Genomic DNA, 144,179 nt, shown 5'->3' on the forward strand with positions numbered 1-144,179 from the left:
TGCATCCATTACTCACTATTATGTGTCAAGACAGTAACAAACACTTCTTCTGGTCTTACAAACACTTACAAATCATCAATTAAGTGTTTACTCATCTTTGCACTATGGGCTACTACAATAGCTTCTCTTTGGAATGGTCTGAGGTGGCTTAGAGGAGATCTGTTTCTCTTGATATTGCATATTTGAGTATAAGACCGGCAAATTCTTCACATTGAAAATTAATTTTACTATAATGCCAGTATATTACACTCCACAAACGTGAATGACTACTTCACTGATGTTTTACAAATGTTAGTAAAATTAAAAGAAGCCTTTGTTAAAATCTTGTCACATAACAGTATGAAGTCAGTAGACAAATTGGAAGAGCATGGGGGGTCATGAGGTCATTGAAAAAGGGTGTGTGGCGCTCCCGATACCTATGCAAAAGGATGAAGGTCCAGGTCTTTAGAGTCCTGGTGCTTCCTGTCTTGCTATATGGTTGCGAGACATGGATGCTATCCAGTGACCTGAGATGAAGACTGGACGCCTTCTGTACTGTGTCTCTTCTGAGAATCCTTGGGTATCGCTGATTTGATTATATATCGAATGAGCGGCTGCTCATGGAGTCCCGAATGAGGCATATTTCCTGCATTGTGAAGGAAGCGTCAATTACAGCACTATAGCCATGTGGCATGATTCCCCAAGGGTGATCCAGCTCACAGGATCCTCATTATTGAGGACCCGAGTGGCTGCACCAGGCCAAGGGGACACCCATGTAACACCTGGCTGAGGCAGATAGATAGTAATTTCTGGGGGTTGGGGACTGGACCACGTGTCTGCCTGTGGAGGTTGCCAACCAGGATCCCAAGCATGTGGTGGATGCAGCAATATGCTGTACCAGTGCATGCTCCCCAACCAGCCCTGACTTCTATAATATCTAATTGCATGGCAGCATTTCATTGTGAAAATGTTTCAATAACTATGTTCTCTTTCAGAACCAACTGTTAGTGTTGTCCATGGTCAGTGTGGCAATGGTGGAGTCCTGAGCCAAGATCCATATGACCTTCCAAAGAACAGTCACATTCCATGTCATTACGATCTGCTTCCTGTGAGGGATAGCCCGCCTTCTCCTAGGAAGGAAACCATTAAGGAATAAATCCTAACATCCTGATAAGGGGCAGAAGAAACAGCAATGGCCCAGAAACCTTCAGTTCAGTGGCTGTCTGAACAACACCACAGTCTTCCTGCACTGTTATCTCAGCACTGGCTGCATATCTATTCTGTAGGTTATAACTACATTAATATGATATTTCTATCATTGCATTTACTCAAAAAAGATTCAACTGCAGCTTTGATTTTTAAGTGGACCCCTTTGAGAATCTCTGAAATGGAAACAACAGTTTTACCGCAATACATATAAACCAAGGATGTCAATGGTAGTTACACCAACAGAGTAACTCGAAGAAGATGAAGCCAGCAAAATGATCCCTGCCTTTTATAAACACTAATGGAGTGGAGAGGGATTTTCAAGTTTACAATTTTCTTGTTCTGGATAACTCATGACAAAAATACCACTTAATTCCACTGATCAACACATATCTGTATTTCTGCAGCAAAAATAACTGGGAGAGAATGATTTTATTTTTGTAATGAAAAAGCATGTGTGAAGGAAGGATGATTTTAAGTGCAAATGTCAGGCAGATATTTTTAATTTAAAGAAATCTATGTGTACCTACACTAAGTAAGATAGCTTTTTTTCTTCTTTCTTCATTTTAGTTTGTTTTTATTCAGCTAAACATGTGCTTATCTTCTGTGGGCTTTTAAAAAAATCTAAATGCAAAATGTAGATAAAATATGCTTAAGCTGGACTTTTGCATTGCAAAACAAATAATTAAAAAAAGAAAAACATGAAAAAACACTTTTTTTATCTTTACCTCTAGATTTTCTTAAAGTATGTTTTTCTACAGTTGTACTTGTTTTTGATATTACTTGGCTTAGCTTTTTTGGTTACTGTTCATCAACTTTATTTTATGCTCCTTTTAAACTATTCTGAGCCACTTTTATTATTGCATTGTATAAAATATTATGTACTGTATATATATGTAAATCATTTCAAAGCTGATTGAGAAGTCATGCTTGTTGACAAATTAAACTGTACAGAAAAAGACAAAGGTCTTTCTTTTGTAGTACTTAATGTTCTTTTTTTCTTGTTTTTTTTTTTTACTTATATGTATGTTGCTGTATAAAATGAACTAAGTTCATTTTTGAGGATATACTGAGTTAAATGATGAAGGCTTATTAAAGTCAATTTGCAGTTTTAAATAATTTAATAAAATACTGGAGTTATTATTTTGGGGTAAATAAGGTAGAAATTTTGAATTTACCATTAATAACAGCAAAAATACTTGGTTTTATACTTAAATGAAAATTTCAAAAGTGACAAACTTGTTCAGCAAACAGTATGATAATACAGTGACTATGCTAAGAATTAGTGCAGAATTTGCTACATATATGCGTGTGCTGTGAAAATGTTTTGCTCATAACATTTTACTGAATTTTGCTAGCTTTTAATTAAGGTCAATTGTAACTTAACATCAAAAGGCAACATCTCAATTATGAAAACTACAAAAATGCATATTTTTAACAGTATATTATTTAGTTTTCTTTATACACTACAAGTAGTACAGATTAACAATAGCTGCTTTTTGCATTCTCTGTTGACAGATTTGGTAGATAAAAAAATGGTTAGGTTTTGTAACAGGCAAAAAAGTGTATACAATTTAGAGTGGAAAAATGTTGATTTACTTAAGAACCTACTAAGTGAAATAGACTCTACACTGGATTAGGCTGGTTCAGAAATGAATAGAATGATGCAGGGATCAAATCAAAAAAAATTTCTAGACAATATGAGCTGAATTTCTTCACAGTACAATACAGTAGAACCACTTCACCCTTATGGGTTTTGTCATGGTGCTTAGTTTTACTAAAATGTTACAGATCTATTCAATCAATATGTGAAACAGTCATGTATACATTATATAAGAAGGCTGACGGTAGAAATGCAGTATGTATCACCACAGACGAGGTATTTACTGTGACCACAAACTGACCAAGTACTGTAAATTTTATATGCTAAGTATTTTTACTTTTTCAGTGTGTTTGCCTATACAGTACTTTTGGGTAGTTTTGAATTTTAACCAATTATTTCCCAAAGAAGAAATTAAATGTTATTACTGCCCTTATGTTATAATTGTTAAAAGTGAAATTTTGTACTTTTTCTGTAGATAACGTACAACAAGCTTTTCAATAAAATTTTATTAAAACAAAAAAAGGAATTCTTTTATGACTCTAATAACATTAATGTGTGCTATATGTAGAAGTAAATGGTTAATTATGCATTTTCAAATGGGTAGTACAATGTCTTTATCTCTGGAGATTCTGGGTTTGATTCTCTTCTCACGTGGATAATATATAACCCTTTGTACAAGTATGTTTTTCTCTGGGCACTCCTGCTTCCTCCAACCCCTCAAAGACATGCAGGACTTGACCTGGTCTGAGAGTGTGCATATCTGTTTGTGATTGTGCTGTGGTATTGGCAAGTGCTTATTTCAGGGTTTAGTCTTGCTTTGCACCTTTATGTTATAGTGATACGCTCTTGCTCCCTGCGACTGTATACTTAAATAAGTTGATTCAGAAAATGGCTGATTGAGTAAATGAATAAAAATGTGTAACTTTACAGACTACATTATGAAATTAGATCATTACAACTATGATATAGTTCAGTTTTTTGATTTATACTACTTTCCATATAAAAAAATAAAAAAGTGTCTTATTTACCAATAAGGTGAACGTAAACACAAAACAAAACACAATGCATCTGTACCAATCAATATACGTATATGTTTTGAAGTCCTTGAATGCTTTCATGTTCCTAATGATTGCAATATAAGAAAATAAATATATGGTAAGCTAACATATTTTGTAATAATGGAAAGGAGAATGTGACTAGAGTCATTGGTGTTTTAAAAACCTGACATGCCACCTAGCTTGGTATCATCTGCAAAATTAATGATCTTATGAATTATATTCCTATCCAGATCATTTATATGTATTAACAATAGCAGCGGCCCCAGAACTGACTGCTGAGGGACACCACTTTTAACATCACCTAATTCTGATAAGGTTCCTTGTACCATAATCTTTCTCTTTCTGTGTTTTAGCCCATTTAGCACCCATCCACACACTAGGATTTAAATTCACACCTCTTTTAGTGTAATCCCTAATTGCTCATGTGGGGCCTTATCAAATGCTTTCTGAAAACCCATATAAACTATATCATATGCATCTGTGTGATCCTATCATTTTGTTGTTTTCTCATAGAATTCCAGCATATTAATAAAACACAGCCTCACTCATCTAAACCCATGCTGACTATTTAGTAACACTCCTTTTCTTATTATGTGCTGCTCAGTCTTCTCCTTAATAATTCATTCCATTTATTTAGCCGTGATACTTGCTAAGGTTACTGGTCTATATTTACTTGGACTGGCCTAATCACCTTTTTATATAATAATTTGTATTATAATTAATAAATAATTAATTTCTAAATCCTAATAATCAAATAAATAATCTGATGAATTCTAATAATCTAACTAATTTATATTTTCCAATCCTTAGGAATTTCCCCAGTGTGCAATCTTAGAAAAAATATGTATCAAGGGTTTATATATGTAGTCACTAACTTCCACAAAAACCCTCTAGGATAAATGTTATCTGGTTCTGGTGATTTGTTAGATTTCAGCCTTCTTAATCTAAGCAGTACTTCACACTCTACAATTTTTAAATTACTTAGTACCTTCTAGGTAAACCCTGTTACTGCTGGAAGATTATCAAGTTTTCCCACTTCTTCACATGTGACAACTTCAGAAAAATGCAAGTTTTGGGCATTGGTTATTTAACAGTCTGTGTATTTTAATTCACCCTTAGTATTCATAATACTCTTCACCTCTTCCTTGACTGTGCTTTTATATTAAAATAAAAGAATCTCTTACCTTATACAGCTGATTTCTGTATCTTCTTTATTAATCTTCATATTTATCCACTGTGGAGTTTTTTATATTTACTGTTTCCAAATTTCAGGATGAACTAAACATTTTAAATATGTTTCATTTCTTCTTGACTGAGTTTATACCCTTTAGACTTAGAACTTGAACTTGAAATGCTAATGTGAGAGAGGTAAAATGGTAGAACCGAAATGGAAAAAAAAAGGAAGGTTGCCACTGCCAAGATGATTATGGTTGTCATGATCAAAAAGGACATGAGAATAATATTAAAACTGGGGATGGCCACAGGGGCTGTATAATGACACAAATAAAATGATGATTGAAGAGCACCTCTGAAAGCTAGTGCGTGAGGACATGTGCCATCAGTGAAGGTTAAGCCTTGCATGATTGCATAGCACTTCAGACTTAAATCCTTTACAAATGCCCAAATATGTAAGGAGTCATGGAGGTTTCCTGGTGGGTTGATAGTACAAGTACAAAGGATTCTGATGTGTGCCAGGTATGTGTTTACTGTCAAAGAATGAGGGCAGATGAGAAACTGACAAAGATATTTGTCACAAGAGGCGCAGGTTTACTTGGAATTGCCAGGAAAAGCATAATTTGCATAGCCCCAGTACTGCCAGCAGGAATTCAATTTAGAGAGCCAATGACATGCTTAGGACTAGCAAGTAGCCTTGGGTTAGTCTAGATGTATATCAGAAGGTGGTAAAGTTCATAACCCTTGGCATTTTATAACTTAAATAAGATGGCGAACTGGGCAAAAAAACAGAGGAGTGGAAATCCAATGCATTAGGTAAACAGGCCAACCACAAGTACTGTATATAGTGTACAGGGATTTGGATTCAGTTAATTAATATTAGAACATTAGAACACCAGACGAGAACAGGCCACTCAGCCCAACAAAGCTCACCAGCCCTATCCACTTATTTCTTCCAAAACAACATCAAGTTGAGTTTTGAAAGTCCCTAAAGTTTTACTGTCTACCACACTACTTGGTAGCTTATTCCAAGTTTGTATCGTTCTTTGTGTAAAGAAGAACTTCCTAATGTTTGTGGAAAATTCACCCTTAACAAGTTTCCAACTGTGCCCACGTGTTCTTGATGAACTCATTTTAAAATAACCAATCCACTGTACTAATTCCCTTCATAATTTTAAACACTTCAATCATGTCACCTCTTCATTTTCGTTTGCTTAAACTGTATAGACTCAGCTCTTTTAATCTTTCCTCATAATTCAACCCCTGTAGCCCTGGAATCAGCCTAGTCACTCTTCTCTGGACCTTTTCTAGTGCTGCTATGTCTTTTTTGTAGCCTGGAGACCAAAACTGCACACAGTACTCAAGATGAGGCCTCACCAGTGCATTATAAAGGTTGAGCATAACCTCCTTGGACTTGTACTCCACACATTGTGCTATATATATCTCATCAAATGATAACATCTGGCGCCGCCGAGAGTGGCAGCCTTTTCAGCAGCTCCATGTATGACTGTATGTGTATGTGTACTTTTCTACTTTTATTTTTCTATTTTTATTTATTGATCACTCCTATCACTTTATTTTATGTGGATTTGTTCACTGGACACACTTACTTTTACAACATGGGCATGGATTTTTACACGCCGAGACTCGCCTATTCAAGTACTCAACTTCGAGCACTGAGAACAAATGCCAGTGCCGGTGTGGTTCCCTATTTACCCGACGAGGTAAGAAGGCAGTATCGTGGCAGCAGAGCGGGCACTAAGCTAAAAATGAAGCGGCTTGCGAGAAAGTGGCGTTTTAAGCCTTCGGTGCCTTCTGTGATTCTGGGGAATGTAAACTCAATCTCAAATAAGATTGACGAACTGGCTGCACTGGTGAAAAATGTCAGAACCTACAAAGAATGCAGTTTGTTGTGTTTTTGCGAAACGTGGCTAACTAACACCATCCCAGACGCTAATGTGGAACTACCCGGGTTTAGCACAGTTAGAGCGGACAGAGATGCAAGTACCTGTGGGAAGCACAAAGGAGGAGGACTTGCTCTCTATGTCAATTCAAGGTGGTGTAACTCAGGACATGTTAACGTCAAAATCTCCACTTGCTGCAGGGACATCGAACTGTTGGCCGTAAGTTTACGTCCCTATTACTTGCCCAGAGAGTTTGGACACGTCATTGTTGTTATTGTATACATTCCTCCTCGGGCGGACGTGGAGTCAGCGAGTGACATCATCCATTCTTCTGTTGCTAAGTTACAAACGCAGCACTCTGAGGCGCTTGTGCTAATCGCTGGGGACTTTAACCATGTGACGCTGGACAAAACATTACCTGCATTCTCCCAGTATGTGGACTGTAACACCCGGGGAAATAAGACTATTGATTTACTGTATGCAAACGTTAAAGACGCATACAGCGCCACCCCGCTGCCTGCGCTTGGGAAAGCAGATCATAACCTGGTTCTGCTTCAGCCTCACTATAAACCAAAAGTGAGAGTCCTACCTGTAACCACACGATCATTCAGGAAGTGGACCCCGGAGGCGGAGAATACTCTGAGAGAATGTTTTGGAACTACAGACTGGGATATCCTGCAGGGATCTCATAGTGAGAACATTGATGAAGTTGTTGACTGCACTACTGACTACATCAACTTCTGTATGGACATTGTAGTTCCAGTAAGAACTGTACGCTGCTATGCTAACAACAAGCCATGGATTACAAGTGACATCAAGAGCCTTTTGAACCAGAAGAAAAGGGCTTTTAAAGACGGTGATCAACATGAGCTCAAGTGCGTGCAGAAGGAACTCCGAGTCCAGCTCAGGGCGGTGAAGGAGCAGTACAGGAGAAAGCTGGAGCAGAAGTTGCAGAATAACGGCATGAAGGAAGTGTGGAATGGGATGAAGATCATCACTGGCTGCAGCTCGAAGCGGGGTACCACCATCGAGAGAGACGTGAAGAGAGCAAACCAAACGAACAACTTCTTTAACAGGTTTGACCACCCTAACCCACTCTCACTCTCACCTCGGAGTACTGCACCCTCCACACATCCTTCTGCTGATACCAGCATAGGAGAGACATCCCCACCCATAGTTACAACAGCGCAAGTGAGCAAAGAGCTGAGGAGACTTCGTGCCAGCAAAGCAGCGGGTCCAGATGGAGTATCGCCACGACTGCTGATGGTCTGTGCATCGTAGCTGGGGGGTCCTCTACAGCGCATCTTCAACCTGAGCCTGGAACAGGGGAGAGTCCCGAGGCTTTGGAAAACATCTTGTATCACCTCAGTCCCAAAGGTATCACGTCCTAGTGAGCTGAATGACTTTCGGCCTGTTGCTCTGACATCACATGTGATGAAGACCATGGAGAGGCTGCTGCTTCACCACCTTAGGCCACAGGTTCAACACGTCCTTGACCCTCTGCAGTTTGCATATCAGGAGAAGGTGGGAGTGGAGGATGCCATCATCTATATGCTACACCGATCCCTCTCTCACTTGGACAGAGGCAGTGGTGCTGTAAGAATTATGTTTCTAGACTTCTCTAGCGCCTTCAACACAATCCAACCTCTGCTCCTTAGGGACAAGCTGACAGAGATGGGATTAGATTCATACCTGGTGGCATGGATCGTGGACTATCTTAAAGACAGACCTCAGTATGTGCGTCTTGGGAACTGCACGTCTGACATTGTGGTCAGCAACACAGGAGCGCCACAAGGGACTGTACTTTCTCCGGTCCTGTTCAGCCTATATACATCGGACTTCCAATACAACTCGGAGTCCTACCATGTGCAAAAATTCGCTGATGACACTGCTATCGTGGGCTGCATCAGGAATGGGCTGGAGGATGAGTATAGGGACCTATTCAATGACTTTGTTAAATGGTGCGACTCAAACCACCTACAACTGAACACCAGCAAAACCAAGGAGTTGGTGGTGGATTTTAGGAGGCCCAGACCCCTCATAGACCCCGTGATCATCAAAGGTGACTGTGTGCAGATGGTGCAGACCTATAAATATCTGGGAGTGCAGCTGGATGATAAATTAGACTGGACTGCCAATACTGATGCGCTGTGCAAGAAAGGACAGAGCCGACTATACTTCCTTAGAAGGCTGGCATCCTTCAACATCTGCAATAAGATGCTGCAGATGTTCTATCAGACAGTTGTGGCGAGCACCCTCTTCTACGCGGTGGTGTGCTGGGGAGGCAGCATTAAGAAGAAAAACGCCTCACGCCTGGACAAACTGGTGAGGAAGGCAGGCTCTATTGTTGGCATGGAGCTGGACAGTTTAACATCTGTGGCAGAGCGAAGGGCGCTCAGCAGGCTCCTATCAATTATGGAGAATCCACTGCATCCATAAATAGTATCATCTCCAGACAGAAGAGCAGCTTCAGCGACAGACTGCTGTCAATGTCCTGCTCCACTGACAGATTGAGGAGATCGTTCCTCCCCCAAACTATGCGACTCTTCAATTCCACCCGGGGGTGTAAACGTTAACATTTAACATTATACAAAGTTATTGTCTGTTTTTCACCTGCATTATTATCATTCTTGAATTTAATATTATTTATTGTATCATTATGCTGCTGCTGGAGAATGTGAATTTCCCATTGGGATTAATAAAGTATCTATCTATCTATCTATAACCTAGCATTCTGTTTGCCTTCTAAATGGCTTCTGAACACTGTCGGGAAGTCAATAGCTTAGAGTCCACTATGACTCCTAAATCCTTCTCATAAGGTGCACTCTCGATTTTCCGACCGCCCATTGTGTATTCAAACCTAACATTTTTACTTCCTATGTGTACTACTTTACATTTACTGACATTAAATTTCATCTGCCACATATCTGCCCAAGCCTGTATGCTATCCAAGTCCTTCTGTAATGATATAACAGATTCCAGATTATCTGCTATTCCACATATCTTGGTATCATCTGCAAACTTAATATTGGTACTTTTTATTCCTATTTAGTTTGCCTCACCTTTTGCTTTGATTTTGATAAAACTATGAATTTGCTACTGTTTTTAACTTTTTGGGATATAACTAAGGGTGCACATAAACCCTGATACTTCCTAGCATAATGCATATTAGGATGTGCTTACATAACTAAGACATGTACAGAAACCAGGAACTATGCTTCTGGTCAGAAGGAGGAAACAAAGCTATAAAAACAAGAGAATTAAAAATATCAGACAAATAAAAGATGATGGATTTGTTCCCAGAACATTTACCCGGCAAAGAATGAGCAACATTCAGAGTTTCTATTGTAATAAAATAGGCAGCAGACAGAAAAAGGTCTGTGGATGGCTACCCCATATATTTGGAAAAAAAAAAAAAAGGCAGACACAAGTTCAAGACGAAACTCATTAACAGGATGAAACTGACTTGTCTATAACTATGGTGGATTAGGGGACGAGGTGGAGTCAGGGAAGCCAGAACAGTAACTGATGTAGCAGGTAGTGGGGTTCTGGGTATCAAAAGTGCCGTCGTTTAAGCCAATTCATGGTCTCTGGAAGCTGTAGCTGTAGTCTACCAAGTAGAAAGCAGAAAGGTGACAGTCTATGACAGGGAATACTCATGCACACACACTCTCACTTACATTAGGTGAATTTAGATTTGCAGATGACTCTGGCAGGCGGTTCTTAGGAGCGTGAAATGAAACCAGAATACGTGGAGAAAACCACATACAGACATGGGAAGAACAATAGTTGTAGCACTGGCAATAATAAAAGCAGTAGCAATATCATGTGTACAGAGCACAGCGAAATTCTTACATGCATGTCTAACCAACATGCAACATGGCAACACTCTAGGGCCCTGATAAATAAAGATATATTAAAATACGAAACATCATTTTATTTAATAGAAAACACAAATCAGCTTTTCTATTGTACTCCTTACTCCTATATCTATGTTCCCATTACCCAAAACCACATGGAAAGAAACTAAATATTTACACCTAGCAGCTGAAGCAACATTTATCAGACAAATGTGGTCCCAAGTTACACTATTAAAACAACCTGACTCCATTATGCTTCTTAGTTTTGTATTATTTTGAAATATTTTGCTCTCTATGTCGTCCTCTCTGAAGACACATTACTGACTTGGCCAAGATTTGCACCAAATACACTGGAGCTGTAACAACTCTAATAAATATGCCACCCTGCAATCAATTGAGAAAAATGTAAGATATACCTTGCAGGCATTTTTTTGCCCGTAGTATTATGCTGGTTCCCCTGCCTCCTACAGTGAGGCTGTATGTTTTCTTAGAACTCTTAGGTTTCTTTCCACTGTCCACAAACACTAATTCAAGTACACCATCTATTAATTTTCTGAACTTAAATTTTTAATTATAAGGTGCAAGGCATCAACAAACTGTGGGTGATCAATTCATGACAGGACACAGTCACACATAGCTATACACATTCTAGGTCAATTAACATTTGCATATTAACCTACCATGTTCAAATTTGAAAAGTGATGGAATGCAGACTATTCTGAATAAACCTCTGGGACACTGGGATAAAAAGAAAACTCCAATTAGAAAAAAATCCACTTGCCTGGAGCTGCTAGTGGGCAATATAAATAAATGTCAATTTAGCATTAATGCAAGAAATAGCTTTCTTAACTTCTTAAGACTATTAGTATTTTAGACTTATTACGATTGTACATACTGTATATTGTACAAGCTGTATCAAAGCAGTACTTCTGAATAGGTCTATTAAAAGATCATGTTTATTTTATGTCACCTTTTAAAGTAAACTGATGATCCCATACAGCATGTAAATAGTATCAGTTATTGTGAAGACATCATTGTATGCCTTTGTTAATGCAGCACTTATCACCTATGATGTCATTTTTTAAATATTTACTATTAACGTCTGATTGACAAAACAGACAAAATTATTGGAACCAATCCTAATAAATGAATGATATATTTAACACCTGTAAAATGTTTAGGAAGGTATCTGAAGGCAATTCTCTGTGTTACTGCTTATTTGTCATAGTGAATTTAAACAGATATTGTCATGACCCATAGAAATATATAGGGAAGAATCTTAAGGAGATAAACAGAAATATGTTTTGTGGTATTTTAATTTCATTGATGTGAAAGGCAAAAAATATGCAAGCTTCAAGTATGAAATTTTTCCCAACCCCCCACTAATGTGCTCAACTCAGTTAAAGGCTAATTACTTTCAGCTATTTGAACACTGGTTGAATATGAGGCCTGGTAAATCTAATTTCATTTCTTTTCACTAAAGCAACATCATCTGCATTCATATCATAGGGGACTATCATGCCAATATATGGAAATACATGGAAAGCAGATGAATAATACTGGCTAAAAATTTTTTTTTAAACTCTGAGATGTGCATACCTGGGACTGGCCAGATCTCTGTACGTGGGTATACCTTTTATTGGTCTTTGGCTCTGATGGCTGTCATACTCAGGCTCCTTCCAATAGTGTCCAATGTCACTCTTTACAACAAGCGTATTATGAGACTCAGATTAAGGAACTCTCTGGGCACCTTGTCTGTTATCTCATTGTATGCTCTGGCCATGGTGAGTGATGTCTCAGTGAGGGAGACATTTTATTCACAACTTCACTCTGTGGTTAATGGGTGCCTGTGAGGTGACACTCCTCTGGTTATGGGTGACTTCAATACAGCCACTGGCTCTGGCAGGGCTGGCTATGAGGATTGTGTTGGTCCTCAAAGGTATGGCAACCGTGGTGAAAGTGGCTTTATGTTCCTTGTCTTTGCAAAAGGTCAGGGGCCGTGGATCACTGGATCTTGGTTCAAGCGCCCTGAGCCGCATCATTGGACTTGGTACTCCAATACAGGTGGTCGGGTGAAGGTCAATCACATCCTCGTGGGCAGACGCTGGAGGTTCTTACAAAACTGCAAGGTCTACAAAAGTGCCCAGATTGTGAATTCTGACCACAGACTTGTTGTTGCTACTCTGAAGATCCAGTTTAGGTCCAGTAGGCTATCACCTACTAGGAAAAATAGTCTGAACCTGGCCAGACTCCAAGATCAGGCTGTTTCTAATGAGTTTACACGCAGTTTGTGTTAGGAACTTACAGATTTTAGAGCAACTGCTGATCCTAATGTGATATGGGGGGCCTTCCATGACAAGATGCTGAGGGTTGATTTGGTGTTACCAATGTTCCCAGAAGGAGGTGTTTTATCTCTCAGGGCACCCTGGATATTATCAAGAGGAGTGCATGGCTTGATGGCAACTCCAGACTCTACCGGGACCTGAGAAGGATGGTTGTGAGAACACAGGGCACATAAGGAGGCGTTTGTTACAGGAATCTGTGAGCAAGTGACACACCATCCATGGTCTATTGACCCACATCCTATTTACAGAGGAATCAAAGCATTACGCACATCCAAATCTGCTCCACAGAGCAGTCGCAGTGAGGGCGGGTGATGGAATGGTCCTTAAGGATGACACTACGGTTGTAACCCACTGAGCTGGCTACTTTGCTCAGCTGTTTAAAGCTGATCCTCTGGCTAGGATGTTGGACATCTCTGGGTCCACAGTTTTTGAGGCCAATTCTCCAAACCACCCAATCTCACTGAGATTGCACAGGTTGTGAACTAGCTGACGGTAGAGAAGGTTGCAGGGATCTGTGGTATTCGGGGTGAACTTCTCCAAGCTGGTGGTAAGGTTGTCCTCCTGGCATTGCAAGCAATGTTTGCTTCCATCTGGGAGATGGGCATAATCCTAACTGACTGGAAAACGGGACTTGTCGTCTCTATCCGGAAAGGGATGAGTGATCGCCTGCACTGCGGCAACTAAATGGGGAATAACACTGTCATCGGTGATGGATAAAGTCCTTGATAGGGTCATCCTCAATAGGATCCCTGATCACTTGCTCACCTACCAGCGACTGGAGTAGTCTGGTTTTACACTCAAGAAGTTTACCATCAACTACATCCTGGCACTGAGGGTTCTCATGGAGCACAAACGCGAATATCGGCAGAGTTTCCTTGCAGCCTTTGTCGATTTTCATAAAGCTTTCGACTCAGTTGATCTAGCCACCCTGTGGGACATCCTGAGATTTCGCAGAATCCCCTCAAAGTTGCTGGATGTCATGGCTGGCCTGTACACTGGTAATGTGAGTGCTGTGCCGTGTGGAGGCCGAAACTCTGAACTTTTCCTTGTTGATTCTGGGGTGTGTTCTTGCTCCTATTCTGTTCAATGCTTGCTTGGACTGGGTGTTGGTCGGGGTCGTGGGGTCCAGTGGCTGTGGGGCATCTGTTGGTGAAGACTTTTTCATTGATCTTGACTTTGCTGACAATGCTGTGATCGTTGCAGAGTCAATGTAGGATCTGATAGGGGCTCTTGAGGGACTGAGCAAGACGTCTGAGTGTCTGGGCTTGCAAATGTCCTTGATAAAAACCAGGATCCAGGCCTTTAATGGCCTCTTGGGCACAGCCATTAGTACTGTGTCTGTCTATGGAGAGAGTGTCGACCTTGTCGAGAGGTTTACTTACCTCGGCAGCAACATTCATGTCTCTGGTGACTCTAACTATGAGGCCAGTAGATGGACTGGGAGAACATGGGGAGTCATGAGATCACTGGAAAGGGGTGTGTGGCATACCTGATACCTTTGCAAAAGGATGAAGGTCCAAGTCTTTAGAGTCCTGGTGCTTCTGGTTTTGCATGTTACATGGTTGCGAGACATGAATGTTATCCAGTGACCTGAGATGAAGATTGGACTCCTTTGGTACTTTATCTCTCCGGAAAATCCTTGGGTACCGCTGGTTTAACATTGTGTCGAATGAGAGGTTGCTCAAGGAGTCCCAAATGAGGCACAAAACCTGCATTATTACGGAATTACAGCCATGTAATACGATTCCCCGATTTTGATCCGGCTCACAGGATCGTCATTGTTGAGGTCCTGTGTGGCTGGACGAGGGCAAGGGGATGCCCACATAACACCTGGCTGTGGCAGATGGATGGTCATTTCTGGAGGGTGAGACCGGACCATGCATCTGCCTGGGGGGTTGCCAACCAGGATCCCGAGGTGTTTTGTTGTGTGGTAGGTGCAGCAATACAATGTACCAGTGCATGCAACCCAACCTGACCTGACCTGTCTCCTCAGGGATCAGTTCTAGGGCCACTGCCCTTTTTAATATACAAAAATAATCTGGACAAGAATATAATCAATAAGCTGGTTACATTTGAAGATGATACCAAACTAGGTGGAAGAGCAGATAATGTAGAATCAGCTAAATAGTTACAAAATGACTTAAATGGCATAAAGACTTGGGCAGATATGTGGCAGTTGAAAGTTATTGTAAGTAAATGTAAAGTATTACATGTAGGAAGTAAAAATGTTAGCTTTGAATACACAGTGGAAGGTCTGAAACTTAAAAGTACACCTCATGAGAAGGACATAGGAATCATAGTGGACTCACTATTCACATTCAGTTAGAGTACAGAAGCGATCAAGAAGGCTAATAAGATTAGTCAGTCAGTCAGTCAGTCATTTTCCAACCTGGTATATCCTAACACAGGGTCATGGGGGACTGCTGGAGCCAATCCGGTTATGCTTAAATTATATAATGCAGTAGTGAGTACTGTACTCACAATGAGTAACATTGTCTCCAGTTTTGGTCTCCATATTATAAAAAAGACATAGCATTGCTAGAGAAGAGTCTAGAAAAGACCAACACGGCTGATATTGGGACTAACAGGTATGAACTATAGTGAGAGACTGAAGGAATTTAACCTTTTCAATTTAAGTAGACAGAGATTAAGAGGAGACATGACTGAAAAAATTTAAGATTATGAAAGTAGTTAGTACAGAAGGCTGTTACTTTAAAATGAGTTCAACACAAGCATGGGGACACACTTAAAAACTTGTTATGGGTAGAAATTTACACAAATGTTAGAAAGTTTTTCTTCACACAAAGAATCATATACACATGGAATAAATTACCTAATAGTGTGGCGGACAGCGTCCTTTTAGAGACCTTCAAATTTCAACTTTATATTACTTTTCACAATCTAGGTGAACAGAATGGACAAGTTTGTTGGGCTGAACAGCCTGTACTCATTACAATTTTTCTAATCTTCTATAGTTTTAATACAAATGCAGAAGCAGAAACAGTATAATATCGCAAGGTTCTTTGCTATGATATTTTATTCATACACTTATGACAATCTTTTATTTTACATTTTAAGGTAATGTAGGTTGTATCAATTTTGCTTCATATATAACCAAATGCACTGCTTTAAAAGACCCTTACATCTTACATGACACATGGTGTCCTTTCTTGTGTAAACAGAAAATGCTTGTGAAAGGCTTTTCTTTATTAATGTAAGATTAAGAAAGGTAACCAATAAACGGATTCCCAAAAAAAAATTCTGTCAATGTTTAAATTAAGTATTTTGGCTTTCATTACATGAAAGTCCATTCAGATAGAGTGAATTTTCATTAACCACAATCAAAACTTGAAACCCCTCTCTAACCCATTGTGGAGAACTATTTGATAATAAAAGCCAAATACAGTATAGATCCTTATATTAACTAAACACCAGAAGTTAGACAGAGAATTTAGGCAGGAGCCTAGAAGACTTATAAAGAATAACACGGATTAATTCTTGCTAAATTCTGAACAAAAAAATCTTTACTGGTCCAGACAAAGAAAATTTTATTTTTCTAGTTTTTGACAACATATCAACCTCCTATGGAGTTATGGAAAGATCATGACAATTCACCCAGTTAAGCAAAATAAATGGATGTGCTAACAGTGTAGTAAAGGAAATCAGAGTGAGTAAATTACAAAATTGTCTAATTCTATCTCATGTAACTCCACACGTTGGCAAAAAAAAAGATTATGAATAATTTTAAATCCAACACAGTCTGAAAACATATGATCTAATGAGGCCGATGCTGGATGGCATTTACAACTGGGTTCCAGAATCTGGCATATTTTGGATAGCTTTAATCTAGAAAGATCTTAAATATAAAATTGTATGATGGACAGAAGTGTGTTTTGCATAGGTTGATTAATAATGTATATTATGAACTGAATTCAACTCCTTGACTGAGATACTAAATGACATGTCAATTTTCCAAGTTAGTCTATCAATGAATACCATGTCATTTATTGAATACTTCCACATTTCCTTCACTACTTGCTAAAATATATTCCAAGTGTGGATAGTGACGGAGGATTAAAGAAATTAGGCATGTTCCTTTCAACAAATTTTTTGACTTGTAAAGATGTAAAAAAATTGTTGAAGGAACTCCATATTTAAGAGCTGATCAAAGGGGTGCAAACACATCACCATAAAGATACATTGAGATACATAATGAATTCATGAATGAAATATTATCTAAGTTAAGGAGCAATGGAATGTGAATTTTCTTGTTATGGAGCTGTACAGGACAGTGGCCATACTTTAAAATGTTTTAGGTTGGTTCCATAACTTGAGGGAGTGATGCTCAAATTGATTGCTAGTAAACGTACAATAATTATTGATGACTAATGCACAAAGTATGGTATATAAAGAGGAACTCAAGCATGAAATTCTGTCCAAGGCTGACCAAGGAAGTGCATTCCCAGAATCTTCTGCTACCCTTACATGGTCTCAAATTACAAACATATGTGACCTATAATTAAAGTTGGAAGTCAGGTAATGTCAGGCCAAGTCTTGTTTCTTGGTTTCAGTTATATATTCAATTATATTAATTAATACATGGGCAGAGTGGTAGCTCCGAGTTGGGTTCTGCGTCAGCAATTAGAAGGTTGCTGGTTTGAATCCCGTAAATGCCAGATTCCACTCCATTGAGCCCTTGAGCAAGGCCCTTAACCTGCAATTGTTCTGCCCTGGGTATGACATTAACCTGCATCCAGTCCTGCCAGCAGGTCCCTCAACTTGCAGGGAAAATTTGGGGGTTGGTGGCAGGGCTGGCACTCCAGTCACTTTAAGAAAAACCTCACATTGTTCCATTCCATTCGAACTAGTGTAATGCTGAGGTGTCACCCATTGCACAGCTGCACTCAGGTTTTACTTTGGGAACCTGAGTTGGTTTATTCTGTGGTGGGTGTAGCTAAGCACTGCATCAGTGCATGCACTCAACCTCTTCTTAATTAATAACACCATATTTTTCTAAGCCTGCTTACCCCTGAGCAGGGTCCCAGGGACTGCAGCCTATCCCAGCAAGCATAGTGCACAAGGCAGGAACAACCCCTCGCAGGAGAATACACACACACACACACACACACACACACACACACAGCACATATCCACTAGGGCCAATCTAGCATCACCAATCCACCTAACCTACTGTACATGTCTTGTCTTTGGACTGTGATGAAACCCATGCAAACACGGGGTGAACATGGAAACTCCATGCAGACAGGAGCCAGGTCTCCTCACGGAGTGGCCAAGCAGGCAATTTGTTTAGCATGTCACTTTTTTCTTTCGTTTGTAACATAAACTTTGGCTTTTCTACCAATAAGACCTGTAAAAAGCATAATTGTTGAAAAAGCAGTAGATTTATTTTTCAAATAAAAAGGTGTAAGCTTAAATACTACAAATGAGAATTCATTTTCTTTGCTTTCGAATTCCAATTGTATTCAGGGGTACGGTGAATATTGTAGCCATGCTAGATGCGAGAAGCTCGGAAGGTTCCATTGTTTTTAACCCGAGAACTATTTTGCTTTCATTATCTTTTATATATATACTGTGTACTTGAAATTGAATAATATAAAGTAACGTGTACACAAAAATCTAATTATCTGTATGTATATATACACATATATAGATACATTCAAGTTCGCCTGTTTAGCAATACATACACTTGAAATCTGAACGAGTTGGACGGAGTTTACTCGTGACATCATCTCTAAGCGACATATATTAATACTGCCGTCGTTTGCAAATAAACTTTGACTGATAATAAGATACTACTCTACCATCAAAATATACCACTAAACCAAACATTCTACGGTGGTCACATGTTACTTGACATGTGTGAAGTAGTTAAAACCATCAAACACAACCTGTCATCCTCTTACTGTCGCTCACCATCCCATCGTTAGCCATTTGCTACAAAAAGCCAGCTTGGTGGGCGGGGATTTTCACTCACCAATCAGCGTACTTCTCTTGGGGGAGGGTTGTACGCGTGGTCAAACACACAGTCGAGATTGACAGCTGCTGAGCTCCACAATGTATTGTGCACTTTTCTTAAACTCGTTTCGGCACTTTGTCCTGAAGAAAAAAGTATTTGCTTACAGTTTTAAACATAGTACTGCCATGTCCACTTTGCTGATTAACCAGCCAAAGTATTCCTGGCTAAAAGAACTCGGCCTAAAGGAAGAAAACGACGGCGTGTACAACGGCACCTGGTCTGGACGAGGCGAGGTATGCACTACAGCCAATGAGAGAGCCTGCTAAAAATACCTTTTGGAGTTAGAGGCCGAACGCATCTGGCTTAGAGTTGCGGGTCAAAAGCGTCACGTGGCTGTGTGGATTATAGTAAATATGCATGCTTTTGAAACATTTCACGATATGATAGTACATTTGTCAATGGTGCTTCCACGCAGCTCCTTAGACGTGAATTTCAGGCTAGGTTCGCGCACTGTCAGTGTGTAGTTTATATGTTTTAGCTCTGTGGACTTAACCCTGGGTGCCCGATTTAGCACCCATCTCATAGGTGAGTTGGTAGAAAAATTGGCACGTATGATGTGGATGTAAGTGAATGCATTAATGTTTCTGGTTAAAGACAGCCACACCGACTATGATCATTTCCAGCCTGCTGCCTAATGTAGCTAGGATGGGCATCCGCTTCACTTATTTTAAGTTATTTTGTTACATTTTATTATTAGTTACCGTTAAAAAAAGAACCATTAACTTTGTAACTCCATATCCTGCTCTTAAGATATATAACTGAATTTAAATATACAGTGCATGTCAGTTAAGTTTTTTTCCCCCCATTGATTACTGTTGAAGAAATAATAAATTGAAGTTTTGCGAAATCTAAGTACGAGTCCTATTTTAATTCATGGAGACTTGAGAAGGAGCGACTGGATGGATAAAGAGATTTCGTGTTTTCTATGTATTAAGTCTGCTGGGCTCAATATTAATCGTATCAACCTTTTTTTTTTTTTTTTTTCTTAAAGGTCATTACTACTTACTGTCCTGCAAACAATGAGCCTATCGCCAGAGTGCGCCAAGTAAGTATTCATGTCTATTTTCTTTGATAGTTTAATGTTAAATTTAATTGATGACGTTGTCAGTATCAATAATCTTTATCTGAATGCCCACCCAATCTGTAAGGTCTCTTCGACCATCACTTTAAAGAAGAAACCTTTTTTATCTTCACATTTATTGATGTGCACGGTTGTAGCTTTGTGTATTTTAGACCTACAATGCAATTGCCAATCAAAGCACACATCAGTGCATACTTGCCTTTATTGTGTGTCACATTACTGTTTTATATTTGCATACCCTGTTACCAATGTAGAATTGCAGATCAATGTGTTTTGTCTACAGTATGCAATATCTTAATACATAATTTGCCAGCCTCCTCACTCACTCACTCACTCACATCCGTCCGAAGCCGAATGTGCAGTCGCCTTCCGCGCAGCTGCCCGAAAAACCTTACAAGACCGACATCGCGGCAGGCTGTGGACTTACGGCCGCGAAAATTCAAAGAGAAAGGCGACTTCGATTAAAGCTCTAGAGGCCTGAAAGGCGATTTCGACTACAGCTCGAGGCCTAATTATGCATTTTGATTCAATTACGCATTCATTCAATACACTTGTATCAGGTTTCTGGTGCTTATACTTATTACTATTCCACTCGTGCCCGTTTCATCTTACGTTGTCGAAATGGGCTCTTTGTCTAGTATTAACAGAAACAGCATGGTTTTATGTGTTCCTTTCTGATGTGATATAGTATTCAGATGCAAAGACACTGTCATGTCATGTTAGAAATTTTAATTTAAAAAACATGCCCCAATCAAATTGTTACTGTATTTTGATCATTTAAATTTTCAAGTATCGAATTATTTTTTTGTTCAAATCATGTAGGGAAGTTTGCAAGACTATGAAGAAACTGTGCAAAAAGCGAAGGAAGCATGGAAGATCTGGGCAGATGTGAGTGTAAAGATATATAATAAATGCACTAGATAGATGTTGTCTACCACTCATTTTTAAGTATAAGCATGTTTAGTAATTACAAAGTGATTGTTCCTTTCCATATGTTCAGTAAAACTAATTTTTAATAACTTAATATTCCTTTTCTTCCCAAAAATGTAAATATGGACATTTTTTTAGTGGAAAAAATGGGTGCAACGCAAGAGTTTTAGGTTAGATTAGATAAACCTCATTAATCCCAAGGGGACATCTGAGTACATAGAGCAGCAGAAACATAAAAAAAAAGATACAGTCTTTAAGAACAAATAATCAATCAATAGACACATGGATAAATAAATAAGTTATACAGAAATATTGAGCAGAATTAGCAAAATGAATACAAATAAATTAAAGTATTTAGTTTAGGACATCAAGAGGAGGTTTTTGAATATGCCTGATAGCAGCGGCAAGAAATGACACCCAGAGGCATTTCTTAGCACACCTGCGAAGTAATGTACCTAAAAGTGCTCAAAGAGGGTGTCTCCTGGAGGTGATGGAGGGGATTTTACATGATGACATCTAAAATTGCTATCATCCTCTTTTCCTCAACAGCTTCCATTACGTCCAGGGTTAGCCCTGTGGTGGAGCAGGGTTTCCTGATAAGTTTGTTCAGACAGTTTGTGTCATTTGAACTCAGGATCCTTCCACAGGAGATAACACTTTAGAACAATACACTGGCTACTACAGACTGGTAAAACATTTCCAGCAGCTAGCAGCATACATCACAAGACCCGAGTCTCTCATGGAGCAATTTCTTATAAATACCCACACAAAATTTTACTTTAAAATAACAATTTTTAACTGAGTGTTGCTGCTGCTAATTTGGTATTTTGATGAAAGTGCAATTGTATGCACTTGAAGGTATGCACTTTGTATTTCTTACAATAGCATTGCCTGAAGTATAGGATCTGGTTTGATTACATTTGTTGAATAATGTGAATATGTTTTCATCCTCCTTATCTTGGCATTGTATGTTCATTTGGCTGTCTTTCAAATCATGTTAGATTCCAGCACCAAAACGAGGAGAAATTGTAAGACAAATTGGTGATGCCCTAAGAAAGAAATTAAAAGTCCTTGGGAGCCTGGTGAGTATGATCATTTTTATATCTACAGTGCATTTATACGAATGTGTAGACATAAAATGTCTTTTTCTTAACAATTTGCATTCTTAGTCATCATAAAGTGGCTTAAGATTGAAACAGCAACAGCACAATTTTTTAGCACATATTTGTACACAGAATGTAGCTCAAAGTTTTTTACACGATGAGAAAGAAACCGTTACAATAGACGAAAAACAGGTTAGGCAAAAATAATAACAAACAAGTAATAAAATAAATAAAGGCAGGTTACATAACATAGATAGATATATAATTAGTAGAAAAGTAGAGTCTAATATATAATGTTGTATTCTGAGTCTCTAAACATGAATACAGTGAAGGTCAGGTTCACATGGCTGGGAGGACAGAAAAAACAAACAAAAAAGCTCTGGTTAAGTTGGAGGAAAAAACAAAATCTACCGATGTTCCAAGACCAAAAGACTTCCTAGCCCCCACAGGGCTTTCTGCCCAACATAAATGTGCTTAAGGCATCCTCATTGTTTCTAGATTTGGTCCCAGAGGATTCGCTGCAGTAGGTCTTATGGTCAGTTGGGGCTCCTGCCTTTATTTAAGCATCACAGGTGGCTGTACAGTGCTTTGATCAGGTGCAAACTGGAAAAAAAAGTGGACAAAAGAAGAGATTAATAAAGATTGCAAATCCCTGAAAGATGATAATTCTGTGCATGTATTTTCTATTAAGAATACAACTAAATTGTAGCTACTAAAAAGCCAAATTACATTTAAAAGAAAAAAAGCAGACTAGACCAGTGCTCCGCAACCGGTGTGCCACGGCACACTGGTGTGCCTTGAGCCGATACAGGTGTGACGCGGTCAAATAAGACAATTTTCTAACTAAATAATATTTCAACGGTCCTCCTTAGAAACACAATAACGAGAATACGTGCAATGAAATATTCGCGTAAATGGCCTTTTAAAGGTTTAATAATTTTATGTGTCATTTCTCTGAAATAATAAATCCCATCGCCTGTCGCCTACGACGTAGGCCCTATGTAGTCGCCAGACAACTCCGTAGTATGCTTTGATAGCCAGAGCGCTCCGTGCCCTCACCTAGATTCAATTCAAGCCGACGTATTAGTCGTGCTACGTCGCATTCACTCGTCTTGCGACAGTAGTTATCATTCATTACTATTAGTTGTGTTGCTGAATTGTGTATGGTTAACGTTCTTCGTGTGATTCATATTTAGTTTTATACCCCTTTAAATATGGATAAATATTTACGTGGAAAAGATTCGTCTTCACGTACAGATGATGAAGAACCCAGCACAAGTGTTGCAAAAAAAACAAAGAAGATTGTGAAAAGGAAGTACAACGAAGACTACATTCGATATGGATTCTCGTGGTGTGGTGACGAAACGGCTCCAAAGCCACAATGCATCATTTGCGGCGATCAGCTATCAAACGGGGCAATGGCACACAGTAAACTAAATCGCCATCTAAATTCAAACCATCCCAATTACGCCAAAAAAAGACAAACAACTCTTGTGTTAATTAAAAATGATAAGCGGTCATGCTTAAAAGATCTTGACCAAGAACTTCGGGTTGCGCTGACAAATATTGAGCCGAATATAAAACTTTTGTGTTCATTGAAACAAGCGCAGGTATCACATTAATCAGTCATTATGTTATAATAATTATTAAGATTGCATAAAAGTAAATATAGTATAGTTTTTATGTATGTATACTTATAATAAATGTATACTTATAATAAAAAATGAAAATTTATTGTAAAATTTGTGTATTAAATTAATATCTATATATCAGTGGGGTAGCTGGAGATCATGTTGCCCGGGGCGGTGAAAAATTTGACGCCCCAAAGCTGAAAGAAATTTTTTTTTGCGCCTCCTCAAGGAACAAAAAAAAAGGAAACTGCAGTAGTTTGGACGCCCCTAAATAGCTGGCGCTCGGAGCGGACCGCCCAAACCCACCCCCCCAACCCCAGCTACGCAACAGCTAAATATTATAGGTTTTGACGTGCTGCGGAAATTCTAGGAAGAACTTTGGTGTGTCGTAGGTGAGAAAAGGTTGCGGAGCACTGGACTAGACCACACTAGTATTGTTTTTGTTATATATATTGAATACTTGTTAAAGTCAAAGTAATTGCATTATTAAGTATTCTGTCATGTGAGATTTCTTGCTGATATGTCTCATTAATGATGCTCCACTAATTCAGCCTCTGATCTAAACTGACTGATTTTCAGTATAAAAGAGTTGACCAGTGATCTGTAAATTGGCTGATTGCACTAAAAAAAAATTCAGCTTCTGCTTCTCTGCACTTTATGATGATTTAGTTTTTGTGCTTCTTAACACAAGCTATTACAGTAGTTGAGCAAGCTCAAGTTTTTTGAATGTCCTATAAAAAAAGAATAGTAAGGCAGACTTTAACAGAGAAAAAGATAAGCCTAGAATATTAGCCTTTACATTTAAGAAATTGGAGTAATAAAATAAGAAGAAGGAATTGGAGGAGTCATCCTGTGCAGTTAGACAGATGGCAAGAAAACCTACTTTAATGAATTCAGACCTTTTCATTTTGTATTTTAATCTTATCTGAGTCTGGATGGTATACAAGCTGGTGTTAAGTACAGTAGTTTACATTTTCAATTAGTTAAGGAAGAGATAAAGAATAATTTGAAATTGCTTCTTAGTAAACAATAGGCTTGTTAGCTTAACAAGAGCTAAAGAATAATTTGAAATTGTTTCCTAGTAAACAATAGGCTTGTTAGCTTAACAACAAACTTTGTCTGTTTTACTTGTAAACCTGCTAACCACGTTAGCCTTGTATCGTCTTGATAAACATCTTGTGAATGTTTGATTGATTGGCATCTTTTTAAAGGTCTGTACCAATGTTATTATAGTTAATGAAAACTAAAATCAAACTGAAACTATTGTTAAAAAAACATTTTCGTAAACTTAAATAAAATAATTAATAAAACTGAAATGAAAAACTAAAACAAAATGAAACTGTTAAAGTAGATGGAAAGACTAACTGAAATAAAATAATAATTTATTAAACATAATTTAAATTTTTGTTTTTGAATGAATATTCTTGTTGTTAGTTTTTAACCCTTATAACTTTTAACTCTAAAACTAAAAGTCATCCACCATGAACTGCCTGCACATATTCACAAAGCATTTGCAGTGACAGAGAAAGCTGAATACGCACGTAAAACCTGTGGAATAGAAAGCGATTTACGTGCCGCCTTTCTTTGCACTTGTTGTATATCAAGATGTAATTCAGACGCCTGAAATTTGAATGTGCTGGTCAACAAAAAGTTTACCGTATGGACAGAAAAACCACGAGTGAGTAATGTTTCAGTTTATTTCTTAGGTGCTTGCTTTTTGTTGACAACAATTCACCTTCCACTTCGTACACGAAGTATAGAGAAAGTATAGTAATCATGAAAAAAATTCGACATCGAGATTTTGATGAATATTGACGTTTTAGACCTCCCTGAGTCCGAAAATACCGTTTTTTGGTTTTTTTTTTAACTATGTATGTATATGTGTTTATAATAACTGTTCAATATATTATTTATTTGATTTGATTTGTTGTTGATGGCTTTTTAATGTACATAATATAATCATTGTCTTGCGGTTTACTCCTCAAATATCCATCCCCATATCTGAGTACACAAGAAAGTTGAGGGGAGACCACTCCCGATTTTTGAAAATAAAACGGCACTGATCGAGAGATTGACAAGGTCATCATACAACATCAGCATATTGTTGCTGACCAATCACTTTTACTTTAAAAACGTCGTTGAGCAAAGAAGCGATACAAACCTTGTAAAATTCCCAAGTTGGCAATGTACTACTGAACTACAGGTAGGTAGGCGAAGACAGTCTGCCAAGTGATGAAAAGCTAAACATACTAATTTGTATTTATGCTATATTTATGAATTTGTTTGTTAGTTACTATTCACTGCTCAAAATACCTGATATTGTGAAAATAATCCAGTAGCAGAATTATGTTTTAAAATATCTTTCCCTATTTTTTTCAACGTTTCTCCCTCTCTCAAAACAGAGAGTTGAAATATCATATTTTTTTGTTCTTAACACCAGCCATATCATACATATTGCATACCAGGAATTTTTCCTGCCTTGCATCCAAACCTGCTTGGGTAGGCTCCAGGTTTCCTGTGATCCTGCTCTGGATAAACAGGTTTAGATTATGTATATGTTGTTCTTAATCTCAGCTGCTGTCTCTGTCATTTGTGTCTATCCATACTCCTATTACCTGCTCTTGCTCAGCTCATTATGGGTTTACTGTTCTTATGCATGGGCTATTCAAATCTCACTGCCCCTAACCTTCATACTACATGCTTGTTTTTCTTTGTTTCCCTCAGTACAGCTAGGTGGGGACATGCACACTGATTCAAGTCTAAGACCCCTGTTCTTCTTAAGCCCCCGTGATTTTCATGGTCACACCTGTCAGAACACAGTAGATTCTGTTTTCTTATTTTTTTTTATCTTTTCAGCCTGCAGGTGCAATATTCTGTCTATAAATTGTTTGTGCCTGAGATGGAATCAGAGACCAATATGGCTGGTAGAAAATAACAAAGCCCAGTGTTTGAGATTTTTGAATGCAATATTGAAGGCATTCATTATAAGCACATTGTCGGTGTAGCAGGTGCTGTTGTGTGCTGTAGACATTTAGAGTAAACAACCCTCACACCTTAAAATTCACCTAAATTTCATTACAAATTGGCCCATTCTGGGCAATAAAAGGAAAAGAGAAAAAGTGCTAACAGACAGCGCAGATTTGTTCAGCACAAATGACATAGAAAATATTTTAAAAAATTATAAAATTGTGTAAAATCTATATATATAATTCACTAAGCCTCCGACAAGTAGCCACTCATGGAAAGCACGCTGGAAGGGGTGTGGATTCACTAAACCGCCGACAAGTAAGACGCCAATGGCGCACGCAGGAAGGAGCCACGCCCACCAACTCTTAGACCATTGGATACGATGAAAACTCGCAGAGCCACGCCCACCAACTCGGACACGACGCCTTGGAAAACATGCCGTCATTTCTGTTTGCCTGTGCCACAGTCCACTTGCAGCTCTGAGCCACGTTGACTTTTCATTAGTCAACCTCAGTGGAACCTTGGTTCACACAGAGGCAGTGCCAGAGAGAGACAGAGGCACACACACAGGCAGCGCGAGAGAGAGAGTCGCGCACACACACAGGCAGCGCGAGAGAGAGAGCCGCGCACACACACAGGCAGCGCCACAGAGAGACAGAGGCATACACACAGGCAGCGCGAGAGAGAGACAGAGGCACACACAGGCAGTGCCAGAGAGAGACAGAGGCACACACAGGCAGTGCCAGAGAGAGACAGAGGCACACACAGGCAGTGCCAGAGAGACACAGAGGCATACACACAGGCAGCGCGAGAGAGAGAGCCGTGCACACACACAGGCAGCGCCAGAGAGAGACAGAGGCACACACGGGCAGCCCGAGAGAGAGACAGAGGCACACACGGGCAGCCTGAGAGAGAGAGCCGCACACACACACAGGCTGTGCCAGAGAGACACAGAGGCATACACACAGGCAGTGCGAGAGAGAGAGCCGTGCACACACACAGGCAGTGCCAGAGAGAGACAGAGGCACACACGGGCAGCCCGAGAGAGAGACAGAGGCACACACGGGCAGCCTGAGAGAGAGAGCCGCACACACACACAGGCAGCGCCACAGAGAGACAGAGGCACACACACAGGCAGCGTGAGAGAGAGAGCCGCGCACACACACAGGCAGCGCCAGAGAGAGACAGAGGCCCACACACAGGCAGCGCAAGAGAGAGAGCCGCGCACACACACACAGGCAGTGCCAGAGAGAGACAGAGGCACACACAGGCAGTGCCAGAGAGAGACAGAGGCACACACAGGCAGTGCCAGAGAGAGACAGAGGCACACACAGGCAGTGCCAGAGAGAGACAGAGGCACACACAGGCAGTGCCAGAGAGAGACAGAGGCACACACAGGCAGCACCAGAGAGACACAGAGGCATACACACAGGCAGCGCGAGAGAGAGAGCCGTGCACACACACAGGCAGCGCCAGAGAGAGACAGAGGCACACACGGGCAGCCTGAGAAAGAGAGCCGCACACACACACAGGCAGCGCCACAGAGAGACAGAGGCACACACACAGGCAGCGTGAGAGAGAGAGCCGCGCAATCCTTTAAAACTGAGGTTAAAACACAATGAAGGAAGCAGTCTTTAAAAACCAATAAGCCCTGTGCCTCTTTTTCATTAGCGTCTCACCTGCTTCACTGATGCAGACCCTGCAACAGTCGAGACGCTCTCTCACCAGCTGACCTTCTCTGTGCCTGACTCCACTACTGTCAGTCGCCTGATTAAAAATGGCCTTTTGAAGGGGAGCTACGTACCCGCTATACCACAGGAACACATTGCCTTCGAGCCTGCTCTCGCTCACTCTAACGTACCGGCTTTCTCTCTCTCCTCACTCGCTCGCACACTGCACAGGGGAGAAATGCCCGCAGCACGACTCCACCCGGAAACCGTTTCAGCCACACTTCCACGCCCCTCGCTACACTGTGAGTGCGATGATTATTTATTTAAAAATGGCCTTTTGAAGGGGAGCTGTGGACCCGCTATACCACAGGGTCACCTGTGACATTGCCTTCACATTGTTTTGCTTTTATTTCTGATCCCGTCGAGCAGATCAGACACCCAGGCAAACAACACTGAATAATCAATAGCTGCAACCACTTTGCCCGCCCCAACTCCTCACCTGAGTCGGTTTCGTCTGTGTTCAGCAGTGTTTCCCAAACTCGGTCCTGGTGAACCCCTGTGGATACAGGGTTTTGTTCCAACCGGATTCCTAATCATTAATGCCGGTGAAACTCATCCGGGATAAGTCGGTTTTTCAAACGCAGCCGTGTAGCAGATTAGTCTAGCAGACTAGCTGGATGTAATAATCCGAAATGAATGCGCGCCCCTGCGCTGAGTGAAAAGCCAATGTATATTGAGTCTAAAAAACATGATCAGCAAGTCTTTGATAGGCTGCAACAAAATGATGAAAGAATGGCCACATTTTTTTCACACAAGCTGGGCGGGTGGGTGTTAGTTAGTTAATTAGTTACTTGAAGGATTTCAAGATTTAATATGCACAAGCGGTAACACTGTAAAAGCAGCCCAAACCAGAAAAGACGGCTGGCAAAAAGTGGCCGACAAATTAAACGCGTGTGCATTGTACTTACTGAAAGCAGCGTTACGGATTTTGCAAATGTTCATTTTTTTCCCTCTGCTTAAAAAACATTAAAAAAGCGGTGTGATTATGTGGCATATACTACGCCACGGGTTGGTATGCAGCGTGTAAAACAGTTTGTTTGTCGCTGATAATTTGCCTTTTACTTTAACACGAAGACCATTTCCTGTTAGATTTGTCTTTGCGATGACAATTAATAAGGCACAGGGCCAAACTTTCAAAAACATGGCTAGCGGGTCATACGCTCGCACTGATTACGTCCCTGCCCTTTGTACACACCCCCCAACGGTACTACCATGGTCGGGTGACTTGGTGGATTATATATAGAAAAGCACCCAAAACCACAAACAACAATGAAAAGTCTATGTGACTCACACGTGCATGTGGACTGTGCAAAGAGGAAAACGACTCAGGTGACGTGTTGGGGGTGGGCACATGAAATGTTACTTTTCTTGGTGATTTATTACATTACCAATTTTTCAAATGTTAATTTTCTCCCTGTGCTTAAAAATCATTAAAAAAGCGGCCTGATTATGCGGCGTATGGTACGCCGCGGGTTGGCTAGTTGTTCATATGTAGTACCTGGTTTTGATTGTGCTTGTTTTTAATCAGACAAAAACAAAACCAAATAGTAAAATGTGTTGTGTAGTGTAGTAAGCTTCCACTAACATTACACTCATATTATACCCAAACCTGTTAAGTGTACAGTTCTGTCTCATTGTGACACAAAAACTAAACTCCATAGTAGGTCTTTAACCATACCATAATTACTAAAACTGAAACTAATATACAGGTAAAATTCCATTACAATGAATATCTTTACAACAAAGTATTTTTATGGTCCCGACAGTTTCCCCATATGACACGAGTCTATAGAAATCTCGTTAGTACGAAGTACATTCAGCAGATACTTTCATTATAACGAAGTGCCCAAAGACCTTGAAATGCCTGAATGAATCATCCACGGAGCAGTTAGTTCTGTGGTCGCAGCTCAGTTGTGCACAATGATCCCAAGCAGAAACATTATAAAAAAAATTCTTTCTTTGAACTTTGCTCGTACTGTTTTTTTTGCTGTTTTTGTTTTTGATGGTTTTCAGTGATACCTTTATATGTTGTGGGGGCAACAGCAGGCTTACAGCTCTGCTACGTCTAATCTGCCAAAGCAAACTCGATGGGTGATGCAAGGAACATTGTAAATTCAGGGAGCAGGATTATTTGGCCACTAACCTGGCTGCAACCCTGCCTGACTGCTGTGTCTGTTTATAGGAGAGTGGCAGATCTCACTACAATAAATAACCGTGCTGTTCCTGTTTCAAGCTGAATAAAGCTGATTTTGCTAAAGTACTGAGACTCAGCCTCGTGTTTTAGGGTGTAAGACAGGGACTTATAGCATGATCTTTTAAGATTTGTTTTTGTGGCGTCTCACTGCACCGCTGTGAGCCTGCTGTTGCCCTTCCCCAGCAACTGACAAACAATCTTACACAGACGCGGCTATCACACTTCAGGATGCACTTCAGCGTGATATTCCCGTTGGGTGGGGGGATACCAAAAGAGTTCAGAAACCTCACAGTATGAAGAAAAAGAAAAGGATTATTCGGCTTCTGATTGATAACTGTGCTGCCCACAACATGCTTCTGCATTTAGATGATGTTCACGTTGAATTCCTCCCACCCAATTGCACAGCAATGCTTCAGCCATTGGAATTGGGCATCATTCACACCCTGAAAATGTATTATCGTGAGCATAACTTGTAGACAGGAGAAGATTAAAATTAACGTGAAAGAAGCTATTGAAGTTATTGCAGATGCCTGAATGCAAGTTAAAGAAAGCACTATAGCAACAAATACAGAATCTCATTACAATGAAATTTTCATTACAACAAAATATTTTTTAGGTCTCTGGAAGTTCGTTGTAATGGAATTTTACCAGTATATATAAAAATAAAATAGAAATGTCTTTGTAAAATAAAAACTAAACTAAAACTAAAAATACACTGAAGGAAAATTAAAACCAAACTGAATTTCCAAGTAAGGTCAGAAAAAATATGGAAATTAAAACTAAAATAAAAAGGCAAAACTATAATAACCTTGGTCTGTACTGTGTTTATTATTTGTTTTTGTGTGTCATAGAGTATATGTTTTGGTAAGCATAAAAGTAAGCTTAGCATAACAGTTTTTATAGCGATAAGAAAAAAAGTCTGAGTCATCCAATCTACTAACCTGAGAAAAGCGCTATATAAATGTAATGAATTATTATTATTATTATTATTATTATTATTATTATTATTATTATTATATCGACAGTTTTCTAAAACTTCATATTTCTGACACAAAAGTTTGGTGTATATTACAATGCATTATGCTTTTACCTCCATGTCTTCCAGGCATATATTTAAACAGTGTATAACATAATATTGATATTGCCCATAAAAAAAAAACAACCTGATCAGAGCATTGCTATGCCTCATAGTCTGTCTTGTTCAGTTTATTTTGTTTCAAAGTTATATTCATTAATTTTGTTGCTTTTTAACTAGGTTTCTCTTGAAATGGGCAAGATTTTTGTAGAAGGTGTTGGTGAAGTTCAAGAATATATAGACATATGTGATTATGCAGTTGGCCTTTCTCGAATGATTGGTGGGCCAGTACTACCTTCAGAACGTAAGTTAAGCATGAACAATACTTTTGGGTTATATTGCTGCTTGAATTACAAATTTAACAATAAGAAATTCTTAACTAAACGTTGAGTTTAGTTTGTCTTTGTAATTGTATTAATTTTCAAGTAAGATCTTTGGAGGCGCAGTACCTGTTATTTTTGTTCAAGAGAGTTTCAAGGCAAGTACATGTATGTGAGTCTTAGCTTTAACCCCAAGTTAATTATTACCATTTCTAAATTAATTGTATCAATCTGTAACCTTGCACAAACATGAGTTAGCCAACTATTACTTATGTAATCTGGTATGGATATTAATAAATAACAAATTATAATGAACTTTCTATTGAATAGCTTTCCATGCACAACCCTAGAAGTGCCATGAACAAATAAATAACCATATGGAACAAAATAAGAACACTGAGTAACTGATAATGTTGTGAACTCTTACTGTAACCACCATGATTATGTTGTTCAACCACAGTGTTTGGAACCAATCTGAATATTTAAACTTGATTTTCTCATTTGTCACTTTTGAGATAATGTCAATTTATAATGATATAAGTTGGGTTCGGAGTAAAATATGATAAAAATCTGGACAGCACTATTATGAATGGTGGATATGCATGGCCCACTAATACCTTTCTTATTCAAGCCTTACTTGCTGTTTTTGTTTTTGATGTTTACAGGACCAGGTCATGCTTTGATTGAACAGTGGAACCCAGTTGGTCTGGTTGGCATCATTACTGCCTTTAACTTTCCAGTAGCTGTTTATGGTTGGAACAATGCAATTGCACTTATTTGTGGAAATGTTTGTCTCTGGTAAGGCATGCAATTATTGTTATATTATCCAGGCATAATCTTAAATCATATTAACAACAGATGTCCTGAAGTAAACATTTTATAGCTGTGCTACCTTTAGCCTTGGGAGTTAAAAAAAAAAAAAAAAAAAAATGTGTGTTTTTGTTTCTTTCTAGACATGTATTGTTGTGAAAAAAGAACAAATAGTAACATACAATTGTACGGCAGGCAAGAGTACAACAATACTGTATATATTGAAAGAACATTCAAAATAATGTGCTTTTTGGTACAAAACTTGTTTATAATTTTTCAGTTATTCTTAGATAGTAAACAGAAATTGAATTTATCTTGCAATTTTTTTTAAACTTAAGAGTCTATTCAGACTAGCATAAAATTGTAGTGTATCTAACACTGTAAGCATTATAATAAAATATAAAGCATTTTGCCAAAATATATTCAAACCTATAAACAAAAAATGATAGGACACTGTTATTTATTTAGCTTGTAATAGTTATCCGTGTTGATGTGTATCTTGTTTAGTTTTTTCTGTCTGATTAGTGACAAACATGTGTTTTGCATTATTTTTTTCTATTCATGTAATATTCAACACATTTGTATTGAATTACTTTAAGTGCAGTCCTAATATAACAAACATTATAGCATTACAGTGATCCCTCGCTATATCGCGCTTCGCCTTTCGCGGCTTCACTCCATCGCGGATTTTATATGTAAGCATATTTAAATATATATCGCGGATTTTTCGCTGCTTCGCGGGTTTCTGCGGACAATAGGTCTTTTAATTTCTGGTACATGCTTCCTCAGTTGGTTTGCCCAGTTGATTTCATACAAGGGACGCTATTGGCAGATGGCTGAAAAGCTATCCAGCTAACTTTTTCTCTCTCTCTCTCTCTCTCTCTCTCTTGCACTGACGTAGGGGAGTGTGAGCAGGGGGGCTGTGTGCAGCTGCTTCCTGAAGGACAGGCTGCACGGAGCTTCGCATACTTAAAAGCTCAAAGGGCACGTATTGATTTTTTTTATCTGTCTCTCGCTATCTCTCTCTCTCTCTCTCTCTCTTCCTGCTCCTGACAGAGGGGGTGTGAGCTGCCGCCTTCAACAGCTTTGTACCGGCGGTGCTTCGCATACTTAAAAGCCGTATTGATTTTTTTTTTGACTGCTTGCTTTGCACTCCTTTGAAAAGGAAGATATGTTTGCATTCTTTTAATTGTGAGACAGAACTGTCATCTCTGTCTTGTCATGGAGCACAGTTTAAACTTTTGAAAAAGAGACAAATGTTTGTTTGCAGTGTTTGAATAACGTTCCTGTCTCTCTACAACCTCCTGTGTTTCTGCGCAAATCTGTGACCCAAGCATGACATTCTAAAAATAACCATATAAACATATGGTTTCTACTTCGCGGATTTTCCTACTTCGCGGGTGGCTCTGGAACGCAACCCCCGCGATGGAGGAGGGATTACTGTAGATTACTCCTTCCACAGCCCATTTAAAAAAAAAAAATCAGGTTTAGCATTCCTGTTGTTCCTCTAAGTAGTCTGGCTGAATTTACTAGGGTAAATATCATTATAGTCTTATTGCGTGCACAGACACACTAGATGATAACTTGGAGAGCAAGTGGTATCGACAAATTATAAATGTACCAAAAGGGGTATATTCAGTGTTCCATGAAAAACAGTGTAATGAATTTGAAAATGAATTTGTTAGAGAGAGAAGTGTAAATACATGGCTTCATTTAAAATAAACATGGATTAATAAGTGTATTAATAATCATATATGCTCATTAAATTTTCAAAAACTTTTAACATTTTTTTATTTATAAAAGATAAGAAAATAATCCCACACTCAATCTCTGTCTTTCTCTCTGGCACTTAGTAAGAAACCAGGCCTTGCATAACTTGTTTGGTAATCATCACATGGCTTAAAAAATAGTATACCTGTATGTCACATAATTAACCTTAGGTTTCAAAAAATTTAACATAAAAATGTATTATATTTAGAACTTTTCATAATGTCTGATCTCTATTAATTTGTTCTGTCCTTCACACTTTTTTGTTTAAAATTCCAAATAAACTGGCTAGCAAATCAGTGATAACAATGAGTACATTTCACATATTTAAATAGCACTCTCACCATATCATTTTTATAAGTACTGTTAAACATGCAAATTTTTACAATTTGAAAATATTGTTAGGTTTAATATACGTATACTCACTTAATAACTGAAATGAATTAATGTCTAATAAACATAAAGAATTAGAGTAAGTAGTGTGATAAAATTAAAAAATCTATAACAGTATTTTGATGATACATTAACAACTTTTTTTTTTTCTTTGTAGGAAAGGTGCCCCCACGACTCCTTTAACCAGTATTGCTGTTACAAAGTTAGTGTATTACAATTCACCTTACGTAATTAATTCAGTACCTTCATTTGTATTTCTGTGGCTCTGTGAAGCACGGTACAAAGCAGTTGTGCTTGTTAAAAAAAGAATTGTTTGGTTTTAAAATTATGTGTGTCCTCTGACATTTCACAAAAATCCTCTAATAATGTGATTGAGCTATCTATTTGAGACAAAAAAATGCCAGCAAGTTAGCCTAGAAAAATTATGCAAACAAAATTTCAGAAATCTGAGATTGGTTCATCTAATATCCTCATATCCAACTCAGCTGAGTGGATGACTTAATATTCCTGAATGGATGACTTTAAATGTTTTTTTTGTATATATTTTGTGTGTGTGTGTGTGTGTGTATATGTATATTTGTGTGTATATAATATATACTTACCCCAACTCCACCTCTCACCTCTGGGCTGGACAGACACACACACACTTACACGCGTAGATGTTTATATATAAGATATATATATACATGTGTGTGTGTGTGTATGTATATACAGTGGTGTGAAAAACTATTTGCCCCCTTCCTGATTTCTTATTCTTTTGCATGTTTGTCACACAAAATGTTTCTGATCATCAAACACATTTAACCATTAGTCAAATATAACACAAGTAAACACAAAATGCAGTTTTTAAATGATGGTTTTTATTATTTAGGGAGAAAAAAAATCCAAACCTACATGGCCCTGTGTGAAAAAGTAATTGCCCCCTTGTTAAAAAATAACCTAACTGTGGTGTATCACACCTGAGTTCAATTTCCGTAGCCACCCCCAGGCCTGATTACTGCCACACCTGTTTCAATCAAGAAATCACTTAAATAGGAGCTGCCTGACACAGAGAAGTAGACCAAAAGCACCTCAAAAGCTAGACATCATGCCAAGATCCAAAGAAATTCAGGAACAAATGAGAACAGAAGTAATTGAGGTCTATCAGTCTGGTAAAGGTTATAAAGCCATTTCTAAAGCTTTGGGACTCCAGCGAACCACAGTGAGAGCCATTATCCACAAATGGCAAAAACATGGAACAGTGGTGAACCTTCCCAGGAGTGGCCGGCCGACCAAAATTACCCCAAGAGCGCAGAGACGACTCATCCGAGAGGTCACAAAAGACCCCAGGACAACGTCTAAAGAACTGCAGGCCTCACTTGCCTCAATTAAGGTCAGTGTTCACGACTCCACCATAAGAAAGAGACTGGGCAAAAACGGCCTGCATGGCAGATTTCCAAGACGCAAACCACTGTTAAGCAAAAAGAACATTAGGGCTTGTCTCAATTTTGCTAAGAAACATCTCAATGATTGCCAAGACTTTTGGGAAAATACCTTGTGGACTGATGAGACAAAAGTTGAACTTTTTGGAAGGCAAATGTCCCGTTACATCTGGCATAAAAGGAACACAGCATTTCAGAAAAAGAACATCATACCAACAGTAAAATATGGTGGTGGTAGTGTGATGGTCTGGGGTTGTTTTGCTGCTTCAGGACCTGGAAGGCTTGCTGTGATAGATGGAACCATGAATTCTACTGTCTACCAAAAAATCCTGAAGGAGAATGTCCGGCCATCTGTTCGTCAACTCAAGCTGAAGCGATCTTGGGTGCTGCAACAGGACAATGACCCAAAACACACCTGCAAATCCACCTCTGAATGGCTGAAGAAAAACAAAATGAAGACTTTGGAGTGGCCTAGTCAAAGTCCTGACCTGAATCCAATTGAGATGCTATGGCATGACCTTAAAAAGGCGGTTCATGCTAGAAAACCCTCAAATAAAGCTGAATTACAACAATTTTGCAAAGATGAGTGGGCCAAAATTCCTCCAGAGCGCTGTAAAAGACTCATTGCAAGTTATCGCAAACGCTTGATTGCAGTTATTGCTGCTAAGGGTGGCCCAACCAGTTATTAGGTTCAGGGGGCAATTACTTTTTCACACAGGGCCATGTAGGTTTGGATTTTTTTTTCTCCCTAAATAATAAAAACCACCATTTACAAACTGCATTTTGTGTTTACTTGTGTTATATTTGACTAATGGTTAAATGTGTTTGATGATCAGAAACATTTTGTGTGACAAACATGCAAAAGAATAAGAAATCAGGAAGGGGGCAAATAGTTTTTCACACCACTGTATATCTATCTATATATATATATATATATATATATATATATATCCATCCATCCATCCATGTTCCAACCCGCTGAATCCGAACACAGGGTCACGGGGGTCTGCTGGAGCCAATCCCAGCCAACACAGGGCACAAGGCAGGAACCAATCCTGGGCAGGGTGCCAACCCACCGCAGTATATATATATATATATATATATATATATATATATAATATGTTTAATATACACCTACCAGGCCTGACCGTCATCCTCCCCCACCATCGAAGCCAACTCACCACCAGATGGTGATCAGTTGACAGCTCCGCCCCTCTCTTCACCCGAGTATCCAAGACATGTGGCCGCAAGTCCGATGACACGACCACAAAGTCGATCATCGAACTGAGGCCTAGGGTGTCCTGGTGCCAAGTGCACATATGAACACCCCTATGCTTGAACATGGTGTTCGTTATGGACAATCCGTGACAAGCACAGTAGTCCAATAACAAAACACCGCTCGGGCGGGGCCATTCCTCCCAATCACGCCCTTCCAGGTCTCACTGTCATTGCCCACGTGAGCATTGAAGTCTCCCAGCAGTACGAGGGAGTCCCCAGAAGGTATGCCCTCTAGCACCCCCTCCAGGTACTCCAAAAAGGGTGGGTACTCCGAACTGCTGTTCGGCGCATACACACAAACAACAGTTAGGAGCCATCCCCCCACCCGAAGGCGGAGGGAGGCTACCCTCTCGTCCACCAGGGTAAACCCCAATGTACAGGCTCCATGTCAGGGGGCAATAAGTATACCCACACCCGCTCAGCGCCTCTCACGGGGGGCAACTCCAGAGTGGTAGAGAGTCCAGCCCCTCTCAAGGAGATTGGTTCCAGAGTCCAAGCTGTGCGTCGAGGTGAGTCCGACTATATCTAGCCGGAACCTCTCGACCTCGCGCACTAGCTCAGGCTCCTTCCCTTTCAGAGAGGTGACATTCCACGTCCCAAGAGCCAGCTTCTGTAGCCGAGGATCGGACCGCCAAGGTCCCCGTCTTCAGCCACCACCAAACTCACACTGCACCCGACCTCCTTGGCCCCTCCCATAGGTGGTGAGCCCATGGGAAGGGGGACCCACGTTGCCTCTTCGGGCTGAGCCCGGCTGATGCCGGTCAGGCCTGGTAGGCCCAAACGTGTTGTGAGGGTCTGCTGGGAACGTCTGGCAGAGCCCCCTGTCAGAAGTAGCTTCAACTCCCACCTCCCATCTCCGGCAGAACTTCGACCACATCCTGAGGGAGGTGGGGGACATTGAGTCCGAATGGGCCATGTTCCCTGCCTCTATTGTTGAGGCGGCTGACCGGAGCTATGGCCGTAAGGTGGTCGGTGCCTGTCGTGGCGGCAATCCCCAAACCCGTTGGTGTACACCGGCGGTAAGGGATGCCGTCAAGCTAAAGAAGGAGTCCTACAGGACCCTTTTGTCCTGTGGGACTCTGGAGGCAGCTGATAGGTACCGGCAGGCCAAGTGGAATGCGACTTTGGTGGTTGTTGAGGCAAAAACTCGGGCATGGGAGGAGTTTGGGGAGGCCATGGAGAACGACTTTCGGACGGCTTCGAGGAGATTCTGGTCCACCGTCCGGCATCTCAGGAGGGGGAAGCAGTGCAGTGTCAACACTGTATATGGTGGGGATGGTGCACTGCTGACCTCGACTCGGGACGGTGGGTCGGTCGGTGGGTGTGTCGGTGGGGGGAGTACTTCGAAGACCTCCTCAGTCCCACTAATATGCCTTCCAATGAGGAAGCAGAGCCTGGGGACTCGGAGGTGGGCTCCCCCATCTCTGGGACTGAGGTCACAGAGGTGGTCAAAAAACTCCTTGGTGGCAGGGCCCCGGGGATGGATGAGATACGCCTGGAGTTCCTCAAGGCTCTGGATGTTGTAGGGCTGTCTTGGTTGACACGTCTCTGCAACATTGCATGGACATCAGGGACAGTGCCTCTGGATTGGCAGACTGGGGTGGTGGTCCCCCTCTTTAAGAAAGGGGACCGGAGGGTGTGTTCCAACTACAGAGGAATCACACTCCTCAGTCTCCCTGGAAAAGTCTATTCGGGGGTTCTGGAGAGGAGGGTCCGTCGGATAGTCGAGCCTCGGATTCAGGAGGAGCAGTGTGGTTTTCGTCCTGGTCGCGGAACAGTGGACCAGCTCTATACCCTTAGCAGAGTCCTGGAGGGTGCATGGGAGTTCGCCCAACCAGTCTACATGTGTTTTGTGGACTTGGAAAAGGCATTCGACCGTGTCCCTCGGGGAATCCTGTGGGGGGTACTCCGAGAGTATGGGGTACCAGACCCCCTGATAAGGGCTGTTCGGTCCCTGTACGATCGGTGCCAGAGCTTGGTCCGCATTGCCGGCATTAAGTCGAACCCGTTTCCAGTGAGAGTTGGACTCCGCCAGGGCTGTCCTTTGTCACCAATTCTGTTCATAACTTTTATGGACAGAATTTCTAGGCGCAGCCAGGGCGTTGAGGGGGTCCAGTTTGGTGGACTCAGGATTGGGTCACTGCTTTTTGCAGATGATGTTGTCCTGTTTGCTTCCTCAGGCCGTGATCTTCAGCTCTCTCTGGATTGGTTCGCAGCTGAGTGTGAAGCGGCTGGGATGGGAATCAGCACCTCCAAATCCGAGACCATGGTCCTCAGCCGGAAAAGGGTGGAGTGTCCTCACAGGGTTGGTAGAGAGATCCTGCCCCAAGTGGAGGAGTTCAAGTATCTCGGGATCTTGTTCACAAGTGAGGGAAGAATGGAGTGTGAGATCGACAGGCGGATTGGTGCGGCATCCGCAGTGATGCGGGCTCTGCGTCGGTCTGTCGTGGTGAAAAAGGAGCTGAGCCGTAAGGCAAAGCTCTCAATTTACCAGTCGATCTACGTTCCTACCCTCACCTATGGTCATGAGCTATGGGTAGTGACCGAAAGAACGAGATCGCGAATACAAGTGGCTGAAATGAGTTTCCTCCGTAGGGTGTCTGGGCTTTCCCTTAAAGATAGGGTGAGAAGCTCAGTCATCCGGGAGGGGCTCAGAGTAGTGCCGCTGCTCCTCCGCATCGAGAGGAGTCAGATGAGGTGGCTCGGGCATCTGATCAGGATGCCTCCTGGACGCCTCCCTGGTGAGGTGTTCCGGGCACGTCTAACCGGCAGGAGGCCCAGGGGAAGACCCAGGATACGCTGGAGGGACTATGTCTCTCGGCTGGCCTGGGAACGCCTTGGGATTCCCCCGGAAGAGCTAGAAGAAGTGGCCGAGGAGAGGGAAGTCTGGGCATCTCTGCTCAAGCTGCTGACCCCGCTACCCAACCTCGGATAAGCGTAAGAGAATGGATGGATGGATGGATATACACCTTAGCACCTTCGGTCAGTGCAGATGAACAACTGCATATTGTGATCAAAGTATGCATGATACAAGCACATATTTCTTTCTTTTTTTTGTTATGAGAATTGGTTTTAGGACAGATTAAATTCTTCTAGATGCAGCTGTTATGTTACCATCTTAAAGACTATAATAAACCATTTTTTATTAATTTCTTAAATTAAGTTTTTATGACACATCCTTTTTTAGGTAGATACTTTTTGATCTGGAATTGTCTTCATTTGTAGATGATATAGTGGTACTCTGCAGTGACTGATTTCAAGTTCATTAGAAATTGGTAACACCCCATAGACCAGGAGTCCTCAATCATTGTCCTGAAGGGCTTTTTCCTTCCAACTAGTTTCCTAATTAGAAAACAGTATTTGCTAATAATGAAAGTTGGTATTTAACTATTTGGCATGTTAATGCTTTCATTCATCTGAGAGAAAGTTTAATTATACTATAGAGTTTCTTTCTCTGAGAACATTATCCATGCGTTTTGTGGACCAGAATAGATTTAAACTAAACTGTCCTTTCAAATCCCCTCTTTTATTTCTAAACATTTTTTAACACAGATACGTCATGGTGCATACGCACAGGTTTAAAAGGAAGCATGTTAGCTGGAGAGCTACTGGTTTATTGGTTATCTACATTTTATTATTAACTAATGTCTAGTTAAGAAAGCAGGCAACAGTTAAAACTTAAATTCTGCTGCTAAAAACTAAAACAGGCAATTTAGGGTTCTGAATTGTAACTGGCAAGATAACTAAAATTAAGCCCAAAAAACATATTGCTTTAGTAGTACATAAATGGGTTTTAATTAAGAAACTGGTTGAAGTGAAAACATGCAGTCATTGTGAGTCTCCATTACTAATTGAAGACCTCTGATCTACAATGTAACTAAAATTTGTCTTTGATGAATGGCATGCGCTAACAGGGCATATCATTATCGTGAGGGACTGAGTTCAAGTTAGGAATCTGGCTGGAATGAAAATCTGTAGCCACTTCGGCCTTCCAGAACCTTGATTAAGGACCCCTGCCACAGTCAAATTAGCATCAGCTGTTGACGTGCTGTTGCTCTTTGTGTAATCTGTTACTACTCACCTTCAGGGTTAAACCAAAACCAGCCCAAGTTGCTCTGCAAGCAATTTTTGAAAGAAATCATCTTTAGGTCTGCCTTGTCTAAGTTTAATCTGTTTAGGGGATAATTAAGCCAGTACTGCACTAATTAATTCTCATTTACTTTTTCTCAAACCGAGCAGTACAGTTTACTGTAAAATGTGAAAATCCAACCTGTATGAAAAAGCTATAGACTGGATACATTGGGGTATATAAAGTAACAAGTTATATTCTTTTAAATGTAGTCATTGGGGTTAAAAAAAGCTATTATAGCCTGTCTTTCACTCTTCAGGTCCAAGCTACAAAATTCTTATTCAGATTTATAGTGTTCCTAACATTTGTGTGTGTTTTAGCTAAAAAGAACAACCGATTTTGTTGAAGGCTGACTCATTTATTGCAGTATGGTTTGGTTACCTGGTGTGGTGCCCAGTCTATTGGCCAAGAAGAATATTACCTAGCCTTGATTAATAGTGATTTTAACAGATGGGAAATGCATCTTACTTTAGCTGCTAGGTGTTTATAACTTACCATTCTACCCATTTATTTAACTTTTCTTGAAGAATTCAGGCTGCTTGTTTGATGTTAGTTGTTGTGTTTTGCACAGATTTCTGCCTTGTTGTCCTACTGAAATGAAGGCTATTTGTCGGTATTGTTACATTATTAAATTCACTGATTTTTAGCCTTTTCACCACAATCTATTTTTGGCATGTGTGTTAGTAAAGTGACTTTGGAGATTTTCACCTTGGTATGGATGTGTCCTTCTTGCTATGCCAAAATGCACTACACAACAGTAGTGTCAGTATGTTATTTTACTCAAGTGATGCTTGTGAGCTAATCAAATGTTCATGGGATTTTCACAGCATTTTAGTAACATTTCTAAACTGTAAACTTAGTCTGTTTTTAAAATGCTTTTTTTTAAAGCACCTGGCCATTGGGTTGAACAAATATGCAAGTTACTTTTATTTAAACAGTTCCCAATAATTAGTCATACTCCTATTGAAGATTGTTGATACTAAAGTTACAAAAATGCACTTTTGTAAAAGTAAATTTTCAGCTTATATGTAATATGATGATTTTTTAAGAAGTGGTTTGACATTTCTTAAAAATGAAGCTTAATGTGTTTATTTTATTAATTTTGTATATGGGGCTGCTTTTTATGTTGTTGAAATCAGTTTCTTTCTTTTAATAAAAAGATTTATCTTAAATATTTTATGTTCAGAATAGTTGCAGATGTTTTGGAAGAAAACAAACTTCCAGGTGCTATTTGTTCGATGACTTGTGGAGGCGCTGACATTGGGTGAGTCCAGGTATTGTTAACAGTGAAGTGTGCCTGTATTTTTTATTTTTAAAAATAAACAGTAGTGTGGCCTATTGTTTTGCCTACATTGTTTCATTTCAGGGAATGTTCCTGAAAAATGTGGTGATTTTTGTTGTCTTTAAGCCAGAGACAAAATTGCATACATTTGGCAAAAGCAGTTAATTTCATTTATTTGTGCAATTGATATTTTAAGTACTTTGACAACAATAAATGTAAATAAAATCCTATCTTTCTCTTAAATGGCATTATAGAAGTAGTGTTTATTTATGTACCTTAGTCTCATATCATTTTATTTTATGTTGTAGTTGATTTTTCAAGAGGTATTTTCATTAAATACAGTATATGGCTTAATTAAAAAAATCTTTCAGATACTAGGTATAGATAATATCTGGATAGTATTTTTTCATTGCATTTGAGAGTACTTCCCCTAAAATATATTAATTAAAGTGGACAGACAATTTTCAGCTTTTTGAATACAGCAGTAATTTTTGTCTACTAGGCAAATGACTAACTTAAAAATCATGTGCACACTTTATGTGTGCGGAAGGAGATTATGAGGGCTTCCTATTCTAGGACAGTTCAGTCTAGAATTGTAAACATAGGTTTTTGTTCAGAAATTAAGAATTATTTTATTTATATAGCACCTTTCCTAAGCCTATAATGTATTTCATTAAGAGATGAAGGAATGAATGGATGCTATAAATATAAGTTTAGTTAAAATTTCATGTGACTTAAGGGTTTTTAAGATGCTTGTCCTTCTCATTTCCCCAGAATACTTTCTTGATAGTTCTTTTCAAATATAGAGCAAGTGAAAAAACTGAGCAATTAAAGTGACATTCTTCATAATTAGCACAGTGGAGATGATGGAATGCTGTATGTCCTGAACAGATGGAATCCCTTTACTAATAAAATGAGTCCTTATCTGCAATAATCTGAAAGTACATTCTTTTTATCTAGATTTATCATATCATTCCCCTTCTTTTTTATTTCAAGATATTCCTAACATGTGGGACTTGCGCTTTTCCATTTCTTTTACTATCTTTCTTTAACAGTTAACTTTGTTATATTCCATGTTCCCATTCTTAAAATTTTCTTTTCCAGTTTTCATTACTGGTTAGACCAACTGTTTTCAAGGCTTCTGTTATGTCTCTGATTAATTCTTGCCATGTTCTACATATACGTCCCCAAAATAAAATGTTACAATCCACCTTTATAAAAAGACATTTATAACGAGAGTTGCAATGTTCACATGAATGATGCTTAAGAGTTATGAAACACAAATGTCTAAGTGATTTAATCCAAAACATTAAAAACTGTGTAAGTTTGACAGGGTGGAAAAAGGGGGTTATTTTGTAGAGGTGTCACAGATAAAAGATTCTCTATGTTGAAATGCTTCCTACATTGGTTCCATATTCTAAGTGAATGAAGAAGAATTGGGTTGTTAGTATATTGACAACTAGACAAAGAGCCTGTTTCGACAACATAAGATGAAACGGGCACGAGTGGAATAGTATGATATATAATAAGTATAAGCACCACAAACCTGATATAGGTGTATTGAATGAATGCGTAATTAGGCCTTGAGCTGTAGTCATAATCGCCTTTCAGGCCTCTAGAGCTTTAATCGAAGTCGCCTTTCTCTTTGAATTTTTGCGGCTGTAAATCCGCCACCTCCCGTGATGTTGGGGTTGGATGTCGGCCGTAGTCGCCTTTCTCTTTGAATTTTCGCGGCCGTAGTCGCCTTTCTCTTTGAATTTTCGTGGCCGTAAATCCGCCGCCTGCCGTGATGCCGGTCTCGTAAGGTTTTTTGGGCAACTGCGCAGAATGCGACTGCGCATTCGGCTTCGGACAGACGTGAGTGAGTGAGTGAGTGAGTGAGTGAGTGAGTGAGTGAGTGAGTGAGTGAGTGAGTGAGTGAGTGAGTGAGTGAGTGAGTGAGTGAGTGAGTGAGTGAGTGAGTGAGGAGACTGGCGAATTATGTATTAAGATAACTTGTATTTACTGGGGCACAAAGCAAGGAATGTAAAGAAGTACTGCAGGATTTTATTTCCATTGCAGACCAAGTCTGTTTGTGTTCATCTATTTGTGTCGATGTCCAGGTTTTTATATTTTGTATATTTGCTGCCCAGTAATGAAATTGAAAGTTAGGTAGAGACATGCCACATTCTGCTTTAGGTCTTCGTAGAGTCGCCCTTAGGATGCATGAATGTTTTGAATTCCAAATAAATGAGGTCATAATTGAGTCTAATTTCTTAAAAAAAATATTTGATAATGTATATGGGGATGCTTTGAAATAGAAAAAGAAGCTTAGGAAGGATATTCATCCAGACAGTGTTAATTCTCCCTTCTAAAGTGAGATGGATGGTTGACTATTTGTGCAAGTCTTGTTTAGGTTTTTCCATGCAGAATGCAAAATCTTGTTGATAAAGAGCTTTGTGTTTACTTGTGATGTTTACTTCTAGGAATTAAAACTGGTCTGTGATGATAAAAGATAAGGTGTCCAATCTAATGTTGTGTGCTAGAGAATTCACTGGAAAAAGCACACTTTTATTCAAATTAATTTGGAGTCCGGATATGTTTTGAAATTCTGCTAGTGATGTTAGGACTGCAGGCACAGTATTTTCTGCATCTGATACATATATATAGTACAATATCATCTGCATATAGTGATATTTTCTGTTCAAGTCCTCTGATAATCCCCTTTATCTCAAAAGCATTTTGAAAATGAAGAGCCAATGGCTCAATGGCAATTTCAAATAGCAGTGGTGACAGGGGGGATCCTTGTCTACTACCACGTTCTAGTTTGAAGTAGCCTGAAATAATGTTAATACAAACTGAAACTTCTGGACTGGTATACAGTAGTTTGATTCATCCACGTCTGTTTGGGCCAAATCCAAATATGTGCATTGTGGTGAAGACGTAGTCCCATTCAGCCAGATCAAATGCTTTTTCTGCATCAAAAGATAATGAGATCTCCAGGGTGTTAGACTTTGGGAGTGAATATATTACATTAAACAGAAGTGAGATTGGTCTGTATGATGCACATTGTAATAAGTCCTTATTTTTCTTAGGAAACATAGTAATTAATGCTTGGCGAAAAAATTGAGGTAGAATTGTATTGTCTCTGGCTTCTGTAAATGCTGCTAATAAAAATGGAGCGAACTTAATTGATACGGACAGAATTAAATCACTTAGAGATTTGTACATAGATAAAGTCTTTGCATCTTACGAACAATTACACTCCAAGTTCAGCTTCCCATCAGCACATTTTTTCCACTATTTCCAAAATAGAAACTTTTCTAAACAATATCTGCCAGGTTTTCCTTACCTCCCACCTATTTCTGTTCCGGAAGAAATATTGATCAGTCTTGAGGAATCAGACAGCATTTCTATAATATATAGAAATATATATTATAGAATATATAGAAGCTCCATATGTGCAAAGCATACAGTTATTCAACTTAAAATATTTAGTCAAGCATATCTGTCTCCTTTAAAATTGTCCAAAATGTTTCCAGGGCAAAATCCGACCTGCGAATGTTGCAATCGAGGTCTAGCCTCATTGGGCCATATGTTTTGGGTGTGCACAAGTTAACATCATTTTGGACCTGTATCTTTAAATTCCTATCAGACAGCCTTGATGTCACAATCACTCCTAACGCATTAACAGCTGTGTTTGGTATACTCCCAGATGGGCTTAAAGTGGAGAAGGACAAACAAACTGTAATTGCCTTTACTTCACTATTAGCACTTAGACGTATCTTTCTCAACTCGATCACTTTAAGTTCGTGGGTAACTGATGTTATATAGAAATTGGAAAAAATCAATTCTGACTTAGAGGATCTATTCAAAACTTTATTTAAAACCTGGCAGGATCTAATCAATAACATTTTAGAATAAGCTTTTATATTGGGGGAATATTATTCTCTTCCCTCTTTTCTACTCTTAAAGTTTTACTCTGGCGGTTGGCGTTCTGTCTTTTGGGTGGGGGTTTAGTTTAGTTTTGTTAAGTTTAACTTGTTTGTATGGAATGTTGCTTTTAATAAATTCAATGAAAAAGTCATGTTATAGTACTCTTGTTTCTGAATTCTTTCTGCACTACAAATGAATGCACCATTTGCCCATGAAATTGTTTTAGCATCAATGATTCACTTCTCTCACTTACTGTAATAATATGAATAATAAAAATTACTATTATATTTATATAGCATTTTGGATAAGATATTGACAGTGTACATCACAAACTGCCATTCCATTTGAGGTCATCTATTAACAACATTGTGTTTTTTTGTCTCTCTCTCTCTCTTTCCTTTTTATCTTTGGACTTGCAATCCACTACTGGATTTTTATTTAGCACTGCTCTTGCAAAGGATGAGCGAGTGGATCTAGTTTCCTTCACTGGCAGTACTAGTGTAGGCAAACAGGTGGCCTTAATGGTACAAGAAAGGTTTGGTAAGTTGGAAAGTACAGTAGTTAAACATCACTTGATGTGCATAAAACAGCTCTGTGGATCAGTTGACGTTTTTGTTTGCATATTTTTGCCTGCAGAGGGTGCAATGCCACCCAAACCCGACACAGACAGATGCAGGACACAAGTTCAATGCACACACATTTTATTTTATTTTTTTTCCTCAAGGGAAACACCTTCCTCATTTCCCACAAGCCCAGCACTGTATCACAGCACAAACACAATACTTCTTTTATTTCTCTTTTTCTCCTCCGCTCTTCCGGTCAAGCTTTGTCTCCCTTTTCCCAACTCTGGCTCCTTAAGTAGTAGTTGCTGGCTCCTTTTATAACGCACCCGGAAGTGCTTCAAGTGCTTGATGACCTATTTCTGGCAGCACTTCTGGGTATGGTGGAAGAACTGCCCATAAGGGCTCAGCAGATACCCAACAGGGCTGCACCAAACTCCAACTTCCATGGAGCCCTGCGGGAGTCCAAGGCACCGCTGCAAAACAGGGGGCTGCCACCTAGTGCTCCGGGGGAGGTAATGTTCTGGACATGCTTGCTCCTCTGGTTCTTCCAGCGTGGAGGCATCCCAGCCGGCAAGGGCCCCGGCTGCACGCTACAGTATCTACAGTGGGAGAAATAAGTATCGAATGTGTCAGCATTTTCTTAGCGTGTTCAATACTTTTCCTCTGTATCATTCCACTTTTACACATACTTTTATTTATGGTCTTTAATGTTGTGAATTCTTTATATTTCTGGATTTCTTGAGTTAATATCAATGTCTGGTGAGAATTTCATGTGAATAGCCTCATTCTTCTTTTAATAACCTGGTTAGATCCGGTATGGTCTGTTCTCTCAAAACAGTAATGGACACATTTTGTATGAATTCTTCATTTTCTTGGGCGTCTCTCACATGGAATAATTTCAATTTACATAATAACAAAATACTCGTGTTTCTTGAGAAATCTGTTTTTTCTGGCCATTTATGAACCCATTTTGAACTTTGGGAATGCCAGTACTTTGTAACCCAATGAAAGTCAATTTATTTTCTTTATTGAACAGAAAAACAAATTTCTGTTACAGAGGATTCTATAATATTTAGATCATGTATATGCCAGATCTCCTGATGGGGTTCTCTATAAGAAAGGACTGGCTTTATAATCAGAATTTAACCCCTTGAGAACAAGAAAAACTGAAGAACTTATTTTTAAATTGCAATGTCACTATTATTAGCACAGAGAGAAGGCTAATAAGATTTTACTTTGACAAATGCCTAAGCAGGAAGTTCGCAAAGAAATAATAGAAATTCCAGTGAAACTCTAAGTTAAATCAGGGAGTATAAAGAGATAACTGACACAGTTAAGGACACAGTTTTAGGAATCCTTCTATTCCTCTCAATGTAAAGAATGTGAGACACAAGCAAAGATGTTTTTTGCTTAAATATAAATACCACAGCTCAATATTTTTAGTTAAGAAAAACTTAATAAACCATTGACACTTTTAGATATACAGGATGCCACAAACTCACTCCAAAGTGGGAAAGCTGCAAGCCCAAATAGATACCCAGTTGAATTTTATAAACAATATTCTAAGTACGTAGGCTTGATTATTAACAGCATTCATAGATGCTAAAAAATATAATTCTTCCTAAAACATTCTGCAAAGCATTAGGCATTAATCATTTTTCCAAAGAAAAATAGTTAATACAAAGTGAATCATATAGACCAGTGTTAGGATACTAGCGAAAGTCAAAATGATGAAGAAAGTACTTCCCTCAGTTATATCACAAATCCAAATTTGATTTATTAAAGGCAGACCCTCAGCCTGTTTGATGAAGTGTACTTGCTCACAAAATCTGACACGCCAGAATTTTTACTATTGAAATTATATATTTACTACATTGCATAGATTTATTTGTTGCACTAAAATATTTGCATGGATTAAACAACTTCATACTAGTCCAGAAGCATCATTCCATATGAATAACAAGAATTCTGATTTCTTCAAGTTATAGCAAGATCACTGGTTTCAGAATTAATTTGAATAAAGGTGTGCTTTTCCCAGTGAATTCTGTAGCACCTCATACCAGATTGGATAGCTGTTTGTTCATAAAACCAAAACATTTTAAATATTTGGGGATAACAATCACAAATAGATATTAATATCTTTTTCAGTGCAATTTTGAAAGTACTGTGGAGAAAACCAAAGAACGTGTTAACAGAAGCTCCTTCCTGCATGAGTCTTTACAAACGTATGCAATTAATAAATTGAAAATCAATCATCTCTAGCAGTTTTAGGAATGTGCAACATTAGTAAATGTATTGGATATATTTTGTAAATGAATTTAATGGCACCTTGGTAAAAAGCACCAATTTATTATTAAAAAAAGCTCAAAACATTTTTGGGTGATAACAAACCTTTGAACACTATTGTAGTTAGCTCCAACTTTACTACCACTATCCAGTACAGCAGCAATAATACTACTATACTGCCAATATATCAACTTCCGGCCTCCTAGACCCCACCCCCCAATACCATCATTAGTAAAGTCTATGGTACTTAAAATCCTCCATCTGGGGCGACTGTTTCTACTTTTACCTATAATTGTTTAGTCAAGGTAGCTGCCAAGGTAACTACCTGGTAGTTCTTCAATTGAAAGTGCTAACTTGCAAAAGCAATTGCTGGTCAAAATACATATTTGGGTTTATTGACATGAAAATCCTACATAAAATGTTTTGGTTCTCAATAAGATGTTTACTGACAATGATGAACACTTAGTTCTGTTGTAAATCACTCCATATCCACACTGAATTTTTGTACTGTATGATGGATCATCTACATTATTTTCTGCTAACTCTTTTTGTTAAGTTATAAAGTTTTGTATTACAGATAGACAATGCAAAAAATGTCAGATTATACTATTTGTTTGATTTTTGCAGTTAAGTAAATAGTTATAATTGGTTACTTGGAATTATTGGTGTGTTTTCAGTATATTTATACTCGGTGGATTTTCTCTTCTCTTTAGGAAGACAGTTGCTTGAACTTGGAGGAAATAATGCTATAATAGGTAACTTTTTGTAATTGGATCACTTTATCATGTTTAACCATTATTTAATAATCTTATTTGCATTATAACATTTTGTGTGCGCAGCTTCTGTGTCAGAACAGGCCCATTTCAAACCTCACTATTTACTTATAGCAGTGTAAAGTTTGAATTTTAATAATTTATCCTCTTTCTCACAGTTTTTGAAGATGCTGATTTGAGTTTAGTAATCCCTTCTGCACTTTTTGCTGCTGTTGGAACTGCTGGGCAGCGGTGCACTACAACCAGAAGACTGGTAAGAAACACATTTTTCATATTTTATTTGTATTTCTTTAAAAAAAATCTTATTTTAAGACTGGTACAATTTACCATTTGGTGATATGGCCTAGAAGTTATATAGTGATGCTTTTAAAGTTTGGCAGTATTTTTTACCATCTTGAACTGGACCTTATCTGTAGGGGAGGAATTACAACTGTTCTATCTAACAGAAGATGTGAAAGATTAGCATGGTTGTGTAAATTTTAATTTTATTTCATAATCCTGTATCTTCCATGGTTGTGCCCCCTTCCTTTATACAATGTTCAGCATTTGTCCACTGTGTTCTTCACACCTTCTCTTCAACCTGCCATTAGAAGATGCTTTGTACTTCCTTCACATCATTAACAACCTTTGACTCTATACATCTCTAGTTTACTTGTGCCCCTGGTAGTGGTAATTTGCAAAATTTTGATAAAATTTGAATGCATTCATATTGTCCGTCAAAAATCGTGGTAGGATAAGCTATTATATCCACCATAACAAATCCTTAAACTGTATTTTTGTTTGTTTGTGCTTACATTTTTTGCAGAATGTAACCCTTGGGTTATACATTATCAATAGACTGTGTGCAGAATGCTGTAGAAAACTGTTGAGTGTCTTACAATGCGCTAAAAAATAATTACAATCAAAGTCCTAATAATGTTAGTCCTGACGCTTCTTGTAATTGACTGAAAACCAAGTGACTTCTTGAATAAAACAGAAAATTCATCTAAATATTCATTGGAATATTTGCTGCTTACAATTTGTGTTGATAACCAATAAATATATTACAGAAATAAAAAAGTGTGTTTAAAGATATCACAGTGACTTTTTTCCTAAGGCTATATCTAGTGAGTTTAAGATAGAGGAAGCAATCACTGCGAAGTGGATTTATGCATATGAATATGAACTGTTGTGTGTGCATCAGATAGGTTAAAGAGTGCTTTGCTTTTTGTGTATAGCAAACAGTCAATGTGTAGATGTGAAAACAACAGTTCCTTACGCAACCTACTTCTTAATTCAACACTATAAGAGTTTCATAACTCTGGTGATTTAACTAAATAATGAAAGCATTTTACTTTTCACTTTTGTTTAATGTCATTCTGCATCTTGTTCACTTTTGTTGATTATAGTGTCTTTCTGTTGCAGAAACATTGTTTAATCTATTAAACAACATCATGGTATTGAGTGAAGTATGTATGTCCGTCCTATAGTGTTCCACAACTAGTACAACTATTTGAAAATTAAAGACCAAAGTACAACTCATAACTTGTAAAAATGATCCAGAGGCAGCCAAGCTTTTTTATTCTGACAGACCGACATGACGTGGACAGCCTAATATGAAAACATTTTATAATCTTTTTCCCCATATACACCACAGGTCAAAAGTTTTAGAACACCTCAATTTTTCCAGTTTTTCTTCAAATTTAATGAGTATGTTCCAGCTCTGCTTTAAGACAAACTGTTAATGTTAAATATGAACAATTGTTAATTGATTGTTTCAGTCTAAATGGGGGACATGCTCTTAAGTGTCTGTTTCACCATGTTCAATAAACATTGAGGCTTGCTTGTAACCTGTTATGCCTATCTTGTTGTTATAATTTTTGTATATTCCAGGTAAGCCCTATCTCGGCAGCACTACATTAGCAATATTTACTCGCAGTACTTTTATTTAGAGCTATTTACAAATGGTCTGTCAAAAGAGTGGGAGGGTTTGATTAACTTAATAATACCTAACAAAAAGTTTAAAGTAGACCAAGCATAGACTATAATTAGTTCTGGGCTAATTGGAAAGATATTTTTTTTAAAAATGGAGCCAACAGAGCGTACTGACCTCATCTTAAACAAAATAAGCCATTTGAGTACTTGGTGGTGCTTTGGATGGGATCAGGTATTCAAGGACTGACTTATGAAACTAACATGAACTGTCTGTCCTGTTCTCCTTTACAGCTGCATCAAGATAAAAATATTGCATGTTAAGTGAGCAGTCAGCAATGGCGCAGACTGTGTGTAAAACTACTTGTTGGCAAAAGTAAATAAAATGTGTACTGATGAAAAAACTCTATTAAAAAAAACTGATGTTATAGTAACAAAATGGAAGTCAGAAAAATATCAGTTATTTTCCATTGGGCTCAATGGGGGAAAACAAGACTGTGTTTGTATACTTAACAAAAAAAGCATAGCACATGCTTATATTGTGTTATCGAGCCCTCTCTCTCTCAGCAGCACGCGAGCCCTCTCTGTCTCTCTCTCAGCAGCACGTGAGCTCGCTCTCTCTCTCTCTCAGCAGCACATGAGCCCTCTCTCTCTCTCTCTCTCTCTCAGCAGCACGTGAGCTCTCTCTCTCTCTCTCTCTCTCTCTCTCTCTCTCTCAGCAGCACGTGAGCTCTCTCTCTCTCTCTCTCTCTCTCTCTCTCAGCAGCACGTGAGCCCTCTCTCTCTCTCAGCAGCACGCAAGCCCTCTCTCTCTCTCTCTCTCTCTCAGCAGCACGCGAGCCCTCTCTCTCTCTCTCTCTCTCTCTCTCTCTCAGCAGCACGTGAGCTCTCTCTCTCTCTCTTTCAGCAGCATGTGAGCCCTCTCTCTCTCTCTCAGCAGCACGTAAGCCCTCTCTCTCTCAGCAGCACGCGAGCCCTTTCTCTCTCTCTTTCTCTCTCTCAGCAGCACGCGAGCCCCCTCTCTCTCTGTAACATGGCAGCAGTTCACGCTAATAGCATTACAACCCGATTGCTGTAAACACTCTTTTTAAATGAGTTTTAAGCACAGGGGGAAAAAAGGAACATTTGAACATATCCAAACTTTATTTAAAAGCCAACCAAGACAGTAACATTGCAGGAGTTCACGCTAATAGCATTACAACCCAATCGCTGTAAACACTCTTTTTAAATAGTTTTAAGCACAGGGAAAAAAATGAACATTTGAAAAAAGAGAAATGTAACATTGCAACACTTTCTTCTCACCACTCTTCACTTGCTTAGAAGCCATGGTTAACTGCAAAAGCACACGAAATACTGTATAGCACAAAGAGTTAACAGGTAAAGCACACACGTCTGACTGAGAACAATGAACAGGGAGAGGCTGAACACGTGCTTAAATACAGTAATTGGCGTGTACGAACCGGAAGGGAAATTAAATAGAGCACAAAGACTTCACAGCGAAAGCATGCACACACGTGCTGTTTCACTCTTGTCCATTCTCTAGAGTGAGTATATAAATAACTCAGACCACTACCATTATGTTTCGTAACTCTCTGTTTACTGAACAGACTATATCCCCCTTGAACAGTGCCACAATCTAAAAAGTCCATGCTACAACATGAGTCAAATAATCACATTGTTACATCCTTCCTTCCTTTTTTTTTTTTTTTTTTTAAACTAGTGCCACTTCACGCTATATCTCCACACATGAACGCATTTTGTGTCTTAACATACTAAAACATTAACAGTCCATATGTAACTTAAGTAACATAGTCCTTCAAATAGGGTGACCAAGCATCCTCTTTTGCCCGGACATGTCCACTTTTTACGTCCTGTCTGGGGCGTCCTGGCGGGTTTTATAAATTCACGAAAATGTCCGGTTTTTCATAGGACCATTACGTGTGTACGTAAATTGACTGGTGTTTTGCACACAATACTAGGGTACTACTTTTTTGCGCGACGTAATTACCGGGAGGCTGCCTTGTGGGCAGGTCTGCGCCGCGCGCACAAACACACAGACAGGGAGCAGTGCAGACGGATCAGAGCAGAGAGCGGAGCAGTATAGCAGGGAAAATGCCAAAGCGTAAGTGCAGCTTCACCAATGAACTGCAAAGAAAATTTCCCACATACCGTCCCGGTCGGGACAAGTGGGAGGCGGAGTGCACCGTGTGCAAAGCCAGTACATATGTCTCGGTATCCAATAAAGTTGCTGGGGATCTGAAAGCCCACATGGACACCGAGAAACATAAAAAAGCTGTGCGAGGTGAGACTAGTTCACCTGCAAAGTTGACAGAGTTTTTTGTCAGACCAGGAAAAACAGAGGATGATGTAAATGCAGCAGAAGGTGCAATGGCTTTTCATACAGTGAAACATCACAACAGTTACAGGTCCATGGATTGCACCAGTACTTTGCTTAAAAAGGCATTTCCTGACTCTGACATTGCAAAAAAGTTTAGTAGTGCTCGCACCAAGACCGAAGCCATCATCAATGGTGCTATAGCCCCCCACTCTGTTGAAATCACTCATGAAGCACTCAAAGAAATCCAGTACTGTGGTGTTTCCACAGACGGGAGTAACCACGGAGCAGTGAAAATATTCCCAGTCATAATCCAGTATTTTGACTGGAAGAAGGGTGGTGTGCAAACAAAATTGATTGAAGTTAAAGACACACCCAATGAGACAGCAGAAACCATTGCAAAATATCTCACAGAAACCCTGGCAAAAAACAATCTGTCGGAAAAATGCATTGCATTTACTGGAGACAATTGCAACACAAATTTTGGAGGAATCCGACGTGATGAAGCTGGAAAGAATGTGTTTGCAAATTTGAAGAGTTTGCTGCAAAACAAGACTCTGATCGGTGTGGGTTGCCCAGCACACATATTGAATAATTGTGCACACCATGGGGCAGGCACAATAGAAATTGACATTGAGAATATCATATTCAAAATCTACCAGTACTTTCGCATTTACACTGTGCGCACTGAGAGCCTGAAGGAGTATTGTGATTTTGTTGAGATTGATTACAGAAGGATGCTCTCTCACAGCAAGACAAGGTGGCTGTCATTGTTCCCAAGCATTGAGAGGATGTTACAGATGTTTCCAGCTTTAAAGGCATATTTTCTGTCTCAGCAAAAGCCACCCATAGCACTCAAGAGTTTTTTTGAAAATGATTTTGCTGAAATCTACCTTTGGCACATGCACACACTCATGTCTGTGTTCCACACCCACATTCAAGAAATGGAACAGGAGAACATGTCCATTATGGAAGTGAAGAAGATATTAAACAATATACATACCATTCTTCTTCAACGCAAGAGCAACAACTTCATGTCCCTTAAAGTTAAGGGACTACTGGCACAGAAGCGCAAAGATGGACTTGACAAAGGCTGTGAACAGTTCTGTGCAGATGACCATGGCATGTACAGTGCATGTCTGGAGTATCTGGAGAAGTGGATGACTCCCATGGAAGAGTTCTCAACATTCATGTGGATGAATCTGAGTGAGCCACCAAACTGGAATGATGTGGAGGCATGCATCAATTACCTTGGAGAGAAGGGGTTGGCAGTTGATGATGTTAAGTGTTTTGACCAGGTCATCAATCTGAGGAAATTCACAGAAACGTGCAACCATGATGAGGAGTTCAGTGGCCTGCAGGTACACCAGAAGTGGACCAAATATTTTGAAAAGGCAAAAAGCATTGCATGTTACTCAGAGCTACTGACAATTGCACAGTTTGTCTTTGCACTTCCCTCTCACAATGCAAATGTTGAGAGGGTTTTTTCACTAATGCAAAGCCAGTGGACCAAGGAGAGGAACCAGCTCTCCGTAGAGTCACTAAAGGGGATTCTACTAGTTCAGTACAACTTCAAAGACATGTCTTGCAAAGACTTTCATGCTTATTTGTTAAGCTATCGAGAACTGCTAGGAAAGATCAGCTCTACAGCAAAATATGGATGGGCTGACAAGGAGGATGAAGAAGAGAAGCAGGATGAAGAAGAAAACTAAAGATGAAAAGTCTAGATTCTTTTTGTTTAAGTTTTTTTGTCTTTGTGAGACTCTTCTGTTATTTATTTTATTACATTTAAGAGATATATTGTTGAAGCTGGAACAGAATAGTTCATATTTAGAACAACATTTAATTATTTATTTGAAGAGTCTAAGAGAGCTATTATTTTGTTATAAGTTTTTACAGATTTCATTTTATTTTATTACAGAGGTTAATTCTGCACCATTGAAGTATAATAAATAATGTTCATCAACCACCAAGAAGCTTGTCTGAATTCGTCTGGAGGCCGTGCCGATCGTCCTCTTTTTTGGAAATCAAAATATGGTCACCCTACCTTCAAATACTGTGGTCTGGCACTAATCCGACCTGATCTGGTAGTAACAGTATGTTTTGTGTCACCAATTGGCTGAGCACAGTGATCCTTTGATCTGCTGTTCTCAGCACACTGTTCTTGTTGTATGACCAGGTCTTGATGGCCAGTGTGCTTTAGGTACCTTCTGTTCCTCCTCAGAACACCACCACTGTCCAGTTCAATCTTGTATGACCGTTTGTTGACCGGTTCTATAACTGTTGCTTTCTGCCACACCTTTTGTGACTGTGTTGGCTGTACTCTTACTTTATCACCTGGTGTCAGTGCGGTCATGTCTTTCGCGTGTCTGTTATAGTACATTTCTTGTCGCATTTGATTAAGTCTCAGTCCGTGTGTTGTGTCCATTACTTTTGGTTTCAACAGATTGTTGTGTGTTGGGAGTAGTGTTCGTGTCCTCCTGCTTAGCAGTCTCTGAGCGGGGCTTGCATTTAGGCCCTGTGACGGAGTGTTTCGGTGATCTAATATCGCAAGGTATGGATCTTGTCCTGCCATCTTGGCTCTCTGCATCAGACGTTTTGCTGTTTTGACAGCGGACTCCGCCTTCCCATTACTTTGTGGGTGACAATGTTTTATGCTGGAACTCCCAACGTCTACTGAACTGTTGGAATTCGTTTGACGTATACTGTGGCCCATTGTCTGAAAACACAATATCAGGTATACCTTGCCTGGCAAAATGGGCTTTCAACTTGTTAATCACAGTGGAAGACTTTGTGTCTTGCAAGTAATCCACCTCCCAGAAATTTGAGAAATAGTCCACAGTGATCAGATAGTCACGGTTATTGAAAACAAACAGATCTGTGCCCACTTTAGACCATGGTCTTTCAGGCAATTCATGTGGGTAGAGTGATTCTTTCTGTTGCTTTACTCCCAGTGTTCTACACAGATCACACTTCTCAAGGTATCCCTTTATCTGCGCATTCATTCCGGGCCAATAGAGGCATTCCCTTGCTCTCCTCAAACATCCTTCAATACCAAGGTGTGCTGAGTGAACTCGTTATATCATGTCACTCCTGAGAGCATCTGGTATCACAACTCTTTCCAATTTGAACACAATATCATCCTGTATTGACAGTTCATCCTGGATTGAGTAGTAGTGATCTATTTTACTTGGTATATCTCTTCTATTTGTTGGCCATCCTTCTCTTAACTCTTTCAGGGCTGATGTCGACTTTTGTCAAAAGGAGGAGTTGACGATGGTAATCAACTGTAAATTGTGAAAAAACCAACTGTTATGTTTTAGTTGGACTCTCGTTGCCTGAAGGAAAGTTAGATTCATTGGTTTGACTGAGATTTCTTGCACTCGTGTGAGTAGCAAGGCACAAACAATGGCAAAAATGGGACTGACATCTGGCAAGAGATCAAAGCGGATGCGTAAATCAAAATACTCCGCAGACGACATTTTGCCTATTATCTCTGAACTGGACTATGACTTGTTGGACTCCGATTTTGATACAAGTGATCGAAAACGAATGTGAGGTTCCAGGTTCAGCTGATTGGTCCCCAGCTGATTGTGGCACTGACGATGTTTCGCCAGGTGGGACTGCCACTTAGCAATGATAGGAAGTAGAAACCACATTGCAATACACTGCGACCATGATCACTGCTGCAGCTGCCCCAGCCATGCGAAGACAGCCTGGCAGCAAGCCTGCCGCACATTCTTGGGAAACTGGCAGCCACAGCATGCAGCAACAGACGTTTTTTGTTGATTTCTGTGTGCAACCATTGCTTTTCAGAAACTGTTTTTTGGAAAAAATATTCAGCCCTCAAAGAGTTAATGTCTTTATTAGTGTCTGAAGTGTGTCGTCTTTTGCTGTTTCACTTCTGATTACATTTATTCTCTCTTCAGATATTGGGAGGTATTGAATCATGTTCACACTTTCGACCTCTTTTTCCACCGATACTTCCTGTGCGGTGTCCTCCAGATACGCTCGGCTTGGTGCATCTGCCAACAGTATCTCCTTTCCAGGAACATATGTAATGATGAAGTCATATTTCTGTAATCTCATTAACATCCTTTGAAGTCTCTTAGGTGCATGCAGCAGTGGCTTCTTGACAATACTCTCAAGAGGTTTATGATCAGACTGTATGATCACTTTTCGTCCATATGTGTACTGATGAAATTTCTCCATGCCGTACACTATGGCTAGGCACTCTTTTTCTATTTGGGCGTAACCCCGTTCAGTCAGTGACAGTGCAGGGCTTCCAAAAGCAACAGGTTCCCCATTCTGCAATAATGCTGAACCAAGGCCTGTTTCCGAGGCATCACATTGTAGAACTAGCTGTTCCTTGAGGCTGTAGTAGCGCAGTACCGGTGCCTTGGTTATGAAGTCTTTTATGTTCTTGAAGGCTTGTTCATGAACCTCAGACCAGTCCCACAAACTGTCCTTGTGTGTCAGCTGTCTGAGCACTTCACAGTGATCAGAAAGGTGTCTGCAAAACTTGGACAGATAATTTACCATGCCCAGAATTCTCTGTACACCTTTCACATCAGTTGGTCTTGGCATTTCTTTTATGGCCCGTACTTTCTCTGGGTCTACTTTTAGGCCTTCCGATGTGAGCAAATGTCCAATGTATGTCACTTCACTTTGTCTGAGTTTGAATTTGTCGACATTCAGCTTCTGTCTAAGAACAATCTCAGTTTTTTATTATGGTCCTTTCTCGCCATCTCCAGTGTTTCACCTTCCCCTGTTATCAACACATCATCTGCGATTATGTGTACTCCTTGAAGTCCTTCTAATGCCTGGTTCAGCATTCTCTGGAAGACCTCAGGTGCTGGGCTTATTCCCATAGGCATTCTCAACCACCTGTTTCTCCCATAAGGTGTTGCAAACGTGGTGAGATAACTCGATGGATCGTCCAGTTGGACATGCCAGAAACCGTTCTTTATATCGCAGACTGTAAATACTTTTGCTTTTGACAGCTCAGGTAAAATGTCCTCAATTGTGGGCAGAGGGAAATGGCTCCTTTTTAAAGCCTTGTTCAACGGTCTAGGATCTATGCAGATTCTTAACTTGCCGCTGGGTTTCTTCACAACAATCAGACTGCTTATCCAGTCAGTGCTATGTTCTACTGGTGTGATTATACCTCGTTCATGGAGATTGTCCAGCTCCTCCTTTAGTGGTCCCATCATTGCAACTGGTATTCTCTGCTTTGGCAGTTTCACTGGCTCCACCCCCTGATCTATCTCTATCTTATAGTGACCAGGCAGACAGCCATCTCCTGTGAAAATGTCTATGAACTCTCCTGTTATTTGTTTCATTGTCCATTGTCCGACTGTGTCCTCTCCATCCGTCCTTGTCATAACATTATCCACCACCAGGATATTCTCAGATTGTACTTCAACCAGCTTCATACCCTGGACTGCTCTGCTTCCTAGTAACGGTACTGTAGAGTGTGCATCAATGACCATAAATTCCAGTCTGTACAACTTTTTGTTACATGGATTTCTCAATTTCAGATGGCATTTGCCTACTGGTTTTAGTGTACTTTTATTGTACATCACAAGTACTTGGTCTGTCTTCTGTATTTGAACATCTGGATTTACTAAGTTTATGGGGATAATGTTACACGTTGCACCACAATCCAACTGGAATTTGACTAAGCTGTTTCCGAGCAGCATAGCGGCGAACAGTTGACACAGCTGCCCATCCTGGCTCTTTGTGACTTTGTTCACAGTTTCAGTTGTGATGCTCCATATATCCTCATATTGCTCACTCTCAGTTTCCATTAAATTGTGTACAACTTTTCTTTGTTCTCGTTTGGATTTGCACAATGATGCGAAATGATTGTCTTTTCCACATTTCCTACATGTTTTCCCATAAGCTGGACATTTCCGTTTGTCTCTTTCGTGCGTCTTTCCACAAAATTTACAACTAATGACAGCTTTCCGTTGGTCATCCTTTCCTGGTCTGTGTGTCTGTACCTGCTTTAAAGCATGAATTTCCTCCACCACTTTTCCCTCAATGGTTTTGCTGTTCTCCCTGGACAACTCCGTAGCCCTGCAAACCTGTACACATTTTTGCAGAGTTAAATTTTCTTCTCTCAACAATCTCTCTCTCAGATTTGGACTATTCGTGCCGCACACAATCCTGTCCCGTATTAGAGAATCTTTTATGTCACCAAAATTACATGTGCTAGCAAGCATTTTTAGTTCAGTCACATACTTGTCGAATCCTTCATCAGTTCCTTGATTTCTCATAAAGAAACGATATCTCTCAACGGTTTCATTCAATTTTGGGTTGCAGTGTTGATCAAAAGCTTCTATTAATAACTTCACTGTCCTGCCCTCTGTTGATGAGCCCAGTAAGGTTTCACATAACTCTACCAGTTTCTCCTACCAGGTAGTAGAAAAGTTTTACTTTCGTGCCTTCCGATGCCTCTGCCAAGGTCAGATCCAGATACAGCTGAAATTCCTCTTTCCATGCCTTCCATGTCTTTGCCAGATTGCTTGAATCCAGCGTCAATGTCGGCGGTGGTTTTAGTCCAAGTGTGCAATCCATCTTGTCCGACGAGGCTCGTATCAGCGCGTCAGGATTTGTATCTTCACTAGCAACTTATTTTTTTTTTTTTTTTTTCTGCCGTACTTCGCGCTGCACGGCTAAGCACTAAAACAAGACTCGTACGCAGTCAGGGAGAAAAGAAAAAAAATCTCGCCGCTGCCACCATGTTTCACTCTTGTCCATTCTCTAGAGTGAGTATATAAATAACTCAGACCACTACCATTATGTTTCGTAACTTTCTGTTTACTGAACAGACTATATCCCCCTTGAACAGTGCCACAATCTAAAAAGTCCGTGCTACAACATGAGTCAAATAATCACATTGTTACACGTGCAAGCACACACATCTGACCGAGAACAATGCAACACGTGCGGAAATCATCTGCGCACACAAACCGAAAGGAAAACTGGCTTGTTCGTATACCGAGTGTGTGGTTGTGAACTGAGGCAAAAGTTTGGCGAAGATTTGTTCGTAAACCGAGTTGTACGTGTACCGAGACGTTCGTGAACCAAGGTTCCACTGTATTAGCATTTGAGTTAGAAGTGCAACACCCACAAATTAGGAGCCATTTCATCTTGTGGCAAAGGCGGCAGGTTAGTAACGTGAAGGTTTCTGTTTTGCAGTTGGCTTGTGGCAGGTATCACTGAGCTTCAAACATGACAGAACAAAATTCCTCAGCAGTAGCAAAATATGAATTAGAAAGACAGAACATTGTTTATTTTATTGTTTATTTTATTACAAAATTTAATTTGAGGCAATGCTGTTACTCGGGTAAAGATTTTTACAGAACTTTTACAGTAAGAAATTAACAGTTGCAAAAGATGCAGTATTTTGTGTATCATTGCAGGTTAATTTGTTCAGGTGTTCTGGTTATGTTTATTCTTTTCAATGAAAGACCCCAAATGTGTGGGTTATACAGTTTTTTTTTTCTCTTTTTTATTAAACTGAAAGAGACGAAATGTGTGGATTTTACAGGGTACAAGTTATATTCATGAAAATAGTTACTTTTGCTTACATTGTAATATTTAAGTTAACCTGGAGTCCCCAGAGGTGTCAATAATATATTGCTAATCCTAATTCCATCAGTCCTTGGAGGGTTTACAATATTATGAAATCCATTAATTTTTTCCCACTAGGATAGTGTAATTACAAAGTATGAATTGTGCTGAGTCCTTTGGTGGTAGAAATCGAAAAATACTAGGTTCCCACTCCGTATAGAAACACATCTCTGCAGCCTTTCATATATTATGATATGGGCAATATTTAGATTATTACAGTAATTATCTCTTTGTTTATTCTAAACAATTGTTAGATTTTGGTGTCTGTACTCAATATTCTAACTTTAGTAGTAGCTTTAGAATTGCATGACTTCTGTAACAGATATCTACAACGCAAGCTGTGTCATAGTTTCATAGTAGAATGTTATCTGTTATGTTACTTATGACAAAATATAATATGCCTTTTTGTCTCTGTGTACTGACTAATTAATTTGATTTGAGTACTAAGAGTGAAAAACATGCTGTGTATAGCAGAGTGTAAGTGTGACATGTAAAATGCTAATCATTTAAGCACACATGAACAAAACCTTTTTTTCCAAAATAGGAGAAAAATAATATTACTGACCACAATAGCAACAGATGATACACAATGTTTTAAAAGTACTACACTTCAAATGATATCCTAAAAATTTACTTTTATCTCTTCTGTTGAACCTAAACAGTCCATAATTAATGTTTACTCATGTTTTTTTTCAAGATTCTTCATGAAAGCATTCATGATGAGGTGGTAGAAAAGTTAGCAAAGGCCTATAAGCAAGTGAGAATTGGTGATCCCTGGGACCGTAAGTACTGATTTGTGTTTTTTACAGAGCATATGTTTTAATCCTTGGCACCGTATAGTGTTTATTTTGTGATAATAAATGTTTGAAAGATTAAATTTATATTTTTAGAATACAGTAATCCCTCCTCTATCGCGGGGGTTGGGTTTCTGCTTTAGGTATGTGTTCAGAATTTCTTGCCTCACATTTCCTTTCATCCTCCACTTTCCCAGATATTTGTAGACACGGAACACACATGAAATGCATGTATTCCAAATAATGATATATTGTATTATTTACCCTATACAACTCTGGAAACCTCACACGCAGATAAGGAGCCTTGGCTTGAGCTGGGAGAGTTGAACTCCGTCAAGGTAGGGGATGAGACAGCAGGCTGCTTGCTGCTTGTGCTGACTGACACATTTACAAAACAAAAGATGCTGATGGAGAGGTGTGAAGGGATTTAAGGTGGGCCGGAATTACAAGTTTTTTTGTAGGCTTCGGTAATTGTAGTGTTTAGGACCCAGTGTCATTTCAGCTTTTAACAAAAGACAATACTGCCACCATGGAGTGAATCTTAATCAAGACTGGTTATGGTACATGAGATAGCAGACTGTATAGTAACTAATTACTATAATCTGTATGTCATAAACAGTTAAACATGAATAAAATCTGTGCTTGTTGTTTGCACAGTAGGCTCCTTAAGTCAAACATCACTGAATCCAGTATTCCCAAGAACAGACTGTTAAGCTAATCAATTCAGACTGAGAGAAATTTAAGGAATGCATCTATGTTTCATGTCGAAAAACATAGATACATCATTTTGAACCAGAGTCCTAACAACAATCAAAACAATGAAAGCATTATAATTTTCTGACTCCAGAGAAATTCAAGGTACAAGCCAATGCAAACAATATTTTTTGCACAAATTTTTATGTTTGTGAGGAGCAGTTTATGTTTATTGCATGCCTTAAAAGGCCTGCACAGCCAATCAACATTATAGTGATTTTCTTTAGAGTTTGTTGCAGTCAGCTGTGAAAGTGTTTAGTAAATCTATAAATCATGGACCAAAATAAAACACAAAAGAGTGCAAACCTGTAAAAACAGTGAGCAAAATTTAATTTATAAAGCTGAATGTTTGTTTGTCAAGTATAAAAATCTCTGCTAAATTTTTCACAGATTCCCCATTTGTAAAAGAGAGGACAAAGGCTGTTTTTTTAAATTTTTTTTACCATTAAGTGCACCACTGCTTTTATTAGGGAAATGACCCTAGGAAGCATTTTTGGAACATGGCACAAATATGCTAAATTACTATTTTTTTCTCCATGGGAAATTTATTTAGTGATTGGATCTGCACTTTATTCCACTCTGGGCATTGCCCAATACCCCTACTAGTCAAAAATGTGTCTGTAATTTAAAAAGTAAGAAATAAAACTAAAAGATGTGCAAAAAATAACAAAAAAGCCAGCACATAAAAATCAGAATGCAAAATAAAATAAATAGTGCATGAAACTATTCAAATCTATCAAAAAATGAATACATAAAGTAAATATCAAAAAATAGATGCTTGGAATTAACATTACAAAAAAAGTGGGTGATATAAGAATCAGAAGTGGTTGTTTGAAGTTAACCAAAACTGAAAATGGAAATAAATTTCACAATGGAATTGGTAGTTTGAAAACAGAAATAGTGATTGTCCTCAAGATGCACAAGAGCCTCTTTCATGCCCCATGCTATCCCTGGAATTTACCAATGGACTTCTTGTCATGTTGTGCATAAAGGCACAGTTAAGGATGCAAAGTAAAATGAAACGATCAGTGTCTAGGAATTACCCTCACACTTAACCATGTGCACTTTATTTCACAGCTATGGTTTTTGTCTAGCTCAGGTAGTGGTGTGTTCCCATGAAACAGTGAAATGGTGATGAAACAGACATGGTACTGTTGGACCATGTGTATTGCTGCTGTTGTTTAGGTCTTAAGTGCTCATTTGCACTCCCGAGCTAGGCATCACCAGTATTGAGTTTCGCAGAAATTAATAATCTAGTTTATAGTTTTTGCGCCCTGCAGTTAGCTGTCACCCTGCCCGGGGTTTGTTTCCTGCCTTGCGCCCTTTGTTGGCTGGGATTGGCTCCAGCAGACCCCTGTGACCCTGTGTTAGGATATAGCGGGTTGGGTAATGGATGGATGGATAGTATTTGGTTGCTATTCATTTTTGATCCATTATTTATTTATAAAATTTATAATAAGGCTCATGATGTTTTGAGCACCTCACAGCTGTAGCAGACAGGGTTCAAATTCCATGTGCAAGAACTTGTGAATTTTGCGTATGGAGAAAGATTCGAACCTGCCCTTCTGAGTCTGTAAGTGGTCATAACTCCCCTCATCTGCCTGGACAAGCGGACAACCATTGTGGGTGTACTTAAATGATACATAAAAAATAAAGAATAGTTTTGATGTTAAATGAATTTCCTTTTATTTTTTTATTAATTATCTGAACAAAAATTCCAAAAACAAAGTTTTAGGACCTTCTAGTATGCTTTATGGAAAATGCAAAAATGATTTTCTTTGAAAATCAAAGGAAATTAACCATTGCCATTTAAATTAATTTTGTAGACAAGTTTAAAAAAATGATTAGGCATACTACATAAGTGCACATAATTAAAAAGAGAATACAAATAGAGATTCAGAGCAGGAGAGACAGCTAGCTGAAAGTAAGGTGAAAGTTCCTCTGCAGAGTGTCACAACCTGTTTCCCATAATCAGAAATTGATCATTTTAGATAAACTCGTATGTTTTCACTGTACATAGGAGCAAGAAGGACATTGATGATGTTTTGTAACTGAGATTAAGCAGTATTTTTTAAAATTAATAAGCAGATATTTAGCATACAACAACAACAACATTTATTTATATAGCACATTTTCATACAAAAAGTAGCTCAAAGTGCTTTACATAATGAAGAAAAGAAAAATAAAAGACAAAATAAGAAATTAAAATAAGACAACATTAGTTAACATAGAAAGGAGTAAGGTCCGATGGCCAGGGTGGACAGAAAAAACAGAAAAAACTCCAGAAGGCTGGAGAAAAAAATAAAATCTGTAGGGGTTCCAGGCCACGAGACCACCCAGTCCCCTCTGGGCATTCTACCTAACATAAATGAAATAGTCCTCTTTGTAGTTCGGGTTTTCACGGAGTCACTTGATGCTGATGGTCATAAAGACTTCTGCTGTTAATCCATCCATCATTGTTGGATCATCATGGTGGTTTGGGTAGATGGTAGTGGCGCAAGCCACCACCAACAGGACACCGGAAAAGGAAACAGAAGGGAGAGTAGGGGTTAGTACAGATTTTGAATGAATAGTTATTATAATCAACAGATAATGGTACACTTGAAAAAAATCAATAAATAATTTCTGTGAAAATAATAACAATAAACATTGCTGTCATTTCAGTGTGTAACGAAACAATTGGCAAATTATAAGCCTGTATCTTATGTCTGGAGAAGGATCTTGGGTTGATGTGTGACAAGCCAAATGCCTTTTTGCCTATCCATTGCTACTTAACTGTGCATTGGTGAGGCATTTGAGGAGCAGTGAACTACAAGGACATAGTACTCCTTTTGCTCCAAAGTGTCTCTAAAGTCTCAGCGCCCTTAAAGAGATTCATTCCTGTATTGATCAATACATTGTATCTCTCACGTGTTATGTTGTTCTAACAAGTAACTTTCTGGCAATTATTTATCTTAGTAGATGTCTGACCTTTATTTTAACTTTTATAAATAGAACTGATATATGCAGCTCAAGTCATCTGAAGTTAGACTTTTAAACTATCTGACTAGAGTGTTTGAAGCTATTTACAGGCATGTTTTTTATTGAGTTGAAATAGTCATTTTAACATCCACAACACAGTATGTCTGCCCTATTCAAATGGCAGCCCTCTGGCCACATGTGGCCTAGAAGCAACCTCCAAGTGGCCCAGACCATGTTCCCGCCAGAGACACAGAGAACAAAAAGAGAAAAACACATTGTGCGATCCTTCAGAAATTCCTACATATATTGTTACAGTAGTATAGACCATGAATGCGATGCGTAGCTTAGCAACATTCAACCCACAATGCAGAGTGCTGTTATGCATCTAGAAGTGGGTGTAGTAGTCTATGATACTGTGACAACCTGTCGAATTTCAAGACACACAGGAGCCGCTTCTCTGGGGCTGCTCCCCTCTAACCCTGATCCTGTTACTCAGCTCTCTCTGGGGAGGTGCCCTGAGGCCCCACAAAGTGTTTTCCCTACAGACTCCACCCCCCACAGTCCATGCAGTAGCAAGACATGTCACAATATCAACATAATGTAGAATGTATAGCAAAGCCGTGCCTAAATGAGCATGTGGTGATTTAAAACGAAATTATGTTCCCTCAGTGTGCAGTATTCATTGTTTTCATGTGTGTTAGTTACTTTTATCACTTGTGGGTTTGTGAACTGATAGCTTTGGTAACATTGATAGTTCTTTTTGATTCTATTAAATGCACATATGATGCGTTTGGGTCATATATAGACAGAGGCACAATGGTAGTGCTGCTGACTTGCAGTAAGGAGATCATTGGTTCAAGTACTGAGTCCTCCCTGTGTGGGAAGCGCTTTGAGTACTGAGAAAGTGCTATATAAATATAAAAAAATTTGTATTATTACATGACCAAAATATTTATTTCATTTCAGAAGGGAAGCAATTGATGTCACTAATACCGTGCACTGTTTTTGATTTTATGCCCTTTGAGATGTGTATGGGTCATGTGTGAGCAAAATGTTCATTTTATTTCAAAAGGGAAACTATGGAGCCCCATAAATAACAAAAGAAAAAAAACGGCTAGAACGAATTATTAATCCATTTAAACAGATTATTTTTATTTTTTCCCCCTGACTCTTATTTCAGTAGTACGGAGTCCCATTCTGTATTAATTCGTTCGAGGAGATAATTATTATATTTCCCTATTGCAGTCCAGTTCTTATTCAGGCATGTTTTGTTTCACAAGCCCTCGTTTGGGGGTCCTTGATTCCAAAGCACTTCTTTTTTTTTCAATATTTAAGAAACTTTCACAGGTCCCCACCTCCTCACCCCGTTCCATACCACCCCAGCTCATGTATAACATGACAATGTTAAAGCAATGATGAAGTGGAACAGAGGTGCTGTTCCTGCCCATAAATCTCAACCGTTCTATTCACACCCATGTATACATCTGAACTGACCTATATATCCAAGCAGATATATTGTCTCTCAACCAATATATACAGTTAGGTCCATGAATATTTGGACAGAGACATCTTTTTTCTAATTTTGGTTTTGTACATTACCACAATGAATTTTAAATTAAACAACTCAGATGCAGTTGAAGTGCAGACTTTCAGCTTTAATTCAGTGGGGTGAACAAAATGATTGCATAAAAATGTGAGGCAACTAAAGCATTTTTTTAACACAGTCCCTTCATTTTAGGGGCTCAAAAGTAATTGGACAAATTAAATAACTGGAAGTAAAATGTTCATTTCTAATACTTGGTTGAAAACCCTTTGCTGGCAATGACAGCCTGAAGTCTTGAACTCATGGACATCACCAGATGCTGGGTTTCCTCCTTTTTAATGCTCTGCCAGGCCTTTACTGCAGCGGCTTTCAGTTGCTGTTTGTTTGTGGGCCTTTCTGTCTAAAGTTTAGTCTTCAACAAGTGAAATGCATGCTCAATTGAGTTAAGATCAGGTGACTGACTTGACCATTCAAGAATTTTCCACTTCTTTGCTTTAATAAACTCCGGGGTTGCTTTGGCTGTATGTTTTGGGTCATTGTCCACCTGTATCATGAAACGCCGCCCAATTAATTTGACTGCATTTAGCTGGATTTGAGCAGACAGTATGTCTCTGAACACCTCAGAATTCATTTGGCTGCTTCTGTCCTGTGTCACATCATCAATAAACACTAGTGTCCCAGTGCCACTGGCAGCCATGCACGCCCAAGCCATCACACTGCCTCCACCGTGTTTTACAGATGATGTGGTATGCTTTGGATAATGAGCTGTTCCACGCCTTCTCCATACTTTTTTCTTGCCGTCATTCTGGTAGAGGTTGATCTTGATTTCATCTGTCCAAGGAATGTTTTTGTAGAACCGTGCCGGCTTTTTTAGATGTTCTTTAGCAAAGTCCAATCTAGCCTTTCTATTCTTGAGGCTTATGAGTGGCTTACACCTTGCAGTACACCCTCTGTATTTACTTTCATGCAGTCTTCTCTTTATGGTAGACTTGGATATCGATATGCCTACCCCCTGGAGTGTGTTGTTCACTTGATTGGCTGTTGTGAAGGGTTTCTCTTCACCATGGAAATGATTCTGCGATCATCCACCACTGTTGTCTTCCGTGGACGTCCAGGTCTTTTTGCGTTGCTGAGTTCACCAGTGCTTGCTTTCTTTCTCAAGATGTACCTTTTGTACCTAACTTGTACCTAACTTTTACAACTGTAGATTTTGCCATTCGTAATATTGTAGCAATTTCTCGGATGGGTTTTTTCTGTTTTTGCAGCTTAAGGATGGCTTCTTTCACCAGCATGGAGAGCTCCTTGGACCGCATGTTGTCTGTTCACAGCAAAATCTTCCACATGCAAGCACCACACCTCAAATCAACTCCAGGCCTTTTATCTGCTTAATTGATAATGACATAACGACGGACTTGCCCACACCTGCCCATGAAATAGCCTTTGAGTCAATTGTCCAATTACTTTTGAGCCCCTGAAATGAAGGGATTGTGTTAAAAAAATGCTTTAGTTGCCTCACATTTTTATGCAATGGTTTTGTTCACCCCACTGAATTAAAGCTGAAAGTCTGCACTTCAACTGCATCTGAGTTGTTTCATTTAAAATTCATTGTGGTAATGTACAGAACCAAAATTAGAAAAAAGTTGTCTGTCCAAATATTTATGGACCTAACTGTATATATCTGAATGGATGTATCTGTATTCGGCACTCAGAAACAACCGTGCAGCTCCAGTTTTACCTACCCTTCCTGATCTGGATTTATCATAAATGAAACACTGACAAAAAGGAATATCAGAAATCATTGTTAGACAATCTGTACTTACTGAATGCACCAATTCAGCAAATATCTCGATTGCTGGCTCATTTTTTTCTTTCTTAATGTTAAGAGACACATCACACAGAGAATTGCATCCATACACCCCTCATTTTTGTTTGTATTTGTCCCTTGATATTTGTATCTGTCAGGGGTGTTCTCCCCATGAAACATAGTCATTCATTGACAGCAGAGGTTAATAATTTGTTCAGAATGATTTTTTTTGTTTGTTTTTACTTGACACCTATGAGGCACCATAGGAAACAAATATTATTTCTAATACTGTGCACTATTTTGTTTTTTTGGACTTTGATGTGTGCTTAGGTCAGATATGACCAAAATGTTCATTTTTTATTTTCAAAAGTAGAAAAAAAGTATTGGTACTATCTCAGATTCTGTTTAGTTATAGCTTTTTTTTAAATGTTTTTATGTTCTTTTTGATGTGCTGGTGTCAGATGTGACCAAATTTAAAATGGAAACAATGAATAAATATTACTTGTTTTTCAGTACATTAATTTGTGTCTGTTTAAAACTTTATCTGCTGCTTACTGGCCTCTGAAAATATCTGGCCCAGCTGAATTTCTTCGTTTGAACATCTGGCCCAATTGAATTTGTACTTTGCTGTATATATTGGTTTCTAATGATTTAATAGTTTTAATAAAATATCTTTTCCTTAAAGTATTAAAAAGCCTTTATTATTAAATGCAACAGTAAATTTAAAATGATAAAATATATATTCACTTTACCTAACAGTTAAGAAAAATTAAATTGTAAGATTTCAACACCTTTTTTTTTTTAAACCATTTATTAATCATAATTAGTGCTGGGCAGTATACCAGTTCATACCAAAACCCGTTTTTTATTTTTGTTATGATATGGATTTTTCTTATACTGCAACACCGGTTTAAATAGCCTAAACAACGTTTGGAACGTGGCGCAGCGGGAAACTGTTTAAGGGGGCGACCCTTTTCACTGCTGCACCGCTAAACATGCATGCAACGGAGTACATGCGTTAGTGGAGGTATTGAAAGGTGAAAATGGACAGAGAACATTCTGAAACTGAAGCTGTAGAAGACGATAAAGTTGAAGAAGAACTTTTGCCAAAAAAAGGAGCCGTGTCTGTTGTCTGGAGATACTTTGGTTTTAAAAGGTCAGATGTGGACCATTATGTTCAAATGTGTGAATACTGTTTCTGTACTGCAAGCCGAGTTGTACTTGTTTTATTTTATTTTTTTTCTCAATACTGTGTAATGTACCTGGGTACTGTCTAATAGTGTGACGACATGTTGACTTAATTCTCACCATTTATGTCGAGATTAAAGTCGACATGTTGACTTTATTCTCGTAATTTGCCATTAAAGTAGAAGATCGTACACTAAACTTAATCTTAAAATGAATATTTAATTTACTAGATTTTCTCAAACCCCATCATAAGTTATGTAGCACATTAACACTAGAATTACCAGAGTCTACGAAAAAACTTGTAGGTCCGGCCCACCTTAAAACTGTTCTCACCTCTCTTTTGTCTTCTAAATGTGTCGATTAAGACGACCCAGCAAGCAGCCGGCTATTCCATCCCCCACAGTCGCAGAACGTTCACTAAGTTTTCCCAGCTCACGCCTTGTTTGATTATCTGGGAGTGACTGAACTGCTAGAGTTTTAGAGTGGAAATAATGTATCGTTATTTGGAACACACGCATTTCATGTGTGTTCCGTTTCTACAGTAATTTGTGTAAACACATTTTTAAAACAGAAACATTTTTCATATTCTAGTAGTAAATGACAAAATGTAGGTATAAACTATATAATATATGAAGCCTGAAGTCCAAAGATCAAGTAAACACTTTCACAAAAGTTTAAAGAAAAAACAACAGTTTCTGTAGAGTAGTGGTAAGTTTTGCTGAGTTGTAATCAAGAGTCCCCGGTTCGATCCCGACTCACTCCTATATTTGCTGTTTTCAGTAATGAGTTGCTCTTATTGTTAATATTATACAGTACACACATACACTTGGTTTGCGTCTGTAACACACGGTGTACATTTATAGGACTTGTAAAAGTTACCTTTTTTTCACTTTTATTCTCTCTAAATCACGATCACGATACATACTAAGTCGCTGCTGGCAGCTTATCAAGTTTGCCGTTTTGAGTAGAGAGCTGCTATTATTGTTAATATTATACAATAAAAACATACATTTGATTTACATCTGTAACAACCACTGTAAATTTATAGTGCTTGTCAAAATTAGCGTTCACGCTCGCCCCGATCTGACACTGCTGTTTTCAAATAAAGATGCGCTATAACAGAGGTGAACTCAGATCGGAGAAAACAGAAGCCATCCCCACAAGAAACGTCCCCTCACATAAAAGAACAACGCAGCTGCACCAGGCGTAAAGGCGAAAGTCCGGCGTCATCCTGCCAATCACCTGTCCTTCAAAGAAACAGCATGGCTTACAGAGCTCGCCAACGCTACACCATCCAGATCTAAACACTAGCGTGGTGTATGTGCCCAAAAAAGTCTAACTGCATTCTCGTACCATTGCTCGCGTACTAAAGTGTCAGCAGGTATTTTTCGTTGCATTACACGTGTAATTTGTGAGCATGCCCTTGACGATCAAACAGGGGAAGCTCTGCAGTATACTTGTGACTTTATGCTGTAGGAAGATAAGTAAAAGTAAAACTAGTAAAACTAAAAAAAAAAGACGCTAACTTTGACAAGTACTTTACATTTACAGCAGCTGTTACAGTCGCAAATCAAATGTATGCTTTTATTGTATAATATTAACAATAAGAACAGCTTACTACTCAAAAGTTTATTTTGGAAGACGTTAAGACTCGAACCCAGAACCTTATGAGTTGGAGTCGGCAGCTCTAATCAGTATACTACCCAAGAAGGCAGGACAGCAAGTAGCACTAACCTGGTTTCTTTTTCTTCAGTTATAGCCTTAGAAAAAAGCACATTTGTTCTGTTATATTTTTATCTTTTGTGAAAGTGTATAAAGATATTTGGAATTCAGGCTTCACACATTATACACTTCATGCCTACATTTTGTCAATTATTACTAAAACATGAAAAATGTTTCTGTTTTAACGATGTGTTTACTGTGCATAGATCGTTGTAGACACGGAACACACATGAAATGCAAGTGTTCCAAATAACGATATAGTATTTATAAAAGGTGTCATTTTGCATGCCTTCTCATTCTATACAGCTCTAAGCAACTGACAAGTAGGTAAGCAGACTTGAGCTGAGAAAACTGTGTGCCGGTGGGGGGATGTGATAGCAGACTGCTTGCTGTTTGCTGCTTATCAACACATTTAAAGGACAAAAGACGCTGACGGAGAAGTGCGAAGCGTTTTAAGGTGGGACGGATCTACGAGTTTTTTCGTAGGCTCTGGTAATTCTAGTGTTAAATGCTTTGTGTTAAGTGTTCCCCGAGCCATGTTAATCGCTACATGCTTCTTAAACTGACTTCCTCTTGTACTAAGAGGAGGCACAGGCAGCGATCACCGCACAGAATACATCAATTTCATGATATTCCTGTTCCCTGAACATTTAGAATGCTAAGATAAACACTGGGCGGCACGGTGGCGCAGTGGTAGCGCTGCTGCCTCGCAGTTAGGAGACCCGGGTTCGCTTCCCGGGTCTTCCCTGCATGGAGTTTGCATGTTCTCCCCGTGTCTGCGTGGGTTTCCTCCGGGCGCTCCGGTTTCCTCCCACAGTCCAAAGACATGCAGGTTAGGTGGATTGGCGATTCTAAATTGGCCCTAGTGTGTGCTTGGTGTGTGGGTGTGTTTGTGTGTGTCCTGCGGTGGGTTGGTGCCCAGCCCGGGATTGTTTCCTGCCTTGTGCCCTGTGTTGGCTGGGATTGGCTCCAGCAGACCCCCGTGACCCTGTGTTCGGATTCAGCGGGTTAGAACAAAGATGGATGGATGGAAGATAAACACTTGATATTTTCATGATGAAATGCATTAAAGCATGTACTATCTATCTATCTATCTATCTATCTATTAATCATGTGGGGGCACCTCGTGGAGGGTGCACTGCTGCGTCGCAGCAAGGGGGACCCGGGTTTGTGCTGCCTTGAATTTGCATGTTTTGCTGGTGGGCTTACTCGGCGTGCTTCAGTTTTTTTCAAAGTCATGTAGGATGTGAGGTTTTGTTATGCTATATTGACCCTGCTAGTGTATGTATTGCTCGTATTCACCCTGCGATGTGCTGGCACCCTGTTCAGGATTTGCTCCTGTCTCGCACACAATGCTTGCTGGGATGGGTGCAACCCTTAACGGGTGGCATAATTAAACATGTATAATGAAGATTTTTTTTAAGTTCTGAACACTCCGTGGTGTAAGTTTATAACTAGTTTTAATTTCACAAAAACATTTATCGTGTGGTGATTGGTTATGTGGAGAAAGAAAAAGGAAGGATAGGAACTGGGGGTTTGGTGCATCAGACAGAGACAGCATGCATGCAATAAAGAAAGCCCGCCCAGAAGAACATCCATTGAATTCTGTGTTCGTGTCTCCGACCACCAGATCACAAACCCGATGTCTACACAATATTTAAGTTAAACCTGTGCTATACCCATTCATACATCCAGTTTTTTGGCGCCTCGTCACACCTGCCATAAAGTTCTCTACACTGAACGTACACTTGGGGACCCCTTACTGCGAGGGAGCAGCACTACCATGCATGTTTAATACCTGCTTTAATGCATTTCATCATGAAAATTTATCTTTGCATTCTACATTTTCAGAGAGCAGGAGTATCATGAAGTGAATGTATTCTGTGCGACGATCGCTGCCTGCGCCTTCTTAGTGCAAGGGGAAGTCAGTTTAAGAAGCGCGTAGCGATTAACAACTGGGTCGGGGAACACTTAACACAAAGCATTTAATGTGCTACATTAACTTATGACGGGGTTTGAGAAAATCTAGTAAATATTGATTTTAGGATGAAGTTTAGTTTACGACATTCTACTTTAATGACAAAATAAACTATGAGAATAAAGTGGAAATGTCGACTTTAATCTCGACATAAGCGTTGAGATTAAAGTGGAAATGTTGAGAATAAGTCAACATGTCATCTTTATTCTCGACATAATAGTTTTTTTTTTTTCTTTTTCACTGTGTCCGTATTTTTTTTTCTTCACTGTGGCCCTAATACGCTTCCACAGGGCTATACCACAAATAACATTACAAATGCAAATTGCAGTTTTATTATTTATGTATATAGCTTAGCTTGAAGCAAGGTTCATATTAATGCAGTTTGCCTTAATGATGGTTCAGTTGGTAAAGATGTCATCACCAAATTGCACTTGTTTTATTTTATTTTAATTTGGTGAATACTGTGTAATGCACCTTGGCTTGAAGTCTTGGAAGTAATAGTTTTATTACTGGAAGTTGCACTATTATTTATTTTATTGTTATTATTTATTAAGTTTAAATGTAATGCTGTTTAATGATGGTAAAGTTGTTTAAAAAGTCACTTTAACGTGTCAGTGGACGGAGATTGTTAACATTAACAAAGTGTAGTTGGTTTACAAAAAATATTTACTATTTATTCCTTTTGACAAGACATGTTCAGTGCAATACAACTTTTGACAAGCACCTCTGGATATTTTACTAAGCCTAAATGCCTCTTTGGATGGTTGAAAATATGTTGTCAGAATTTTAGTTTAAGTTGTTTGCAAACTTTGTTCAATAAAAAGGCTCTATATTTTGACTGAATCTGTCATGCGATGTGATTCCTTCTCTTCATTAGTGCCACCCCATTGAAAGCTATCACTTTATGGGGCCATGCAAACTGTATTAATATTTGTGTGCACATTAAAATGTTTTTTTGTACAATGTACAATTCACATGACAGTGGAATAGGTTATTCTTAGCCAGTAATTGCAGTGGAAAATGTGGTTAACATCCACTCATGCATGGGGGAAAAAAATACTGTCCAATACCGTGAAACCGGTATAATTTTGAAAAATACCATGATATTGAATTTTGGTCATACCGCCTAGCACTAATTATAATAAACTTGATTTGAAATCAATTGCCAAAAGGTATTGCATGTTTTTGTTAACCTTTCTTGAGTCTGGAGACCCAGTAAAGTTGTGGGTATCTCCTTAGCTATACAGGTGTTTTGGTTTTTTTTTCCTCTGCTTCTCAGATGACTAACCCAGTTAGGTAGCTAACTCAACTAAATCACTTCTACAAATATTTGTATCCAAATTCTGAATATACCATGTTTATTTTACATGTGTTTTTAATGAAAATAGCATTGTTATGACTGGAATTGAGAAAATAATCTAGACAAATTACGTATGAGTTTCTTAAAAGATTGATTATAACATGTTTCCTCTGCCTATAGAATTATGTTTGCAGCAGGAACAGATGTGGCAGAAAGCCACATTGTAATCAAATTATGAGCATTTAATTTAACATCAAGATACCAAAAATTTAATGAAAATGAAAAAAGCTTTGTTGTTTTCTGTCACATATCTGCAAGAATTACATTTTTATATCAAGCGTAACATGTATAGTAAACAGATCTCACTTGGGTTAAAAATTAATTGTACAATTTGAAAATATTATAAACTGTTTTTTTGTGTTTACAGCCAACACATTATATGGTCCCCTTCACACCAAGCAGGCAGTAGAGATGTACAAGGCTGCAGTTAACCAAGCTAAACAACAAGGTGGCACAGTTGTTTGTGGAGGAAAAGTATGTATTTCAGTTCATTTTAATACAAGTGCTCCCAGGAGAAAAAAATGTCAGCAGGAGTTTTAACAGAGAGACCAGGACAATGATATAAATAATAGCTGACAAGAATTCAGTCATCAATCAAGCTTTGTACAAATTAATGAAATGTAGGGGTGAACATAATCTATACTTAGAATATATAAAAGTAAAACAAAAATAAAATTCAACCAATGATAATGAAGAATGAAAACAATGGAATCACAAGTTAATTTTCTGGCTATTTATTGTAATAAAACTATTGTAATAGCAGCAGAACTTAGTAATTTGAATCTATGACTAAAGGCAACAAGTAGAATTCTGAATGTTGTTGCTGAGTTTTATGTGAAAAAAGACATTCTTCTTTCTGCAACACTTCCTTATTAAATGGGTATGTCAGATTTGACAGTTACAACCTTATTACTTTATTGTTGCTTTTTAACCTGCATGTCTTTGGACTGTGGGAGGAAACCGGAGCACCCGTGAGGAAACCCACACAGACACGGGGAGAACATGCAAACTCCACGCAGGGAGGACCCGGGAAGTGAAGCAGTTTCCTCCCACAGTCCAAAGACATGAAGGTTAGGAGCATTGTGATCCTAAATTGTCCCTAGTGTGTAATTGGTGTGTGTGTGTGTGTGCGTGCCCTGTGGTGGGCTGGCACCCTGCCCAGGGTTTGTTTCCTGCCTTATGCCCTGTGTTGGCTGGGATTGGCTCCAGTAGACCCCCGTGACCCTGTAGTTAGGATATAGCGAGTTGGATAATGGATGGATGGATGGATGTTGCTTTTTACAATTTGACATTTTCTTTGTTGTTAATTTTAAGATTTTCTAAGATTTTAAGAATATAACTTAAAACAGGCTCGCAAGAGAATACAGGATTCTTTAAAAATCCTGTAAATCCTGTAAAAATCCTGGTTCTGACTCCAGCTGCAGTCCACTCTTTGTGAATCTCCCCCACATTTTTGAATGGGTTTTGTTTCACAATCCTCTCCAGGGTGCGGTTATCCCTATTGCTTTTACACTTTTTTCTACCACATCTTGTCCTTCCCTTCGCCTCTCTATTAATGTGCTTAGACACAGAGCTCTGTGAACAGCCAGCCTCTTTAGCAATGACCTTTTGTGTCTTGCCCTCCTTGTGCAAGGTGTCAATGGTCGTCTTTTGGACAACTGTCAAGTCAGCAGTCTTCCCCATGATTGTGTAGCCTACAGAACTAGACTGAGAGACCATTTAAAGGCTTTTGCAGGTGTTTTGAGTTAATTAGCTGATTAGAGTGTGGCACCAGGTGTCTTCAATATTGAACCTTTTCACAATATTCTAATTTTCCGAGATACTGAATTTGGGACTTTCATTAGTTGTCAGTTATAATCATCAACATTAAAAGAAATAAACATTTGAAATACATCAGTCTGTGTGTAATGAATAAATCTAATATACAAGTTTCACTTTTTGAATGGAATTACTGAAATAAATCAACTTTGTCATGATATTCTAATTTTATGACCAGCACCTGTATAGTAACCTAAATTATGTTTTTATGACATAACTACTCTATTCAAGAAATACAGTTGTTGTTTTTTATTAGTTAACTGTGATTTAGCCTTCCATCTACAAGGAAAAGTATTTCTTGATTAATTTGTTTTAATTTTCTTATATATTTCTCCTTTAATTTAAATTTCTTAGTTTACCAAATTTTATTACCAAGATGAACAGCAGGTCTTTTTTAATAATATACTAATATGCTAATAACTTCAAACATACATAGTTTCTATATAGCCACATTTTATTTTGATCATCATTTCAAGGAGCTGTACAGGTACAGTATAAATCATATTATTTTTATGTTTTAATTAGTGAGTTACCCCGAATATCTCTCCACACTATATCCAAAGACAACAGAGTGCATTGTTGGTATTGTTTTATATATTGAAGATAGGAATGATTATATAAAAAGACCTGCTGCTGACGTTATCATGACTGTCTAGTGAGATGGCCTAGCCACTTATTCAACTCCATAAATAGTACCAAGCATTCATTCTTTATGTTCACACTCTGGTCTTTTCTGTCATTGTGCTATTTTGTCAACATCTTTTAAAAGAGGTGTATTTTAAACATCATCTACCCAAAACTGATATTTTTTAATGTTTTATGTTGTTATTTATATACAGTAATCCCTCCTCCATCGCGGGGGTTACGTTCCAGAGCCACCCGCGAAATAAGAAAATCCGCGAAGTAGAAACCATATGTTTATATGGTTATTTTTATATTGTCATGCTTGGGTCACAGATTTGCGCAGAAACACAGGAGGTTGTAGAGAGACAGGAACGTTATTCAAACACTGCAAACAAACATTTGTCTCTTTTTCAAAAGTTTAAACTGTGCTCCATGACAAGAGAGAGATGACGGTTCTGTCTCACAATTAAAAGAATGCAAACATATCTTCCCCTTCAAAGGAAACAGAGAGTAAAGCAAACAAATCAATAGGGCTGTTTGGATTTTAAGTATGCAAAGCACCGCCGGTACAAAGCTGTTGAAGGCGGCAGCTCACACCCCCTCCGTCAGGAGCAGGGAGAGAGAGAGAGAGAGAGAGAAACAAAGTCAAAAATCAATACGTGCCCTTTGAGCTTTTAAGTATGCGAAGCACCGTGCAGCATACTTAAAAGCTGCACACAGAAGGTAGCAACGTGAAGATAATCTTTCAGCATTTTTAGACGAGTGTCCGTATCGTCTAGGTGTGCGAACAGCCCCCCTGCTCACACCCCCTACGTCAGGATCACAGATAGTCAGCGCAAGAGAGAGAGAAAGAAAAGTAAGTTGGGTAGCTTCTCAGCCATCTGCCAATAGCGTCCCTTGTATGAAATCAACTGGGCAAACCAACTGAGGAAGCATGTACCAGAAATTAAAAGACCCATTGTCCTCAGAAATCCGTGAACCAGCAAAAAATCCGCGATATATATTTAAATATGCTTACATATAAAATCCGCGATAGAGTGAAGCCGCGAAAGGCGAAGCGCGATATAGCGAGGGATCACTGTATATGTTATTATGTTTTATTTCATACAAGGGGGCTCTGCCCCCTGTTCGCTTCACTCGCCTACCCCCGGTGTTGGGTAACCCGAAATACATTGATGAATGTATGAGATATGTTTGTAGCTCCGTTAGTCGAGCCGTTTGGTTTTTGGAGCCGAGACAGTTTTGCTTCCGTGGTTTCAGACGCGCGTTGTAGGCGCCGACGTCTATTGTTTTTGTCCATGTGGGCTCGTGTTTGTAGCTCCGTTAGTGGAGCTGTATAGTTTTGGAGCCGTGATCTTTAGTTTTCCGTTGTTTACTGTTAGTAATATGAATAATTGCACTTACTGTTAATACGGAGCGGTTTCTGTGGTTGTACTGTTAATAATGCATCACTGTAATGTGATTCACTTATGCCGTATAGTTTGGACGTGTGAGGATGACGTACGTTCAATACGGAGTGTTCGTTTATTCTTATTACAGTTTGGACGTGTGAGGATGACGTACGTTTAAAACGGAGCGATCGTTTATTCTTATTACGCGTTGTAGGCGCCTTCGGCTTTTGTACTAACTCGCGCCTTCCGTACTATTATGCTGTGTATGGTGGACCTTTGTGGACTCCATACTTTTTCCCGTTTCACTGTGGGGCGGGGGGCTGAATCCTCTTTTTTGTGTGGCTGTGTCGTTACCTATGGGCGCGTTGCCTCATTTCTTATTTACGTTAGTTGAGCTTCTTTGTATTTGAGCCGTGACGTGTTGTAGGCGCTTATTTACGTTAGTTGAGCTACTATTATACCTCCGGTGCCATGTGTGTGTTTCATGTGGTAGTCGTTGTAGGCGCATGCGCCCTCCGTACTATCTTGGGTTTGACTATGCTGTGTTTTGTGGACGTTTGGGGACGCCGTACTCTTTCCGGTTTGATTGTGGGGCGGGACGCCGAAGCCTGTTGTGTTTGTTTTGTCTGCGAGTACTCATATTATTGTATTACTGTAATGTGATTCACATATGCTGTGGAGTCCATATCTCTGGGGCTTCTGTACCATCTCGGGGGTCTGCCTGTGGTGTGTTAGACGCGCGTTGTAGGCGCCCGCACCGTAATGTGATTCACATATGCTGTGGAGTCCGTATCTCTGGGGCTTCTGTACCATCTCGGGGGTCTGCCTGCGGTGTGTTAGACAAGCGTTGTAGGTGCCCGTACCTTCCATACTATGTCGGGTTTGACTATGCTGTGTAGTGTGGACGGTTAGAGTTCCGTATTGTCTGTGCTCGTTGCTTTATTTCGTATTTCCGTTAGTTGAGCTGTCGGCGCCTGCGCACTATGTCTCCTGCGTCCATGGGCATGCCATGTACCTGCGTCCATATCCAGTTTATTCTCGGTTAATAATATGGATGTGATTTTTAGAGGTGGCTGAGAATTTTTTTTTAATCTCACATTTTCATGGAGAAAGGGCATACAGTTTCTGAAAGAATGGGACCCAATGTCACATATTCCACATGTGAAGCATGTCAAGTAATCTAGTCACATGCTCACAACATGCAAAACACATCTGAGTTTTGCTAAAATAATGTTAAATAAATAACTAAGGAAAATGAAAGTTAAGTCTGCAAGCAGGAAACCCCTTTACATGGGGTTGTGGTTTTGAAATAAAGACAGAATTTTTGACCAAGGAATGAAGGAAGAGGCAAGTCTGATTCAGTTATACTGTCCAATAGTTAATCATTCTGGCTAAAGCAAGTTTTATGTTTTTACCTTTTATTTTATATTTGTATAGTTTTAATTTTTTTTTTTTTTTTTAGTTTTGTCATTTGTTCTTTTCTGTAACCAGTATCTGCTGTGGCATTGTACAGTACACTGTACTATTCATGCACATTTACAGACTAATGAGACTAACATCAAATACTACTTATTATACCTTAAGGTGTAAAGACAATAATTTAATTGAAATACAGTATATAATAATTAAGAACTCACTACTATATACAGTTTATTTAGTTCATTAGTTTTCATAAAATGAATGCAGCACTTAACTCACAGTACTTTTTTCTGTATACATTATTTTAAATTTTGGAGGCATATTTGTAATATATTACAACAGGGGTTCACAACCTTTTCTAGAAAATGTTTGATTTAAGTTCACTATGTTTTCACCCCCTATAAAAGTAATATTACATTTGAAGATAAGTCAAATTTCTCATTTTCATCCATCCATTTTCCAACCCGCTGAATCCGAACACAGGGTCACGGGGGTCTGCTGGAGCCAATCCCAGCCAACACAGGGCAGGAAACAATCCTGGGCAGGGTGCCAACCCACCACAGATTTCTCATTTTAGAACCTCAAATTAAATCACATACAGTACTGCAGCTGAACAAATAGAACTAAAAAAAAATACAACTAAGTGCATAAGATTTAAATATAAATTGAGAAGTTTATCTTTATATATCTCAATAATCTTGTAAAAGTGTCCCCAGTGAAGCACAACTGATGATCTTGGGTTGGGGAATCTTGCAAAGCATCAAGCGACAGAAGAAGATGACACACGATCAACAATCAAAGTGTTTGGGGGATTGGAGACTTCCATGAAGCAATGGGTGCTGGTGCACCATTAAACAGTGAAACACAGCCGACAAGCCTTGTCCTCTGGTAACACATGCAGTGCAGTTTAAAGACAGATGCGCTGCACAAATAAAATTGCTGTGCTACTGCTGGGACCACCAGCAGGAGAGATGGGCCGAATGTAAGCAGCAGGTGTTCCATCCAGTTCAGTCTCCCTCTCTCAAAAACATCAATCAAACTTTGAAATCAGTGACATTTCACCATCAGGGCACAGAAATCAATACCTCACCTCATCCATCTCTATGGATTATTGCAAGGTCCAAATTCCAGTCTCTTAAAAAAATGTTATTTGCCTTTACAGATGCTCCGCTATTGGCAAGGAACCTGCGAGAACACACATTTATGATGCTTATTCACAGATGACAATTGCTCACACAATGCTCGATTCTTGTTATATTTTAGATCAGAAGCACTAATTAGCAAGTGACGACACATTGCAAGGCTCCAATCGCACTACGATAAAGTTGAACAATACACCTCAGTCAATTTTGGTGAATTGCGTTGCAGCCTTCCTTTTTTTTTGTACCCCATGAAGTGACATGCCTATATATGCAAATAATAGATATTTTCAACATGAGTAATGCTCAGTTTTTTTATTTTCTATTTTAATATTTTAGTAGTTGCACAACAGCATGTTTTTTTATAGTTTATTTACTATATTTTTTAAGGTGATGGATCGCCCTGGTAATTATGTGGAGCCTACGATTATCACTGGTCTGTCTCACAATGCACCGATTGTTCATACAGAAACATTTGCCCCTATACTGTATGTTCTCAAATTTAAGGTAAGGATTTGTTTTTAACTTTTCGAGACTCACAGTTTCTAAAGGTTTTTGTGACCATTATCCATTAAAATAAATGTACAAAACAATCCTGATTTATTTTTTTACTTATCAGTTTGTTTTTTGCTGAATAACTAATAAAGTAAAATTTGTTTTGTGGTGTTTGACACTTGAAACTGAATTAATGTAATTTTAAAACTTTTTTTTATGTTTGCATATATAAAACCTTACAATTGAAAGATGGTATCTTTGATTATATAGTACAATTCAAAAGCCATAAGTCACCCAACAAAGTTATTTTTAAACTTAGTTATTATGAAAGTATTTATTTACTAGTTAAAATGCTATGTACATCAGAATAAATACAAACATTAATACAATAAAACATTTCTAGAATTTCTTGTTTCCAGAATATATTAATATCTTCTGACATGACTACAACAAAACACTAGAACTATTTCATGCATTTGTTAATTTCCACCAGCAGCACTACTGATTTCAGTTACTGAAGAAGTGATTAGCCAGACCAGTTGTACCAGTGGTGTAGTTGTACATTCAAAATGATGTATTCAGTGGCAATCTCAAATACTGATGGGTCTCATAAAATGTAATCAAAACCTAAAAAGCTTTCTGCATTCTGATAAGTAGTACTTACAGGTTACTTCCTTAAGAGGCAGCATCTGGCAGATTCATCTGGCAGCAAAGTACATTCTTCAACTTTACAAATCCAGTCTTAAAAGAAATTGTATCATTGGATGTGTGGCTGCTAATAAACTTTTCCTGTGTAAAGACAGCAAGCAGAAAAGATTGCAGTATGCAAAACACCATAAAGTATGGCTTGATAAGCCATTTAAAGGTAAAGGCGTATGTTTCATGGTCAAGCATAAACTGGTATGGCAGTAGGAATATAACCATTTTATCACACTACTGCCTACCACAAATGTGGAGCTCCTGACAATTAAATGCAGACCATTCTTTACTTCCCTTGGGAGTTTACTTCAGTCATGGTCACAGCTCTGTATGTTCCACCTCAAGCGGACACTGTCACCGCCCAGGCAGAACTGTAGGAGATACTCTGTCGCTACCAGTATTAAATCCCGGATGCTGCCTTCATCATGGCTGATGCCTTCAGAAGGGCTAGCCTCAAAAAAGAGAGTGAGAACATTTGTCAGCACATTACATGTTCTACCATAAGGACCAGGATACAGGATCGCTGCTACACTCTTTTTAAAGAGGGTGAGCACAGAAGGTGCCTCGGTTGGGCAAATCTAACCATGCCTCCATCTTTCATATGCTCAGATATAAACGTTAAAGCAATAATCTCCAGTCACACGTGAGGTTGTTTGTTGGACAGACCAATCGGAGGCTATTATTCAGGACCTATTGAGTGTTGCTGACTGAGAAATGTTCAAACGCAGTTTTGATGACATCAGCCTGTTTTCAGAAACTGTGACTTGCTACTTTGAATATCTCATAAATAAAATAGCACCAAAAGTCATCATCAGGATTTACCAAAGTAAAAAACCACTGGTGGATAAAACAATTTGTGATACACTAAACACACCTCTGGCAGAGTAACTTAATTTCTACCCATGCTTTGATGTGAATGTTTCTAACACCAGCCAGTGGTTCAACACATCTTTGATGGGAGAATGGTCAGTGAGGAAACAGTGCTCACTTTGTCACACTATGTAAGGGGAAAATTCAGGAGAGTAAACAACAGGAAGGCAGCAGGTCCAGATGGCATTTAAGGACATGATCTCAGCTGATCAGCTTGCACTAGTATTCATGGTAATATTTTATCTCTCCTTAATCCAATCTGCTTTACCAACATGCTTTAAAAGATCTACTATTGTTCTTGTACCTAAGAAAGCAAATCTAACCAGTATAAATGGCTGGTGTCCCCTCACACTCATGTGTATAGCAATGATGTCTTTTGAGAGGCTAATCAAAAATCACATATGCCCTTCTCTGCCAAAAGAACTGGATCAATTACAGTTCTCATATCACTACAGCAGATCTACAGAGGATGCCATCACTTTGATCATTCGTACGGTACTGGTCCATCTGGACATCAAGAAAGGGAATTGTGTGTGAATGCTATTAATAGACTATAGGTTCTGCATTTAACATAATAATTCCATTTTACCTCATCCCCAAGCTCAGTGACCTATGTCTGAGCATTACATTGTGCAGCTGGATTTTTACTTGTGTCGGAAACTCGACACAGAGTCATGAAAAGGTTTGGGGCAGCCACCCGTATAATTGGTTTCCTGGCTGCAATGTTGTGTAATAAATATAGCACTGCTGTGCACAAAACCGAGTCCGAAACAGAACTTAGGGAATAGGGAAAAGGTGCAGGCTTTTAAAGGGGAAGACAGGAAGTGAGATCATAGAGGTTGGGCTCATGAAGGTCTTCAGCCATTGGTTCGAGCCCAGACGTGACATCACAGGGGCTGGAGCCGGCAAGGTCTCCTTCCATAGGCTCGGTCCCGGAAGTGACGTCAAGAGAGCCAGGTGGAATCTCCTGTGAATGGTCTACAGGAAAGGGAGAAAAAGAATCCGTGCACTCTGCCACATCCCGGTATGCCTCAGAACTGCCCTTATTCAAGCCCTTTAGCTGCCTCCCATGTGCACGTGTGTGACACTTGGTTTAAGTGGATGGCCACACCTTATCCCTCATTCTCAACACAGGCGGTCCACAGAGCAGTTTTCCGAGTACTCACTGTACACATATGACTACATGGTTGCACGTGACTCTAACATCATTGTCAAGTTTATTGATGACAGAGCTGTGGTAGGCCTTATATCTAACAACAATGAGCAGACTTACCTGGGTGAAATAGAGAGGTGGTCACACTGGTGTCAGGACAACGATCTACTCCTAAATGTAACTGATTTTTTGACTTTACAAGGAAACAGCAGAGGCACTTCCACCTTTTCAGTATTAACAGCACTTGGGTGGAGAGGGTGAATAGTTTCAGATACCACGGTGTCCACATCACAGAGAACCTAATCTTGTCCATACACATTGACATCTTGGTAAAGAAGGCACAGCCATGTCTTTACCACCTCAGATGCCTCAGGGATTTCAACCTGCTCTCCCAATTACTAAAGAAGTTGTACACATCCACCATTGAAAGTGTCCTCACTGAAAGTATTACTGCTGGGTTTGGGAACAGCATGCAGCAAGACTGCAAGTGTGGTCTCAACTGAAGGCATCCCTGTGCACTCCTTGACCTCCAGGACATGTATAGCAAGCTATGCTGAACAAGAGCAAAGAAAATTATCAAAGATACCAGCCATCTCAACAATGGCTTATTTTCTATGCTGTAGTCAGGGAAGCACTACTGCCACCTAAAGTCCAGTTCAGAGAGACTGTGGAATAGCTCTTTTTCCACATACCTGTCTGCAGCTTGAAAAAAGAAAGAGTCTAAATCTACACAATGCACTATTGTTAGCCCTCTTACATTAGGTTATTTAAGTTATTAAGTTAACTGTTGTTATTATTTATTGCATATTTCAAAATTTATTATTTTTTGTTTTTATCAAGTTATGTATTATTGTTATTGTCCTTTTATATTCTTAAAGACACAGACATTGGAGTTGAGCAACTAAGCATTTCTCTACATATTGTACTGTATGTATAATTTTTATGTGACAAATAAGTTTGATTTTATGTGATTTCACAAAATGCTGTAGGAACAGTGACCCCAAGTTTGAAATTTTGTACATTTTTGCTTAACAAAGATGCCACATCAATGTGTCAGAAGAAATGTAGGTGAGAAATGCGAGGGGGGACCCAAAAAAAATGGAATTTTGTTATTGTTAGGTTATTTATTTATTTCCGGTTATTTTTGGGTCCCCCCTCGTACCTACATTTTCTGCAGCCTTCTGTGAAGCATGGTGAAGACACTGACGTGATCTGGAGGTGCTAGATGCCAATGTAATCATTGTAAACTTAGACATCTGCAATGAAGTTGTGTCATGGAAAGTAGTTCAGATGAGTTCACTAGTGAAAGCATTTTGGATACTATAGCAACATAAGTAGCAAATGAATGTATAACAATTTCAGTTGTCAAATTTTTTTACTGAAGTCTTCTGTCAACATGTGTCACTGGTTTAATTCTCATCTCCAGCCGCTATCTGTTTCTTCGGTGTTTGCATGAGTTTTTCTCCAAGAATTGTGTTTTTCTTTTTTCATACGACATCCTATAAGACATGCATTTTAAATCAGTTGGTGATACTGCACTGACCTGCGTACATCTAAGATGGCCCTTCCTTGTCCCTGTTGCTACTATGATAGGCTCTGGCTTCCTGTAACCCTGAATTGGATTAAGGGTGGTTTGAGAACATTACATTAAGACTTAGATGATTTTTTTTTCCTCCAGCTGGGTAGTTTAATTTCTTGTATTTAACATATTAATGTTATTAATGTGGTTTGAAGTGACCAAATTGTCAAATTTGATTTCTTTTTTGTCCAAGGCCTTTAGAACACCCCTCCCATGGCTTTTCGTATCCTTGTTGCCTTCGACAGTGCCTATCTGCTTGCGCAAAAGACTACCTAGATAATTTAGGAAATTTGAGTTCTCTATCATTCTTGAAAGTACTGACAATGCTGTTAATTAAATTTGTAGAGCTGTGTCCTAGCTGGTTAGAATTTATTGTTTGGGTTTTTTTAATATAGATGGTGACCGTAATACTGTAAAATTGTAGGAGATTAAGTGGAGATTGTTTTTCTTGCAGTCTGAGTGTGAAGCATTTGCTTGGAACAATGAGGTCAAGCAAGGATTGTCCAGTAGCATATTTACTAAGGATATGGGAAGAGTGTTCCGCTGGCTTGGGTAAGATTTACTTTTATAGTTGTTTTTGATAAAGATTGCTGTGAACGTTTATGTTCATTTATTTGTGTTGATTTTACAATAATAAATGAAGTCCTAATTTAGCAATTGAAACCTCTGTCGAACTTAATTATCACACCTTTATCGGTTTTGCAAGTACTGTAACTTGAATGTTGTGTTCAGGTGTTGCTCTTAATGTTCTTCAAAACATTTTACCTTATAGCATTACTCTGTATTTAATGTAGAACCATGTAGGCTTTGGTTTAAAATTAAAATCTTACTGTTTTAACTAGTGTTGATGATATGAAAGTCAAGTGAAAGAACATTTTGTTATATATAGCAGGCTGCTTGCTGCTTGTATATGTATATATGTATGTGTATATATAAATAAATAAATATATATATGTGTGTGTGTGTAGATATATATATATATATATAATATATAATATATATATAATATATATAATATGTGTATATATATATATATATATATATATATATATATATAATATATATAATATGTGTATATGTGTGTGTGTATATATATATATAGATATATATATATATATATATATTATATATATATATAGATCTACAGTATATACATATACACATATTATATATAGATACATATACACATATATATATATTATATATATATATAATGTGTATATATATATATATATATATAATGTGTATATGTGTGTGTGTGTATATATATATATATATATAATATATATATATATATATATATATATAATATGTGTATATATAATATGTATATATATAATATGTATAAAAAATGAAAGAACTCAAAAGGACACAGAAAAAGGTTTTTGGTGCAGCCGTCTGTATACTTGAAATAGCCTGCTGTAAATGAAGGTTGTGGTTCAATATTGTACAGACTTCAGTCCAAAACAAGAACACACGGACAAGTAAACATGGCAGCTTTAAAGTCAGGCAGGGGAAGTGATGTCCTTGGGGTTGGAACTGGAAGTGACGTCATCGAATCCAAACGAAATTTCCCGTGGTCGGTCTGCTGATGAAAAAGAGAAAGTATCGGTGTGCCCTGGTCTGGTGTGGAATTACCTTCATTTGAACCTTTTAGCTGCCTCCCATGCACATGTGTTTGACAATATATACAGTAAATATAGATACAGATATAGATATACCGTACTTTGTTTACCTTTTTATAGAAGTTCAGTAGGTAAATAAATAAATAAATATTATAACAAAAGTACAACTAAAACCATAAAACACACACCAACATTACTAAAATGATGTAAAACTTCTGACTTTGCTAAAGATAAACTCAGCAGTCAGAGTCATGGTGAGGCATTATATAGATGTATTTCCATTGGTATAAAGAGTCCCAGTAGCGTTTCTTGTTGCCTAAAAGTTCTTAATAGTTGCTTGTTAGACAGAGGATTTGCAGCATTGTTCATAATGGCAGAAAGTTTTGTTTTCATTCTGTCCTTTGATGAGAGTGAAGTTGTGTGCGAGTAACTGCATGTAGAGTATTTATCTTGTGGACTGACTGTCACACAGTCAAACTTAAAACCTAATTAATGAAATAAATAGTTCAGAAAATTGGTAGATAACCTTGATACAGCAGTCTTTATGTTTCTTTAATGTAATATAATTAACCCTGAAATAAAGGCATCATGTATTGCATTTTAACAGAAACCTTTTCACCATGTCATGTCTTTTATACAGTTTATATTGTTTTCATATGAATGTATCTGAATAGTATTTCTAAAAACAGTCTTCATTTTTGATGTCCATTTTTTAAATATTTAATACATATGTTTATTTGTTGTTTTTATTTTCAGACCAAAAGGATCAGATTGTGGTATTGTCAATGTCAACATTCCAACAAGTGGCGCTGAAATAGGTGGAGCATTTGGTACGTTCACTTGCACTCTGTGTTAGAAGTGTGGGATAGTTGCATCATAGTATCCTCCTCAAAAAACTCTGAATTATTTGATAATGCTTTACTATATTAAAAGCAGTGGGATCACAGAAATCACACTCAATAAGCGAGTCACTTGTGTACATAGCTTACCAGAAGTTATACAGTGAATTTAGAAAGTATACAGACCCTTTCAATATTTTCACATTTTGCTATGTTGTAACCTTGTGCTAAAATCATTTAAATTCTTCCCGTCTCCCACACAACATTAAATTCTCCAGAATGACAAAGTGAAAACAGAATGTCACCGCACTTTACAAGAGTATTCTGTCTTGTGTGGTTTGGAAGAATACTTTCTATGAGGCAGCCAAAAAAAAAATCTTAAGTTTTTAATTTGCTCATTGTGTATTTCCTGTAGGGTCATTCTTTTTGCAGTATGACTTCAGTGCTGTTTGCCTAACTGAGGTTGTCATACATATGGTAACTAACCCAATTAATCAGAAGGCACTCACGGTTTTTATGCTTGCTTCCTTAAAGCTGACTGAGATATGGTACAGTTTTTCTTACCCATGTTTACCAACAACTAGTGTTAAAATCCTTTACATACAGTAATAAAATGGAAGAAGCACTGAAGTAGTGTATCAGATGAAAATACAGGATGAACCAAAAAGAAGTACCACATTTCAAATGTTTATTCTCCAAAAACACTACAAGATAAAATAAATTTCAATACGACACAAGAAAGGGTATACAGAATAGATTTTTTTCACTTTGTTTTAAAAATGATGTCTTCAAGGTGGTGGCCATCATTAGCAATACTCTCTTCAAAACGATTTCTGAACGCTCACATGACTCATTCAACCATTTCAAGGGGAGTGGTGATTTTGTGGCGAATAGTGTTCTTGAGGGCTTCAAGGTTTTGAGGTCGGTGTGTGTATACCTTCGACTTGAGCTAGCCCCACAAGAAGAAATCGCACAGAGCGAGATTAGGCAAACATGAAGGCCAGCCGACATTGCCATGCAGGGAGATCAGCTTCCCCGTATGAGCTGTTGCTCCATCCTGTTGAAACCAGGCATCCACCACATCCGTTTCTTCCAGTTTGGGGCCACAAAAAGTTCTCTAGCATTTCAATGTAATGTTCTGAAGTGACGGTGACCGTTGCTCCCTTCTCCTCAAAAAAGTAAGAGCCTATAATGCTAAAATCTGCAATGGCGCACCAAACTTTAACATGCTTACTTTGCAGAGGTCTCTGATGAAGTTCACGAAAGCGAAAGTTTTGCTTATTTACACAATCATTAAATGGAAATGTGCCTAGTCGCTGCACATGATGATTGCATATCGATAAACAGTTTGCAGAATGTTCGCACACAACTCTTTGCGGCACTCCCAGTCTCTCTCAGTAAGTTTCTGCCCTTCCATCATTTTGTATGGATGTAAATTAAGGTCCTCATGCAAAATCCTCCTAAAAGACATGTTGGAAATGTCTAAGGCAGAAGCATGTGTGCGAGCTAAACGTCTAGGAAACTGCAAAATTGATGCCCTTACAGCTTGGATGTTTTCAGGCATTCATACAGTCTGAGAACAACCTGGAGATTTTCTGTTCAATGTTGTACCCGTCTGTCTAAATTTAGCCACCCACTGAAGAATTGTTTTCTGATTTGAGATGTCATTGTTAGGAGGAAGGCGTTGCATTTTTCCTCCCGTGTCTTCCAGAAACGTACTTAAGCAGTGTGTTAACCACTGTCAGTGCACATACATATTCATCCTACTAATTAAGAAGAAACACTGATGGAGCTCTTGTAGCATTTCCAGTATTATTATATGCAAAAAGTATGCAAAACTCAATTTTCTCCAAAAGACAGACTAAACCAACATGCAACTATACATTTATGTTAATGCTCCTTACTCTCCTTTTTTAATGAAAATGAAGTGCAATTGTAGGAATTTTTAATTTAATATTTTCTTTTCAGGGGGAGAAAAGCACACTGGTGGAGGCAGAGAATCAGGCAGCGATTCCTGGAAACTTTATATGAGAAGATCTACTTGGTAAGGCAATGTTTAGTCCCTTGTGTTATTTATATTATGGATTATTTGTCTAGCCCTGCTCATTTATGTTTTCACCAATAATGCAGACAGTATTCATGCATAGTGTGGTTTATAGTAATGTTGTGGCACAGTTGTATTTCTGCGTTAGAAAATCAAAAAGACACATTTAACCAGTTGTCTAAAGTAAAATTATTGTAAAAGAAAATATTGAGTGTATTTACCTTTGAATGAATCCAATATATAATTACTGATTTCAGTTTTGTAGAGTTGTTTAGTTCATTGTGAAATGTAATTTCCACAGAGTGAGCTTCATTTTATGCAATGCTGACTTTTAAATTACAATCTTCTTTATTGTAAATTAATGTTGTAATTTATTTTTTTCAGCACTATCAACTACAGCAAGGATCTGCCTTTAGCCCAAGGAATTAAATTTGAATGAAAAAATCAAGAAGAATTTCCCAGCAGATTTAGCACTTTCTAATGTATTTTTGCAAAAAAAAGCTGATGAATTTTTCAGAATCAAAATACTGTCCCCATATGTTACATAATGCATAAATACTTTAAATCAAAAAACTAACATTTCAGAATGCCGTCCAACTACCACATTTCCATGTGAAATTTCCATTTCTTATGTGAGCATACAGTAGCTTGTACAAGTTATAGATTTCATTTGACATTTTCTGAAGCACTATAAAATGGTTGCCTGTGTCCAGAAAATCAATGTGACGTTTCAATATAACAGTATTCATATAAAATATGCAGAATTTTTTCCCCTTTGTTTTGTTCAATTTATAAACTATCATGATGCTTTCTTTAAAATCTTCTTTTTATATGTACAACGTACATATTTGTGGTAGTTGCATTAAATATAAATTTATACCAGTACAGTGCTTGGAATTCTGTTCATGGTCATTTATGTTTAGCTTTTAAAAAATGTACCTACCTTTTCATAAGGGTTGGAAGTGTTCTGAACTGACTGCATTTACCGTAGCAGCAGTGACGTTAGAAATCTAAAAGTGGGTGGTCTTTTACTAAATAGGGTGGACACTGTTCTGGACCTGAACTCAAATTTTAGCATGAATGTGTGTGTAAAAGTGAAGCCAACACAGAGAAAAGGGTATAGCTGCAGTAGTTCATTCTGTTCTGATATTTTCTTTTTTAAACCAACAGTTCTTTCCTTTATTGTACCCTGGTGAGCATACCTTATACTGTACACCCTGCAGTTAAGTTCTGTTTTGATCTGTCCTTGTCAGCAATAAGGGCAAGATATTTGCCAGTGATTACTTTAGCTCTGCTTTTATTTTTCATAATAGTAATGTGGCAGTTGACTCCAGCAAAGCATATTTACCAGAACTCAGTAAAGTAGATGTCTTGTTGGGTTTAACGTCTATAGCAAACAACAAATTTGTTCTCAGATTTGTCAGGTAAGTTTACCAGATGTTTTGAGATAAGGATGTTATAGTCATCATGGTGTTTGACGTGGTGCATGTTGTTTAGTAAGAAGTTCGTATCACTCTGTACATGTTACAATAATGACACTAAACATTTATAAAGTTGTATTTCTTGGTATGCAGTATGTGTAAGCTGGGCTTGCATTTGGGTATCATACCTGACAATGAAGTAGAATAATAAAAAACAAATTGCCTTTCTCCAAATCATCATCATTAACGTCCTTATAACCATGAAACAGTATGTCCTGATTGGCAAAAAACTACATATTGTATTGTCTAGAACATTTTTTCTGAGTTAACAAGTCTATCATGGCTACTCATATATGCTTAAGAACTATTCCATGGCTATTGCTCTGACAGGTTTGATAAGCCTTATATTTGTTGATGATAATCATGTGCTGCTTGCAGTTCTGGTGCCGTTCACTGGTTTTGCCTCGGATGTTTTCAATCTCCCTAACTCACTGTAGTAAGTGATCCATTAATAATGACACTTTTCTATTATATGGCATTGTTGATACTTTATAAACTGCTTATAACTCTCCGAAAAGTGGTACAAGTAAACATTCTCAACATGGGTTTTGTACCCAGCTTAGTCCATCCATCCATCCATTCTCTTCCGCTTATCCGAGGTCAGGTCGTGGGGGCAGCAGCTTGAGCAGAGATGCCCAGACTTCCCTCTCCCCGGCCACTTCTTCTAGCTCTTCCCGGGGGAATCCCAAGGCGTTCCCAGGCCAGCCGAGAGACATAGTCCCACCAGCGTGTCCTGGGTCTTCCCCTGGGCCTCCTCCCGGTTAGACGTGCCCGGAACACCTCACCAGGGAGGCGTCCAGGAGGCATCCTGATCAAATGCCCAAGCCACCTCATCTGACTCCTCTCGATGCGGAGGAGCAGCGGCTCTACTCTGAGCCCCTCCCAGATGACTGAGCTTCTCACCCTATCTTTAAGGGAAAGCCCAGACACCCTACGGAGGAAACTCATTTCAGCCGCTTGTATTCGCGATCTCATTCTTTCGGTCAATACCCATAGCTCATGACCATAGGTGAGGGTAGGAACATAGATCGACTGGTAAATTGAGAGTTTCGCCTTGCGGCTCAGCTCCTTTTTCACCACGACAGACCAATGCAGAGCCCGCATTACTGTGGATGCCGCACCGATCTGCCTGTCGATCTCATGGTCCATTCTTCCCTCACTCGTGAACAAGATCCCGAGATACTTGAACTCCTCCACTTGGGGTAGGATCTCTCTATCAACCCTGAGAGGACACTCCACCCTTTTCCGGCTGAGGACCATGGTCTCGGATTTGGAGGTGCTGATTCCCATCCTAGCCGCTTCACACTCAGCTGCAAACCGATCCAGAGAGAGCTGAAGATCACGGCCTGAGGAAGCAAACAGGACAACATCATCTGTTCCGCGACCAGAACGAAAACCACACTGCTCCTCCTGAATCCCAGGCTCGACTATCCAGAACCCCCGAATAGACTTTTCTAGGGAGGCTGAGGAGTGTGATCCCTCTGTAGTTGGAACATACCCTCCGGTCCCCTTTCTTAAAGAGGGGGACCACCACCCTAGTCTGCCAATCCAGAGGCACTGTCCCTGATGTCCATGCGATGTTGCAGAGACGTGTCAACCAAGACAGCCCTACAACATCCAGAGCCTTGAGGAACTCCGGGCGTATCTCATCCACCCCCGGGGCCCTGCCACCAAGGAGTTTTTTGACCACCTTGGTGACCTCAGTCCCAGAGATGGGGGAGCCCACCTCCGAGTCCCCAGGCTCTGCTTCCTCATTGGAAGGCATGTTAGTGGAATTGAGGAGGTCTTCGAAGTACTCCCTCCACCGACCCACAATGTCCTGAGTCAAGGTCAGCAGTGCACCATCCCCACCATATACAGTGTTGACACTGCACTGCTTCCCCCTCCTGAGACGCCGGACGGTGGACCAGAATCTCCTCGAAGCCGTCCGAAAGTCGTTCTCCATGGCCTCCCCAAACTCCTCCCATGCCGAGTTTTTGCCTCAGCAAACACCAAAGCCGCATTCCGCTTGGCCTGCTGGTACCTATCAGCTGCCTCCAGAGTCCCACAGGACAAAAGGGTCCTGTAGGACTCCTTCTTTAGCTTGACGGCATCCCTCACTGCCGGTGTCCACCAGCGGGTTTGGGGATTGCCGCCACGACAGGCACCGACCACCTTACGGCCACAGCTCCGGTCAGACACCTCAACAATAGAGGCACGGAACATGGCCCATTCGGACTCAATGTCCCCCACCTCCCTCAGGATGTGGTTGAAGTTCTGCCGGAGGTGGGAGTTGAAGCTACGTATGACAGTGGGCTCTTCCAGATGTTCCCAGCAGACCCTCACAACACGTTTGGGCCTACGAGGCCTGACCGGCATCCTCCCCCACCATCGAAGCCAACTCACCACCCGGTGGTGATCAGTTGACAGCTTCGTCCCTCTCTTCACCCGAGTGTCCAAGACATGTGGCCGCAAGTCCGACGACACGACCACAAAGTCGATCATCGAACTGAGGCCTAGGGTGTCCTGGTGCCAAGTGTACATATGAACACCCCTATGCTTGAACATGGTGTTCGTTATGGACAATCCGTGACGAGCACAGAAGTCCAATAACAAAACACCGCTCGGGTTCAGATCAGGGGGACCATACCTCCCAATCACGCCCTTCCAGGTCTCACTGTCATTGCCCACGTGAGCATTGAAGTCTCCCAGCAGCACGAGGGAGTCCCCAGAAGGTATGCCCTCTAGCACCCCCTGCAGGGACTCCAAAAAGGGTGGGTACTCCAAACTGCTGTTCGGTGCATACGCACAAACAACAGTTAGGACCCGTCCCCCCCACCCGAAGGCGGAGGGAGGCTACCCTCTTGTCCACCGGGGTAAACCCCAAGTCGGGGGGCAATAAGTATACCCACACCCGCTCGGCGCCTCTCACCGGGGGCAACTCCAGAGTGGTAGAGAGTCCAGCCCCTCTCAAGGAGATTGGTTCCAGAGTCCAAGCTGTGCATCGAGGTGAGTCCGACTATATCTAGCCGGAACTTCTCGACCTCGTGCACTAGCTCAGGCTCCTTCCCCTTCAGATAGGTGACATTCCACGTCCCAAGAGCCAGTTTCTGTAGCCGAGGATCGGACTGCCGAGGTCCCTGCCTTCAGCCACCACCCAACTCACACTGCACCCGACCTCCTTGGCCCCTCCCATAGGTGGTGAGCCCATGGGAAGGGGGACCCACGTTGCCTCTTCGGGCTGTGCCCGGCCGAGCCCCATGGGTGCAGTCCCGGCCACCAGGCGCTCGCCATCGAACCCCACCTCCAGGCCTGGCTCCGGGGGGGGCCCCGGTGACCCACGTCCCGGCAAGGGAAAACGTCATCCAAAGTTTTTCATTCATCATAGATGGTTTGTTTAACCGCTCTTTGTCTCATCCCTCACCTAGGACCAGTTTGCCTTGGGTGGCCCTACCAGGGGCATAAAGCCCCAGACAACAGAGCTCCTAGGATCATTGGGACACACAAACCCCTCCACCACGATAAGGTGGCAGTTAAAGGAGGTGTCCCAGCTTACGATAAATCAGTGTTTCAGATTGCAATTTTTTCCAAAAAAAAAAAAAAAAAGAGTCTGGCATGCGAAGACAGGAGTGTACCCTTTTGGTTAATTTTGTTTGCTGTTTCTTGTGGTTGTATTGTAATGGAGTGGTGAAGTGTAGGAGTTTTGTTAGTTTTATCCTTGTTTTAATAACTTTGTCAAGTGCTTTGATTGGACAAAACTGTATGTAGAAGGAGATCTGTTCAGCTAGCTAATGAACAGACTGAGAGTAAGATTGTCGGAGAGGGAGGAAGTGCCTAGCAACCACAGATATTCAAGTGACCTAACCAATTATATTGGTTTATTTCTAATTAAATTCAATGAAAACAAATTTGTGAGAGATGTTAGAGGTCACAGTGCCAGGGTGTGCTTAACACTCGAGTATCAAGTAATCCCCTAATAGTTTGTAAAAGTGAGATGGACTCAGCGACAAGTGAGAGACAAATAGGTCTTTTTATAACAGGAGCAAGAAGGATATGCAGCTTATTGTGCAAATATTGCAAAGTCAATAAAGTAAACAGATCAAAAAATAATTCATAATGTTTAAATTCAAAGAATAAAATTGGTAAAATCCAGGAAAGAATTAAAAAGCAAATCATTAAAAGATCTTCTTTAAAATGAATTTATCAATCTCAGGAGAGTAAAATGACCAGTGCTGCTGCAGGAATGCAGACACCAGTGGAGCGTTACTGGGACTCCATCCAACTGTCATATTCACAGGTATGCACACTTCTGTGCTGTAACTGACTTTCTTTGATTCTTACTTCGTCACACCCTCTGTCCCCTAGGCATTCTCAGCAGGCTTTTTCATCTCTGTGACAGCAGAGTTCCTCACGCCATCACCTTGCCATAATGTACTAATAAGATGCATTTCCAGCCACCATCACTGGCTGTCGATGTCCAAACTCACTTCATATCTTTGTCATTGCATTCCCAGTGGGGTGTTCACATCCCTCCTCGTGACCTTTTCAACATATTCCCAATGGACACTTGCTGCCTCACCCCCAGTTGCTCTGCAGTTCATACCTCTTAAAGTCCATTGAAAACTCCCTCGATTGTTTGAAAGAACTCTCCGCTCTTTGCTTCTTTGTTGCTGATCAAGGTTTTACTTCACCCTGTTTACACACATCACTTCTTTTCATCCCTGATTGTCTTGCCCACAACAGTGGCCCAATACATCCTCTTTTCAGCTTTCCATCCTTTCACCAACATATCTTTTCACCAGCTGATCTCTCACTGCACATGCCACTTTCTAAACCAGTACTGGCTCCAGCTACAGTCTGTTAATTAACAATGACCCTCGCCTATCCACTAGAGATTTTTCAGTTTAAATGGGACTGGTAGGAGCATTGTGCTTCCAATCAGCAAACTATTTAAAAAAATATTATCACTTTGCTGAACCTGTGGTGTGCCTTGCCACAAGAGGCACAATGTTTTATGTCTTTGCTTTTATTTTTTTTTTCTCTACAATTCCCAACCATAAAATTCCCTCAGCTCTGACTGGGTAGGCCTGCTCTCTATTTGCTGTCTGACTTTGTATGGCCTTGCCCGTGGTTTGTAGCACATGTTCAAGGCAAAAGAATCACCATAGATGCTGACTTGTCAGTAATGCAGTTTAAATAACAGGCCATATTTGAACACGCTGGTCATGATTTTAATTTGCCTTTGCTTTGGTGACTTTGTGACTTTTTTTGTCTCCAGAGTTTTCATATTACAACCATAAAAAGTTAAAAACCTGTGCAAGGAAATGGAACTTGGTAGGCTAAATGCATCTTTCCATTTCCCAGACTTATTATGTAGTGATGCAGTTCATACCTTGATGATGAAAGTAGTACTTATCTCTACAATGTATTCTAATATTTATATCTACAATGGATGGACAAATGAGCACATTTTTGTTTAATTACGCAATGAAATCCACTATATTTCTTAAGAGTGCATTGAAGGTGTTATTTTTATATCAAGCAAGTGAAGAATGCTTTAAACAGTTTGTGTGATTATACTCCCTCGAGGTACGAGTCTGTTCTGGTCATGTTAGTAACAAGCTGAGTAGACGAGACGTGCCTTTCCTGATGTTAGTCTCCTGATCCTTCTGTTGAATTCCCAAGGTCCCCTAGGCTAGCAAACAGGTTTAATTCAGTGGCATCCTCTCTATTCAGTTCACTTTATACCTGTACAGTACTGCTCATTCAGAACAGGCTTAAAGAACACAGACTTACAAATATAACATGGCAGAGTAAAATAAGTAATCATAAAGTCATATAAATACACATCTCTTTAAATACAGAGATAATGGCTTTGAATAAAATGCATTTGAAGTCATGCTAATAAATGCCCCAGTTAATAAAAGATACAGCCATTTGAGCAGGTAGAAAAGTGCTACAGTATATAAATATAATTATTATGATGTTTAACTTGTTTTTCTTGCCTTTGGCAGTTTGCTGGTAAATCCAGAACTCAATAAGAGATCAAAGCAATTTACCCCAGCACATTAGCAAGGATGTGTGTTGTATCCATAAGTGTGACCTTTAGCACTTCATTAGCTGATGGATAGGCCCGGGAGCATCTTTAGGTTCTGATTAATCCTTTATTCAATGTACCTAATGCTCTATTACAACTTTCACAACTCTTGTTTTACAGTTTTCCATCCTGCTGATCTCAATTTCCATATCCTTATATTTACTGAGCTTTTCAGTTTCCTTTAACATGATGTTTGAATCATCTGGAACAGCTCTGTTTTTTCTCTCGTTTTTTATCATGCAGCACAATATCAGGACGATTAGCTAAAATGGTTCTGTCAGTAATCATTGCTATGTGCCCCATGATGGTATTGTTGATGCTAACAACCTTGTCTGTCTCATGTTTGTAGGATTTATGTGGCACTTGGACCCCCCAGATGTTTGCACATAGTCCAGTGAACATTGCTGGCCACTTTATTATGTCTGTTGTTGTATTCGGAGGGTGCAAGTGTTGTAAAGTAAGCAATAATATGACTTTTTCTGACTTGTTGCATAATCTAAATTTACTGTCTCCTGGCTGTTTCAAGATGTTTCTCAGCCAGTATCTGGTGCTGAGTGGCTGGTCCTGAGCTGTGATTACCAAGCTTTCTGTCTCTACTTTAAGACAGGAACTGCTTAGCCATCGCACAGACACACTTCCATCAATACATGGTCTTTCTTCATCTTGTTCTTTTTCTTGTTCTTCTTACTACTATTATAATAATAAGATTAATATTATTAATAATAACAGAGAAGAGGAAAATGAAAACAGTGTTAGCAGAATTCCTTGAGACAATTAAGCATATTGTGACTTGCAATCTAGTTGTTTTCATTTGTTAGCCAAGGCTTATATTTGTAAAGATTGGTGTGTTCTTCTCCTGGTAAGTAAAGTGCTTAACCCAAGTACTTTTCTCCCTTTTAACCACCATTGTTGGGTACAATACCTGCAGTCCTGTCGTCTCAGCATCAGCTGGTTACACAACATTATGATCTGTTCTCCACTCGCATACAAACAAAGCAATATTTGCACTTGCTCATTCTCATTCTGATGGTGCCACACTGTACTGTAAAACTTTTTACTTTACAGTAAATGTCAGCCAGTTTAAGCTGAAAGGACAACTTTAGTGGCAGAGATGCAATCTGTAGGTCTGTATACCTGGTACATCCATTAGGCTCACCTTAAATTAATTTAACTAAACACAATAAATGTCAGCTTAACCTGTTGCTCCAAGTATACCTGAACTGAAGAGTAGGCAACAGTGACCCCAGAAATCCATTTTCTTGCAGCATATCATAAATAATACCTAGAATTACCAAATCAGCAAATGTGCAAAAGTATCCACTTTGCTCCCCCTCAGTAGGAAGTTCAGTCCTTGCCTAGCCCGTTCTTTCCGACATCCCAGAACAGGCCTTCCCAGGAAATCACAGTAATGCAGTTCACTGGTAAGTGAACTCCAGAATTTTATTGTCAATAAGTGGAAACTAAAATACACCAATGATATCTTAAAAATTTCATCTAGACCTTCTATACACCTGAATCTTTGCTATGGAGTAAACATTTTAAGGATGACAGTATTGTCAGCAACAAGAAAAAATACAAATTAGCAAGAAGTTTCTGCCATTGGCATTTCTGTAAAGGGTATGTCATTCAGGTTCAAACATTCTTCTGAATGCACCTTCCACTTCGCAGCAATATTCTCAGTCAAGTAAGACGGACCTGCGACTTTTCTCTAAATAGTCTGGGCAATGTTCTTGCCATATATTGGTTAAGGTTTTGGACTTCAAACCCTGACGTTGAGGGTTCAAATTCTGCTATGGACGCTGTGTGACCACAAGCAAGTCTCTTCACTTGCCCTCTGCTTAATTGGAAACAGAAATGTAACCAGTTGTATCTCAAATGTTGTAAGTTGCCTTGGAGAAAGGCATCAGCCAAATAAGTAAATGAAATATAAATGCACTTTGAGTTGGTGAGATGTTTGAGGCTGGCTGGTAATCATTGTTTACTGCTTTGCTCAACTTTTCTCACAGTCCATATCTTGGCTTTATTGAATTTCTAACTTCTGTAAACTCTCACACGTTTGTAAATTGGTTTATCAATGACTTCATCTTTTGCACTTAAAGAAAACTAATTTGCAGGTTTTGGGGTTGAATCCCAGAATTTCTCTTTTGGATTTTTTCCCCACATGGTGATGAAATTCAGAAACGCTTTTGATCAACAGTTGCTGCACAAATACTGTAAGTACTCATGTATGATAGATTTCAAAAATATTTTTTTAGATTGATTGGTTTATTAAGAATAATGAGGTGAATGTCACAGAACTAAAACAGTTTGCTGTCAAACATGGTTCTATTAACTCTACTACTTTCACTGTTACCTACATATAAATCCCAGGAGTACTACCGTTGCAGACAATAAAAATTTTTTATAAAAGGTTCCTTATACAGTATTACCCATGCTATGGTTTTCAAAAGGATTGTCCAGCAGGTAGCAGTAACATCACAGATCAAGCAGGTCCCATACTGGGAATAGCACTATAGAAGGCCGTACTGCTTATGGTGCCATCTCAAGCCACAATGGTAACATAAATCAGTCATTAGGGACACCATAGGCTCATCCAACTGCATATCTCTGAGTTTACCCCTTAACAAGGATTTCTGGATAGTATAGAAGGTGTTGGAGTAATCACAAAACATAATTCTCACAATGCTGCCAGCTTTGTTCATAAGCCTTGTGGAGCAGAGAAATAATTGCATCGTCCACTCCAGTCTTTGTTCAATAGGCAAACTGCAGTGGGTCCAAGTGGTCTACCACAAGAGGACTCCTACAGATATAGGTCGTGGCCAGCCTCTCAAAGGTCTTCATGATGTGAGGTGTAAGTGCCACTCGTCTGTGGGTGAGGAGGTGCCTATCTTCTGTGGAACATGAACAATGCAGGATGTTTTCCACAGACTTGGAACTTTCTGAAGCCTTAGGGACATACACCACAACGTTGGTCAGCACGGGCCTTAAGAACTCGAGGACTGACTCCATCTGGTCTCGCATCTATTCCTGTGAGTTATCTCCTCATTTGGTCTTCAGTTATAGATAGTCCACAATGATGGTCAAAGGTGGAGTTTTCACTGGCCATTCCAGTTGATGTGGTAGGAGTTGTTACTGATATAGATGAAAGCAACATTGGAGCACCACAAGGAACAGTCCTATCTCCTTTTCTCTTCACTCTGTGTACCTCCAACTACAAATATAACACCAGATCATGTCACTTGCAGAAATTCTCAAATGTTTTTGCACTTAAGGGGATGAAACAGAGCAATGGAGTTAGGTGGAGATGTTTGTCTCTTGGTGCAAAGACAATTGTTTGCATCTTAACATCAGTAAAACCAAGGACTTGGTTTTAGGCTTTCGCCGCACCAAAGAGCCTCTAAATCTGGCCACTATTCAAGGAGTGGATGTAGAGGTGGTCCACATTAATGACAAGTTTGACTGGAATACAGAGGAACTTAAAAAGAAAGAGTAGACAGCACTCCTTTAATGTGGGAAGTGATATCCTTCACATCTTCCTTAACTATGTTTGGCCAGTGTGATTTTTCCACGCTGTAGTGTGGTGGGCTTTTAACGTCACTTCAGGAGAAGCCCACCAAATCAACAAGCTAATTAAAAGGACCAGCTCAGTTATAGGATGAGGTCTGGAGGTCATAGTGAAGGAGCAGGAAACAAAGATAAATAAAATAAAACTGAGTACCATTATGAACAATGCTACACATCCTCTCTCTGACACACTAACACTGAGGACTTTCAACCAACAAATTATTGAGCAAAAGTGTGTCAAGAAACCCTACTAGGGCTCCTTCATACCAACAGCAATATGTCTGCATAATGCCTCACTGTGACGGTGACAGCCAAGTCAGAAGTTTTCTTTCTTGTTAATTTTATTAGTTTATATTCATTCTGGTGTGTGTTCAGGCCAAGGTGTGTGTGTGTATATTTATTTTTTTATTTATGTATCTACCTATTTATACATTTATTTAAAGATTCTGTTAAAAGCCAAATTTCATTTTGGGGTCAAATAAAGCTATATCTTTAGTGTTCACAGAGATTACATTGCAAAATGAAACTTGTTTGGTTTTAGTGGTGTATCTCTTAACAGGTCAAATCCAACATATTGTGATCACGCCTTATAATGTACTCCTAGTAGAGTTCCTGCCAGACCTGTTCATGTTCATTATTGTTTTTTGAATTGAACCTTTGCTCATTAATCACTGTTGCTGAGTCTTTTATCTTTCTCTCCTTGGTGCCCCATGATAGGAACTGAGGGTTAGTGCTGCATTCAATAAGGTATTCTACCTGGCTTTGTAGCAGGACCACCCAGTGGATAAGAATCAATGGCAGACCAAGCATTGCATTATTTATTTTTTTTAACAAATCCTATATAAAATACCCTGAACTATAGCAGATTGGATAATTTGGTCAAGACAAATAGATTCTGACTCAATTTTTACTAATAGGCCTGGTACCCCTGATTGATTATTTTCTCTAGCTTTCTGTTCATTGTAGTTTTGTGTTCCTCGCCACCGGGTAGTTTTAGCTCATATTAATTTTAGTTTAGTTTGTACAACCATAAGTAGGAGTCTTAAGAGCATGAAAGACTTCAAAAAATATTCATTTGTCAACACATAAATATTTCCATGTATTAATTTTGCTTTTTGAGTCTGTGCATTGAGTGGGAAATCTAATCCATGTCCCAAGTGCAACATTGTTGTAAATAACATCAACACCATCAATGTACAGTGAACCCTCGTTTATCACGGTTAATCCGTTCCAGACTCTACCACGATAAATGAATTTTCGCGAAGTAGGATCTTTATTTATAAATCGAATATTTTCGCAGTTAGAGTATAGAAAACCTGTTTACGACCTTCTAAATACGTTTTTTAACATTATTAGAGCCCTCTAGACATGAAATAACACCCTTTAGTCACCATTACACTCGTATTACCCAATACATTAGACAAAATAAGAGAAAATAAGATATATTAGACGTTACAAATATATTATTATTATTGTACTGTACATTTAATTACACACACACACAGTTCTTACACACAACCACTAACCTATGAAGGCACGAGCTCAGTAGGAGAGTCTTCAGATTGTAAGCTGGAGCGATGATCGCACCCTCAGAGGACACAGACGTCCCTGGGAAAACCCCTGAAAAAGCTGACAGTCTACCTTCACATTGCTCCTTACCCTTCTTACTTGTGCTATAACACGCGATAAACCTCTCACATGGTACTCCGCTTACTTAAAAGTATTGTGCAGCGTCTCTCAGCTTTGGAGTTGGTTGTTTTGTTTCTCTCTCTCTCTCTCTAAGACATTCTCTGCTCCTGGCGGAATTGTCATCTCTGACTTGTCATGGAGCATGTTTAAACTTTTGAAAAGAGACAAATGTTTGTTTGCAGTGCTTTGAATAAAGTTCTTTTTTTTCTACAACCTCCTGTGTCTCTGTGCACATCTGTGACCCAAGCGTGACAAGGTGGTGCAGTATCTTCAGCAGGTGCGTCGTTGTCTTCTTCCGCTGAAGGAGTACTAGGAGTAGGCAGTGGGTGTCTGGGTGCACAGCTGAAGAACATCTTGATAGGCAGTTGCTGGCGCTGTCTTTTCATATGCGTGAGGAGGCTTTTGTAGGGTATTGCCATCTTTGATCATATCCAAGAGTTTCATCTTCTCCTGGATGGTAAGCATCTTCCTCCGGCGCTTAGTTTCATTGTCAGAAGGCTTAGAAAAAGCAGCACGTTTAGGAGCCATCGTGGGGCTTAGATAAAAGTTCTCAGAAAGCGCACGCGTAGTGATGTAAGCGTGTATGAGAAAAAATCGCGATAGAGTGAAGCCGTGAAAGTTGAAGCGTGATATAGCGAGGGATCACTGTATTTCTTGCATAGGCCAATAGCACACAAGGAGTGCCTCAATGGGCTGTAACGGGACCTGTTTTTTAACAGATCCCCAGCCTTGACTGCCTAAGAAGACTCTTTAAAAAAACCCATGTAGGAAAAAAAGGAAGAAATCTTGAGAAAGGCAAGCCCCCCTTCCAGGGTGGTTGGGCATGCAATGGGTGTCAAAAATGGATTAAATACAGCACCAAAAACAAAACGCAAGTAATCCTCTTCACCACCTCAGAATTTCAATACAATAGGACAAACTACAAGGCTAAATGCAAGGATAGATTATACCACTCACTAAATAACCCATGTTTGTCCTGGTAGCACTGAGTTCTACAAGGTAAGTTGTCCCAGATGAGGCACCAGACCCTTGCAGGTCTAATGGGAAATGGACTGTATAAATTTAAAGTGAATTAAGTGTAAAAAAAAAAAAAAAAACACCACAGTGTACCTTCCAGAATATTGTGGACTACCCCAACCCTGACACAGATAGATGTGGAACACAAGTACAGACACACACTTTTATATTTTCTTTGTTTTTCCCCATGGGAAATGCATTCCCAAGTTCAGCAAACACAGTTCAGCCCAAAATCTTTTTCCTTCTTTTTCTTTCTCTGTCGCCTCCACTCCTCCTGGCAAGCTTTGTCCCCTTGCACCCGAGTCTGGCTCCTGGAGTGGTGGCAGCTGGCTCCTTTTATAAGGCACCCAGAAATGCGTCGACCTACTTTGAGTGGCAGAAGCACTGCAACCCAGGTTTCAACAATAGTTTCAGCACCGCGTGGCAGCGCCTTTGGTCCACAACAGGGCTGAACCAAACTCCAACTCCCATGGAGCCCTGCGGGAATCCGAGGCACCGCTATAACCCAGATGGGCTGCCACCTCACACTCTGGGGGAGGTAATGCTCACTCCCAGTTCTTCCAGTGTAGAGGCATCCCAGCCGGGCAAGAGTCCTGGCCATACGCTATGCTATCTATAGTAATATAGTATCTATCTATTGTAATATACTGTACTGCCTGTCTCTCTGTCTATCAATTTATCTATCTTGGCTTGTATTAAAGAATCTTTCAACATAAATATCCAACATAAAAGTTTGCAGGGATGAATTCAGCAGTTAGCTCAGGTGCTCTTCAAGTTCCGGCTTTTTTCTTATATTCAATATGCTAACCAACTTTTGTTGCTGATATTCTAAACCAAGTCTTATTTTTCTTCTCTGAGTTGCAGTAGGGTATAAATTATTACGTGCCGCTGTCCTTTATACTGGCATTGCGGTGACATTACATGCTGAACCGCCATAGGTTTGCTAACGACACTAGAACAGCACCCAAAATACACACATGAAATTGTGGTGCCTCTCAGTAAAGCCCAAAGAAAATTGCATTACAGTGATGTCTATGAAATAACATAAACAATGATCAACTAGTAAAATAATGACAACAAACCAACACTTCAAACTGAAACTCGAAATAAGCAGAATGTTTTCAGACTAAGTCCTGTTTAGAAATAACACCGAAAATGGGAAGGAAAAGTGAAAACAAAATAAAATACATTATTGAGACCCTGACACTATAGGCTGGCTTCTTAGACCTCATCTTATACTATTTCACCAAAGTGGCGATAACGGTTCAATCAACCTTATAACTAAGGTGAAGACCAAATTAGAAGTAGTTGGTTTAACTAGCTAAGTCACTCCAATTTTTTGTTTGTCAAATATTGACTATGGAACTAACACGGTCCTTGATTACACATTTTTCAAACCAATTCTGATTTGAATAAACTTTTTGCCTGCTGTTATGTCTTGGTAGAGTAATATATTACTCTGCTTTCCCCTTTTGTATTATTAATGTGTAGACTTTGTCAGAATGCCTCAAATCTCACAGATTAGACACTGTTTATAAGATATTGTACTATATAACATCTCCCCACCTTCCCTTCTACATTTATAACCTCAGGCAATTAGGTGTAGTAAAAGGCAAGCAGGAGTTAAGTTACAACTTTAAATAATGTATTATTGATAATATTCATAAATAATAACAATAAGCAAAATACAAGTGAACACTGGCAACCATACAACCTGATAAATGCTGATGTGTAGTTTCAGGCAGCACACAGACTTGTAGCTACTGTAAATGTCTCTAGTTAAGGCATCATTTGTAGTCAGCTTTCTTCAGAACAGGCCGCATGCCTGTCTCAATATGGCTGCCGAGCTGTGCTCTTCATTGTGTTGTCCTTTTCAGTTCATGGTGTGTGAGATGCTCCTTCATCAGTGTGGTGTAAGAGAAAGATAGGGAGGTGTAAAGTAACTGAATTTATGCATTCTTTATCCAGACCCTTACACCAATAGGGCATCGTGCTACAGAATGGCCTCTGATTCAGGCCAATCCCAAACAGCCATACTTCAGACCAATGGGGCACACGATACCTTTCACACCTGCTCCCACAACCATTTGCTCACCTGATTCTTGCCAGCTAGGTAGTTGGCTTTCCTGTGGGGTTGACTGAGAGAGTCCTGCAGAGAATCACTTGCCAGACTGGTTTCAGACACTTCCCCTAACACTGTCATAAAATTATTAAGAGACTCAGTCCTAAAAGGGGGGAGGAGTTCGTAACCATCAAACCATTGCTCTACTTATCAAAAATGTAACACTAATATTACATTGCTATGTCTAAGTTACAAATAAAGATATACAAAATATTTATCAACTTATATACAAAATCTCACACCACAACATCTGCTATTGTCATTTGGAATGACCAGAGACACCAGGATGAATGTCCTACTATTCTTCAAATAGTTCATAAAATGCTGAGATTTGTACAGTGCTGGCTACTTATGTTAATTATAAACCCATTAACTGACTGTTTTTTTTTTAATTCCCTAAAGATTTAACATAAAATTGCACAAAACCTAAACTAGTTGTAACTGTGAAGTTTCACACATTGACATGCTGTGAAAGTTTACAAAAAGAAAAAGTGTGAAGAAATAGGAACGCGTGCTGAGGGTAGCTAATATTACCTCAATAGAATTGCTGTTTTTAAAATGTTTGAAGCTCTTTCTCTTCAGAAAGTAGAAGTCCAGATTAACTACAAGCAACAAGAAGATGTAGGAGCTGCTATGTGAAAATGAGTGAATTTCTTTCAACAATTTGAGTCTCGCTGTGTTGCTGTATTTTAACGGAATGGAGTTGATCAGAGCTATCTCACACTTTTCTCAACCGAAGCTTTTCAGATCTGCTAGAGAAGGTTTATGCAGTTTGGAAATCATACTGTGTTTGATTATTTCATTTTTTTAGTCCTTTTTTTTGTTTGTTATCCACTAACTACTGAAACAAGACTGTTGGGATACAATGAGTAAACTAATAAACACTAATAGACTATCTGGGCTGAGAATTATCATATTCTTCAGAGATCTGCAATCTGTACTAATCCCCACTATTCTCTGCTGTCTTTTTCAGTTCTTCTGTGGTGGTGATCTGCACCACCACCACCTGATCAAAGCACCATGCAGCCCCCTAAGGTGATGGAAGGTGGGTGTCTCAGCTGTCCACAAGACCAACTTCATCAGATCCTATCATGTGAAGCATGAAAACAAAGAGGACTGATTTAGGAGCATTTATGTTGGGTAGAATGCTCAGTGGGGTCCGTGGGGTCTTTTGGCCTTAGAACCCCTGCATATTTTGCCTAACTGGAGTTTTTTTTTTTTTTCTTTTTTTTCTGTCCTACCGGCCCTGTTTTGTTATTACTTATTCTTTAACATTATTGCCTAATCTTAATTGTTTTTTCTTCTCTTGTAACTTTCTTTTGGTCATCTTGTAAATCATTTGAACTACATTGTTGTTTGAAAATGTGCTATATAAATAAATGTTGTTTTGTACATTATTTCTTTGTTCTGGCAATTCTTGAAAAATGTTTTGGAGTGGATTGAATATGGTGTGGGAAATATGCTTATGGTGTAAAATCTTTTATTTTACTTGGCTGTATTTCTTTATTTGGCTTAACATTTTCATTTGATCCTTGTGAGTTACTGGGAACAAATTGTTACTTTATTTTTTGTTCTGTTGTAACAATTTCACTTTTTTCTGAGTTAATATCAAAAAAGGCAGATTTCTTGTAGGTGCATCTTTGCTAGTTTTGCACCACTACCTCCTACATCAAAAACGTTTAAAAGAATGATAAGAACATGCAGATATAAAAGGGAACTAAACTGTACAAACTGGGTGTATTGGATGTATACCAGTCAAAAAATAAACAGCACAATCCAATACTAACAATTACAGTGGAAACACACGGGCTAGAAAAGTACATGCAGTACTTACAGAGTATTTTAAAAATATAAAGGCAAAAGCGTGCCAGTTTTGACCAAGTCCAGAGACGATACTACATTCTGAGATTCTATTTATCAAATAATGGGGAGACACTTATTTTTGTAAAGCACACTTTATTTCAAACTCAGTAAAAGAATTGGGGAAATTCCAAAATAACTTTAAATATAAAAAATACAGCATACAATTCTTCAATAGTCCTGCCTTATGCAGTAGAATCCCAATAGATTATCTCCATCTCCAGCCTCCATCCCAGCTGAACTAGACCAACACCAATTTGCCTATCGGTCAAACAGTTCAACTGAGGATGCCATCTGTGTGGCTCTACATTCTGCCCTCTTGCACCTGGAAAAGCCCAAGACCTATGTTAGGATGCTCTTCATTGACTACAGCTCTGCATTTAATACCATCATACCTAACCAGCTGATCCAAAAACTATACGCACTAGGACTTGCCCCGTCCATATGCAACTGGTTACTGGATTTTCTCACCAACCGCCCCCAGTCTGTCAGGATGGGCAAACCCTTACCCTGAGCACTGGTGTGCCGCAAGGATCTATATATATAATTCACTAAGCCGCTGCCAGCGCAAGCAAGACACCCATGGAAGCATGCAGGACGGAGCCACGCCCACCAACTCTAAGACCATTGGATACAACAACAACTCGCAGAGCCACGCCCACCAACTCGGACACGACGACTCAGAAAACACGGCGTCATTTATGTTCGTCTCTGCTAGAGTCCACATGCACCTCTGAGCCACGTTGACTGTTCATAGAGGCATGTTTCTCGCAGATGTGAATCGCTGTATGCAGCGTGTAAAACAGTTTGCGAGGGGTATCCTATGGGATCCTTAAAACAATCCTTTAAAACTGAGGTTAAAACACAATGAAGGAAGCAGTCTTTAAAAACCAGTAAGCCCTGTGCCTCTTTTTCATTAGCGTCTCACCTGCTTCCCTGCAACAGTCGAGACTCTCTCTCAGCAGCTGACCTTCTCTGTGCCTGACTCCACTACTGTCAGTCGCCTGATTAAAAATGGCCTTTTGAAGGGGAGCTACGGACCCGCTATACCACAGGAACACATTGCCTTCGAGCCTGCTCTCGCTCACTCTAACGTACCGGCTTTCTCTCTCTCCTCACTCGCTCGCACACTGCACAGGGGAGAAACGCCCCCAGCACGACTCCACCCGGAAACCGTTTCAGCCACACTTCCATGCCCCTCGCTACGCTGTGAGCACGGTGATTATTATTTAAAAATGGTCTTTTGAAGGGGAGCTGTGGACCCGCTATACCACAGGAACACCTGTGACATTGACTTCACGTTGTTTTCCTTTTATTTATGATCCCGTCGAGCAGATCAGACACCCAGGCAAACAACACTGAATAATCAATAGCTGCAATTACTTTGACCGCCCCAACTCCTCACCTGAGTCGGTTTCGTCTGTGTTCAGCAGTGTTTCCCAAACTCGGTCCTGGTGAACCCCTATGGCTGCAGGGTTTTGTTCCAACCGGATTGCTAATCATTAATGCCGGTGAAACTCATCCGGTATAAGTCGGTTTTTCAAACGCGGCCGTGTAGCAGATTAGTCTAGCTGGATGTAATAATCCGAGATGAATGCGCGCCCCCGCGCTGAGTGAAAAGCCAATGTATATTGAGTCTAGAAAACATGATCAGCAAGTCTTTGATAGGCTGCAACAAAATGATGAAAGAACTGGCGCATTTTTTTCACACAAGCTGTGTATGTGGGTGGGTGTTAGTTAGTTAGTTAGTTAGTTAGTTAGTTAGTTAGTTAGTTAGTTAGTTAGTTAGTTAGTTAGTTAGTTAGTCGAAGGATTTCAAGATTTAATATGCACAAGCGGTAACACTGCAAAAGCAGCCCAAACCAGAAAAGATGGCTGGCAAAAAGTGGCCGACAAATTAAACGTGTGTGCATTGTACTTACTGAAAGCAGCGTTACGTATTTTGCAAATGTTCATTTTTTCCCTCTGCTTAAAAAACATTTAAAAAGCGGCGTGATTATGCGGCGTATACTACGCCACGGGTTGGTATGCAGCATGTAAAACAGTTTGTTTGTCGCTGATAATTTGCCGTTTACTTTTACACAAAGACAATTTCCTGTTAGATTGACCTTTGCGATTACAATTAACAAGGAACAGGGCCAAACTTTCAAAAATATATGCATTTACCTGCCAAAACCAGTTTTCAGTCACGGACAGTTGTATGTTGCTCTCTCCAGAGTTCCATCTTTTCATTCACTTCCTGTTGTATCCTCAAACCCACCCCTTTTAGACAACTGTGTCTTTCCGGAGTTGTTCAGCCATCAATCAATAATTATGCGGCGTATGCCTGCAGGAACACGTGCAGCGAGCGAGAGAGAGAGCGACACACACACACATACAGGTGCACATGAGAGAGAGAGAGCGCTGGACACATAAGAATAATAATACTTCATTACATTGATATAGCGGTGTTTTTAGTATTCAAAGTGCTATCCACACAGAGAGGAACCGGGAACCGAACCCACAATCTTCCACAGTCTCCTTACTGCAAAGCAGCAGCACTACTACTGTGCCACAAGGCAGTTAATGAATGCACTGGGCTCGATTTTGTTTTCACTTCTGTTTACAGCGATCGGTTCATATATAGCATTGTTACAATGTTACTTTTCTTGGTGGCTTATTACATTACAGATGTTTCACATGTTTATTTTTTCCCCTGTGCTTAAAAGACATTAAAAAAGTGTTTCTCAACTGTGACTCCGGAACATCTCAGTACACAAGCTATATTAGATAGATAGATAGATAGATAGATCGATAGATAGATAGATAGATAGATAGATAGATAGATAGATACTTTATTAATCCCGATGGGAAATTCACAAGCGTCATTAAGCGTCAACAACGAAGACTCGCTACACCTTAATCTACAAGTACTGACACTTATCCCTACCGACGAAGTAACTTTCACCAGCATGGCCTTCTTTGTCACAGACGATCCCACTTTCAGTCACGGACAATTGTATGTTGCTCTCTCCAGAGGTCTATCTTTTCATTCACTCACAGTCGTATCCTCAAACCCATGCCATTTGGACAACTGTGTCGTTCAGGAAGTGTTCACCCATCAATACATAATTATGCGGCGTATGCTATGCCGCGGGTTGGCTAGTGTGTACTAAGTCCCCTTCTCTATGCACTCTTCACCTATGACTGTCAACCCATCCACCAATCAAACATTATTGTTAAATTTGTGGATGATACAACTGTCATTGGGCTTGTAACAGACAACAATGAAGCTGCATATAGGGAAGAGGTTCAGAATCTGACAGCATGGTGCAACACCAACAACCTGGTCTTAAATTCCAAAAAGACCAAAGAAGTTATTCTGGACTTTAGGACCACTAAAAAGACCAATCACAGTCCGATAACAATCAATGCAGATGCTGTGGAGAGAGTTTCCTGCTTTAAGTTTCTAGGAGTCACCATCTCAGAGGACCGGTCCTGGGCTGACAACAACTTGGCTATAATAGGCAAAGCACAACAATGCCTCTATTTTCTCAGGAAGCTAAGGAAAGCTGACCTACCCCAGAAGCTGCTGGTTAATTTCTATAGATGCACTATAGAGAGCATATTAACTAACTGCATGATGGTCTAGTACAACAGCTGCAACAAGGCTGCTAAAGAAGCCCTGCAGCGGGTCATAAAAACAGCAGAGGCCATTACTGGGACTGAACTGCCATCACTCAAACTCTTGTATAAGACTTGCTGTGTGAGGAGAGCCAAAAACATTCTCAAGGACAAAACTCATCCTGGAAATTCTTTGTTTGAGCTCCTCACATCAAGCAGATGCTTAGGTCAATCCGTGTACGCACAGAAAGACTAAAAAGGAGCTTTTTCCCATCTGCCATAAACTTTCTGAACTCTGAATCTCCTCAGTCTGAGATCATTTTTAATTGAACATGTACAATAAGCTATATTGGTAATGCGCAATATACTAATGAATACAATATAGAATATGTAATGTACTATTCATTAATAGGTGCAATAACAATTTATGCTGCTGTACTTTGAGCAATAATAATTTGCTCTGGTTACTTGATCACTTAACACTGTATACGACATATTTGGAATTATTTGACTTTTCTTTAAATGCACCTTGGGGCTGTCACAAAAAGTAATTTTGTTATGTTACACAATGACAATAAAGTGCTTGAACTTGAACTTTAAAACTGTTGTCGTGTACTTGGGCAGACACAGTCTGACCTCCTCTGTAACAACATGAAAGACAGAAAGACCTCTTACATTAGGGAAACAAAAACATGCAGTGATCAGCCACACCATTAAAACCAGTGACAGGTGAAGTGAATAACATTGATTATCTCGTTACCTTGGCACCTGTCAAGAGGTGGGATATATTAGGCCGCAAGTAAACACTCAGTTTTTGAAGGTGATGTGTTGGAAGCAGGAAAAATGGGCAAGCGTAAAGACCTGAGGGACTCTGACAAGGGCAAAGTTGTAATGGTCATACGACTGGGTCAAGACATCTCAAAATGACAGGTCTTGTGACATGTTCCCAGCATGCAGTGGTTAGTAGCTTCCAAAAGTAGTCCAAGTAGTACTAGGGTGTTGTACCGTGTTAGCCATTATGAATGTAGAGAAAAGCCAAGCAAAATGACACCTTTTATTGGCTAACTAAAAAGATTACAATATGCAAGTTTTCGAGGCAACTCAGGTTTACATCTTGCCTGAAGAAGGGGCCTGAGTTGCCTCGAAAGCTTGCATATAGTAATCTTTTTAGTTAGCCAATAAAAGGTGTCATTTTGCTTGGCTTTTCTCTAAAAGTAGTCCAAGAAAAGACAACTGCTAAACAGTTGAAAGGGCCATGGGTGCCCAAGGCTCATTGATGCATATGGGGAGCGAAGGGTAGCCCATCTAGTCCAATTCCATAGAAGAGCTACTGTAACACAAATTGCTGAAAAATTTAACACTGGACATTATCCTTACAGAACTTGAAGGATCTGCTGCTAACGTTTTGGTGCCAGATACCACAGGAAAATTTCAGAGGTCTTCTGGAGTCCATGTCTCAATGATTCAGAGCTGTTTTGGTGGCAGTAGTGGGACCTTCACAATATTAGGCAGGTGCTTTTAATGTTGTGGCTGATCGGTGTATGAGATTTGCAGTGGCTACTATGATGTTGTGGGTCACATGGCATATACATCATGTAAACTAGCAGCCATGCAAAAGCATAGCACATAGCCACACAAAACGGTAGTTCCCATGTAAACATCCACATAAAATAGCAGAGGGAAACAAAATACACACAATGGTAATTTGATGAAAAACAATAAATAAATTAAGCTATAAACTCTTTTTCTGACCAAAGTTGTAAATCCACTCAGTACCCAAAAAGCCAAGCTCCAAATTCAAGCAAGAACTTCTCTTTGTATGAAGGTCTATCATTATATTTATGGTAAATTTTGAGACCTCATACAATAAGTTATCATCTTCAAAGATATATAGCCATTATTATTAAGAAATGTGAGGGGGACTCAAAAATTCCCAGAACTGTTAAAAAAGCTTTATTATAAAACTTTCAGCAATTCTATTTTAATCACCATTAAAATACATTCCTTGAGATACAATACACTTGTCCCAATTCATCTTCCATTCCTGGAAATATTTCCTGTACTCATCTTTTGTTACTGTGTCTACAGCCTACTGCGATTTTTTTTCCTGGAGTTCTTCCACAGTAGCATATTGTCTTCCCTTAATTCTCAATTTTAATTTTAGGAACAAAAAGAAGTCACAGTAAGTGAGATCTGACAAATTCTGGTGGTGCAAAGCAACAAAGACATTGTTTTTGGTCAAAAACTCTGACTGATAACATGGTGTGCATACACGCAGTGTCATGGTGCAAAATGCAGTTTTGTGCGTGGCACTGCTCCTGGGACCTCATGCATAACGCTGTGTGTAGAATTCACACTATAACATGACATAAGCACAAAAGTGGAAATGTGCTTACGCACAAAAAAAATCAGATGCATAAATCTGTGCGAACACCAGCTTCCACGTTCTTCTGCTACATAAATCCCACTCAGCGTGAAAATTAACGCACGTGCATGCGCCTGCTGTCCCGCCCCCAACTCCTCCCAGAATTACGCCTCTTTGAATATGCAAATCAATATAAATAGCACTTAAGCTCAGCCTTCTGTGAAAAGACAATGGCAAAAGTAATAGGGAGAATAGAAGAATTTCAGCGAATACCAAGTGGAGGCAAGGAAAAACTTACTATTTGTTGGTTTAAACAGTGGTATAAACAACAAAAGGAAGTTGATCGAGTGACATAGCGTGTTGGAGAAACTCGAAAGCCCAAGTTCACAAAGTCACACAGTGCCCAAAATAAAAAAGAAGTTGTCACATATCAAAGTCACCGTGAAATTGCAAGTCCTATCGTAACTAAAGTAGCACGTTAAATGCTTTGTATTGTATTTGATCTTCTATGTGCGTGAATCACTACGTGCTTCCAGGCTTTCTCTTCATCGACAGGACACAGAATTCATTACATTCATAATATTACAGCTCTCTGAATAATTAAAATACTGAGAAGTATACGTGATATCATTTTCATGATGATATGAGTTAAAGCATGTTATTAAACATGGGAACATGGTGGCGCAGTGATTGTTCATGTCTCATGCAAGATGCTTGCTGCGCCATGTGCGACCTTCGATGAAATACTTTATTACAGAAGTACTGTTTCTGTCAAACATACTAACCCCTAATTCCTGTCCTTACTTTTCTTTCTCCAAATACCCAATCGCCACACAATCAGCTCTGTAATAGACGTTAAGCCATCTGTAAGCTTAGAACGCCGATTCTTCACAACTTTCAAGGAACATTGAAATATCTTCGTAATGGTTAATTATTCTATCCATCTATCCTTCCAGTGTTGAGCCAGCCCCAGCAAGAATACAGCACAAGGCAGGAACAATCCGTGAACGAAGCTCCAGCTCCTCGCTAGCGCTGCAGCACCAAGTAGTTAAAGTTAAAATTTTATCTGTATAATATAATAAACATATTTTGCTGCATTTCATCTTAAAAATGATATCATCATCATATGTAAATATGTGCTTTATAAAGTGTCTCAGGTTGTGCAATATTACTGTATAACAGTATTGCAAGTTTACAATTAGGTTATTGTACTTATAAGTACAAACAGTTCTACAAGGAGCACTTGATTGAGACTGATTGAGTGCGTTTATAGTTCTTGGGATGACACTGTTTGTGAACTGTGAGGTCAGTACAGGAAAGACTCTGAAGCGTTGGTCGGATGAGAGCAGTTCAAATAGCGAATGGCTGAGGCAGCGTGTGCTGGATGCTGTATACCGATAATTCTCTTTCCAATCAGCTGCTGTACAGCTGTGATTCACACTCAGATACAGTGATATAAATAAAAAAGATGATCCAATGTGGCAACCCCTAACAGGAGCAGCTGAAAGATGAAGAAGAAGGTGCAGTGAGAGTAACAACGCTAAAGCAGCTATGGTATTTGGAATAGTTTGACCATTCTGTGGACCATTATATTGTTACAGGTTAATTACAATCAGATGCATTAAACTAATAAACAATATGCGGTTAATTTCAGTGTATATATAAAGCCACATTAGGGATGTGGATCTAAAAAAGAAAGGGTAACCAAACAGGAACAGTAGCACTGCTTTGACGCTGGGTGCCGCCAGTCTGCAAAACCAAGCGGAGAACTTGCGTACGACAGGGTATGAGCTACTGTGGAAATATGCATGGCTTTACACCAAGTTTAGGTTTTATACATCATGATTTGAACATTTTTGTGTGTACGCACCGTTTATACATGAGGCCCCAGGCGTTTTCTTCATGATGGTTTCCCGCAAACACCCAAGTAGTTCAGTGTAATGTTGCTGACTAACAATTTGTTCATGGGCATGTAACCCTTTATTAATAAGTCTGTCAATGTCGAAAAACATGATCATCATTGTTTTGATATTTGATATGACCGGACGTGCTTTTTTTCAGCTTTAAGAAAAAAAAATTCAGAGGTCAGCTGGACGAGTGTGTAATTAGTGTCAGATATTCGCACTCAATCAACTCACCACAATGTTGATTTGGCAGACTGATTAACAAAACTGTAGGCACTTGAACCTATCATCACAGTCGATAACTACACCCTCTTCCGGTGCTATTGACTGATTCTGGGAATTTTTGGGTTTCCTCATATACCTATATTAACAATACAAGTACTTTTAATAAAACCATTTAGAAAATTCAAGTTAATCATTTAAAGTAAATTCAAATATAATACATTATGCAGATATTTTACACTGTGTTATTCCTTTGTTGTGTTAGCTTTACTGCCGAGAATAGAAGGTGGGCCACATTGGCCAAGGAAAGGCAGAACAACAATGAAGTGGAAATAACATTAATGCATCTCAACACCAAAATTCTATATATATTTTTTGTCCACAATTTGTGGTCAGCAAGCTCTGAGTGAAAAAAACTCTCTAACAATAGGACATAGACAGATCAAGTTACCCTATGGGGTGGTGAAGTTATGTGAATGCAACAAAAATGTACTCCTCACTAAATTAGGTGCAGATTATCTCCCGTCCCAACTCTCAATGCAAAAGGGAAATTTTTTCCACATACTGTACTTTGTTCACCCAATCCACAGTTAGCTGTACCTTAGTGCCCAATGTTGCTCAAATAGATTCTAACCCTCAATGACTCCAAACTAGGATTAAATGATGTCGTTGACTGGTAATAAACAAAATGTTGGGGTGCCAACCATTTTACAAAATGACAAGTATGTGATGGTGCAGAATATAACAGCCGTTGGCAATTATAAGATTTCACATTTAAAGGTCTGAGGCTTGTTTTCAGACTTCCTTCTCTTAGGTTGGTCATATTCTAAATGAACAGCCACCTTCTGGGAGTGCCCTTTTTATAGCTCTTGGACCAGAAGGGCCAAAGTTAGTGGCTCTTACTGAGCGTCTTCTCTGAGCTGTGGGTGGAAAAGGAGACAAGGTGGTTAGCGATCGCGCCCCCTGGTACCCCGGTGTGATAGTGCTTACCTTTAACAAGTCTGGAAGGTGTACTTTTGAAACACAAGTGTTACAGTGGGTTAAGTGAATTCTTGAATGAGTGGCGGAGTGGTGGCTCTGAGGCTAGGGATCTGCACTGGCAATCAGAAGGTTGCCGGTTCGAATCCCGTAAAATGCCAATAGGGACTCTGCTCTGTTGGGCCCTTCAGCAAGGTCCTTAACCTGCAATTGCTGAGCGCTTTGAGTAGTGAGAAAAGCGCTATATAAATGCAAAGAATTATTATTGAATAGATGGATGGAGAAATATACATTTTTGCATACCTTATAAAATCATTTATATAAGGCAGAGTTGTCAGTTGTGCAATCTAACATTTAAAGTTAGGTGCCATGCTGAGGAGTACAGCTGACAGTTTTGCCTGTGCCGCACCAAAGATCGATGCTGCCCAGGTAAGAGTGAAGAGAATAGAAGGCTTAATGCATGGCTCAGATCTTGGTGTAGGAGAAAGGCTTAGACAGGAGGGGCACTGATGCATTGGGGAGGGATATGAGCAGATTAATTGAGGACTGCTTAAACTAGACAATGGGTGAGCAGGGAATTTAAGACAAGCCAGATTTTGAACTTCGCATTAAAGGACAGGCGGTGGTATAACTACAAATATACAAGAGAACTCTCATTGTTTCTCGTACACTGTTAAAAAGCCGAAGTAAAGTAATACATTTAAAACTGCTTTATTGCTAGGAGTATCAAGGATAAAATAAATGAGCTGGATGTATGTGTTGCTGCACATAACTTTTATATAAATGAATAACAGAAACCTGGCTAAATAACACAGATGGGCAGAAGTGTAACATAGATAGATACACATTATTTAGGAAGGACAAGCAAAACCTAAAAGGATGAGGAGTTGCCATTGCCATTCAGCTTGGTTCATTTAGACTATTAAGTGTTTTGTGTTGTACTAAGGTTTTTATTATTTCTAAATTGTATCTTGTTTGCATTTCAGTCCTTATTGTATCTGTTGTTTCTTTGCTGACCACTTTTTCGCAAGTGCTGCTCTCTTGCTTTGTCTTGCTAATTGCTTAATCAGCTGCTCCATACTTAAGTGGTCTTCAATGCTCTCGCAAAGCATTAGCCCTCATATGCAGCCCAACTAGTGTAAAGACCAACTTATGTAAAGACCACAAGTCTATGTATCTATGCAAGTCCACAGAGCAAGGATACCAATCATGACTATGGATACTCTTCTCCAAGCAGGTACACTTTATCTTTACTCGATTGTTCCTCGGCATGTGTTTTCAGAGACTCTGTTATCCTTCAGCTTGTGGAACTGTCAATCCGCAGTAAAGAAAGCAGACTTCATTTCAGGATTTGCCACCCAAAATGGACTCAAAATTGTAGCACTGGCTGAGAAGTGGATCTACTCAGGAAATACAGCAACACCATTGCCTCTTTCCTCTTGATTCCACTTCTGTCGTACCTATTGGTTCTTTTGAAGAGGTGTATGGACAGGTATACTAGTCTCCAAGAACTTGAGATTCATACCGCTGGTAATGTATGCAACTACATCCCTTTTGAACATCACTAAATCACTATCTCCAACCCTAATAATATTAACATTGTTGTTTTTTACTGCCCCCCAGGTCCACTAAATAACTGGAAATGCTGCTCTCCTCTATTCCAGATTATGGCAGTCAAGTTCTAATTCTTGTGGACATGAACATCTACCTGAACACAAAGCAGGTAATCGTCTAGATCTTATTTTCGCAAATAACTATACACCCACAAATGCAACCGTTACTCCAGTACATAAATTTGACCTCTTTTTCATTAAGTTCTCTGTGCTCCTTGCCGCCCTGTCTGACTGTGGCATCACTGGGTCTGCCCGCAGGTGGTTTGAGTCCTACCTTTTGGGCAGATCCTATAATGTCTTCTGGCCTGGAAAGATTTCAAGGGTGCACCAGACTGGTGTGACCCAAGGATCAGTGCTGGGCCTTCTCCTCTTCTCTCTATACACTCCCTCACTGGGTCCTATCATCCAGTTCCATGTTTTCCCCTATAAATTCTGTGGAGATACCTGCCATTCCTTCCAGAGGGCCACACAGTATCAGAATCTGCGCATGTCTTACTGATATTGCAAACTGGATGAAGGAACAACATCTTCAGCTCAACTTGACAAAAACAGAAATTCTTGTTATCCCAGTTCAATCACCTATTCAGCACCCCATCTCACTATCTCTAACACCTGCCAAGTCGATACACAAACTTGAGTGGTAATTAATGAGCAATTCTCCTTCAGGAATCATGTTGCTACAGTTTCTCAGTCTTGCAGATTTACTCTGTAAGATCAAGATCAGACTGTGTCTGACAGAATATGCAGCACAGCTCCTAGTCCAGGCTTCGGCCTTGTCATGTCTGGACTATTGCAACTCTCTGATGGCAGGGGCATTTGTCACCAAGCCAATGTAGATGATTCAAAATGCAGCAGCACAAATTGTGTACAACCAGCCTAGGTAGACACATGTCTCTCCACTCTTCAGACCACTACACTGGCATTCTGTAGCGGTATGTATTAAGTTCAAATCCTTGATGTTTAACTACAGTATAGTCAGTGGGTCTGATTTTATGAAGACTCTTTTGTTTGATGAATTTCAGTCTAACTGATATTAGCCAATAGGTTTTGTTAATTTTAGGAATTGTAACTCACTTGTATTTTGTTCTGAGCTCTTCACATGTGATGATCAATTTTGTACCCTTGTCCTGTGACACTTGTTTCCAAACAGCACCCTAGACTGATGTTTACTTGGTTATGTTGACCTCCTTTGTAAGGTGCTTTGGATAAGCAAATAATTAAAAATTTTATATCAAAAAGAATTTAAAGGCAAGGTGTCTTCAATTAGATGCTGAGCCACAACTTACTGGATATGTTTGGATTCGACTTGACAGCATCAGGGTTCAGCCTCTCATATCAAGAGTGTGTTACTGACCCATAATACAAATGATACAATCAATTTACATCTTTTTAATGATGTTAAAATGGCCAGTTTAGAGACGGATATTATAGGTTTAGATGGTTGAACCATTAGGATCAAGTGACCATAATATAATAGATTTCATAGTGTTTTGGCAGAGCACATGTCCAAATCCTAAAACACTTAAATTTAATTGTCACAGGATTCATCACGTCCCGGTCATTGCCTCTTCCAGCTTTTGCCATCGGGCAAAAGATACAGAGCAATGAAAACCAGGACAAACCATCTTAAAAAACAGTTTTTATCCGAAAGCAATCATGGCCCTGAACTCAAATAAAACTGCTCCATATCATTCTCTAAATATGCAATATAGCCCTGCAATTTGTACATTTAACCAGTTAAATTTATTTATATGACAAGTCTAATTTGTATATTTTTGTAATGTACTTTTATTACTATTCCTTTTCTTGTTTGCTAACTCTTATGCCTCACACTGAGTCGACAGCACCTTCAATTTCATTGTTCTTTTGTAAAAGTGACAATGACAATAAAGATCTATCTATCTACTGTATCTATCTATCTATCTATCTATCTATCTATCTATCTATCTATCTATCTATCTATCTATCTATCTATCTATCTATCTATCTATCTATCTATCTATCTATCTATCTATCTATCTAAGGAAAATTTTGAGCAGATGCAGAAAAACGAAAGTAAGATAAATTACAATATGCTTTTACTTGTCAAGGCAGTTGAGGAGATGTGGGGTAAGTTTAAAAGTATTTTACATTTTGCATCACGCAGGAGAAGTTTATCCCAAAATTTAGAAGCTGTAGGACATTAAAAAGAACTTAGAGGTGGCTAAATAAGGTGCTAAAAAAGGAGTTAAAAGCTCTATAAGGTGGACAAATTTAACATATGAGAGCAACAGCACATCTTGGCTTGTTGTGAATAAACGAATAAATGCCCAGTCCAGGGATCAGAGTTAGTTATAAATTCTGCATACACACAAAAATATATCTGAAATGTGCGTTAGGAGCTTTCCACGCAGAACTCGAGATTTCTAAAAGAAAAATTATGGGAGAAATTGCCTATATTTACAGCAAGTCTGGCCCATTTCAGAGAAAGTGGGAAATGATGATACCCTTGAAAAAAGCAGCCAAATCATCTAAATGACAACTTAAAAGGTATAATAATTCATATCACCCACCCATTATTAGAACGTAGATTGATGTGAAAAATATATTAAATTTCAAAGTGTTCAATATAAGGTATACACTCTACTGTAGTTGCCTTTTAAGAGAGCCAATGCTGCGTATTTCTCAGGATTACAAACCAATGCAATCACTTATTGTCAATTACTGCTTAAAGTAAAAACACAAATGTGATATACTCTCTGCTTATTGAAAGCAATAAATACAGTATTATGGCTAGTATTCCATTCATAGCCTAATAATCGGACGCAACATAATTTCTTTGGGACTGCTTTAAGACTATGCAAATGATCATATATGAAGGGAATGAGTTTTTAGGGCCTGGCAGGATTTTTTCTTGCCCATAATGATGACTGGCTTGTGAGCTGATTTAGGCTTCCCATTGCCATTCTCTTGGAAATATGTGCTGAATTGGGCCCGGCATTGGAAAGACAAACTGTTTGAGATTGGGCTCTGCCACCCGAATATAACATATTTGGGTTAAGGGGCGCCTAGTAGTTCACCACTGAATCAAACCATTGTGGAATAGAAAGACACAAAGTACTTGAAAATAAAAACAGTAATTCAATTTTATTGTACAGAAAAAAATGACCAAAATATAGTGTGTCAAAGAATAATCAAACTTCAGTTATTCAAATGCTGACACAAAAAAAAAAAACAAAGCAAGTGATTGGTTACATTATGTGCAGTGACCCCAAAATGAAAACATATATTGAAGAAAAAAATGAAAAAAAACAATAATAAGACAATACAGTAATGTCCAGGCAGGATCCATTTATATACTGTAATGGATTCTTCCCAGAAATAAAGCACTTCTACGAAGGAAAAAGGTTTGGGGACCGTCCCCGTATAATGTCAGTTGAACAAGAAAAGAAAACGCAATGACTTCTTAATGATCAAAAGCATATATGGCGATTGACAAAATTACATTCAAAGATGGCGTTTTTATACAGAACAAAATGGAGAACAGAAGTGAGTTGGCAGGAGATGACGTCGAAACTGTGAGATGGATGCAACATCATCAGAGGTGGACCGGAAGTAAGGTAATGATGGAAGTGATGTAATAATGTGGAGCCGGTAGTAGCATCATTGGGAAGGGCTGGAACTATCGTCATTTGGAAGCGACGTCTTTGTGGCCATCTTGGAACCCAGAAGTGACATTTATTTTTCTTCTTTTTGTCTAATGAGAAAGAGAGAGAAACGTTAGTACCGCACATCAACATCTTGCGATGTTTCACTCATATTTGGGCTTGTTGACTGCCTCCTAATCGCACGTGTGTGACAATACAAAAAAAAAAAAAATTAAGCAAAAGGAATGAAACCACACCACAAATATTTACAAAACCAATTCCTCTCCTAGAAACTCAGAGGTGTTTAATACTCAATATGCAGAATCTCTTACTGTAAACATTTAACTTATTCTACAGTTAAGAAACTACCAGCCAAATTTTCAATGGTCAGATGATGACCTTTTGTGGACGGCCAGCCAATTTATATCCAGGCCAGTATGGCCTATGAAATCATGTCCAACACCGTCAATCTCAGCCTGTTACATCCCACGCACATTCATTTGCCTACGTGGCAGTTACGACAAGTAAGTTTTAAATATAAATCTGTCCCAGATGTACGAGTGCTTCACTAGACTGGAACTTGTCCTCGAGCTGATGCTCTCTTCAGGTAAACTTCACTTTCATTTGCCATTCATACCAGAATCCTTTGCGCATTTTCACACACCCTTGCACTCTATTATTAACTCCTCCTTTTCATAGTAGCAGCCAAACAGAGGCTTTCAGACACTCACAAAGAAACACTCACCTGTACACCTCCAGATACATGACCACAATGGGTAGGCAAGAAGAGGGACTTCTCCCACTATGGAGACATTTACTCCTGCAGCATCCTTGCCACTTCACCCAGACTAAGTCTTGGTTAAAAAAACATTAACCTAGGTTATGCAATACTCAAAAAATGTACTATCATCCTGTGACCCGACCTATCACATCATCCTCAAATCCTTGCAAACTTTTATAAACAAGACACAAGGACTGATTCCTGTCTTCCATTCAGTGTTATTTGGTGAGACTACAGCTCCCCACTACATTTAATACGATTTAAGCAGGTTCAGGAAACAAATGGATGAATGGTTGTGTGCACATGTATGGCAGTGTTAGGTAATTTTCTATTATTGTGTTATACTTATAGCTATATGCACTTTAAACAGTGTAATATAATGAACCACTGAAAGTAATTGCAAAGAGGGCTAAGAAAGTGGCTGGAATGAAGAGAACATTCTGAAGTTTTTGCTAATTTGTTTATCTTCAGTATCATGCTCTTACTGGGCAACTGTAAAACCTCATTTGGTTTCACTACGTTCTTTACAGAAATACTAAACAAAAATGTATAATTTGATGTGTATAAATTGTCAAGCATGTATGAGGACATCTACAGGGCTTCACTAAGGTAAGCAATACTACCCCAAGCAGAGAGGGGACACTGTTCATAACAACTTCTCCTTTTTTCACCCACAGTTTAGATTCTTGCTGGCCAGTTGACATTTGACTTCATTTCCACCAAAGAAACTCCACCCCTTCTGGGTCGCTCTATAAAAACCCAGATGTGGGTGTTCATTCAGTACTGGAGTTACAGTTGAGAAGGTCAGGGGCTCCAACTCAGAGGTGACTCTATTCATTTATTAATAGCACATTGCAATATTTTTCACCCTTGGTGCCTTTTTTCTTTTGAATCCTCATTTTACATCATCATTAAATACGGTTGCCACCCTTGTGCTCCAATTCTTTGCTTTGTTTCTACTATATATATATTGTGGTAAAGGCGTTATATAGGCATCGACCCGACACAGACTGACAACGGAGACATGTAAAAATGAAACAAAAAGATTTATTTTCTTCAGCTGTGGGCCATGTCTTCCCCGTGTCCCTAAGCCATAACACAGTCTCAAAACACACAAAGGCAAAAAGCAAAACACCACCACAAAACACTCTTCTTTCTCCTCCACTCCTTCAAGGCAGCTTCATCCTCTTCCTCCCGACTCTGGCACCCGGAGTGGTGACTGTCGGCTCCTTTTATAGCCCACCTAGAAGTGCTGCAGGTGCTCGTTGACCTATTCCGCCTGCACCTCCGGGTGTGGCTGCATTCCTGCCCAGACGGGCTCATTAGGCTGTGCAGCTCCCCCTGGCAGTGGCCACAGAGCCCAACAGGAATGAGCTCTGGTGTTCCAAAATATTGGCCCCGATGCAACCAAGGAGGGCTGCCAACAAGTGTTCCAGGGGACGTAGTGTGCATCCCATGACTGCTCCCCTGAATCCATTGTCAAAGGGGTGTCCCGACCAGGCATGGGTCCCGGCTATCTGCTGCAATATACATATAGCCACACATGCATGTCAGAGGATCTCCTCACAGGTCAGTCAAGGTATGAAACAACCTGCTGGGATGAGAGGAGGTGCTGTTGTTAACATTGTCTTCTCCTTCTCTCCCTGTAGCTGAGAAACTGCCCAATGAGGGCACTTAGCCCCACCCCTTCCGGTTCCCCACCTTTAAGAACCTGGAAGTAGGCATCCATCATGACCAGAGCGATATACCAGATGGAGCTCCTGACAAACAGACCCTGAACCAGCAGCTAAAGCTGAACGTTTTTGTTTAGTTAAAAGCCTGAGGGCAAGAAGCCTAGAAGCCAAGAGACATTTGTTTTTTTGTTAAAACACCCAGTAAAAATAAGGGGGACAAATCCGTTGGCTTCCCAAGTTTTATTTTTTGAGACCTGTCATTCCTGTGCTATATATATATTGTGAATGCTAGGGGTCATTGTTGCCCCTTTAACCCCAACATTCAGATGCTCAGGACACAAAGTAAAAACACCAAGAAGTATTTTCATACTTTCTGTTCTTGTAAACAGTGCCCAAAGAACCACAGCCACAATAAACAGGCAATTAAATACAATAAACAAGACAATTCTCTCACTTCCTATCTCCTCCACACCTCCCAGCAAGCGTTGTCTACTACCTCCCAACTCTGGCTCGCTTGCTGGGTCTTCAGCAGTCCTTTAAATAGTGCTTGACCCGGAAGTGCTTCTGTCCTTCTGCCCCCGTGACTTGCTACCACTTCCGGGTCAGATGGAGAACTGTTTTTTTCTTCATCCTGGAAGTACTTCAGAGCTTGTGACTTGTGAGTACTTCTGGGCTATTGATGAGGCATGGCTCCTCTGCTCCTTTTATAGCTGCTCCTGGTGGAGCCCACAGTACCCAACAGGGCTGAAAAACCAAACTCCAAGTCCCAGGATGCCCTACGGGAACCCGGGGGACCGCTACACTCCAGGGGAGCTGCAATCTAGCGTTTTGGGGGAGGCAGTGTCCAAAATTATTTGCCTTCCTCCATTCTTCCATCCTTTTGGTGTCTAGAAAACCCACACAGAGTGTGCAGACTACACACAGGCACCAGTTTCAAGCTTAGGATGCTGGATCTAGGAGATGGCAATGCTTCAAACTGCCCAACTATGACACCTCTATTTTTACATATAATTTAAAAATGCATAATATAAATTTCCTCTGGATTAATTCCTTCTTTCTTCACAAAACTGTGACTAATGGGTCACAGCTGTGCAGATCATTCAAGTTACTGAATGCTTAATCTGGAAATAATTACATTTCAAATGCAGTATAGCAAAAACTGACTTGGATAAGAAAACAATTTTTTAGTTCTGTATAAATGATTATATTAATAATCATCTGTAATCAACCATAAATATTTAAAAGTTGAAAGATATACATTGAAAAAAGTCACATTTTACAGATTACAGTATTTGCAGGATTATTTCTAACGTTAAGTTTTAAAAGAAAGCAATAGTTTATCAGCTTGTTCAAAGGAGCATTGTAAGGGAATGACCACTGGATGGCAGTATTATCCTGCTCAATCTTAACCCACACTTCACAGTTAGTAGATAATACAGCAAAACTACCAGTATTAGCATGGCCGTACTTATGGAAAATTCCATTGAACACATGGCCTGAGGCAAGGCTTAATTGTCCAAATAAACCATGAAAAAGGGTGCAGTTAGGAGACTTTTTAGTCAACAATACTGATATTTAGAGTAATAACAACACTGGGTTGAATTGAAATAAAATAATGTCATTGCTGAACTGGTACTAACAATAAATAAAGACTGAGCCAAATGGGTTATTTCTGTAAATATATGATGATATCAAATAAGTTACAAAGTATGTAATGCACTACTGTCTGATGGTAGAAAGACTGAAGCATCATCTGCATGGATCTGGCACGTTTCATCACAAGCCTGACTGAATATCCTAAGGATATTCAAGTACCTTCCCACATCATGAAAGGTGTGCAAGTAATGTTAACTGGCAACTCCAAATCAGTAAGTATGTGCGCAAGAATGGGCACAGGATCAACTGGCACACCATCTGGCCTTAGGCTCTACCTTACAGTTAATGTGTAGCCCTGTAATGGAAATGTCACGTTAAGAAAATGAAAGAATCATTGAACAAGGCAATATGAGAATACTAGGAAAGAAATCAGTATTACTGTAAAGTTAATTTCAGTTGTCAGGGTATTTATTCATTTAAAAAAATATTATTTAAAAGCTTTGGACAAATCTATCTATCTATCTATCTATCTATCTATCTATCTATCTATCTATCTATCTATCTATCTATCTATCTATCTATCTATCTATCTATCTATCATTATCAGTACTGTCAATGATTTAATGATTTATTTCATTTAAGTATTTAAAATGTTTTGGATACGACTACCAATAATGCTATATTAAAAAGGTGTGTTATAAAATATTTGCTTTTCATTCTATGTGTGTAACTTATAATGTATCTACCAGATTCTTTCATTTATTGCTTATGCTCACTTCTTTACAAGTCAGAAAAAATAAAAATGACAAAGAAATCAGCAGTAGAAAAAGTGCCTATCTTTGTGTCATTTCTGTGTTTTTTCGATTAACATCAAACAGATTCACATAATCCTGCAATTCTTTCATACACTTTTTCCCCCATTTCAAGCAAGAAATATAACTGTCACTTGCGTAGCTGATAAAAGGCTTTTTATATCAGCCGGTGATCCCTAAGCTGTTTTGAGACATGTGAGAGATACACATAACCAAAGGCTCTACATTTATTTGATTAAAATGTCTGTCAAAAATGGCTCAAAGGACTGATTTGCCAAAGAGACAGTTTCATATATCTGATGCATTTACATCCTTGTGAATCTTCAAAAGGCCCATGGGTTTCACTTAATAATAGATTCATAAGAAGGTTGTTTTTATGTATATTTTATACTTGAGTACCTGTCTAACAATAGCTTAATATGAGCCATTAACTGACAAGAAGTGAAAGACTTCACCATATGGGGTTAAGAGATCCTGACACAGAGTACTCACCTCAGACTTAATTTTAAAGGGCAATGACAAAGTTCTCAGATTATCACTAGGCATAAGGTCAAGGATGAACTGATGACCTGGTATGTCTACACAACAATGGAGCAGTGATTACTTTAACACAAGGCTGAATTAAGACTTCCAAAGGCCCCTGGGTGACTTAATGAACAGAGCTTCTTAACATGGAGTTGACCATAGTTTTAAAAATGCAGTGTGCAGACACCTGGTCATTCAGAACAGGACTATGACCAATGAATGATTGGGAGAGGCGGATCAAGTGTGACCATGTGAGAAGGGGCTTCCTGTTTGTGCTCTACTTTCACTTTTTAGTTATTTATTTAACAGTATTTTAGCAAAAAATTACAGGGTACATGTGTTTTACACATTGTGAGCATACGACTAGATGACTTGACCTGTGAATTATTAGACGTTTTTTTTATGGACGTCTTTGGTATTGTTTGCTGATGTCCAGCATTGGTCACTACTGGGTATCATTCTACTGGAAATTTTATTACATCCTTTCTCGCCAAAAACATTAGATAAATTTTCTTTCTCAAACCACACTACAAACAACATGTAAAAAAAAAGGATGGTATTCCTTTAATCCTTGAATACACACCTCAGGTCGCTCACAACCTGTGAAGTAAAGCATGTGTAAGCAGCACTTGAACAAAATGTGTTTTATTTTTCAGGATTTCTTTGTGTCTCTATATTTACAACCACATTTCTATCTTGTTCATTTTTATGTAGGCATTTACACAGGGTCGTTTCTGACCTATTCGGTTCCCCAGGCAAGAAAATCTGTCTCCCCCACCCCTCACCAGACACAATATGCTACTAACATAAATCACTTATTTAATTAAAAAATAAATAAATAAATGCAAATAGAAGAATAAAATAATAATATAGCAAAAGAACGGTTTTGCATGCAAATTGTGTATGTACCAAAACATCCATCCATCCATTTTCCAACCCGCTGAATCCGAACACAGGGTCAGGGGGGTCTGCTGGAGCCAATCCCAGCCAACACAGGGCACAAGGCAGGAACCAATCCCAGGCAGGGTGCCAACCCACCGCAGGACACACACAAACACACCCACACACTAGGGCCAATTTAGAATCGCCAATCCACCTAACCTGCATGTCTTTGGACTGTGGTAGGAAACCGGAGCGCCTGGAGGAAACCCACGCAGACACAGGGAGAACATGCAAACTCCACACACCGTGCCGCCCCTGTACCAAAACATACAAAACTTATATCTACTCTATATATATAAAATCCTAATCCTTAAAGTGCAACGATTTTGTGCAACAATTTTATGTGATGTTTTTATGTCACATTTTTTGTCACACTTTAAATTGGCTTATTTTAAAACCTACATATATATGTATGGTATCATTCTTTTCAGAATTTATCGAACTTTAATGTGATGTTGTTAGATTTTCAGATTCTTATTCTGTTTTTAAATTATAAACTAAAAAATATCAGAGAGTTTGTGCCAAGAGATTTAACCACGCCCGGGGCTGGAAATAAAAGACAAAGAGTAGGACAGCTGCTGCACAGGCTTTTAAATGTTTTCGTAGTGCATGGCAGCAGCAGCAGCAATCCAGCAGCTGATCGAGCAAAGAAGAGGTAAAAAAAAAACTGTATTTGTTTCTCATTGTATCACCATTTAAGAGGGGGTTTCAGAGGAGAGACCGCATCTCCTTGGGGTGCATTCAGCCCCCCTTTTCACAACACGAGCGGCAGAGACGTGAATTTGCTGGCGAGCAAAGCGAGCAGGGGGGAACCCCCTAATATAACAATAAAATATCAAAATGGAACCACTTTGCATGGAAATAACTTATTTAACAGACAACTGAAATAGGGGCACCAGTTTAATGCATACTGTGCAAGGACAGCTCAGCGCTGGGCTGCCAATGGCAGCAGCTGCGCATTTCCTTTGGCCGCCAAGCTGTCCCCACACAACCGCTGCCACATTAGATGGTGAACAGATGGCAACAGTGGCCACAGCATGCAACAACAGATGCCTGAAATAGCAGCACCAGTGTAACACACACTACATGCAAGCTGCGTAATGTGGTAATGCACACCATTGGCTGCTTAGAACGCTATCATACCTTGCAGGACTATGTAATAAGTATGTGAATTCACATAGTGTAGACGCTCATGGAACATAAAACACAGTGACATTAAGCAGTCATAAATATTTTATATTAAATTATGTGTGAGTTTTCAGAAAAAATATTCAGCCTTGGGTCAAAATGAAAAAAAAAATTATTATTCCTCAAAGTGTTAAACAAGTTAAATAGAGAACACAGCATACACCTACTGAATTAAAAAAATTGTTTGTTTGGGCTGAACAAAGTATATGAATCACAAGTCTGGAGTCTGGACTGCACCCAGGTCAGCCATCACTCCCTATGTGACGCCACGCTTGAAGAAGAGGTGGGGAGGGACTGGCAGGACCGTCTTAATGCATGGGCACGCTGCTGAAGTTGAAGCAGCTCTGCCTCACTATCACGCGCGTGGCGGACAGGTAGCAAGGATGCTGCATGTCACATGAGATGCCTGGCATGCTGTTTGTACTACTGTATGCAACAACACACAGATTGTGCTATGCAAAGTGCAGACAGTGCAGGCGCTGCTGAGGCACACAACATAAACATTTCTTTAGACTCAGCTCCAATAGGAATCCCTACACTAATGCGCACTGAGCACTAGAGGGCATGCTAGGTCCTTGCCTAGACAGCATATGCCCAGAAACGGCCCTGCATTTATGACTTTAGGGAGATAAGAGATAAGAAATGAAATGCCTCAATGCTTATCAGCAGAGTAAGCCCTTGAAAGAGCCCCATTATTGATGGTGGATTACGAGTTACAGCGAGACGAAATGGAGATGGATAATTTTGATGCAATTCAGATCATGAGCGTTATGGGCAGGGTGAGGAGAAGGAGAATGAAGGTAAAAGTGGCAAGCAGCTGCACAGAGTGAAACAGTATAAGTCACGTCACCTGAAACCTCTTCTTACAGAAGGAAAAGTGGACAAAAAACCACAACTGGTGTTATTATAGCTGCATTTCTACTGTGTTGCTCATTATTTAGGTATTTATGAGTTTAGAGAGACAAGAAAACAAGTGCCACTGAGGCTTATTAGCATAGGACACCCTTAAAAGAGTCCCCGTTGTTTATGGCACAAGAGAAGTCAGAGTGAGACTGAGAGGCACATCACTGGGAGACAAACAATGAACAACAGAGTAAAGTATCATTACTTCTTTATTTTTAAAAGCAACTGTCAATGAAAAAAGGAAGGAAACAAATTTCATAATTCCTTTATGCAGGAATAATCTTTCACTGGCTCTGTCCATTTTCAAATATCCATTTCACCCAGGGAAGGTGTGGCAATTAAAAATATTAAATTAGACTGCATTGATAAAAGTACTTATTACTGTACCTGCCTATTCATAATTTTCAAAACTGATAAAACTTTTAAACCTGCTTTATTTAGGTACCTTTATTATTCACCCATCCATTTATAAACCATTGAGGAGTTTAAGGAAATCAAGAACATCTCCCCAGAGTAATTGGGGATAGCAAGTACATTTTTTCAAAGGAAAAATAAATCACATGACCTTAATATTTAAAATCCTCACAGACATTGATAAAGTAGATCCAGCAAAATTCTTTCAGCTTAAGGGGAAATCACATTTTTGAGGACATCAGTGGAAATTAAGGGGAATTGCATTTAAGATTGAATCCAGAAAGCATTTCTTTACACAAAGAGCTGTCGGAATCTGGAACAAACTACCGAGACATTCAGTTGAAGCAGAAAAGTTGACAACCCGTAAGAAGAACCTAGATGAAAAATTGGGATATCTTATCTCTTAGCTGAACAAACAGGCTTGATGGACTGGTCTCCTTGCGTTTGTTAAATTTCTTATGTTTCTTAAAACTGATTTGTTTTATCTATTTGACTCCATTTAATATCCCCTTTTCATGAGTCAAAGGATGTTGGGAGAGTCAGACTTAACTTCTTGAAACAGGACTGCACTTTTGTCATGACTCAATCATTCAAATCTTTACTGCTCTTCACACCTGACAAAGACTTTCTATACTCAACATCTGTTGCCTCATCCCTGGGGGAATTCTTGGCTGTGCAATATTGAATGGTGAGACAAAATCAGAGACATCACATTTTTAATGATTAAATATTTTTGTAACAATGAGTCATATTAAAAAAAATAAGACAGTAATTCTTTGCATTAGAAGAATATAGAAAATACAGATTTTACAATATCATGTAGTTAAAAACTAAGCCTAAAATAAACTTGTGTAGTGTCTGAAATAAATATGAATGAACCATCTCACCTATCTGTGTTACCAAACAGATGTAAAGAGAGTTTCGAGCATTGAGTGAAGAACCACCTTCCTGTGGAACCTGTAACCTGATGAGATGAGCAGGGGAATTTTCTTAGTGGTAGTGATAGTGGTCATTAAAAACTGAAGTGGTCATAGATACAGCAATATGAAAAAAAGAGCGTGATCTGAGCTGTAAAGTCCTCTATGTATAAAAACAATCTGAAAATGTCTGACTAAAACAGGAAGTCCTGTCTCGGAGGGTCAGCTACTGTCAATCATGGCCTTTTCCATTATACTGCAATGGGTGGTTACTTTTATACATAGAACAACTTTACAAATATGTAAAAGAACAACTAACAGTTGAAGAGGCCAAACAAATGACAAAAATCAGGTAGCACTTCTACATGGTGGCATAAATGTGGAGGTGTGTGTATATCAGAGTAAGCCTTGAGATAGACCGACCCTCAGGTCTGGGTTGATTTCTGTCTTGCATCCAGTTTTGTAAGATTAAGCTCTGGCTTCCTGTGGACCTGAATCATAAAGTGTTGTTCAGAAAGTATGTGGGTTGATGGCTGGGTGGATGGACTATTTCTGCTGGTTTAGCAAATTACTTTCAGCATAACTCAAACCTGCCCTGACTATTATGTATATATTGATAATCAGATTGTGGAATGCTTGTTAACAAAGACGTAATGTGGTATTAATGATGAATATAAAGTTCTTCTAGTATTTCATTTCTCAAGTTCATACATGATTAAGGTTTATGCAATATAAGGGCACAGCTGGGTCATGTAGGCAGACCATTAGAAATTGGACATGTTAGTTGCATTGAGTAATTAAGGTTTCAGTCTTATTGCCTAATGGATACATCTTTATTTTTTATTGGTTGTGCCAATTACCTTTTTAAATATTAATAGAAAAATCCAAATAGTGATGGTATTTATTTATAAATGATACAGCAAGAAAGCAGCTTCCTTAAGAGCTGTGAAACATGAAGCCTTCAGGCCAGGCCATTTCTGGATGTATTTTCCAGGCAAATAAGCATATCTTACATGAACAGCAGTATTCAACCAAATCTAGACTAACCCATAAGAATATTTTAAGAAATATGTGTATTATTCCTTGAGTTGCATACATTGTATGAGTAGAAAATGTCTCTATTGTACATTAATTAGAATTTATACAAAGCCTGCTACAGTATTATTCACTACACTTTAAAACCAAAATGTATTTTCATAAAAGGTAGTTCATAATGTTTTTTTTTTAATTAAAAATTTTTTAAAATATAGACACTTACTTGAATACACTGTAGTGACTCTGCTGTGTGGTTGTATTTGGTCAGTTGTGAAATATTTTACAAAAAATGTGTAGAAAATGTAGTGTATGCAGAGAAAATCACAATCAACTTTGATACTTATATAAAACTAAAAATGTGCAATGAAAGCATACTTCTAGTTGTTGGGACTTTGTTGCAGTTTTTTTTTGCACTGCTTTTGATGCAAATAATTATCTCAGACAGATTGTTAGACAGAGATGGCATGGCCCCATTTTGATAGACTTTAAATAGCACACAAGGACTTCTCTGCTAGAAAAACAAACTTACCAGACATTTCCCGAAAGCTAGTTACCCCTCCACCACCTATATTACAACAAAGATGTTTACTTGACTGACCCGGGTTTAGCAAGTAAACCTGGCTTAAATCGAGATGCTGGAAATATCTAAGCTGGTTTTGGATCCACCAAAGAGGTTTAGGCCATGTCAGTACTTGGTAACCAAGGCAACTAAATGTCACAAGTTAGCCTACTCCATACCAGGCTAAAGATGAAGCTTAACAGAGTATTGTGAATAAAGAGTTTTAAAAATTCTACTCAATGAGAAAATATACATTGCAGAAAGGTTCCAATTTTTTTTTAGCATATCTAATGTTGCAGAATTCTCATTTAAGTTTTTCTTATCAAATTCGTTACAAAATGGTAAAATATTATAGCCTGAGCTATCTGTTGAAAATAAGCAGCAATTAAAATGATGTCATTCATTATCAAAATGTGAAGTGTGGTAAGTTAATCTATGTAAAATGCATTTATCCAAAGTCAAATTACTGACAGCAGATAAATTTAGTTCCCAAACATCACATGCAATATAGATTGTGCTCATGTACAAATAATGGCGGCGCCACAATAATTAGAGACTGAATATGTAAAATAGAAATCATTCATATGCACAGGACAGTCCTTTTAAATGTCACTGGTTATGCGTGGCTACTCATATTGTGAAATCTGACTTTCTGTTGTGGGCACACTCCTTTAGCAGGAGTAACACTGGAGCATCACACCAGTGGCAGAAGCTACAGCTTTCTTTTTGGTTGCAGTATATGTTTGCATATAATAAATGTACTGCTCTAGAAGTTATGTTCTTGTACATAATTTTCAGTTGCTGTCAAATGTGTTTCGTATTGCTATGAAATGCATATAATTTCTTGATGAACTGCTGAAAAAAACGCCACTGTCACTGTTACATATTCTTCAGTTTTATGACGATTAAAACCCTAAACTTTTCCAAGCTATCCCATACTACGTCATGCATCCCATCAGTTTCATACTTAAATTCACAGGTATTCAATGTTCAGATCTTGCGCTTTCCTCGGTGATTGCTTAACTATGATAGATGTTTTCAACAATCTATTGTTTGTAACTGCTTAAAAATCACTAATGCGTGCATAATCATGAATTGCCCAAGCCCATCTTGAGTTAATGAGGATCCCTTTGAGTTCATGGAACTGCCTTAGCCTCATTTGGAAAACAAGGCTTATTCAAGTGAAGTTTACTGAGCTAAGTCTTGATTTCATAAGGGTACAAAGAATATCCCTCATTCCACAGCTCTGTTATTAATGAACATTTGGTCACTTTGCTTTTTGAATTTCATCTGTTAACAAGAAGTGTTAATCAATAATGAGCTTACAATCCTGCGAACTGTTCTGCACAGTCACAGCCATGTTATTTACAGCAATGACATCTGTTGCCACCATGTGATTGCTGGCACCACTACATCCGGCAGACGGTGAGGCACAGAGGTTAAGACGTTGTAATTCTAAGGGTTTTAATTCTGCCACTGACACTGTGTGACCCTGAGCAAGCCACCTCACTTGCCTGTGCTCCAATTGGAAAAACAAAAGAAATGTAACCAACTGTATCTCTCAAATGTTGCAAGGCATCAACCAAGTAATAAGTATCAAAAACTGTGCATGACAACTTCTGTTTAAATATTGGTGGCGTGGCACCACAAGCATCCAAATATTGGATCACTTTACCTTTACTTTTTGAATTTTGCTAGTGTAATGGAAACTAATAGGCACTTTAAGGAAGATCTTGTTATTAGGACCTATGTCTTTGTTCTTAGTCTACAGTTTTTGGTTCTTTCTGTCTGCTGGGTTTTGATTTCTTTTCTGTTTGACTACATACTTGCTCATTCGCTTTTTGGTTTTGACCTCCCTGATCATGTTTTTCAGGTTTTGCTTCTGGGCAACACTAACCAGAAGTCTAAAGTGAAATGTAACAAGTATACTATCACAATTAAATGTTCTAGCATGTTTTATTCTTTTTTTAGTTAATGTCTGAATGTTCAAAATCTGGATTATATAAGCGGTCATCTTAGAAATCATGGACACTACTAGTTAGGATAACAGCAACCAAATACATTAAATGGTAGCAGAAATCAAGTCTGGAAACACAAAAGGGTGGTGCCCATTAACAAACAGATACTGTACATTGAAGTAATAATAAAATATATTAAAAACAAAGAAAAAAACTTTCAAAAAAATTGAATAATAAAACAGAAATGGATATAATGAGATCCAAACAGTTAACAGTTTTAATGACTTGAAAACATAATTTTGGCATGGTATGGTTAGGGATAGGGTTTTGAATAGGGTTAGGTTTTAGCTTGTTAATTTTTTTAAAATTTCTTATCACTTTTTTCTCCTACCTTGTCGTAAGAATTTGGAGGCTTCATGGGCCACAGAATACTAACACATGGGTGTTTTCAAGTAATTCTATTAACATTTATTTTTAAGAGAATTATGTCATCATTGTGTAGGCTTAACATTGTGTTATGTTGCTAAGATGGACTGTACTGTTGCTAAGGACTGCTTCCCAGCAGGCACCATGTGCCACATCACAAATTCTTTCCTTTATGAACGTGTACTACATTTTGGTGCAGCATCCGAGATTCCAGATCCAACAGTCAAACAATTTCAGTGTGAGCCCTCAGAGGAGAATTACCTTTTGATCTTTTTTTACTCAATCAAACAGTAATAATGGAGCAGATACAACAATTAACTTCAAAATCAATTAAACAAAAGCAAAAGAAAAACAGATATACAAATGAGAAAAAAGGAAAACAATCTTTAACCCCAACACAAGAGAAAGAAAATAAATAATGACACGTGCATCAAAAAAATCTAACTTAAAATATAGTAGAATAGACAATGGAATAAAAGAGTCAAACAGAGACCTTGCATGCTTTTCCTAAAATAATATTAAGGAATTCTTGCCATGTTTAAAAATGTTTTGGACATATGTTCTGAGAGAGAATTATATATTTTTTTTAAATTTGAGATAATATAGAACATCACTTAACTTAAGTTATAAAGGATTAGTTGGGATTCTTCTAGTTGAGCAAGCATGAATGCTAGTGGTGTAGTATAGAATATTATAATCAATTTATGTCTATGCACTTTAATCCTATTCAGGAGTGCGGTATTAATGTATTAGCAATGAATGTAATGCCAAGGGTATCTGAGAAGAATGTAAAAGAATTTTTCCAAAATTATGTTAATTTAATGCATTCCCATAACATATTGCCTAATTGCTAGAGATAGATGGCGATACTGAAAAGGTGGCTCTTGCCCTGGGTAAATTTTGGACAAATTTAAATTAGATAAATGTATTTAAATTATGGAATGCTTAGCATATGTACAACTAGACTGTATTCTATGGATGGTTAAGTTCTACTGCTTTTCTGAGATGCCAATTGAAAGGTCCTTTCCTAACATTTGTTAGGATTTTTCAGGATAAGTTTGTTTGAAATATTTATCAAGACTACCCAGTATGGCCTGTGGGATTAGTTTGTATGTGAGATGTTGAAAGCTGGGAGGTTTCTTTTAACAAAATTTCTAATTAGTATACAGGAAAAAACGTATGTAGCTAGAAAGTTAAATTTGTAGCATAATATTTCACATGATGCAAAAGCATTGTCTATATAAAGATACAGTAGGTATATGTCATAATCCCTAACTTTTTCCACAGGTTAAATATTAAGTGTTTTTGAGAGGGTAAAAAATGTAATTATCATGTATTGTTTCATAAGATAAGAGCTTCTTTACCTTAAAACTACCCTGCATTGGTTTCATATTTTAAGCAATTAATGGACCACTGGATTGCTGGTAACTTGACGATAGTTATTACTGATTGGAGCAAAGAGGTGAAAACACAAAGACATTGTGGAAAAAGATTTGTTTTCCTTTGCCAGGCAGACCAGTGCAAATTCATGAATTTCTTCCAATTCCAAAACTTTATTGTGCATGTATTTATTGCCCAGTAGTAAGACTGAAAGTTATACAGTGTCATCCGGTCTTCTGCTTTAGACATTTATACAATCACCTTTTGGATGTGTGGTCATTTCAAATTCCATATAAATTATGTTATAATTACTTAGGGATGGTCAAGAATAGATATAGCAGCTTAGGAAGAATGTCCATTTTGACAGTATTAATGCTCCCTGCTAGTTTCAGATGGAGGGTGGACCATTTATTAAAATCTTGTTTGATATTTTCCATAGTACTTCCAAAAATATATTGAAATACATTTTTATATTTACTTGAGATTGTTATCCCCAGATATTCAACCTATTTTGATATTATGAAAAAATGTCTATTCCAATCTGATATGATGTGTTAGAGAATTCTCTGGCAAAAGCACACTTTTATTCAAATTAATTTTAAATCAAGACATTTTATGAATATCTCCTAACACATTTAAAACTAATGATAGAGATGATTGTGGGTCTGATGTACAAAGAGACACATTGTCTGCATAAAGAGATATTTTCTGTTCAAGTCCTTCGCTATTGTTCTTCTTTATCTCTAGTTTCTTCAGGGGATACATAGCCAGTGGCTCAATGGCTACTGCAAGAAGCATTAGTGATATTGGGCACCCTTGCCGAGTACCCAATTCTAATTTGAAGTAATCTGAGTTTGCATTATTAGTAAGGTTTCTGCACTAGTATCAAGTAATGAAATCCATGTGGATATGTTAGGGCTAGCCCCGAATGTGTGTGGCGTAGTAGATACATAATCCCATTCAACTCTATCAAAGGTTTTTTCTGCCTCAGAAGATAGTAGGACTTCGAAGGTTTGAGGCCGAGTGTCTACCTTTAAAAAATCTGGTTTGGTCTTGTGATATTACAGAGGAAAGCGCTTTCTCAGTCCTAGCTAAGTGTCTTAACATTCTAATTTAGGAGTGAAATTGGTCTGTTTGATGCACATTGTAGAAGTTTAGAATTTTTGATTCATGGCAATTCTCAATTGTCTTGTTTCTCGATTTTGGTGGCTGTACACCTTCTGATTCTTATAAAATTCTGAGTCTGGAATTTTAGTGGCAGTTCACCTTGGTGCAAGTCTTATTTTACTATTAATCAAAGTTTACATTTTGGGTTAGGCTCTGCCTCCCCAAGTAAGTGTACTCATAGTATTGAAGGTCATTTGTTTTTTGACTCACAACAATTCAGCTCTTGACTCCTTTAAAAATTTTGAATGTCATTTTGAGGACTCCATATTTGCTGGTAAAACCTTCCTTTCTAAATGGCTCCGTACACTGGAAGTTATGATGAATGTGGATACTTTAATCAAAAGCCAGATCCTTAAAGCTAGTATTCTTTGACACACATAAAATAGTAACTTTAACGCAGTTAGACATTTATACATAAAAACAAATACACAGTTAAAGCAAATATGTTTGTTTTTTTATTAAACTCAACCTTTATATATGAATGATGTCTACTGATAATGACATTGCTTTGGCATTATCCATTATAGTTTATAAATTATTACTATATAAAATAATTAAGAAGCAAGCAACAGATGCCCCAATGTTTATTTCTCTATAGTCAGCAATCCAGAGCGCTATAGTTTCAAATAAATCAAACTATAACTTTGAGTGTTTTAAATGAAAGCAAAACAAAAAAAAAATCAATAACTGTCTGAGGCTTGGTGATATAGTACAACCGAGTAAGATATGTGCACTTAACACAAAATTATATAATGATGTGAACAAGCTTAAGTATTTTGCAGCTTAAAATAGCAAAAAAAGAAGGAAATTTCTAATTACAGCAAAGTAAAAGGCATGAGTATAGTACATGCATCATAGCTTCATAAGCAGCACTTCACAACCTCTCCACTTGTTGAAGTGCTTTGTTAAAATTTAACTACACTTTTTAAATTGCATAGAACTCTTCATTTTTTGTTGTTTAGAATTGAATTATTTATTATAAATTATAAATTCCTTATTTAGTAAGGGTTTGGCTGGTTCTTGTTTTACTTTTGTGTGCTCTAAAACAAAACCAAGGGGTCTTGGCAGTATCTGGAATGAGGATGGAATCAACCTTGACAGGACACCCATCCATCACAGAGTACTCCCCCTCATACTGTACAAATTTAGAGCCATAAAGTAACATAAAACACACAACATCAGGATGTGGAAAATCAGCCATGGATATGGGAAGAGTTTATAATTGCCACCCAGATAATCCATGACACAGTGAATCAGCATTGGCAATGGCCATCCCAGTAAGTGTGCAGTTATCTAGCCATTTTCCAAACCTGTGAGTCCAATAAGCAACTGTGAAAGGAAGGAAACAACAGCAGATGGCTCTGCAAATTGATCTTAGCACACGCACAATGCAGTACAACGGTGCTAATCACCAAACTGTTTAAAAGTATTGCTGTATTATATATATATATATATATATATATATATATATATATATATATATATATACTAGCCATGTGCGCCCAACTACGTTGCGCATGTTAAAGTTGTCTGTGAAGGGCTCCCTGTTTAAACGCGGCTGCCAGTCGTGAACTGGGCCCTTCATCGCACAGCATTATGAAAAAATTACAAAAGGAAACCCTTGGACATTGATTCGATAGGAATGGCCTACTCAGAATCACTGTCCGAATAGTAATTATGTGGTGGTGTAGGAGCATTTCTGCTTCTCTCCGTTCACAGTCCGTCTCGTTTTCACGACGCTGTCGTTTCCTCTCACGATCTCTTCTCAACCTTTCTCCAATCTCGCAGGTCACTTTGTGGCAATCCAAAGAGTAAGGCAATATACACAGAGCAATGATTATAAAAGGGGGACACATAGGTATCCAGGCTCTTTAAAGCATAAATAGGGATCACTTCACTGACATGTGAGCAAGCCACGGTATAACTATGAGACGCGCAGCACTCGCCAGCTACAACGTAACAATAATAATTTCTGGAATGTGCTGTTACATTGTCATTCATTTTACCCACTGTCTTTCTTTCATTCATATGTTACGTAGGCACGTACCTTTTATCTTCAGCAATCTCATTCTCTAAGCAGGCCTCAGGACCTAAGCAGCGTAACACTGTCCACCACCCCTTTCGTTATTCCAGCACATTGTTGACATCCGTGAGTAACAACAACGTACTAAACTGGAAGGTGGTCTACGCATGCGTGGAATTCGCGGACAAACAAAGATCAAGATCCAAATGAAGATTATATATAAAGGTTAGTTAATTTAAAGCACAACAATTTGTTTAGTTTGAATGTCTGTGTTTTGAGGTGTGACTGGAGTACTACAGTCTTCAGTAGTATAAGCCTGGAGGAGATTCTTAATGTAATGCCTATGTTTTAGCTGTCACTCTACTGCCATCTAGTGCTTCTTCTTCTAATTCATTCACGGACAAACAAAGATCAAGATCCAAATGAAGATTATATATAGAGATAGTGATATATGGCCGGCCGTTCATCCCGGCCAATACCCCCAGGCCGCCAGGTGGAGCCCTCCCTGCAGCATGGAGATGCTCCGAATGCCAGCAGGGAATCCTGGACAATGCAGTTTTTATCCCCAGCCCTGCTGGATACCATGGGTGGCCGCTAGAGGACGCTGAAGGGAAGAACAGGGATTATTTGCCCTATGCCCCGGAAGTACATCCAAGTCACATGGACAGGAGGAATGACGTGTTTCTGGGGTGAAGAAAAAGGATTTTTGTCTGACCCGGAAGTGTTCCTAGTCACGTGGACAGAGAGGGTGAAACAGATAAAAATCCGGGTCAAGGACTATAAAAGGACTGTGGGAAATCCCAGACGTCAAGCTGAGCTGGGTGGAAGGGTGGCAACGTGTCTGGGAGTGGAGGATTGTTTATTGTAGTGTTTGATTATTGATTATTGTGTTTATTATATGAGTATTGTGGAGTGTAGGTGCTTTGTGCACTTCATTAGTGTCCGAATAAATACTTATTGGACTTTTACCTGTTGTCTGGAGTCAAACCTGAGGGTTCAAGGGAGTGAGAGTGCCCCCTGTAGACCACAATAAATATATATATATATATATATATATATATATATATATATATATATATATATATATGAATTAAATTTTTCAGTCTATTAGGAGCTCACACTTAAGTTGACAGCAATTGGTACAGGTCGGTCAGGCAAACAAATAAAACATGTAAACACTATCATGAAAAATGGGACATAAATCCTTGATCATCATATTTATTTTATTGCAGGATCTATTCTTTGCACAAACACTTTAGGTC

The 144,179-nt window shown here is 39.1% G+C and overlaps 2 protein-coding genes across 3 annotated transcripts in view; both read left to right on the forward strand.

Annotated features, from left to right (window-relative positions):
* Window positions 1-3,301, forward strand: part of megf10 (multiple EGF-like-domains 10) — a 270,730-nt gene extending 267,429 nt beyond the window's left edge. For both annotated transcript variants that reach the window (XM_028805234.2, XM_051929641.1), the window contains one exon: window positions 975-3,301. In XM_028805234.2, coding sequence (XP_028661067.2) covers window positions 975-1,135 — 161 coding nt within the window. In that variant the 3' untranslated portion in view covers window positions 1,136-3,301. The remainder of the gene's footprint in view (window positions 1-974) is intronic.
* Window positions 3,302-19,136: 15,835 nt separating this feature from the next.
* Window positions 19,137-93,383, forward strand: aldh7a1 (aldehyde dehydrogenase 7 family, member A1). The gene is made up of 18 exons (XM_028805235.2): window positions 19,137-19,398; window positions 20,157-20,210; window positions 21,069-21,134; window positions 22,178-22,258; window positions 32,057-32,180; window positions 32,862-32,994; window positions 35,324-35,368; window positions 43,181-43,258; window positions 47,634-47,731; window positions 50,754-50,795; window positions 50,972-51,066; window positions 63,398-63,482; window positions 77,171-77,277; window positions 83,585-83,701; window positions 88,445-88,542; window positions 90,372-90,445; window positions 92,423-92,498; window positions 92,883-93,383. Exons 1-18 carry the CDS (start codon window positions 19,204-19,206, stop codon window positions 92,935-92,937), a joined length of 1,623 nt encoding a protein of 540 aa, XP_028661068.1. The 5' UTR covers window positions 19,137-19,203; the 3' UTR covers window positions 92,938-93,383.
* The last annotated feature ends 50,796 nt before the right edge of the window (window positions 93,384-144,179 follow it).

Source organism: Erpetoichthys calabaricus, chromosome 7 (assembly GCF_900747795.2).
Source record: "Erpetoichthys calabaricus chromosome 7, fErpCal1.3, whole genome shotgun sequence".
Classification (NCBI taxonomy): domain Eukaryota; kingdom Metazoa; phylum Chordata; class Cladistia; order Polypteriformes; family Polypteridae; genus Erpetoichthys; species Erpetoichthys calabaricus.

What these genes read in the sequence shown, in the direction of transcription:
- aldh7a1 (XM_028805235.2), top strand. Translation starts at nt 19,204, where the DNA reads ATGTATTGTGCACTTTTCTTAAACTCGTTTCGGCACTTTGTCCTGAAG. An exon ending in CTATCGCCAGAGTGCGCCAA is followed by an intron (nt 20,211 to 21,068) that starts GTAAGTATTCAT and finishes CAAATCATGTAG; the next exon opens with GGAAGTTTGCAAGACTATGA. An exon ending in TATATGAGAAGATCTACTTG is followed by an intron (nt 92,499 to 92,882) that starts GTAAGGCAATGT and finishes TATTTTTTTCAG; the next exon opens with CACTATCAACTACAGCAAGG.